General features: G+C 39.3%; 1 protein-coding gene across 1 annotated transcript; it reads right to left on the reverse strand.

Moving 5' to 3' along the window:
- Positions 1–29,278: 29,278 nt before the first annotated feature.
- On the reverse strand, positions 29,279–76,224 carry GHR (growth hormone receptor). Its single transcript, XM_078151755.1, has 8 exons — positions 76,206–76,224; positions 74,378–74,537; positions 53,290–53,450; positions 48,657–48,835; positions 43,870–44,050; positions 40,398–40,488; positions 34,036–34,105; positions 29,279–32,393 (listed from the first exon to the last, which is right to left on the reverse strand). Exons 1-8 carry the CDS (start codon positions 76,222–76,224, stop codon positions 31,422–31,424), a joined length of 1,833 nt encoding a protein of 610 aa, XP_078007881.1. The 3' UTR covers positions 29,279–31,421.
- Between the last annotated feature and the right edge of the window lie 67,955 nt (positions 76,225–144,179).

Here is a 144,179-nt window from a genome sequence, read left to right on the forward strand (position 1 = left end):
GTCCTCTACAGTCATCTACACTTTAGTTCTGCCACTGGACTTCGGTGACTCTGCCAAAGCCAGGCTGGCAACATGCATCTTTGCCTCAGTTAAATTCAGTTTTCACACAAGCCACGACATAACCCAAGATGTCATCGGTCCTCTTTGGAAAGGAAGAACAAACAGCAACAACAATGGTGATTGAAGTCACTTGCATTGGGTCACACGGTCAATATATGTCAAAGGGAAGCCTTAAATTTAAGTCCTCTTAATTCTAGAGCCAACTATCTATAATGCTTGCAAACCTTTTGCAAGATTTTTTGTTTTCATTTTTTTGGGGGTGGGGCGTTGCTAGTCAATGGGGTTAAGTGACTTGCCCAGGGTCACACAGCTAGTGAGTGTTATGTGTCTGAGGCTGGATTTTAACTCAGATCCTCCTGACTTCAGGGCTGGTGCTCTGTCCACTGAGCTACCTAGCTGCCCCTAAAGTGATCTTCCTAAAGTGCAGATCTGTTCATGTTACCCTCTCCCTATTCGATTAACTCCAGTGACCCCCTATTATCCCAAGATCAAATATAAAATCCTTTGGTGTTCAAAGCCTCTCATAACTTAGCCTCTCCCACCTTTCCAGTCTTCTTACACCTTATACCCTCCCACCCTGGCTTCCTCTTACCCCTCACTTACTCTGCCATGTGGTGACACTGGCGTTCTTGCTGTTTCTTGAACAAGATACTCCATCATTTGTCCCACATGCCTTGAATGTTCTCCTTCCTCATCTCTACCTTCTGGCTTTCTTGGATTCCTTCAAGTTATGAAAATCTCTCCTTCTAAAGGAAGTCCTTTCCCCATTTCCCTTAATCCTTGTGCCTTCCCTCTGCTGATTATTTACAGTTTATCAGATTATATAGGACCCTGCACAGGACCATCTAGCACAGCATGCTTGCATCAAAGAAGGAGCTATGCTCTATGAGCAAAACAGAATTGAAGTAGCTCAAATGAAATGCCAGATGTGCAAATTTAGAGACATCTCCATCCTAAACGGTCATATGCACTATTTATTTTTTAGTGCCCAACTTGTGGTAGAGCCTTCCAAGCTCAGATTGGTATGCTCGGCCACATCCAGGCACACTGAACGTTGACCTTGACCTCATGATATCATTTTAGTCTTAGAACACAAAAGACAAATAAGAGGGACACTTAATGCTTTATTTAACTTGTTTATACGTAGTTGTTTGCATGTTATGGGCCTCATTAGACTGTGAGTCTCTTGAGAGCAGGTACTGTCCTTTGCCTTTCTTTGTATTCTCTAGCACTTAGAACAATGTATGGTACATACACTGATGGTATACATGTGATACATAGTAGTTACTATATATGTGTCATATGTGTATATTTATTAAATACCTACTATGGACCATATGTAGTAGGTACTTAATAAACTAATAAATGTTTATTGACTGGTCTGGACCTGTAGGGACTCCCTGGTATGGAAACTCATTCACTGATACATATATCAGCCACTCATGTATAACATGCAACCTTAGTGAATTGTGTAGAGAATTTTGAGGTTAAATATCTTGGTCTGGGGCACACAGTAGGTGTCAGAAATAAGACTTGAACCCATTTCTTCTTGAAGGAACTCTATACAGTATGCTCTGCTGTCTCTCAGTTCCTCACAAAATATGTAATTGAAAAAGAAATGTTCAGATGAAGAACACTCCCGTGCAGCAATATGTTGTAGATGAGGGCATTTCCTCATGGGCAATTTTTTTTTTGGGGGTGAGGCAATCAGGGTTAAGTGACTTGCCCAAGGTCACGCAGCTAGTAAGTGTTATGCGTCTGAGGCCCGATTTGAACTCAGGTCCTCCTGACTCCAGGGCCGGTGCTCTATCCACTGCGCCACCTAGCCGCCCCCTGTTTTTGTTTTCTTATAGACAAATTTTTTTTGGGAGGCATTTCCTAGAGATACTGAAAATATGATGAAACATCTCCTAGCACATGGTTAGTTTAGTTTCATTATCACAATGCTATGGGCAGTTTAAAGCAGGTGAAAGGATACAGATATGCCTGGGAAGGCCACTTTTATCAGCCTACTTCTCTCACCCTCCACTTCTACCCCCGTAGGCTTTTGAGACCATTGAGTAACAAATAATGGCTGCCACATCACCAGTCAGGCCATTTATCTCTCAAGTTATATCAGCATAGACAGGCTTCAGAAATGAAGTTAAGGCAGAAGCCATGTGTCCTGCCTACATAATTGGATCCATCACACCAACAAAGGAGGGACACTTAATTTTATTGCTCTCCTGATTTGTTTGCTCAGAAAACACACTCTGTTCTCCCCTGTCTAGCCCTGGTTGGTTTTTTTGTGGTTGTTTTGCATTTTGAAAGATTAGCTATTTCTGCCCTACAGCTCTGTGAGAGAACATAAAATATTAATGTGTTGAAAATCAATTTTCTGGCTTTAGCAAATGCACCAAATTGATGAAAAATGAAGTTCATCATTTGTAATGAGTTATCAATGGGAAGGCTGTAGCAAAGTGAATTACATTCTCCAAAAGGCTCTGAGAAAAAATAGCCCATCTTTGGGAGCTCAATGAGACTTCTAGTCTGAGAACGGTGGCATAAAGACCCAAGTCAGCCATCCATCAGGCCCTTTCCTCTACATTTCATCTGGTAACCTGTCATATTGGATGAGATTAAAGAGCTCTCACTTCTTAAGAGATCCCTTTGGGTAATTTTATTAAACCTCTATGTGGTATAGTACTTGCCTGAGCCAAAAAGACTCATCTTTTGCTTATATCTCCTGGTCTGTGAAGCTTAAAATTAGACAATGCCTGTAGATTACTCAAGCCTTCAGAGAAGAATTCCATATAAGAGAGTCCTCTTTTCTTTTGGGAGGGAATTGGGGTTAAGTGACTTGCCCAGAGTCATCCAGTTAATAAGTATCTAAGACCACATTTGAACTGAGATCCTCCTGATTCCAAGGCTGTTACTCTATAATACTGCATCACTTAGCTGCCCCTAGAAAGCCCTCTTTTCAAATCAATTCAATTACACAAACATTTATGAAGTGCTTACCATGTGCCAGCAGCTTAGTATAATAAGAGGCAGTCTTCCTGAGTTATTCTGAGTCTTCCTGAGTTATTCCAGGGTTCAAATCCTGCCCCTATCATGTATTAGTTGCGCTTTCTTGAACTTAACCTCTCACTGACCTAGACCTCTCTCCAAAGATTTTAAATTTTTTTTAAAAAAGTTACACACTCTTTTTTCAAAAAAGCACACAATAAATTCCACACATTACTTTCAAAACTGTCTTGTTTGTCTGTGTTTACTTTTGAATTTCTTTCTGTTATTTTCTGCGCATTTTAAAGTGTTTCAATGATCCTCTTTTTTTGGCATCAGTATCGTTACCCTGTTCACTTCCACTACACTCCCAGCTAAAAAAAAAAAAAGAAGAACCCCCCCCCCCCATGTAACAAATAAGCACAGGGAAGCAAAACAAATCCACACAGTGGCCATGACCAAAAATGTATGTTTCTTTCTGTACCTTGGGACTATCACCTCGTTGTCAGGAGACGGACAATGTGCTTCATCATAGGACCTCTGGTCATTGCATTGATCAGAGTTCTTAAGTCTGTATGACTATAAATTGCAGAGCAGTTGATTATCTGTTTTGGTGGAGGGACTTTTCTAACAAGGAGATACCTACATAATGGAATCACAGTTCTGTGCTCCACCCCCGCCCCGACCCCAACAACAACAATAACAACAACTCAGATATTACAGATACAGAGACAAAAGGAAAGCAAAATAAAATTTTGAGGACCTTACATTCTATGGAGGGGAAATAATGTGAGCACACACAAAAAAAGCCCAAAACTCAAACTACATTCTTAACTCTGAGGCAGCTGGTGATATTAGTGGATAGAGTTAGGAAGTCCTGAGTTCAAATCCTGCCTCAGATACTTACTAACTGTGTGACTCTGAGCAAATCACTTAACCTTTGTTTATCTCAGTTTCCTCAACTATAAAATGGGGGTAATAATAACACCTCTCTTCACAGGGTTATTGTGAAAGTCATATGAGATAATACTTGCAGAAGCACAGTATACATAGTAATATTAAAAAATGCTTATTCTCTCGTCTTTTAGCAGTAAATCTATAATCTTGTGAACTCTGTGCAGTTTGTCATCCTGTGAGCTCCCCAAGTCCCAAGTTCCATCAATGTCTGTGAATATGCCAAATGTGGGTAATATATATATATATATATATATATATATATATATATATACACATATATATATATATGATGTACATATGTGTGTGTATAATGTATAAGTGTATATGTGCATATATATATATTATATATGTATAAGTAATTTGCCACATGTGTTTATGGTAAATTATTTATACACCAAAGAAAAGGAGCACATCAAGGTCTTGGATTTTTATATTTTATGAAAGAAAAGAGGTTTTATTTTGTTTGATATTATGCATGATGGGTTAATGAAAAGAGAAACAGACCCAAAGTTAGGAGACCTGGGCTACAGATTAGACTCTGATATTTCTTCTTCTTCTTCTTCTTCTTCTTTTTGGTGAGGCAATTGAAGTTAATATAGAGTTGCCCAGAGTCACACAGCTAGTATTATATCTGAGGCTGAATTTGAACTCAAGTCTTCATGACTCCAGGGCCCATGCTCTATCCACTGCGCCATCTAGCTGCCCCTCTGATATTTACTGTGAAAGTAAATCAGAATCAGATCTATGGACAGACAGATCACTCAAGTGCTTGGAACTTCAGATTCCTTCTCTGTAAAATGGGAGCAAGAATGTTTGCTCTTCCTGCCTTATGGCTTCTTGGGAGAGAAGTGCTTTGTAAACCCTAAGGTGCTATGTTAAGCCTATTATTAAAGATTCCTTTCTCATGGAAGTCAATGTTTCTTTTAAGACCAAAATTGCCAAACAGAGCTGGGAGGAAGATTAGGAGAGAAACACAGAGTATGGCCCCATATCTGGACTTTTGAAAAGCTTAGATTCATTCCGCATTTCTTCTTCTTTTTCTTGCCAAACCAACTGGTGCTCCCGAAGGCCTCCACAAAGATGTCCATGTGGTAAACTAAATCAACGAGCTTAATATTATTTTTCAAAGCGAGAAACTCAACTTTTGAAATGTGTTCTAATTAGAAAAAATCATTTAATAAGGTGCTAGAATCATCTAAAATTAAACAAGAACAAACAAATAAAAATGGCTTTGATTGACTGCCCACAGTCCCTGAGCTGCCAAATGGAGCTGGCCTGATTTTATTTTCTAGACTGGTGGTCTGGTCTTGGCAGTCCAGTCTTGGCAGGTGGCTCCTCCTGTTTCCACATGTGGCCTCTATTAATCATTCACATTTCTTGAACAGCATCTTCTCTAAGTCCCAAAAAGGCCTATTCAGTCCTGAATGTGACCCAATGAGGCCAAAGGAAAACCTCAGAGCAGAATGGGTCTCATGAAAGCTGGCGTGAAGGTGAGAAAAGAGAAAAGACTAAGACAGGAGGTCATACAGGAAAAATAAAAAGGGAGGTTCTGCTCTGAGGGAAGGAGAATACCTGAGGATACAAGACACAGAGGGAGAATAAGAGATACAGCTGAAATCTGGTTAAACATCTCTAAGGGTTAAGCTCAGGGGTGTGCTGGTAAATGTTTAACAACCAGGCTCTTAGGGAAAAAAGTAATATTCATACATAACTTCCTTTTTTTTTTTTTTTTGGTGAGGCAATCAGAGTTAAGTGATTTGCTTAGGGTCACACAGCTAGTAAATGTCAAATGTCTGAGATCATATTTGAACTCAGATCTTCCTGACTCTAAGGCCAGTGACTTATCCACTGTGCCACCTAGCTGCCCTATTGATCATATATACTTCTAAGTTGAATCTACATTAATACTTTCTTAAGTAGAGGCAACCACCTGAGAAAGGAATTTATAATTTTCTTATTAATCAATATGATATCTGTAATGAATATACTAATACTTTAGTTTTCTCAAGAGCTGCCTTTTCCAGTTTGTGAGTCAGACTTACCACGCAGCTTGAACTGATCAATCAAACACTCTGACAAGGCTCACAATCTCTGGCATCCTTCTGCCTGTGTACCTGAAGTGAAGCAAATCAAAGATTGTAGAACCTGTTCCCATCACAGAACTCTGCTTCTGTAATTTAGTGGAGGTGTTCACAACCCTCAAAGACCTGACTCCAGAATTATGGTATTGTGGCTGGTAAAGTGTCTCAGGTCGGATTTGAACTTAGGTCCTCCCGACTGCACTGCCGGTGCTCTATTTACCGCACTAACTAGCTGCACCTATCAAAATATTTTTAAAAGTTCATGGACTCCAGGGTATGAAACTCCTATTTAAGAGATGCTGATAGATCACAGTTTAGGAATTCATTTAGTTTAGGGGTCCTTAAGCTGGGGTCTATGAACTTGTGTTTTTAAAAACTATTTTTAACCATATTATTTTAATACCATTGCTTTCCTTTGTAATCTTATGTATTTTTAAAATGCATTTTAAAAACATTTGTCTGAAAAAGGATTCATAGGCTCTATCAGACTGCCATTGGAGTCCATGACAAAAAAAAAGATTAAGAACCCCTGCTCTAGTCTATTTCTGTCAGGGACACTAAAGAACATTTCATGAGAGGTCATTTTGCCCTAACTCCATGACTCAAAAGGTTATTGAAATGTCTCAAGTTTCTCTCAGAAGCCTGCCATTGATGAATTTATCTAAACTATCTATCAACCTATTAATTTTTCAAGCCTGAACTTCCTGGGGAAAGTTCACTAGCCAATGTGAAAAATTGTTAAGTGACTGTGACTCTTCAGTGTTGGGGGTGGAGAGATGGGTAGGTGTATCATGGAGGGAAAGTTCTCTCCCCAGTTCTCATGGCTGCAGGAGCAGCTGAGGAAGGAAATGAGTGATTGCAGTCCACCAGGAGTAGATAGTGTGGCCAAGAGGTTGGGAGGGGACTGTGAAGACAAAAATTGACCATTGTTTTGGAGTGAAGAAGAGATGAACAAAGAGCATGTTACCTGGAGCAGGGAAAGTAATGGGTTAGAAGACAGAAAATCCGGTGATTGGAGGCAAGAAGTGGGAGAGATCAAGAGGCATGGTGATAGTATTCCCATGATGTTTTTAATCTTGGACCTTAATTTAGTGCTATTTTTCTAAGTGCGTGAGATTTTTCCCCTCTTAAAATGAAAAGAAGAAATGATTAGGCAAGTTTCTCTTCCAATGAATGATTGATTCTGTGGCAAATCAGCATTGACTCTAAGGAGGAAAAGGAGAGAGAACCCATGAGCAAAACTTTGGTATCCAAATGAGGTTAATGGAAGAATATTTTTGACAGCCAATGCAGGCCTCAGGAAGGCTAGAGATAGTGATACTACAAGCCTTTGAGTCTGTGGCTGGCATGATTCAGGTGAGGGGTACTTAGCAACTTACAAAGATAACTTCTGAACTTTCCTTCTTTGTACAGTAAAGACTTCATCTCTGATGTGTTGGTCAGCTTTTTTTTTTTGGTTTCTTTCCTAGAGGCACTAAGAAGGTGATTAATCTGTGCCTTGGGATCTTTGAGTATTTGTAATTGGTTGTTGGGGGCAATGAAAGTCCAAAGAGAAAGGAGAGAGAGTCTGACTCACCCTTGGGATTGATTTTAGGCCAACTTCTTGGCCATACTAATGTTGAGGTTTAGAGGTTTAGGGGTGCTGGGACCCCGAAATAGTGACACGCAGGGCCTGCCTGAATGAATTAGACCCAAGCCTTCTTTCAAAGACAAGATTTATTAAAGATCTGCCATATTGGCCAGACTCTTAAGGAATCTGAACATTTGTGATGCTCATATTTCCAAGCAGGCTAGAGTGAATCTCAGCACCTTAATGGTGAGCAAGATGGATCTTACATACAGAAAGACTGTAGGAGAGATCTATGAGTGGCCAAGTAGTTTGAGGTGATTGGAGGAAGGGTCTAGGGAGGATCTTGATGGGAGTGTCCAGCAGGCTGGGGTGACTGGAGGTGCTAGATAGGATCAAGGATGGGAAGTGGGGGGGCCATCTTGTGGTACAGACAATGGAGGGCTGGACTAGGTTAAGGGTAACAGAGAATTGGGAGATTGGGCTATGTGACAATGAAAGGCCAGTTAATAGGGTTATAGTGAATGCTGGAGACTTCTTGATCAATTGGGAAAGTTTAAGGAGAGTCCAAGGTGGGGTTTTCTAGAACCTGTAGACAAATGGGACACAAATTCTTTTTGGGGTAAGAGGCAAAGGTCTCAGCTTGGGCACATACCCTGTCACTAGCAACTTCTAGTGGACTGCAATCACTCACTTCCTTCCTCAGCTGCTCCTGCAGCAGTGAGAACTAGGAAGAGAACTTTCCCTCCATGATATACTTGCCCATCTCTCCACCCCCAGCACTGAAGTGTCACAGGTACCTAATAACTTTTCACATTGGGTAGTGAGCTTTTCACATGAAGTGCAGGCTAGAAAAATTAATAAGTTGCTAGATAGTTTAGATAATTCATCATTGGCAGAGAAATTTTGTTGTTTAATTGTTTTTTTTTTGTCATGTCTGACTCTTTGTGACCTCATTTAGGATTTTCTTGGCAAAGATACTGGGGTGGTTTGCCATTTCCTTCTCCAGTTCATTTTACAGATGAGGAAACTGAGGCAAACAAAGTTAAGTGGCTTGCCCAGGATCACACAGCTAGTAGGCGGGTGAGACCAGATTTGAACTCAGAAAGATGAGTCTTCTTGATTCCAAGCCCAGTACTCTATCCACTGAGCCACCTAGCTTCGCCTACCCTTCCCAACCCCGCCCCTAAGAGAAACTTGGGACATCTCAATAACTTTTTGACTCGTTTGGGCAAAATGACCTCTCATGAAATGTCCGGTAGTGTCCCTGTGAGAGATAGACTAGAGCAGGAGTTTTTAACCTTTTTTGTGTTATGAACCTCTATGACAGTCTGATGGAACCTATGAATCCTTTCTCAGACTAATATTTTTGAATGCATTAACTAAAATTTATAGGATTACAAAGGAAAGCAATGATATTGGAGTAATAAGCTAAAGTAATTTAAAAAACATTTCTAAAATAGAGATGGGGTGAGGGACTCCTGGCCTTGACTGGACTCTGAGATATCTCCCTTGCACAGGTGATTATTAGCTTAAGGGCAAAACAAAGAACAGAAGTACCAAACTGTTCATGGCTGGAATTTCAGGCTCCAGATGGGTTAGCATTGTTTTCACTCAGGGCCTTTCCCTGGGCACTTCATTCTGTTTGGGTGTCTTGAATCTATGAGATGGCCCAATGTGCAATTTGCTAGGGGCCAGAATAAGCCCTGATGCAAGCGTCTTTTCCTTGGAGGGTGAGTGTGATATGATGGGTGATGTTGCTAGTCTGGGTCATGATGCCTGGACCACCCAGCCTCCCACTCGCAGAGTATACAGAAGGTCAGGGATGCCAGGACTCTAGAATCAGATTGGATCTAATACTGGCTATCTGACTCATATCCCCTGAACTTGTTCCCAGTTCCTGTTAATGGAGAGGCAAGCTAACAAAAATGGATATTCCTTCTATTTTTCTTAAAAGTAGCCTCGTCAGATTTTAAGGGGTGCCTCCCGGAAGGAGGCATGCTGGGTTTTGGTGAATAGCTCTGGGCTTGTTATCCTCCTATGCTTTGTGATCTTACAGCTTTTGCACAGACTTCTCAAAAAGAAGGGTCTTCTACTTTTGTTATACTGTCCTCATTTAAAAGGCTTCTCATTTCCTTGATTATTTTAGTTCCCTTTTTCTGTATCTTTTCCAGCTCTATTATATTTCTGTGATGCTAGAAATAGACTTTCTGATTATCTTTTCTCGCTGACCACCTTGCTCACAGGGCCAGAATTGCTCAGTTAGGACCTCAAGCTGGTAATTATTAAACTAATAGAAGTGTTTTTCATCTTTGAAGAAAAGGATTGGAATTTAAAAACCCCACTAAACATTCAAACTGAATTTGTTATTCATTAGAATGGAAAGTTGAGTTTCTACTGTAATTAAGTAGGGAATAGGAGGAATTTTAGGCAGAAAATGTTTTAAATGAAAGAAGATAAGATTTATAATAGAAATACATTAAAATAGATATCCTTTTAGGAGATAAGCTTTCATACATTTTTCAATTTAAAGAGGCTTTGGGAAGATTTTCCCCCATTCTGAAGTCTTTATATATACATGAAACAAGAGTGTGTGAAATTTCCATCAATGGATAAACAGCTTTGAAGTAATGATAACGAGATATGCCATTTGGTCTTCCTTTAATTTTCAAGTATGGCTTATTTTTATAGTACTTATCAAATATTAACTGAGTACCCACTGTGTGATAAATTGAAAGCTTGCAAATGTGAACATACTCAGATTTCAGAAAAGTACTTGCAAAGCCACTCACAATATCCTTATGGACAAGATGGAAAGATGTGACCTGGTTAGGTGCATTTAGAACCAGTTGAATTACCAGATCCAAAGTATGGTGGTTGATATGTTTCTTTCTCTTTAAAAACATTTTTTACTGATTAAGTTTTGGTTTTGCATCACTTTAACCTCTAAATACATATGCCTCGTCTTCTTCTCTTCTTCTTGTTCCTTCTTTTTCTTCCCACCCAGGTCATCCTTTGAAACAAAAAATCAAAAAGGAAGGGGGGAAAAGTTCAGTAAAATTAACCAACATATCCACCAAGTCTAGAAGTCTGAAAGTATGTGCAATGTTCTACACTTCTTGATGCTTAACTCTACAAAGAAAGGAGGTACCTTTTATTCTTCTCTTTCTTGGGGCCAGATTTGATGGTTATCATTATACAATGTTTAGTTTCAGGGTTTTTTTCTAGTGAGGCAATTGGGGTTAAATGACTTGCCCAGAGTCACACAGCCAGTGAATGGTATGTGTCTGAGGCCGGATTTGAACTCAGGTCCTCCTAACTCCAGGACCAGCACTGTATCCACTGCATCACCTAGCTGTCTCAGTTTCAGGGTTTTTTGTATGGTTTTTCTTTCTGTTTGCCTTGTTGTAGTCTTTTTGTACATTATTTTCCTGGTTATGCTTGCTTCACTTTGCATCATATCATGTAAGTCTTCTCATGCTTTTTTGTCATCTTTATACTCGTCATTTCTACAGTACAGTATTATTCTATTATATTTATGTACCACAATTTGTTTATCCATTTCCCAATCAGTGTACATTTACTTTATCTCTAGTTATTTGCTACAATTATGAATTGTTTCGAATTATTAATTTTTGTTATGAATATTATAATTTTTGAATTTGTTATTATGAATTATGAATATTTTGATGAGTATTGGACATTTTGTTTCTGTCTCTGCCTCCTTAACATATGTGCTTAGCAGTGATAATTTTTGCATCTTTTCTATCTTTTTTCCCTTAGCTCCCGGCACAGAGGCCAGATCATAGCAGATGTTGAATAAATACTCTTTGATTAATTGCTTATGGGCTTTTGATTGAATTGAAGAAATATTGAGGTGTTAAGTATTTATTCCTCTTGAGTTGTAGTAGTAGATAATAACTACAATTTTTACCATAGCAATTTTGCAGTATCTTCACCAAATATGTCTTCTAAACTGAAGATTGTCTTCTAAAATGTCATTGTGTTGTGAAAGTGAATTAGATTTCCCAGAAGCTCTTCCATTTTCCAAATCATACCATGTACTTTCCAGTTACTGTCCTTGTCATCCTCATACTATATACTTGGACTCTGTCCCTGGGGCTACCTTAGGTGCTGATAAGTAAATTTCTACCTTATTTTGATTGGAGCCAGGCACCCACTTCATTTCCAGGACATTCCCAAACCATGTTACTAATGCATCCCTGCTTCCCCTCCTCCATTTTCTGGTTTCCCTTTATCTTTTTGTCTTCCCTCATTAGAATGTAAACTCCTTCAGGGATTGTCTCTTTTTAAAATGTTTCCATGGTACCTAACACATAGTAAGCCCTTAATAAATTCTTTATCATTCATTCATTTATTCATTCTTCCTGTGGTGCTTGAGTACCATAGCTAGAAAGCTTGAGGCCCAAGCTAGAAAGATGAATTTGATGGGTTACGTCTTTTGTCCAAGGACAATGTAACTAAATCAAAGAAGTTTTTCATCAACTTTCACCAATAGACATTGAAGTGTTTTTATTTGTTTTGTTTTTGGCTTCAGTAATTCTAGTCTGGGTGGCTAAGTGGCTCAGTGGAGCGAGTGCTGGGCCTGGAGTCAGGAAGACTCATCTTAGTGAGTTCAAATCTGGCCTCAGACACTTACTAGTTGTGTGACCCTGGGCAAGTCACTTCACCCTGTTAGCCTCAGTTCCTCATGTGTGGAGAAAGAAATGATAAATCACTCCAGTATCTTTGCCAAGAAAACCTCAAACTGGGTCACAAAGAGTTGGACATGGCCTCAACAATTAGAGTCTATAAAATTTAGAAGGTTTTGTAGTGTATCAGTGGAAGGAGTATGTACAATGAGGGATTCTGGGAATATTAAAGTTATTTAAGTAAATTTTGCAGGAAAACATTTCAGTTGTGTTGAAGTCCTGTTTGTCCCTTACCTGTTTATTGATATCTGACAATACCCATGTGGTTTATGGGATAAGTAATTTTCACAGGAAGAGATACTTAAATACTGACTGCAGTCCTCTCCATTCTTCAAATTCCATCCTGTAGCTTTCTGCATGGATGTATACTCCTTGTGTGTCCAAGACTTCAGCATGACAGGAAATACTACTGAAATACAGTTATTCTTTGAGGTCTGTCTGTCCTGTGCTGCTGGAGTAACCTTTAAGGTTATATCGATTGGAACAAGCCTTTCTGCCTGGCATGGGATTCTTTGAGCTTGTGGACATCATGAATTGATCAGCCTTCCCACGAGACTGTGGATTAGGTAGGAAAACTCATTTTCCATCAAAAGAAATTCTTTTAAATGGTTCACGTAGATTGTTTTTGTCTTATATAAGGCTTTACATAAACTACTCCTATACTGGATTTCAGAATAAGGTGCGTTTGAAGGAGCCAGAATGAATACAGTGGTTTATAAAATAACCTCGTCTTTTCAGAAAGACCCTGTTACCACAGCTTCTCTTAATGCCTGCAGAACAATTCCATAGAGATCTTTTTAAAGGTCCCCGTTAGAAAAGGATTTTCTTGCTTGTCAATAGAGAAGCTATCTCCTGTGAATATTATACAAAAAGCTGTTCTTTTCGGCACTTTTTTGTCTTGAATTTTATGCTATTCCTACCAGAAAACCAATGCATAGAAACAAAGGCTATATTTCTTCCCATTCAAATATAAGCGTGTGAATAATGTTCTGCACTTTCACAGCCAAAGGTTCTTCTCTCGAGAGGGGGATTCTAGGTTGTCTCTGAGTTGAGGCCAGTCATAGAATTCAGAGGAACACTAGTGTACTGAGTAAGGGAGAGAATTTGCTTACATGTACAATGCAAATACTTTAAATTATTTTGCCTCAGCCTTCCTAGTGAAACTCAGATATTAAGTGGCTTAGTGGATAGAGCCTGTGGATCAGAGTCAGGAAGACCTGAGAGAAAAATGTAGCCTCAGACACTTAACTAGCTGTGTGACCTTGGGCAAGTCACTTAATTGCTATCTCCTTAGTTTCCTTAACTGCAAAATGGGGTTAATAACAGCACCTGCCTCCCAAAATTGTTAAGAGGATCAAATGAAATAATATTTGTAAAGCCTCTAGAACATACTAGGCATTTAATAAATGCTCATTCCCTTCTTTCCTTCCAATGGATTTGTGATCTCATTGATGTAGAAATTCCCTCCAAGAATGCAGATGATAGCCCATCCATGGCTGCCCACCATGAGTGACTCTTTATTGTCCATGTCCTCCCTGGTGAAACTAGCAAATATAAAGTGAATTCTAGCAAGGAGGAATAATGAAATGTACAAGGTTAGGACACCTCGCTGAATCAAGCAGCTGTTACAGTCTTTGGCAGGCAATATGATGTGGACTTTAGGTGAACTTTATATAGTGCTTTATACCAGATTTTTAAAAAAATTAGCGTTGGTCAGACAGGAAAGGTAGTAAGCAAAAAGTCTGGAAGGAGGGGGCATGCCAGCAAGTAGATCATTTGAAAGTTTGTTGATAGTGTCAGAAAGGAAAATGAGATATAATTGAGACTTAGATGGTTTAAGTGACTTGACTATGGTCACATAGATTATTGTTGTTCGTTCTTCATTCTCAAAGAGGACCAGTGACATCAATCAGGCTATGTCTTTATTTGTGTGTAAATTAGATTTAAGTGAGGCAAAGCCGTGCAAAGTCATTAGCTTTACTCTCTCCTCCAGTGTCATTGGAGTCCAGTGGTAAGACAAGAGTCAAGACCATTGGCTGTGGCCCATAATGCAATGGTAATCTTGGCCTTTTTAAATTAAGGTCTTTCCCAGGTCTCAGTTTGTCTGAGGCAATGCCCATTCAAGGTCACGTGGATAGTTAGTAACAAACAGGTGGCAATAGAATCTAAACTTCTGACCTAATGCTTTTCCTCCTATACCAAGAGCCTACAACACCTGGTATTTGCAGAATGTCTACTGTCCTGGGACTACGTACACACACACATTAGGGAGAAGGGAAAGGAAAAGAGAGTTAATGCATTACAGCTATTACTAATAACCTTAAAGATAATTGAGGTATATATGGTATTAGCAGGCTTCTTGTTGACATGCATTCTCAGATGGATTGTAATGGGGGCATGCAATTCATGGCACTTCTAGGTACTCTAGTCTGGAACAAATTTTATAGTTATATGTACATGCTAGTTGTGACAAAATTATATATATTTATGTGTATATATGCACATATACATACATATTAAAAATCCAAGTTCTTCTCATTGAGTAAGTAAAGCTTTCGTAAAGGCTAAATAATTGCTTCTTAATGGTTAAGAAGTTTAGAGGAAAAAGCAATGTGAGATGTGGCTGAAGACATGAGTTAAAATCTCTCTCCCAACCCTCCTTCCACCTCCTCCACCTGAGATATGAGGCCCTAGGCAAATCCCAACCTCTCTGAGTCTCAGATGTCTCTTCTATCAAATAGGAATAATAGTACCTGGAGAGAAGCAGGAAGTGGGAACAAAATGATTGCTTATCCACTCTTCCCATTCCGACATCTATGACTAATATGGCTAATGTGTCCACATAGCCTTTATTAAATAGGACAAGACTAGATTTGTTACTCAGTTCAAATCAGTTCACCAAGCATTTGTTAAGTTATTTGCCATGCATTGTGCTTGGTAGACTCCGGGGACACAGAGATAGAAACAAAATAGCTCCTTTAACATGTCTGAAGACCACCACCCCCAACTCCTCATACAAGGCAGGGAATGGGGTGGTAGGGAAAGATGGGTCTTGGGAGAGGGTTACTATGGCAACAGGGCACTGTGATTAGTGGCCCAGGTCAGGAGAGGGAGTGGAAACATTCATGTCACAAGATGAAGGCACAATTCCCAGAAGTCAGCAACTTAGAGGCAAAGCCTCAATCACCCCCAGCTATAGCTCTGGTTTGGGGCTTCATGACTTGGAAATAATAAAGACATCTAAAGCACTGGAGAAGGGACAAATAAATTTACCAGAGATGGAGTGCTAAGCAGAAGGGCTGAAGAAGGGTCTAGAGCAAAAGTATAAATTAGTGCAAAAAGATTGACAGAGTTCGAGTAGGTGGTTTAGGGTTAAGCTGAAGTTTCAGACATTGGGAGAATGTGATGCGTATGAGTTTAACGGAGTCCTAGACTCCGTTCACTGTGTTCACTATTTTGCAAGTGCTTGCATGTTTTTTTATCCTTGGGTGCAAGACACCGTTTCTTCTTCTAGATTTCTCTCAATGAAATTCATTTGGACAGCCCTTCCAAGACTAATTGCATTACCCTGGTGACCTGTAGCCATAGCTAAAATCTATAGCATTTACAGAGGAATGAGTACTTACTATCTGGTTTTGAAGCCCAGCTCAGCCACTGTATTAGCTATATGACCCTGGGCAAGTCACCTGTCTTAAAACTGTATCTTGCTCGTCTCCCCCTGATGCCAGCCTCTCCCACTCTCCCCACTTCTAGTTAGTAAGCAAATAAATTTATAAGTAGCTAGTATAAAGTAACAATAGCAGGAAATAAGATTGCAAAGGAAAACCTAGAAGCCACTTACAGTCTCAGAGATCAAAAAAACATAATGGTTACTTGCAAACTGTATCATAAATTAATTAAAAGTCACGTCCTGAGACTACGTGCTAAATTAGGGAAAGCCATCTAGACCTTGGCTGTCAGGACTTTTGGTCCTATGATGTGTAAACTTCAGATAAGCTCCAGACATTGCAGGAAGAACAGCAGAACACCAAATGGTGCTGATAACTTTGAGCTGATGTGGATATGTTAATGAGCTAACCCCTAGGTGGGATGGAGAAAAGTTAGTATGTCCCACCACAAAGCTATATAGAAATGAGATCCCACCCCTGAACACTCTTCCATCTCCTAAGGGTCCATGCCACTCAAGTGCTCCCAAGTCCAGTCCATGACTATGTAAGGGACTCTCCCTTCTGCATTCTTTCCTTCTGCCTGCCTTCCTTTACCACCCCATCCCCATTCCCATGCCGTCTACCTCTGTGCCTCCTACTCCATTTGTCTCTGTACTTCATATGCCTTTTTGCCCCTGTACCTTCTATGCCTTATTAAAATGTGATTGATTGAAGCAGTACTCCTTGGTCTTTCCTGGTAAATTTCTAAAGAACCATGCATGTTTGCCTTGCCCCCCCCCCCATTCAATCTGGAGGGACTACTTTGTGGTTCTATTCTCATAAGTAAATGAGCAGTTCTTCATCTCACTTCTTTATGCCTCAGTTTCTGTATCTGTAAAATGAAGGAGTTATGCTAAATGACCTCTAATGTTCCCTCAGTCCAAGTCTATGAACCCATGGAAGGAAAGAGAGTTGTGTGGGGAAAATATTTTTGAATTATAACTAGAATAACATCAAATATGCTCAAAAACATAAAATATGTTCCTGAGTGTGGTAAAGTAACCCTGCACAATTACTGAGGGGGTTTGAGAGTGTGTTGACATTGTGGCATGACTGTGAATTCTTGCTTGTACTTCTGGTAAAAAACATGTAGTCTTTTGGATCCACCCTCATCCTCCTCACCTCAGGAGAAACACAAATAAGACAAGTGACTGACTCATCAACCTGGGATGATGATATATCTGAGGGCAAAGAAAAGGTATTCAGTTTCCATTGGCCCTTGGGTCTCTCTGACAGTCCAGCTCTGCTAGGGCTATGGAGCTAGAGGCCAGCCCTCTTGGGAATATCTGTTCAGGGCTGTAGATCTAATTTAGCTCTGAAGAGCCATCACGAAGTAAGAATGTGGAGATCATGGCTCAGATCATGGCTCACTAATGTGAATGAACACAGGGTATGAAGGCTGAAGCCCAATGGTGAGGTAATGGTTTTGTCACAGGCAGAACTGGACAAATACATACATATGTATCCCATGTGTGAAAACACGTAAGTACTTGCAAGATGATGTTTGGCAAATTTTCTTGGACTCACACCTTTCAAAGGGGAGGGTGGAGTCTTTTGGTAATTATTTAAAATTATTTGGTACTGGTTAAAATACATAGGTATACAACATACAGAAGCAAACATACACAGCAGCAGAGTGTTCAATAGACCCCCAAACTCCATTTGCTATGGCAAGGACTCATCATTTGACAAAAACTGCTGAAGAGCTAGAAAGTAATTTGGCAGAAATTGGATTAGAGGAGCAAGGAAGATATTATTTTTCAGATCTATGTATAGGGGAAGAGTATGTGACTAAAATGGTAAAGAGGATAACAGGAAACAAAGTGGACAATGCTGATTATATAAAATTGAAGGTTTTACAGGACAAATATATATGGTTAAAATTAGAAGGGAAAAAGGAAAACAAAAAAAATCTTTGCAGAAAATTTCTGTGATAAAGCTCTCATGTCCAAGATACATAAGGAATTGATTCAAATTTCAGTCAGTCCATCAATAAACACTTATTAAGAGCCTATTATGTGCTGGGCACTGTGCTAAACTGAGGGTTATAAAGAAAGGCAAAAGACAGTTCCAACCCTCAAGGAGCTCACAAATCTAATGGGGGCAAGACAACACATAAAAGGAAGCTGAAAAGTGGGAGTGGGGGAGGTCCTGCACAGGAGTCATTATGAAGTCCAGAAAAGAGCAGTCAGGCAGAAATGAAGACCTGGATGACCTGGGCACCCTCCTTAAATAGAAGTTCTTAGAGGACCTTTTCACCCTCCATTCTCTAATCAGAGTGAGAGAGGGGCTTCAGGTGCAGAGGGTACTGATAAGGTGTGAATTCCAGGGAGTACTGATGAAATGAGATACAGGGCTGAAGTGATCTTTGAAGAATGAATAGGTTCCTGGGGTATGATGGAGAAGTTCAGAGGTGTGCAGTCAGATGGGAAACAAGGAGGACCATTCTCTAGCAGATAAACGGTCAAAGGAATATAAACAGGCAGCTTTCAAAGGATAAAATCCAAGCTATCAATAACCATATGAACAATGTTTCAAATTACTAAGAATTAGAAAAATGAGAATTAAAAACTCTCTGAAGTTCTACTTCATATGCATCAGATTGACAAAGACGATAAGAGGAAAATGTTGGAGAGGTTGTGGGAAATGTTAAGTTGTTTCAATCATGTCCAACTCTGTGACCCCATTTGGGGTTTTCTTGGCAAAAATACTCAAGTGGTTTGCCATTTCCTTCTCTGGCTCATTTTATAGATGAAGAACTGAAGTAAACAGAATTAAGTGACTTGTCCCTGATCACACAGCTACTGTCAGAGGCCAGATTTGAAGGCTCATCTTCCTGACTCCAGGTCTGGCACTCTATCTACTATGCCATCTAACTACCATTGTGGGAAAGCAGGAACACTAATGCATTATTGGTGGAGCTGTGAATTGGTCCACATATTCTGGAAAGCAATATGTACAAAAAGTTACTCAATTTTATATACCCTTTACCTAACTATGCCATTACTAGGACTATACCACCAGAGTTATTAGAGAAAGAAGATCCATACGTACAAAAGTATTTAAAGCATCTTTCTGTGGTGCTCAAAAACTGGAAACTAAGGAAGTACACACTGAATGGAGATTGGCTAAGCAAATTCTGGAACAGGAATGTAATGGAATATTATTGTGCCATAAGAAATAATGAAATGGATGATTCCTGAGGAAACTGGAAAGACCTTTATGCACTGATACAGAGGGAAGTGAGGAGAAACAAAACAATTTATAGTGACAGCAAAATTGTAAAGAAAAACAGCTTTGAATGGTTTTAGAACTCAGACCAATGCCATGATAAATCATAAGTCCAGAGGGTTAGAAAGGAATCCCAGCACCTGTCAGCAAGGTGATGAACTTAAAATTCATAGTCATGCATGTCTCATTGAGAGAATTTGTTTTGCTGAACTATGTGTATTTATTTTGAGGATTCAAAAAAAGGTTACTGTTGAGAGAGGGGTGAAGGGAAGCTGAGATATAAACACTTGTAAAAATAACTTAAAAAAAACCCCTAACACCTTTCTTCTGGAGATGTGAACTAACTCTAAGGCTGAGGGAGGTGTTGAGTAGCCTAAAACCCCAGGGTCCAATTTGGGTTCCCGCATGTCGCAATGTCAAGTAAAGAAGCAAGAGCCATTAGATTTGGAGTCAGAAGACCTCAGGTGGAAGCCCTTCCCTACCACTCACTATTTCTGTGATTTCAGGTAAGTCACTTTTTTTGAGACTTCATTTCCACATCTGCAAAATGAAGGGGTTGAATTCTCTGACCTCTAAGGCCTCTTATACCCCTAGAATCTAGAGTGCAGCCTTTTGACCAAGGCCAAGTTTTACAGAACAAATCCTTATATTAAGAGGATTTGTTCTGTGAAGTTTGGATTTAATCAAAGGGCTGCACTTGAGGGCCTAGAAGGCCACATGTGGCCTTAAGGCTGCAGGTTCTGTAACCCTTCCCTAGATATATAGCTCTTACCTGTGATTCCCATATTAGGGGTTGGAGAAATAGATTGCAGTGGGCAAAGAGAGGTAGCCCTTGATGGTAAAATGCAGGTCAATGGTTCTTGGACTTGATGAATATCAAAGCCAAGAGTGGAAAGAAGAAATATAGCCAGGAGAGAGAGTCAAGGAAAATAAGCTGTGTTTGTTCAGTCATCTCTTTGTGTTTTTAGTTTGTCTCTTTTTTAGGCATCTTTTATCTGACTCCTTGTGACTCCATTTGGAGTTTTCTTGGTAAAGGTACTGATGTGGTTGGCTCTTTCCTTCTCCAGCTCATTTTACAGATGAGGAAACTGAGTTAAAGTGATTTGCCCAGGGTCACACAGCTAGTAAGTGTCTGAGGTTAGATTTGAACTCAGGAAGATGAATCTTCATGCCTCTAAGCCCAGAGCTTTATCCACTGCACCACCTAGCTACCCTGTTATAGGAAAATATATACATGTCCTATATCCAGTGCTGTGGACTAAGAGTACCTATGACACATTTACAAATTGTGAAACTGTTACTACACCTAGTTCCCCATTAGTATGAATAAGAAATCCTCAGAAATGGGGTCATATATGTATAGAAGTGGGAGTCCATTGATCAATGATTGTTCCCACTACATTTGAAAGTAGCTACCTTATAAGGTGGGAATGATTCTTCATTGACCCAATCAGTCAGAATTAAGGGTGATCAGAGGTCTGTTCTGATTGGGTCTTGGTCACACCCTGAGGAGTTTTAAGGAAGTGGAAGCAAGTTAGAACCAGAGAGATAATTTGAAGTTCTGGTTCCAGAGAGGCAGGAGTGGAGACACAAGCAAAAGGAGAAAGAAAATGTCGGACTGAGCTATAGCAGAGAAAGGTGATAGTGAGAAAGGCTATGGTTCCTCTGGGCATCTCAGAGCAGTCAGTCAGTCAGTCAGTCAATAAATATTTCTTAAGTGCTTAGAATGTGGCAGGCACTGTGTTGAGGAAATAAAGAAAGGCAAGGAGTGCACAGTCTAATGAGGGAGATGACTTTCAAACTACTACATACAACCTAGGTATATGCAAGATAAAGTTGGAGATGATCAACAGAGGGAAAGCACAGGCATTAAGGGGTAGAAGATTTGAACTGATACCACCAGTCAGCCATGCCTATTTTTTCTTTCTTTTTAAAAAAAAAAATATTTTATTTTTCCACATTACGTGTAAAGACAATTTTAAATATTCATTTAAAAAATTTTTTTAGTTCCAAATTCTTTCCCTTCTTTTTCTGAGATGGTAAGCAATTTGTTATAGATTATGCATGTGCAATCATGGAAAACATTTCCATATTAGTCATGTTTATACATATCTTTTCAAGGACTGAGGGTATTTTCAAGAAAAGGTCTATTTTCCCCCAACTATTCCTCCCAATGCCTGTCTATTAAAAGAAGCTGTGATACAATTTCTTACTTCTTTACTGAAATGTTTCTAGTTCCCTGAATTTTGTCTCAACCACAAAGAAACAAAGATCTCTAGTAGAGATAAATATAAAATGTAAATTAAGGCAGAAAACCAAATCTCTGCCTAAAAATTAGGAATTTTCCCAAGTGGGGGCTTGAAGCAATTGTGATTGTATTCCTAACTTTTTGTTTAATATAAAATCCCTAAAGCAGGACAGGAGACAACCATGTAGACCCTGAGTATCATTATATTACCCGCAAGCTTAAAATGAGCTAATTATTATAACAGGATATTATATACATAAAGCACTGTATATATGTAAGAGGAATTATTCTATGAAGCACTTTGCTCTCTGTATCAGAACATTTTGGGTCCCATGTTTTTACTAGCACTGAAGTGTGGCTTGGAGTAGCTGCTCAGGTTGCTATATCTGAGCATGCAGCTAGAGGGCGCTTGAAGTTCAAGCGGCGGCTTACTTCCAACTGGGCATGCAAGAACAGACTTGGCCTGTCCCAGCCTCTTCTCAGCCTTTTCCTCCCAGTGCTCTCTGGGTTGCCCCTCCTCCAGTTACCTTGTATTTGCTTATCTGTACACATGTTGTACTGGAGAAGGAAATGGCAAGCCACTCTCAGTATCTTTGCCAAGAAAATCCCATGGACAGTACTGATGTGCTGCAGGGGTGGGGACCCTGTGGCCCTGAAGCTACATGTGGCCTTCTAGGTCCTTGGCTGTGGCCTTTTGACTGAGTCCAAGTTTTACAGAACAAATCCTTTTATTAAGGGGATTTGTTCTGTGAAGTTTGGTTTCGGTCAAAGGGACCCACTTGAGGACCTAGAGGGCCTTGAGGCTGCAGGTTCCTCACCGCTGGATAGAGTCACGAAGAATGAGACATGACTGAATGACTGAATAACAACAACATACACGTTGTATTTCCCAAGTAGAATTCAACCAATTTAATAGAAATACATTAGGTACTTACTGTATACACGGTTTTGTGTTAGGCTGGTGACATAAAAATAAAAAGGAAACATTCTGCTGGGAGAATGTCAGTACCCAGTTAGCAGAAGCTGCTACTTTTCTATCCCCAGTGCTTTGCACATAGTAGGGACTTAGTAATGTTTGAATTGAATTTAATTGAAACATATAATATGAATAAAAGTCCTTTGTGACCACAAAGTGCTATGTAATTGTAAGCTTATTTTTGTTATTTCTTGTTTTGTCACTGGAAGACATGAAGAGAGAAGATGGGTATATTGTGTCGATGATGTGAAAATTAGAGAAAGGCTTCTTTCTGTTGCTTATCTTATCTTGTATATACCTTGTTTGTATGTAGCAGCTTGAAAGTCATCTCCCCCTTCAGACTGTACACTCTTTGCCTTTCTTTGTTTCCTCAGCACAGTGCCTGCCACACTCTAAGCACTTAAGAAATGTTTATTGACTGACTGACTGACTGACTGACTGACTGCTCTGAGATGCCCAGAGGAATCATGGCCTTTCTCAATATCGCCTTTTGCTGCTATAGCTCAGTCTGACATTCTCTTTCTCCTTCTGCTGGTGGGCTCTACTCTTTACTCTCTGGAGCCAGAACTTCAAATTCTTTCTCTGCTTCTAACTTGCTCTCATTTTCATAAAAACTCCTCAGGGCGTGACCAAGACCTCTACCCAATCAGAACAGGCTTCTGGTCACCCTTAATTCTGACTGAGTCAATGAGGAATCATTCCCACCATGTGGTAAAGTTATAGCAAAAGGAGGCTGGGAATAAAAACAAATTTCCTAGGTTTCTCAGTTTTGACTCACCTTCACCTGGAACAAATTGTGCACTGAATTTTTAAAAAATGTAACAGAAAACAGCTAACTCTTCATGAAGCCTCTGTGTGTGTGTGTGTGTGTGTGTGCATGCACACATGTGTGTACACGTATGCATATGTATAAACACGTAACCCAAACAAGGTAGTTTCATTTCCAGGGATTTGTTAATGAGGTATGGTTGCAGTAACAGTAAAAGAGAGTATGACAGTAATGCCTTCAGTGTCATAGAGACCAAGTTCTGCAGAGTTCAAAGATGCAAGAGATGACCTTTAACTGAAGGAATCCAACAAGGCTCCATAGAGAAGGTAATGATGGAATCCTAACAAAACTACCCCCAGACCCAATATTCTAACTTTCTCATAGGTCCCACTGAACAGCAGGCCCACGCCGCTACCTAGCCACTGCCCCCCCCCAATATCCTAACTTCTTCATATATGCCTTACTGCTCACTAGAACAACAGGTGTGTCCATGAACTCGTATTTCTCACAGAAACAACAGGCATGTCCATATGATGGGATCCCAGCCACTGCCTCTAGCTAGCCACTGCCCCCAGACTCATTCCTCATATTTCCCACACAAACAGCAGGTATGTCCATGCATTAAACCACAACCTCATGTATCTAGTTGGACAGGACCACAATGGCCACCAATGAGAAAGCAGCACCACCAGGATGCCCAAGCAGGATGTGGACACCAAAACAACAGAAGAGACTTTCCTTAAGTAGTCACCTGTGCAGTAATAGTAAAAGCTGTCCTTTAGGTAAACTTACGACGTAGAGAGGCTTATTATAATATCATTATCATACATATAAGTCCTTCCCCATGGGTTTTTCTGGGTGCATTCTGGGAAATCGCATGTGCAGTTCCACTGAGGTTGGGACTCCTCCCCTATTACCTAATCCCTTAACAAACCCCTCCTGCCTTTTTTATATCCATAATTTCTGTTGTGTGATCAGCATCATTACACTATAAAACTGCCTGTCTTGTCTTACTAAGTTGCTGGCTCCTCTTGGAACCTAGCCTGCTTCATGAAAGGGGTCAATCTCAATAAATGCCTATACTTGGATTAGAGGTGGTCTGACTCTGAATTGTTTGAGATGGTACTACCACAACACTCCATGAAACTGCAACAGTAATACTTGAACTGGCCTCGATCTCCATTAACATTGAAGTGACTTTGTGTTTAAAAATAGGAAATTGTATGTGCTATTGTAGGTTTCAGTATTAGAAAGTATTAATAGAAGCTTTAAGGATGTAGAGGTTCAGGGGTGTAAATATGGTATAGAAGGAAAAGCACTGGATATGGAACAAAGATCTTGGCCAGTACATGTAGAAAGTTTATAAATAAACATAGAAATATTTCTATATTCCGTATATGGGCGTGTGTTCTTACGCCCTTTTTTGCTCTTTTTTTGTTTTAATGATGGTGTACCTAGTCCAAAAAGTTTGAAGAGCACTTGTGAAAAAAATTAAACTATATTGAGTTTCAGTGTGAGTTCTATGGAGATTATTATAAATATGTTTTGGAGTCATCTGACTATAGCAGACTCATCTTCCTGAGTTCAAATCTGGCCTCAGATGCTTACTAGCAGGGTGATTCTAGGCCAGTCACTTAATCCTGTTTGCCTCAGTTTCCTCATCTGTGAAATGAGCTGGACAAGGGAATGGAAAACCACTGCAGTATTTTTGCCAAGAAAACTCTAAATGAGGTCACGAAGAGTCATACTCCGCTGAGAAATGACTGAACAACAACTTTTCCCCTTGTGTCTCTTTCTCTGACATCTTGTGCTTGCTTCCCATTTGTAATCTCCCCATGTTTCTTCTTCATTTTCTTCCCTGCTACTTCAGGCTTCCCTTGCCTTCTCTGGATTCAGTGCCTTGGATGTTTAAACAGACCTCTCTGAACTATGGGCTTAGCACACTCAGGGACAAAGGAGAGAACTTTTTTGAGCTTTGCCTCAATTTCAGGTTTTCTCGATGACGGTTATTCTTTTCTAGGCTTCCATCCGAAACATTTTCCTCAAAAGATTATAATTCCACGAGAGTTCTTAGAATATATTAATGGATTATAATTTAGATATATTACATCAATTAAAAATGTTATCTTATTCTTAATGACACCTTTTATTTTGACATCATATTTATTAGTGAATATCCCTTCCCCCACCTGACCATTTCTTGTATTAACGTTTTAAAAAGAAATTTAAAAAAACCAGTTTAACAAAGCTAAGCAATGTTATCAATCATATCAGAAAATATATACGTTCCACATCTGTACTCCAGGACCCTCAGGAACTGTCATCTGATGTGCTGATGAACCCTAAGCATTCCTGGACCTGCCACTTATCCTTCCACTATATTCTTAGGCTTTTCAGCTCCTTCCATTTGGTATTCAGCTGTACTCTCTATTTTTCCTAATTATAGTGCAAGTTTCTTGAGAGCAGGGACTGTCTCACTTTTCCTATTCGTGTCTCTGGTACTTAGCACAGTGATTGGTATATAGTCAATATATACTCAGTACTTTTTCATTCATTCATTTATTGTTCCTCACTTCTTCAAGGAAGGCTAAACAAATTATGGTACACAAGTGCAAAAAATATTACTGCATCATAAGAAATGGAAATATTAAGAATTCAGAGAAACATGAGGAGACTTGTGGGAACAAATGTAATGAATGAAGAATAAAGCAAGACCAGAAAAAATGTACACAATGGTTATAACACTGTAAACAGGAAGAACAAATAAACAAAAAAAAAACCCAACTGAAGGCTGTTTAATTACAGTAAACTTGGCCCTGTGGTCTCAGGAAGAGAAGACCCTATAGGAGAATGGGTGAGGAGGAGGGGGTAAGAGTTGAAAATGGGGAAGAAAGGAGGGAGGCTTTGTTTTAGTTATGGGAGGGGGTTCTACCAATGAATGCTCCTATGGGTAAAGAGATGTTCTGTGAAGGGAGATTGGGGACCTTGTGCTGGATGTGGTCTGGGGGATTTGGTGAATGAAAAGACTACTAATGTTGCCTCAGGAAGGAGGGAGTTGGAAATTCTGGGAACAACTAACTGTCAGTAGGGGAATGGGAGGGTATGGACCCAGGAAAGAGATTTTGAGGCAATTGGGGAAAGAACTTAACCAGGGGGAGGTCATAGAAGAGTGATGGGCTGCATAATCAGAGAATTAGTTTGGGGGAAGGTTCTATCATAGGACAGTGTCCTCTCCGTCACCTGCATGAATTGGCATTGTTCTGGGAATGAGGCAAGATGGAAAAGAGGAATTTGTAGGGCAACCTCAACAAACACTGAATGGACGTCTCAGACGTTCTAATTCCATGAGAGATACAGAGAATAGAGGGTCACGTCAGATAATTATAGGAGTTATAAACCAGAGATTGAGGGTCTAGATTAGACAGAAATAGAGACTGGATAACTAAAAGAGTGAAAGAAACCCTCTATGGAAAGGGATGCAAAAAAATGAAATAAAAAAAAAACCTGGGGCAACTAGGTGGTGCAGTGGATAGAGCACTGGCCCTGAAGTCAGGAGGACCTGAGTTCAAATATGGCCTCAGACCAAACACTTGACAGTTACTAGCTGTGTGACCCTGGGCAAGTCATTTAACCCCAATTGCCTAAAAGCAAAAACAAAACAAAACAAAAACCACAAAAAAACCCTCTGATGAACAGTACTTGAAGGGGAAGAGAGGAAGGAACAATCTGCTTGATTTATATAGCGCTAAATCTGAAAATTAACTTAGGTAGTATCTTTTTTTTTTATGGGCCTGGCTCAACAATGAACAGTTTTCTAATTGTCATTGATTCTTTAGGAGCATTTTGTAATTGTATTTATATATCTTGAGTGTATCTTGGGAGTTTGGCTTGAAAATATTCAATGTGTTTCACAGCTTTTTTGAATTATATTTCACTTTTTATTAGTTCTTCTTGTATTTTGTTATTGCTAGATAGAAACGCAATATGTGGATTTATTTTGTATCCTGATACTTTACTGAAGCTATTGTCTCAAATAGCTTTTTTGCTGATTATCTGTGATTTCCTAACTAAACCAAATAATCTACAAATAGGAACAATTTCATCTCCTCTCTGACAATGTTTATATTATTAATTTCTTTTTCAAGCCTTATCACTAATACTAAAATTTTAATTGGATTTATTTTTGTGTGGTATGCCATATTCCATAGTCTGGGCAAGATCCTTCTCTTCCATGGATGTCACCTAATAAGTTACCTTGAAATCAAAATGAAAAATTTAAACCAACCAAGAAATAGAAATCTAAATGATAATCTTTACATGCAAAATTTTAAATACCCTTATTGCAATGTTACCAAATAAATGTCAATATTTATTCTGAGAGATAAAGGTAATTTTCATTCAGGAGACATTAACAGTTCCCAACACGCTATCTAGGAAGAATTCAGAGTTATGAAATATACTTTAGAAAAATGCTCCCAGTAGTCTGTGCAGGATTTATTTTTATTCCATTGTTTGTAACTGTATCGCATATTGCTGCAGAAATTTTACGTTTTTCTCAAACAAACTTTAAAACTTCCACGAAAGGAGTATTTTCAGGAACAGTTTTTTTTGGCATGGCAGCCACAGGTCCACCTTCACTATGATTTCAAAGTAATCTTGCGATATGTTGAGGCTGGGATGGGGCCTAGGAGATTCTCACAATGATGTACCGAGCCCTCTTCTGGCTCTTGTTTAGTACCCAGTTTTGTCCAGAGATAGAACAAAACCAAAAATAAAAAGAACTAGCTATAATACAACCACCATAGTAAAAACAAAAGAGAGCTTCTGAGCTAGCAGTGGCCCACATCTCAGCTAACAACATGACAAAAATGCCTGAGAGAGGGGAGGCCTACTTTTCTCTTATTTCCTATCATGTGCCTTGATGCCAGTGTGCAATCCTCATTAGGTTTCTGAAGATTTTGTTTCCTTGCTTTGTTTTTTCTGCTAGAAAACATGAACCAGCATCTCCCCCAAAGGCTGTGGATTCATATGGACCAGGATCAACATTTGAAGCTGCTTCCAAAAGGTCAGTTTCTCTCCTTAGTTCATTTCCCTTACCTGTAGTTGGAACATCATGGAGTATACTTAAAGTATAGATCATTTTTAGGGTTTTCTATTTAAAGGTGATGGGATTTTCAGTTCCTGTATGAGCAGGAGTATTAAATATTAAATTATGTTGAGTATTAAAGTATTTAAAATATTAAAATTATGTTGAGAAAGATAGTCTTTTTCTCACCTCAGAAAATGCATAAAACAAAAAGGACTCACAGAAGCCCACACATTATAAGTAACTGGACTTCCAACTAGCCCTGGGGTGTTTTGTATGATGTCGCATTGATTGAAGGAGATATGATTCCTGAATGGTGGAGAGAATTCTAAAACCACATGATGCTGAGTTCAGCATGCTGTATAAGGGGTGAAGTTGGCTCAAGTTTCTTGGGAAAGAAATACATGTATGTTTTCAAGATAGTTTTCAAGAGAGAGTAAAAAGACTTTGGAAGCTGCAGACATATAGGAAAAAATGGCTATTTAACAAGTCTCTGATTTCTAGCTTTTCTCCTTAGAGACTTTGGAAATTTTCTCCTTGGATGAGGTTGGGGTCTCTTGATTTGAGCTAAGATCTCATCTCACTTCTATCAAGCAGCTCATTCACTTTTAAGTATTTTCTTTAAGCATGTGAGGCCTTGTTCGAGTTCTCAAATCAAAATTGGTTGGGAGCTGCTGACTTAGTCTAGCCATGGCCTGGTTCTGGCTGGACTAAAATACTGTAGCATAAGCCAACATCTCCTCCCTTCCCTGGACTTATTTTAGCTTTTACGCTGACCCAAACTGGCCCCAATCCATGATGGTAAACTCTTCTTACAGAATCAGAAATCTGCAGGGCATAATCAATCATCATTTTTTTTTATGTTGGCATTTGATAACAAAAAACCACATCTTCAAGGATCCAGGAAAATAAATTTATTAAACTTTGAAGGAAAAATCCACAGACATAAAGAAGTTAAATATAAACCGAAAGACACAACTATTCATACTGCTGAATAATGGCTTGTATAACCAGTAAAGTACCAAAATAACATTCTGAGCTTGATTGAGGTATTTTTTTTTAACTATTTTTGGCTATAGAAACTTTGTCAGCCTATTTGAGTATAGTAAGAGACTTCTTCCAAAAACATATGTAGCTTTAATTGAATTAGTGTTACATTTATGAAATCTTACATGAAACTAAATAATGGAGCTGTTAGAAAACTGCAGTAGCAAGTTAGCAGAAGATCTAATAAACACTTACTACAAAGTCACATGCTGGACTTTCCAATTCCAGTTCCAGCAACTGGCTGCAGTTCTTTCAGGAAAAAAGGGATTGAAAGTCCCTGATGATGTTGTTCACGTCTTAAAGATGCCTGTGCTAAATGGGCAAATCCCACTGATGGAGAAGTAAAATTCAAAGTTCCATCTGTCTTACTTTGTGTATTGCTGCTGCTTCAAATGAAGTGCATTCTCTCACTCAGATAGTGTTTTCCTCTTTAATAATATACTTTTGGGAGAACTTTCCTCACATCTACTAGGGATCAGGGACTGATTATCTGATTTGTGGATTACATAGATCTTCCCTTTTTCCTTTTCTTTTCTATTGCCTGATTTTGCAGCTGTCTCACTCTTTACTAACATTTTCTTTGAGGGGATAATAGAGGAAAAACTAAGGGAGGTGGAGCTCAGATCAGACAGCTTTTCAACACACAAGAAGCCCTAAGAAAAAAGTTTGGTATGGGAGAGAGTTATTGATATTGGTTTGTGGGATCTTGTGTTATCCACAAATCTCATTTATTTATGCTGTTCTTGTCCCTGATAATCCTGGAAGATGGGGGCTGTTGATAGGCTATGGGGGAAAAATCTGAAAAAACCCCAAACCAAGTTTCCTGAACCACATTGCCCTCTGTTCCCTGTTCACTTCATTTCATCCGGTTTCAACATACAAAATGCTTCATGTACCTCATTCCCCACTTGTGAAACAATGGGATAAAAATCAGGCTCTATATGCAAAGATATATAGATGCCAAGGCTACAGTGCTCATTTTGGATTCTCCCATGGGCTCAAAATCGCTCAAGGTGCAACTGCAGTATTTAAATGTTCTGGCAAAGAAATGTCTGCTATAACTTTTACTCCTCTTGATACCTACGGACATGGGCATGGATCAGAATATGGTGGTGAATGGATTCTTTGCTCTTACTGTTTTGTACAACTTAAAGTTTGCCTGAAAACTTAAAAATGTATAAGTACACTGAAAAAAAAAACACCTTACGGTAAGATGAATATGATCTAATAAAATAAGTCACTATAATCATTTTAAAATTATCTAAGGATTCTTTTTTGGAGGTATAAAAATGACCCTATAAAAACTAACTTTTTTTGTTATTTTATTTTATTTCACTTTTGCTTCTTATTTTTGCTGCAATGACCAAAAACTGAAACCAGCTTTGGTAAAATTGCAACGAATACATTCTTTAGATGGATCAGCATAAATTACAGTACACATTGTGTACCGTAATATAAAACAGCCGTGCTTTAAGTCTAGAATATTAAAATATCTTTATCAATTTGTATGTCAAAATAAATGTTTTACTTACCCAAACTACTTCTGCCTTCCTGTTCATATTTTATTTAGTTTTTCCAATTACCGATTTAAAAAACAACATCAAACAACTCAGTGTATGGTATGATTTGCATTAAATTCTCCTGAACTGCAAAACCACCTGATTTTAGCTTTTTCAAAAAGCATGATTTACTATACATTAAAAACATAGTCATTCAATGTTTAGTATCACAAAATCAACACCCACAATAACAAGACAATCACTGCTACTCAATGGTCTTGGAGAGACAATGCTTTAAAATATTTACAATTCACAATAGGAAAGAGTCTGATTAATGCTTGTGTGTTTGTGTGTGTTTATCATGTTTCAACACTTCAGGAAAAAGCGCTTAAGAACCGCCAAAAAAAATGTTTAAACATTATTTTGGTTTAAGTGGACTAGCCCAAGCCATCTTTATGCCATTAAATATATATGCGCAAGGTAAACGAAAGAAAGGCTAGGGCATGATTTTGTTCAGTTGGTCTGTGCTTACATAGCCACACGAGGTGAGGAATTCTTTGTCAGGCACAGGCAGCGCGGTAGCATTGAGTACAAGGCCCTGGGGAGACTGTACTATGTGAATGGAGGTATAGTCAGGCACGGGCATTTCAGAATTTGAAGGTCCTCCCGCTATTCCGGAACTCACAGCAGTAGTGGTAAGGCTTTCTGTGGTGATGTAAACATCTTCCTGGCTAAAGCTCGGCTCCACCCGGGGCTCTGGCTCAACATGAGGGGCCATAGAAACACATTTTTTCGCATCTGCCTCGCAGAAGTAGGTATTGTCCATGATGGAATTTGCTTGGCACAGTGAGGCCACTTCTGGGTGCCCATCACACTGTGATATCCCTGCCTTATTTTTTTGCCCGGGTGAAAGAACAACACTTCCTGCAGGAGTGATGTCGCTCACCTGGGCGTAAAAGTCAATGTTTGCCAGTGAACTCTGGTTGCTCAGCTGAGTATGGACAGGTAGGCCAGCTGACTCAATTCCACTCGTAAGAAGTGGTCTTGGCTTCCTACCTTCTGAAAGGATGACACTGTTGGGTGGATGAGTTGCTGGAGTATCACAATTAGAAGGTGACCCATCATTCTTCTGATCAAGGCATAGGAGATCTGCTTTCCCTTTCATCCTCTGTGACTGAGCAAAGTCTGAAGTCCCATCACAGGAGTCACTGGCACTCAGATCAGTCTCCAGAATATCTGGCTCATAACAGCTTGTACGTCCAGAGTCATCATCTTTCGCCCCAAGGTAATTCAGGGATTTCTGGTGGTCACTGCTTAGAAGTCTGTCTGTGTCGGATTCTTCCGTCTTTTCATCAGGATCGTCAATGTCCAGCTCAATGAACTCTACCCAAGAATCATCATTGTAGAATTGAGACTTATAGCTTTCATGGCTGGCTAAGATCGTGTTTACCTCTTCTAATTTTCCTTTCTATGGAAATGAAGAAAAACAAAATACTGTGAAGAGAGGTTCAGTTTGATCATACAGTTTATCAAGTAACACTTAGCAAGGGAATAATAAAAACAAATACCAAATGAATAATGACAATAATAATAGCATCCTATGTGTCATAAAATACACAAATATATATTCAGTATCTAAAACTTCATCAGCATAAAATCTGTCTTCATTTTATAAGGCTTTATCAACGAGACTTAGAAGTGATTATTATATGCTTAATGAAGATTACAATCCATCTTTGACTTAGTAGATAAGTCGTAGGAAGCTCCCTGAAATGTAGGGAGTTTGAGTAACTTGAGGTAGTATTTGAATTCAGGTCTTCTATTCCCTATGGAATAGAATGGAGGAGCTTTGCTCTCTTTCTGAGCTTCAAAAGATTGAGAGGGGCACCAGAGGGGTCTGGGAGTTGGAGTCTATAACTGAGCCTGGTGAGGAAGGAAACCCTTAGTGATATACCTGAACCAAGTATACCAGTAAATAGCAATTGGTCCTTCTGCCATGTTGTATTCAGAAGTTAAAATGGTGGGAGCGAATGGTTGTAGTAACTGCTTTAACTTTGAGCCAGTTCACTCATACATTTATACTAATGTAATAGGGGTTTGAGAACTAAGTGGCATCTTGATGTTTGTAGTTCAGAGGGACAAGCAATAGCTCTTAGGCCTAAGAGGGAATAATACACACACTGATATATACATCAGTGCTTTCTAGTATTACTCTCTCAGAGAAAGTGGCTGCTCAGGCTTCAGAAGGAAAGCTTCACTGACATTTTATCCTGAAGGGATGGGATCCCTTCTGGGCTTTACTGTGTTTCAAAACTCTTATGTCTAACAGAAGCAACTAACTTTTCTCATGGTTGGGGCCCTACTTTTACCTGTAGGCAAAATCAGCCTTGGTTCTAACTGACGTGGCCCATTTGCATGTTTAGGGTTATCATGTGAGATTTCAGTAATGCTTCCTTGCTTTAATTTATTTGTTTTTCCAGCTCAGAACTGTGAATTGAGGTTTTCTTTCTGCCCCACTTAGGGAAGCCCTAGAGAGGATCCTTTATTAAAGTGCTATTAAGAAGCACAGAGAAGTGCATAACCGTCATTATTATGCTACGTTCTAATTTACTTTCTTACATATGATACTTGGAATGCCTTTCAAAGCTTGGAAGAATTACGCCTCTTCAATCAATAGAAAGATACAGTCTTTATCCTTTGGGCTCTGCCCCACTCCCCCAACAATGTCACGTCTGTCTCTCCCACCAGATTACCTTGTAGTTTATTTATATATATTGCGTATGTACTTGTATATGTCTGTGTTGTCTCCCCTCATAGAATGGGAGCTCTTGGAAGGTGGGCACTATTTCATATTTCCCTTTGTATTGTGCTTAATAAATGCTTATTGATTGATATCATGAACATCATAAGATTTATTTTCAAAACATTTCAGGTCACTTTTGATATTTAACTAAGTAATAAAATGAGGAATTTTACATTGGAAAGGAAAGGGAGGAAAGAAATCCCAAATTAATGTGAAGCAAGAGTCCTAGCAAGAACGCTCAGTGAAACTTTCCTTAATCTCTTCTCTGCCTCAGGACTAGCCATAGGTCAGAAGGGTTAGTGATTACCTTGAGAAGATCTGGATCTATGCCTTTAATTTTTGGAACTGGAACTGGGGGCAGTATCAGCAGCTTGATCCTTGAAAAAACAAACAAACATTTTTTTTAAATGGTCTGATTGATTTTAAAAGCGTATGTTTCATTCTTTCAAAGGGTAGAAAACATAATATTGTCTTTATTCCAGAAATGTCATCACAAAGAAGGGGAAGAAGGAAGAGAAGATGATAGAGGCAAAAGGAAGTTAAGAAAAATTATAGGAGAAGGTAGAAAGCAGTGCAGCAAAATTAACTTTTTTACTGTAGTCAGTTTCAAATCAGAGGCAGCTCTATTGTAACCTACTCCACTGATGCATACACAGTAGATTGGTGGCTAGCTGTCACTTCCTAGAATGAGATTCAAGGATAGTTTCTGGGTTAGTTATAAGAAAGCAACTGTGGGTGACCTTCTGTTCAACTAATTAATTAATTTTTTCTTTTGTTTAATTAAAAAAAAACCAATGCGATAAAAAAAAGGGATCTCATGTTTTCTTGGTTCCTAGACCAACCCTCTATCCATTAGGTCACACTGTCTACTGATATCAGTACTATTTGAGTATTTGGGTCTTTCAGTTTCAGATATTTAAAACATAACCACTGTGCACACTGTTCATCTCATTGCCCATTTCAGACTCCTTATACTTGTTTATCATATAAGTTACTGCAATAATTGAAGGTAAGAATTGATTTATGAGAACCATTTTTATTTGAGATCCTATATATGAGAATCATAGCTGGGGGTGGTACTTTAGAGGTCATTTGGTTGATCCCTTTAACTTCAGATTAGGAAAGTGAAGGTCAGAGAAGTTATATGACTTGCCCAAGATCACACAGGGAGTAGCCAAGATACCAACCAGAGTCCTATGACTCCAGATCTATGATCTTTTTCTCCCACAACCACATGATGACTCTCAGTATGATTTTCTTCCTTCCTTCCTTCCTTCCTTCCTTCCTTCCTTCCTTCCTTCCTTCCTTCCTTCCTTCCTTCCTTCCTTCCTTCCTTCCTTCCTTCCTTCCTCTCTCTCTCTCTCTCTCTCTCTCTCTCTCTCTCTCTCTGGCAATTGGGGTTAAGTGACTTGCCCAGGGTCACACAGCTAGTAAGTGTCAAGTGTTTGGTCTGAGGCTGGATTTGAACTCAGGTCTTCCTGACTTCAGGGCCGGTGCTCTATCCACTGTGCCACCTAGCTGCCCCTCTGATTCCTAATCTAGTTATCATTTTATGACACAATTTTGATTACTTGCATCTTCCTTTTCAATGCTTATCTTCTACTCCCACCTCCAAACTAGACCTGAAGAACTACAGCAGCCTTTGATATGTTCTTTGTTTTTTTGGGGGGGGTGAGGAGGGCAGGGGCAGGAGGGTCTAGCCCTGAGATCCTGAGATTAGGGAGCTCCTAGTGAGAATGTTTTTTCTATCAAAGCAAGTCAACAATGATTCTGCAGTTTATCATCTTAGAAAGTTGCCTGGGGGTCAGCTAGGTGATGGTGGATAGAGCACCCACCCTAGAGTCAGGAGGACCTGAGCTCAAATTTGACCTCAGACACTTACTAGCTGTGTGACCCTGGGCAAGTCATTTAACCCTGATTGTCAAAAGAAAGAAAGAAAGAAAAAGGAATGAAGGAAAGAATGAAGGAAGAAAAAAGGGGAAAAAGGAAAGTTGCCTGGATACTGAGAATTTAAGAGACTTGTCTAAAGTTACAGACCTAGTATGAGTAAGAGGCAGGACTTGAACCTAGGTCTTTTTGCTCCTAGATCAGTCCTCTATACATTAGGTTAGGGATTTTTAACCTGGTATCCATAAACTTTTAAAAACTTTTTTTATAGTGGTATTTCAATATAATTGGCTTCCTTTATAATCTGTATATTTTATCTTATGCATTTAAAAACATAATTTTGGGAAGGGGTCCATGGGTTTCACTAGGCCACCAAAGGGTTCCATGACATAAAAAAGATGAAGAATCTAAATTCTAGGACATGCTGCCCCCTGACAGAGTTGTTTTATGGGTTCACATAAAAGGTATGGAAAGTAACTCTCCCTATCTTGGCAGTAGGAATAACTGATCAAATACTGTGACTATTCCAGGGCTTGGCTGTAGTTTGAAGACATCAGTGTGAATAGCTTCAATGAAAAAGTCGTTTTCAGAATGTTCTCACCTGCCTTTTCTGGGTGGTCCTTGTTTGCTTTGAGTCAAGCCTCTAATGTGCTGACTCAGCAGGTTAACCACCAACTTTCGGATGGGAATAAGATGCAGAAGCATGTCTTGTAGTGTCCTGTTGATTCTGTATCCCTCAAAGACTATTTCTTTCATTTGATTTCTTTCCCCAAATATAGAAATATAGAGTAACAACATAACCAAATATCCTAGAACAGCTAGTGATGCTACATAATAGTAATGCTAGGAAAGCTAGTAATGTTATGTAATGCCAGAAAAGAGCCTTAGACTGAGAGACAAAATGCCTGGGTTCAACTCCAGGCTCTGTCTCTTCTCAGGTGTGTGACACTGGGCAAGTTTCTTCTTCTCTTGATCCCTCATCTGTGAAATGCACTATCTGCCTGCCAGAGTCATGGTGTGAGAAGTGCATACTATGAACCATAATGCTTTACAGAAATGTGATTCATGGTTATCATTGTTATTTTTATGAGGATGATGCTAATCAACTGCTACTGGTTAGGCATGTGCTACGAGAGGGTTTTCCATCAGTGATTCTTGCTGATCTATCTATTTTTCTCTTTTTTAATGGGTCTCTGAAACCTTTGAGACTAATGGCACATGTTTGCAAGATGGATGGCCTGGGACCAGGGGTATTGCACATGGCTATGGAATGGATTAGAGATCATTGTTTTGGAACCTGTGATACTGGCTCAGAAACATATACCAATGACGAAAACTGGCCACAACATAAAGAGTAATTGAAGAGCTTAGCTATCTAATCTACAGTTGTAGATAATAAAAGAAAATCACTTGGACACAGCATGGAAAAGTAATTTTTTGCTCACATTTTAACATGTTCCTGGTGATCTGGAAATTTGCAAAATTTTAAACAAAATAATGAAACTACTTCATCTTTGAAGTACATGTAGTAGTAGTAATAGTAGTAGTAGTAGTAGTAGAAGAAGAACAATGATGTGGGTATACTGTAAAGGTCTGACTATCCAACTTTGTTATCCGGTCCTCTTACCCCTCTTCCAAATGCTCTACTACTTTCTGCTAGCATGTTGGAAATGTTGAGTATGGACAATATCATCTCTTTACTTATACAAAAGACCAATTTATCCAATAAAGATAATTTTTAAATAAAAAATTTTAAACAAATAAGGAACATATTTAAATGTTTTCCACTCAGATTTTTTCCTATACATCTAGGGGATGGCATATAATAATGATGATAACAATTATTATTATCACTGGATTTTAGATGTAGATACAGAAGGGAAATTTTTTTTCTATGAATTTGCCATTTCAAATTTTTCTTGGGGCAAAGGGATTACTGTTTTGACTGAGGGGGCAATCACTTGGTTTGTGTGGTTTTCCCACAGGCAAGACATTGCACTGAATGAATTTTTAAGTTTTTGTAAAGCAGTCTTTATGATTCTACGTAACTCAACTCAACTAAAAATCTATTTAGATGATTATTATGGTCAGAGCACTTTGTTGAGCATTGGATAGGGAACAGATTGGTAGAAATACTGCATTATTTGAAGTTTTCTTTTAAGGGTCAAAATATGTAAAATCTAGATATTTTCTGGTACACAATATCTACTACTTCCTATTTCTATTGGAACATGGCAATTAGAGGACATGTTTTCTGTATGTGGGGACCCTGTTAATACTGAAGATGTGGGAGACAAAAAATGTGTTGGTTTTTTTTTACAAGACATGAAAGTTAAAAAAAACACTTTAATATGCTTGGTTAATTTTAGTACAGAGGAAGTTTGGGACCCAATAATTATAGTTTTAAAAAGTGATCAGAAAGGTAGTTTCTTGGTAAAAGATTCCATTTCCCCCTCACAACTCTAAGATAAAGTTTACTGAATTTCTTTAACATTATTTAGTTAAGAGGATCCTATTCTTTCTTTCTACTTAATGTTGGCTGGTTAATTCCTGACAAATTAAATAATGTACACCATAATTCACTTGGCTTTTACAATGTTTCCTGATGATCTGTGGCTAAGAGTAAATTACCTTAGCTATGGTACTTGAATGTAATGGGACATCACTGTGGTATACAAAAAACAATGAATATAAAGAATATAGAGAAGAATAAAAAGACTTAAATGATCTGGTGCAACTTGAAAAAAGCAGAGCCAGGAAAACAATATATACAATGGCTCTGACAACATGATTGGAAAGAATAACAAAACAATCAAAACTGAAATCTGTGTGACTATAATGATTACACTTGACCTGAAGAAGAAATATAAGAATATACCTCTCTCCTTTGCAGAGATAAAGGATCATGGGTGTGACAGCGCATGTTAAAATATTAGATTCAACTGAAATATTGGTTAGTTTTACTGAATTTATTTTTTCTTCTTTGTTAGAAAGGAAGACTTTCTGGGTAGGGGAGGAAGATGTAATATATTGAAAAATTCACGTGGTATGAAGACGAAAGACATCAATAAAACAACTTTTAAAACACTGAATCATCTTACTTTATAGTAAGCAATGTGCTCCATATAAGTTAGCTTTGTCTCAACTGTCTCATCAACTATACACACTGAAGTATTCAAATGGTACATAATTTGGCTTTTACCTAAAATTATTTAAAATTGTTTATATTACTTCAAAGTGCCCACGTGTAACTAAAAACCAAACAGGTTTGTATTTCCCCCCCCAAGCATCTTGAAAGTGTTACCAACCTCCTATATTATAGGTATCCTTAGATACAGGAAATGGAAATGTTCCTGAAAAGTTGTATGTTAAGTGAAACTTTGTATAGTCCAACTTATTTTTTTTCCAGTGAATTACATCACAAAATCAAAGATACATCCCCAAGGAAAGTATCATATCATGTACTAAGCTGAAAAATCTTGGCATGCTAGAGACTATATAGTCTGGCAGTACTTTCTTTGCCTTCTGGGAATTACAGACTCTAGCTGTGATTCACTTTAAGAAAGCTCAGAAGCTGTACTTTCTCTTTAAAAACAACATCAGTGACAACAACCACCACAAAACACAGAATAAACCAAACTCAAAACAGAACTCTTTGTAGCACGGTGGAAAAGGAATTCATGCTTATAGCTTTAGCCAGCTCTACCTAGGGCTGGTCAGGGTTTGAATATTGGACCTTATTCTTGTGCCAGCAGTGGCAGCAATATAGCAATACATGTAACCCCCCAAATGCAAAGCTCTTGGTGATGTCTAACAATCTTCGATTCTGCTTTATACCCTTTGTAATAAACGTTCACATTCTATACTGAGTTACTCATACCAAGAGATATTCAGGCCATGATCATAAAATCTTAATCCTAAAAGAGACCTTAGAGATCACTAGTTCAATGCCTTCATTTTACAGATGCCAAAAATGAGGCCTGTAAAAGTTAAGTGACTTCTTCAAGGTCACACAGCAGTGGCAAAGGAGGAAGACGAACTCAAGTTTCTCTGATCTATCCCAGTGCATTTTCTACCTCTCTAAGATTTTGTCCTGGATACATAAAGGAGAATGTAAAGAGAATGTATATGATTGTGACAATGAAAACAGTTTAAGTCCAGACCCCATTTTACCTGAAATATCAAGAATATGAAGGCTAAAAAGTTTATTTTTTAAAATTAGTTTGATGCCTGCCTTATATCTCTTCTTTACTCCATATGTATTGAAACACAAGGTCAGACCAGGCAAGAACTCATTGACAGCCTGGTGGCTTATCTGGACAGTCATACCTTTACAGGATATATACCCATGACTCTGCAGTATAGTTTCATTATTTTGTTTGAACAAGAATGAACATTTGAAAGAAGAGTAAAGGACCTGAAGCTAAGAAATGAGCAGATAAGATTTCCGAAATGACTTTATCAGGTAGGGACAAACCAGTGTGTGTAGACACATACATTCTAGGCATATAATATATAATTCTTAAAGAATCTGTAGCCACACTTTATGGAGTCTACACCAGCAAACTACCAATGGTATATGGAGCAGGCTAAACTTGTCATGAATATGAAACTAAGCATAAAGTCACTGGGTTTTGTTTTCCATTTTCACTCACAATTTCTGGGGAAACCTATTAAGAAATATAAAGGGGATAAGCAACGGAAATCTAATAGCTCCACTGGCCAAACCCCCCCTCCCCCCCAAAGCCCAACACCTTTTAAAGAAGTGTGTTTCAAACCTACCTTTGTTGTTTAGAAAGTATGAATACAAATAACACCACTGTCAGCCCAAATATTCCAAAGATAATAATCAAGAACCATGGAAACGGGAAATCTGAAATGCAAAATAAAAATTCACTCACACAAAGGACTGAGTCTTTGAAGGGAAATTTAGACTTCATGCTTTCTTTCTGGTGCTGAGTGTTTCCCAGTTGTCATTCACCTAGTAAAGTCAAGAGCCATTTTATCGGGAAACTAAGTGAGACCACGAACCATAAGAGTGCCTCTGCTCACTGAATAATAATAATACCTAACATTTCTATAGTGCTTTCTATGTACCAGGCACTGCTAAGCACTTTACAATTATTATCTCACTTGATCCTCAAAACAACCCCGTAAGGTAGCTGCTATTATGATCCATATTTTACAGATGAGGAAACAGGCAACAGGTTAAGGGCCTTGCCCAAGGTCACACAGCTAGTAACTATCTGAGGCAGGATTTGAATTTAGGTCTTCTTGACTCTAGGCCTAGCAGTCTCTCCACTGCACCACTTAGCAGCCCATGTCCTCAAAAGGACTTCAAGGTTTACTCATCTGGCACAAAAATAATTGTGTTCCTTTACAAAAATACGTTACTGAAGTGATTTCATAGATTGCTGGCATTTGTTTTTCAATACTTTGGCCCATGTGGATATGTATGGATATGTCATTAAGGCAGAGATTCTCAAAAAATTTTTTTTTTTTTGGTGAGGCAATCAGGGTCAAGTGGCTTGCCCAGGGTCACACAGCTAGTAAATGTCAAGTGTCTGAGGCCGGATTTGAACTTAGGTGCTCCTAACTCCAAGGCCGGAGACCTAGCTACCCCTGACTGCCAATAATTTTTAAGAGTGCAAAGAGGTCCATCGACCAAAAAGTTTGAGAACTATTGATGTATATTAGTGAAATCCATGCCTAGTCTCTATCTCTACACCGGATTAATACTTGAATTCTTCAAGAACTAGACATTTTGTTGGTTTGTGTGTTTTCTCCATTGTGATACTTTGTGACTTGGTAAATGGTCTTTGGAAGTTGTGGCAGAAAAACTCACCACCCTCTGGATCAGTATTTTCAAGCTTACACGTCTTCTGAAAACAGATATACAGTCTATAGCTCCCAGTTACTAGTGACTTTGTCCCTGAGATTATCTTCTATCTATTCTGTTTATATGTATGTGTGTGTGTATATATATGTCATATACACACATATATGTATGAATTATTTGTATGTACCTAGTTATTTATGTGTTGTCTCCTCCATTAGAATACAAGCTCCTTGAGGGCAGGGACTGTTTTTACCTTTGTGCCCCTAGAGCTTAGCCCAGTGCCTAGAACACAGTAGCTATTTAATAGATGTTTGACTGACTGTATTCAAAGCCCTTCCTACTTGGTAAAGTCTACCAGAGTTGGTACTCTTCTAGCATAGCCTTGAAAATATTGAGTCACCTCCTATAATGGGGCTTTGGAGGACTATAAATACTATATATGGGATAAAATCCTATTATGTATAGTATCAAATACTACTCAAAGTAAATGGACCATAGGCTGGGGTTTAGAATCAGTTTTGTTATACAGATTTTTCACCTTAATGGCATTTTGGAAATAGGATTCCACTTGCATATCACATATAAAAGTAGGCAGTTAACTTCTCTGTAGTTTGCAGTATGTCAATTGAAATGTTTGCTAAATGTCAACATTATCCTGAACACATTCCAAGTAGCTAAAAACCAATCTCATTTTTAAAGATCTTTAAAGATGGAAACTTCATGACCTCTCTTAAAAGCTAATTAACAATAATAGCTAGCATTTATACAGAGCTTTAAGGGTTACAATTGTTTTTATAAATATTAACTGACTTGTATAACTATTTAATGCCATTAAGAAATTCTTCCTTTAATATATAAATAGGGTAAATCCTTTATGCTTCTAGTTAACCTATACCTCTTTAGTCCACCATGGGAACAGGCAATAGTTTATGGCTTTTTTTTGGAGTGATGACTAGCCAATGCTTGACATTTAAAGAACCACAAAAAATGCCCCTGCTCTAGAATATTGTCTCACTTGTCAACAGCATATTACTTAACCTGGTTAGTCTTCACAGAGTCACTTTAATAGCTCAGTGCTTCTCTCTTTTCCCTTCCCTCCTCCCCATGCCTTCTCCATCCTATTATACACTGGAGAAAAATATTACATCTCTGTTGACTATAGGAGTTCCAGAGGCTCTGATCTACTTAGAATCCAATGAATATTCTATGGAGCATTTTTTAAAAGGCAAAACTCAATAATCACCTCTGGACACAATGATCACTATTTAGCCTCATGACTTCAATTGCCAAGTAGGCAGCATGAGTATGGTTTCCTTATTTTATTTCAATGGGTGAGGAAACTGATGCTCAAAAAAGCTAAATGACATGCTTAAGTTCCCATGTCTAGTAAATGGCAGATCTAGGATCCAAATCTAGACCCTCTGACTTCAAATCTAATTTCTTAAAAAAGGATACCACATTGCCTCAAATCACCCTGGAGTCCTCTTTTCTCTTCTGAAAACAAGTCCAGCCTTTTAGTCTTTATCTTTTCCTTATAAGCTTTTTTTTTTTTGGGGGGGTTAGGCAATTGGGGTTAAGTGACTTGCCCATGGTCACACAGCTAGTAAGTATCAAGTGTTTGGTCTGAGGCCAAATTTGAACTCAGGGCCTCCTGACTGCAGGGCCAGTGCTCTATCCACTGCGCCACATAGCTGTTCCCTCCTTATACGCTTTTAAGTGCTGCCCTTTGCTCATTTTTGTGATTCTCCTATGACTTCTCTCTCTAAATGCTTCACAATTTTTTTAGAACTGGAGCTCAGAATTGGCCATAGTATTTAAATAAGAGTCTGAACAAAGTTGAGAAAAATAGGGCAACGATGATTCCTTCATGCTATATTCCTGTTAATTCATTTGGCCGATACTTCTGACTCTGGAATCAAAAGGTATCTGAAATGGATAAATATTTCTCATTCTATCCCAATACTGGGCTAATCAGAAATTAGAGGAAAAGCCATATCGGTGACCTTAAGCTGAGAAATCTTGGAGAGACATTATCTGATCCTCATAATCAACTATCCATAAAGATCTAGAACTTAATCTCTTCTCCTGGTCTTTGGATAGTCATGAAGAAAATAATCTGGAAGTCAATTTCCCTTTCTTTTTTCACCTAAGGAGGTCTATCTTGAACAGAAAAGAAAGGGAGAAGATTTCCACCTTGCAATCTGGGTCCTAATGTGTAACAAAGAGTCTTTGGATACCCATGAATGCAATAATCTAGAAGCCTATTCCCCTTCCTTTTCACTTAAGGAGGTCTGCCTTGAAGAAAAAGGAGAGACAATTTCCATCCTTGCAATATGGGTCCTAATGTGTCTCCGCTCTTCGTAAACAGAGAAATGAGTAGTATGTACAGGCAAGTGCTATTTTGGTTTTCATTACCATTGATTTTCTCTTCACAATCATTTATAAAAGGGCTCATCTGGGGAAATGTTACATAAAGTATTTCACTGAACTCCCCAAATTTATCCGAGGTACGTTGTCTGGATCTGACTCGTATTTCATATTCTCTATCCAACCTCAAGGAATACACTGGAACAGATGTGGTGCGTACGAGTTCCATCTACAAAGACAAAAACATCAACAATTTTCTGGTTAAGAAAAAAGCTGGGAGGGCCCAACAAATGATGGGACACCCTAGAAGCTTCTTAGAAAAAAATGTTATGGATAATCATGCCATGGTATTTGAGTACATGGTACACAGTGGAGTACATGGTACTTGTACTCTAGAAAAGTTTTGAGCAGGCAACACATTTGTCTTAAGTTCCATATATGATTATACTGGAATTACCTTACTAAATTATTAATACTGTTTCTAATTAATGAGAATAACTTGTTACTTAAGAAGATCCCATGATGAGGCTTTTGCTAAAGCAAAGAATCCTCCTGGAAGGTATGGCTCTTGTGTAAGCTCCAGCTTCTATATGTCAGGTTTTCTGAAAGCACAGGTAGACCTCAATCTGAGTTTTTGATGTATCAGGTAAGATGATCACTGGATGTCTATTAGCATTAGTAGAGCACTGGAAAAGATTCTTTTCCAGACGCTGCCCTTTGAAGTATGTCTGAATGGGGCAATTAAAGAGGGAACAGATAAGACCATATAAAACAGAAACATATGCCCATGTGTAAAAGCCACACCAACATACAGAGTTTATGACTGCACAGGGTACATTGAGAATCAAGGAAATTACAAAGAACCCTGAACCACAGACCTAGAAAGGACTTTCAGATGAGGTCACTTAATTGTTTAACTTGTTAAAGAGCTCTCTTGGGTGGGGTAATTTACAAACATTTGAATTGAAAAAACAAAACATGTCAATAAAACTTAAAAAAGGAAAAAAGAAATCCTCTGGTCCTTCTCAATTCCATTCACTAAGAGCTCACTAAAGGCTTCTTGTTTCTCCGAAGGCTTAAAGCTACCTGGAAAGACAATTCCACACTATAAAAATATTTAGAAGAAAGTCTCTGGTTTCCCTTAGTAAGGTATATAGCCCTCAAAGTCAGCATTTTCCCATCATCTCTTTGAAGTAAGGGTGATATTATGCTGGTTGGACTAGGAAGATGGTCTTTTTAAAAGATATTGCTCCTCAAGAGGCAGAACAAACCAGGGATGATTTCTCCCGAAGTCAAATATCCAAAGCAGATATTCAATATGTGCTTTTCATATATTTGTGGGCAGAACACTATGTGCCTGTTTATAGAAAATGTGGGGCACTCAATTTTTCAACACCATGGATTTTTCACATAAATAAAATTTCCATAATTTGTTTTATTAAGTCAAAAGTTGGACTGAGAGACTTCTAAAACACATTTCCCTTTCACCTCAGAATGTTTCCACCTGAAAAGTATTTATTTTTCTCGTATTTACAGGGAGTGGCTTGACTTCTTTTAATTCAATCAAATTCAATTCAACAAACATTTTAAAGTGCCTACCTACTATGTGCAAGGCACTACTCTAGAGGCTGGGAATACAAAGACAGGAAAAAAAAAGGATCCCTATCCACAAAGACTTTTCTCATTCTATATACTTCAATATATGTAATAAATATATCCCTGAATAGTTTTCTGGTAAGCCAAAATTACATGTATCAAACCCACTATCTTTTGAGTTGCAATTTTTAAAAATATGTTTCTAGCCTTGGAACCTTGAGTATTGTTTTTGCTGTGATTACCCACGATTGATTCTTTTTTTTTTTAAACCACTATAACCCTTTTGAGATTTCACTAGTAAGAATACTGCCATCTTTCCTCATTTCCCCTCTACCCAACACTTTTTTTCCTCCTTGTTCCTTCCTCTTTTCCTTTTGTATTTTGTCTTTCTCTTTCCAGTTAGCTCCCCACTACTGGCTTCTATTTTCTTTGGATGTAATCTATTTCCTTTTATACATCCACTCCCATGCATTCTGCTGTTTCCTACTTTTTCCTGCCCTTCAGCTTAATTTTTTCCAGACATAAAACAATCCAAACCCACCTACTGGTTTAGATGCAGAGATAGGCAGGAGAGAAGTGTCAAACTGTATCAAATGATTCTATGAATATCTTCTGTCCAGTGCTGTAAAAGCCACATTCATTAGTGACCAAGCTCTCAGAAGAAGTGGGTTCTTTTGCTAATGCTGCCCTGTATAAGTAAACCCTGGGCAAGTCTGTTAACTGCTCTGAGCTTCAATTTCCTCATCTGTAAAAAAGAGAGTAAAATTACTTGCCCTACATATGTCACGGAGTTGATGTGACGTAAGTAAACTACAAAATGCTATCTATATGATTGTGATACATTTTTAACTGTATTTAAACATTTCAAATATTTATATTATTTTTAGCAGGCATTATAGCACAAAGAATAACTACAAGGTCACTAACATAATCTCCAAATAAGTTTTTAAAAATGCATTATTTTATTTTATTTTTAAAAGCCATTGGGGTTAAGTGATTTGCCCAGGGTCACACAGCTAGTGTCAAGAGTCTGAGGCATATTTGAACTCAGGTTCTCCTGACTCCAGGGTCAGTGCTGTATCCACTGTGCCATCTAGCTGCCCAAAATGCATTCTTTTAAAAGCAGTGTTCCCAGGCTCATCATTGTAACAATGACATTTATAAAGTTTTAAAATTTGTAAAGTGCTTTACAAACATATTGTTGTTGTGCAGTTATTTTTCAGTCATGTCTGACTCTTCATGACCCTATTTTTTATTTTCTTGGCAAAAATACTGGAGTGGTTTGCTATTTCCTTCTCCAGTTTATTTTATAGATGAGGAAACTGAGGCAAATATGGGTAAGTGACTTGACCAAGGTCATACATCTAGTATATTATCTGAGGAGGCCTGGCCCTCTATCCCCTGAACTACCTAGCTTACAAACATAACCTTATACTAATCCTGTGAGATGGTTACCTTCCCTCCTTCATACATGAGGAAACAGAGAAACCAGAAGTCTGAGAGAGACTAACTGATTTCCCCAGGATCCAAATCAGAGGTGATATGTGAACCCAGGGCTTCCTGACTCCAAGTCCAGTATTCTACTCATTGAGCCATACTTCCTGTAAAATGGTGGCTCCTAAGTCACTCTTAGCAAGAGTCTTGAAGCTTTTCCTGTCTCTGCTTACTTAATCCCCCTCTCTTCACTATTATACTCTTGTTCATGTTCTGATATAGCATTTAACACATCTTTCTGTCACAGCTAGAGTTGATAGCTTAATCAAAATCAGGGAAATCTAAAAAACAAAAGCCAGGAGGGCAGCATTGTAATACTTTGAAAGCTTCTCACAGTCCACATTTCTGCCAGTGACGGAGCTGGCACAGTTACCAGTGGTTCATTAGAGTGGACAGTACCCAGTGCCTCAAAATTCTGAGGGAGATACAATGCCAGAAAGCTGGATATACTCTGAAGATGGGCCAGAAACAACTTGGCTAGGTTTGGCCTGCGGTTAGGCTGCTTTGGAATTAGACAGACACTGAAATAAGCATGATTATCTTGTTTTTCTTCTTGTTCTGCACCATGTGGAGTTTATCTAAGTGCTGAGTTCCCACGGACTTGGCAATGAGAGCCTTTGTGGGGGTTCGGAATGAGACAGGCAACCAATTCTATATTTGCTCACACAAGGACCCTTTTGCCTGGTTATCCCTCCCATAGGAACATATCTTTCTGAAATGGGTCGAAGAGGATGTGCTTCCTCTGGGATACCCCTCCTAGAACTTGTATTAGTGGCTTCTCAACAGCTGTAATTCTGTGCATGGGAGACAACTGGTGCTCCATCCTTCCCCGTGTTTAGGCACATTCCCAAACAGAGCTGCTTGGTCAGAGTCTGCAACGGGATACTTCAGCAGCATATAGAAGTGGGGGTTGGGGGAAATCAGCTTTTTCTCTTTCCTCCTCGTCTTTAATGTAAACTCACAGACAGCTTCCCTCTGCTCCCTCACAGAACCACAACAGTGTCTCATTTATTAGTTCAGCTTTTGGCGACATAAACGAAAAAATAAAAAGTCTCATTTACTCAGAGTTTTAGAGCCAGGATTCCCAGCCTGGAGGACCCCTACAATCCTCTGCCCCACCCCTGGGGTATAAGAGGCTTGTTAAGGAGATAGGGGGAATAATTAGCAAATAAGTATAGTATGCCGTTTAACTTAATTAACCTATCCTATTTCTTATGCACAAATGCATGCAAACTCTGGACTCTCTCTTCTTTCTTATTGAATGGGGAGTATGGATAGGTTTACTAAAAGCCAAGTAGCATGGGGATCAAGAAGGTTTGGGAACTTCTGGTCCAGGGCCCAGTAGAATTGAAGCCAAGTAAAAGGCAGATATGGCACTAGCCTTAAAGCTAAGGATCCAGATAAAAGGAATAGTCTTAGCATCATGGATTTTGAGGCAGAAGGTACATGAAAGGTCATTTATTTCAACCCCCTCTTTTTCCAGAGGAGAAAACTCAGGCCCAGATAGGGCCAAAATTCCACAGGTAACAAGTAGCAAAGCTAAGCCTTGAACCTGGCTCTTCTGACTTCAACTCCAGAACTCTTGCCATGGCATCTTCTTGCCCCTCCAGAGGATAGTCTTCCCTCTCTTTCTCCCATCAGGAACCAGAATGTTACGAGAACAGAATGTTATTAGAAAGAGAAGTCTGAAGTGAAAGGCATTGAAGCCAAAGCATTTATACTGAGGTATCATATTCACATCTTACCTTTTTCCATTGGGTGTCATTTATTTCTTTGTACTGAAGCTCATACTCCAAGAGGATCCATCCTTTCTGAACATCTGCATTGGGAGGTGGCCCCCATCTCACCTGGATGTCGGCATGGATCCCTGTTAGGCTGGTGTTCAGCAAAGTCCAGTTGAGGCCAATGGGTGGATCTGGTTGTACTGTTCATTTCAACAGTGTGTTAATGAATATGTACAGAAATACCACTTGTATTAACTGTATTATTAATTAATTATTGTATTAATATAGTATTTACTTCTGATGAACTCTAAGCATTTTTTAAAACTCTAAGCATTTCTTATAGTTTCATTGTATACTTGCTGAATTCTTTCAATATTCTCATTCAAAAAATATTTTTATTTATTGATGGCCTGCTCTCTATTTTGATTTTATTGCTGTGTAGACCATTCACAGAAACTTTCATTTTGAGTTTAAAAACTGATCTGAAACTTTTTGGAAGATTGGAGAAAGCATCTTGTATCTATAATCCTGGCTTTTTCTTTTGCTTGATGACAGTCAGACTTTGAAGCTTGTTGAGGAATTCTGTTTTCATTTAAAATATTATAAAAATAAGAGAAAGCAAGACCTGCAATACCTTAACAGTTTGCCAGATCTAGAACCGAGACCAAATAAAACTCTTATCTTCAGATATAATGAGAGTATGGTGGTCATGGTGATTTTCTCTCAGAATAATGTGTAGGAAATTAAACTGATCTCTGAAAGACAGAAGATGCAATATCTTCCAACTTCAGTACTTAACCTACTATCTGTGTAACTGGAGAATTGGTACTTGTGCACCTGTACATCTTCAGCTCTGTTTTTCTGTAGTACCCTGCCTAGGCCATAACACAGGTGTCAGTAGCTTTCTTAGTGCTCCCCATCAGCCCTTTTCCATGCCATTTTCTATGTCCATGAATGTGTTGGCTAGAAATACAAGACTAAAGGCACCTCACTGTTACTAAAAGACAGATAAAGTTCGAATTGTCTTAATTTTATTTTAGACTGCCATAGTATTGCAAATGGAAGATTGTTCTATTTCAGAGGGAATTTAATCCCTATTTTTGGGACCAGCTTTAATAAAGACCAAAAATCTCCTGATTTAACTGGATTCAGAGATTCAAATAGACAGTGCCTATTTGTTGCTGCTAAACGGTTTCCTTGTGCTCAGTGCTAAAACATTCCTTATTCCACAGCAGTGTGGAACAGATATGAAGACTCAAGTTTACAATTGTGATTAAAAATTACCCTGCTTCTAGCATATAATCCCAGTCCTCATTCCTATTTATTAAGCATCACACTACCCAGAAACACACTAGGAAATGTGAAGCTGAATGAAACCAGTGCTTTTCATTTAGATCTTTACCAAATGTATCATATATAATAGTATCGCCTTTTTCTAGCTTTCGGTCAAATAAATTTTTACATAAATTTAAAAAAAAAAAGAGAAATAGCAGCTGTGATGTATAAGCCAGTCCACAGCAAATATGACTTTTCGTAGAGAGCCTGATCATTGGCATTAAAAAAAAAGATTCTCTGGACCTTAGTCCTCAGTATTAGGGGCTTTGAAAATAACAATTTGTTGATTGACAATAATATTTGCCCTTTAAAAAAATCTGTTATTACAGTTTCATCCGTGGAATTAACAGTAAGAAGGATGCATTACCACCTGCCATGTAGCTGCACCCTATGAACCACTGGATTGTTCCATATGACCTGCCGCTGAAACCTCTTCTCTAAGTAGTCTCCCTCTTTTAGAATATGAGCTCTGTGAAAGCAGGGACTGTCTTGCTTTTCTATGTGTATCACCAGCTTTTAGCATAGTGCTTTACAAACAGTAAGCACTTAATAAATGCTTTTTCATTTGTTCATTAGTTCATTTATAAACCCATAGAAAACAAAGCAACTTGTATTGGCAGGATGCATCAGAGAGAAGATAATGACATGTTGTCAGGGGCCTTTATTGCCTGACTAGGGGTCAAAGGAGAAAGTCCTTAACTGTGACTTTCTCTTTCATTTGTTTAAGAATAGGCCTCTCTGTTGTGCTGTAATGAAGGCTGCAGTCTGTTATTTTGCACTCTTCCATGACAGCAATGCACTAGTAACTGTACTTTTTGAGGACAGAAGGCCAGAATCCATTGGCTATATTTTGCATGTTAAACTCCTATTCTATGTCTCCTCAGCTGGTGTCACAGACTGCTTCCTCATCTGTAAAATAAGGGGTTTTGAGGAAATGGTTTCCAAGATCCTTTCCAGTTCTAAATCCTAGGATATCATGATACAAGGGTGTGAGATGTTCAGTACAAGGGAATTTCCCAGATAACTGAAGTGTGCCCTTGAAACCCCTCCCATTAAAAAAATTAACCAATTTCAACAAAAATCTTTCCAAACCATATTATCTACTTTCCTGCCTCTCCAGAGGCTATTGACCACAATATAACTTTCTTTCTTGATGATTTAGAGTTACTATTCCTAACATAAATTGATGCTAGGACATAGCCTCATTCTCCTTTCATCAATAAAATGGGGAGGATGAGGTAGATGTTCTCTATGGTTTCTTCTACATCTGACCACCTATGACTCTACTGTGCAGGAAATAGTGATACTTTTAAGTCCTGTTTGCCCCCGCAACAAATTATCCCTAGACGATTATATTTTTTTGAATTGTTTTGTATGACTTTTTTTTTTTTTTGTCAAGGCCTAACTGCTTGATATTAGCTTCTTCTTGTTTTCTTTGTAGTGGTCATCAATCTGCTGGGCTTAGGAATCTAATCACAATCGTTAAAATCTTGTTCAAACTGTTAGTGGAGTTGTAAACTGGTTTAACCATTTCGGAGAGCAATTTGGAACTATGCCCAAAGGGCTATAAAACTGCATGCCCTTTGACCCAGCAATAGCACTTCTAGGTCTGTATCCCAAAGACATCAAAGAAAAAGGAAAAGGAGACATATTCACAAAAAATATCTCTATAGCAGCTACTTTTATGATGGCAAAGAATTGGAAATTTATGGGATGCCCATCAATTGGGGAATGGCTGAACAAGTTGTGGTATATGACTGTGATGGAATACTACTATGCTATAAGATACAATGAGCAGGATGCTGGGAAGACTTACATGAACTCTTGCAAAGTGGTGAGCAAAACTGGAGAAGGGTACACAGTGACAGCAATAGTGTATGATGATCAGCTGTGAATTATTTAGCTATTCTAAGCAATACATTGATCAAAGACAATTTTGAAGGATTTATGATGAAAAATGCTATTGACCTTAAGTTAAAGAACTGATAGAGTTTGAATGCAGATTGAAGCGTACTTTTTTTTTTTTTTTGCTTTTTGGTGAGGCAGTTGGGCTTAAGTGACTTGCCCAGAGTCACACAGCTAGTAAGTGTCATATGTCTGAGGCTGGATTTGAACTGAGGTCCTCTTGACTCCAGGGCCGGTGCTCTATCCACTGCACCACCTAGCTGCCCCCAAAGCATACTTTTTAAACTTTATTTTTCTTCATTTTTCTTTTAGTCTGTTTTCTTTTGCAACATGGCTAATACAAAAATGTTTTGCATGATACACTTGTATAATCTATATCAAATTGCCTGCCTTCTCAGTGAGGGGGGAGGGGAAGGGGAAGGGAGAAAATTTGGAACTCAAAATAAAAGAAAAAGAATGTTGAAATTTTATTTACATGTATTTAAGAAAAATACCAAAAAAAGAAAAAAATGAAATAACGTAAACTAAGGGCAACCCTCCCCTTCCCCCCCGTTTGCCAACTGGAAGCTTTTCTGTAAAGTGCATGAACCTCAGTGCATACATTTTGAAATCTACTAGGGCTGTTAAGAAGCCCCCTTCCTCCTTTTTCTCCCTTTCCCCAGAATACTTGTGGTTACTAGATAAGTGAATGCCAGATAATAATAATAATATCTGGCATTTCCATAATGCTTCAATGTTTGCAAAACACTTTACATATGTTAACTCATTTGATTCTCACAACAACCCTGGGAGATAAATCAGATATTTTAAAAAAAACAACTTTTTTTTTTTTTGCTTATGCCATGCCAAATAATCATCTTGATTTAGTTTTTTCACTCAGTTGGCCAAAAGGACTGATTGTTTTAGTATTGTGTAAACATGACTTTAAACTCATTTTGGCTCTTCACCAAATGAGAACATAAAACTTTGGAATGGCTATGTGATGTTGTCCATACTAAACAAAATCTAGCCTTTTGTTCCATCTTCCATTAAAACAGTACAATAACCAATGCATTTCAGTTGATATAGATTACACTATAAGAGCAATGAAGGCTTGGGGACTTCAAGAGTCCATCTGCTCTATCTCCTTGCTACTATCTCTTTAAGGAAAGATTCTATGGCCTTCTCCATTCCTATTCCATGTAAGGACTCTAAGCCCCTCCTATTCCCTACCTTAACTCCCCTTCCTCTTGCCCTCTCATTAGGTGCTGGCTGCCAATTCTGCAAAATAGCTCTCCACGTGTTTATAAAGTATTATTGTTTTTTCTTAGTCACTTCCATGGGACATTTCTATTTAATCATTTAATCATAATCATTTGCAAGGCTCCAGGTCAGTGTCAAACCACGTCAAGCAAAACACAAACCTGAGATTTACCTATTTCATCCACAGTGAAACATCTTTTCTCCAACTCATGACTAATATTTCTTAGCTTGATACAATAGGGTGTCCAAATGGAGGTATAGGATGAATTGAAATAACAGCTGTTTTCTCCAGCAGAGACATAATCAGGGCATTCTTTCCACTCTTCGTCAATCCTGAAATGAAGAGAATAAAGGGTGAATTGTTTCAGCAGTCATGTTATGGCTGAAGTGGAAGTGGGATGTATCATAGGTCAGATTAAACAGTGCCCATTCTAACTGAAATGACATATGGTGAACTGCTCTAAGACTGCTGGTTCGAGTGATGTCTGGATCTATGGATCACAAAGTCAGAGTCAGAAGGGACTTTCAGAACTTACTTCACACTCTTTTACCTCAGAGTGATCTCTAAAACAAACCTGAGAAGAGGATAGTCTGTCTTCTTTAGAAGTTTCTAGAACTGGAGATTCCATGACCTCACTTGACAATAAACTAGAGGGCTTATTTTTTATCTGAAACTTCTTCCTTATGTGTCACCTAAATAGCTCAGGACAAGTCTTATCCAAATTTAATTCAGTTTCCTCATATTGACTTTGTATATTACATAGCTAGTAAATATCTGAGGTAGGATTTGAACCCAGGTCTTTCTAATTCCAAGTCCCAGTCCATCACTCTGTCCACTACTCTGCCAGACTGTCAGCTCTTTGATGGTAGGAACTGTTTCAACTTTGTCTTTTTATCCCTAGCTCCAAGTAGAGCAGCTGCCACATAGTAGGCACTTAATAAGATTTCCTAATTGATTAATTAGTTCTGTCCCTAGAAGAGATGGAGAATGCTTACTAACCATCTTCTGTAAAATGAACTTTTAAATCCACAGAGACCATCTCTCATATCTCTTTCTGAATGGAGTCATCTCAATTGTGGTAGAATCTCAGTAGTGTTGTCTCCTGTTGTTGACTCATTTCAGTCATGCCCAAACTCTTCATAACTCCATTTCTTGGCAAAGATACTGAAGTGGTTTGCCATTTCCTTCTCCTGCTCGTTTTATAGATGAGGGAACTGAAACAAAGTTAAATGCCTTGCCCAGGGTCACACAGCTAGTAAGTCTCTGAGGCCAAATTTGAACTCAGGAAGATGTCTTCACTCTATCCACTACTCCACCTAGCTGAGAGTTGTAAGCAGAGCTGGGCTCAAGAACTGGCAAGATAGACAGCAGCCTTGTATAATAGTATATATACACAAGAGTGTGTGCATGGGAGGGTGTTGGCTGGTATAAGAAGATAATCTTCATATATAACTTTCTAACAGAAGCACATTCCAAAAAATATTATTATCTTTTCCATATCATTTTTATTTCTGAATATGTACACTCCTCCTGCTACCCATATTAAAACCACTTACAGGAAATTTGCTTTTTTTTTTTTAACTTCCTCCCACTCCCCCCTCCAAACACAGTGTCATAGGCTTACAATAAACTTGTGTCCACAGGGAATATTTCTATCTACAGTACTATATGACTCTACCTTAGATGCACATAGTTTTGGTGCCAGACGATTGACTTCTCCATTCCACACAAGTTTGTATTGTGTGATGACTCACATCTGATAGTATATCTGTATCATGTATCTGATTTCCCTTTTTAAAACAAAACTGTTAGTGGATGACTGGTAACATCAGACGTTGACTGTTTTTGACATTTAGAGTAGCTGGCACTAAGAAGATATTCTAGCAGAATGTTCTAGGTTCAACAAGTCTGTGTTAGCGTTGGTATGGTGAGGTCAGCGTCCCCCTCATCTTTGGCTACTTTTGCTACTGAGTTATCCCACTGCCTAACCAGTCTGCTTTCCTAAGATGGTACAAGCAGAGCATTCAGAAAGAACCCTGATCACCCAGGGAGCACTGTGCAAAAACCCAGCTCAGAGTCAAAGGCTGATTTTTCCAGCTGCCGCACAGGACAAGGATTCACATGATATAAAGGGGAGACAGGGGGAGGAGAAGAAGAGCATCTTAGCACCTATTTACAGAGCTTCCAGGGAGCAGTATGGGGAGAGAAGGGGAGTGGAAAGAAAGTCAGTCAACAAGTATTTATTAAGCACTTACTACGTGGGCACCGTGCTAAATGCTGGGAACACAAGGAAAGGCTACAGCAGTCCTTGCCTCATGGTACTCACATTCCAATGGGTACTGCTATGCAGACTGAGACATACATTTTTGGATATGGCTAATGAACACTAATGTGGGAATTAATTTTGTTGGATTTGCAATTGATTTGTTATGAGGACTTTCCTTTTTTTTTTTTTTTAAATTGTTCAATTGTAGAGAGGCAATGGGAAGGAGAGAAAATAAATGCTTGTAAAAAGAAATAAATTATAAAAAATTCCTTAAAACAACAACAAAAGTGGGTAGCTAGGTGATGCAGTGGATAGACACTGGCCCTGGAGTCAGGAGGTCCTGAGTTCAGATCTGGCCTCAGACACATAACACTCACTATCTGTGTGACTCTGGGCAAGTCACTTAACCCCAATTGCCTCACCAAACAAAACAGAACAACAACAACAAAAATACAAGTTGTAGCTGTTACTTGTTGATGTAGTCCTTGTTTTTGGCCCTTGATCACTGTCCTTCAGGGGAGGGGGTGGGCCCAGAGGACCACGTGGCTAGTGTTCAAGGGCAGTGGCCAAAATGATGACATCCACTCCAGCCCTAGCCCCATCCCTAGCTGTCCATCCCTGCCCACCTCATAGAAAAGGGTGGCTTCTTTGATTACCCCCATATAGTAACATCAGATAATTAAAAATAGTCTGGAGACTCAAAGAATAATTATTTGATACAGGCATTTTACTAGCTTTTGGATGATAACAGCTTTAGAGCTAATAGTTACATTGTTTATCCTACAAAACATGAGAGGCAGCAGAACAGAGGTCATCAAGGATCCATGCAAACAAAAAAGTGGGCAGGGAAAAGAGGGATAACAGATAGATAGAGCCAGTGCTGCCCTGGTAGAGCTTCACACTGCCTCCAGAGGGCTGGAAGATGGGTGGGAGGCTATGGGCAGAAATCGAAGAAGATAAGAGGGCATAAGTAGGCTGTGATCTGTCAATAAGGGTATGGTGCCATAGAAATAGTGGTTCACAATCCTTTTTGCCCTGGAAAGGGGACAAAATGCACAGACTCTGCAATTAAAAAGATGGCTCTGACCCCAGGATTATTGAAAACATTTTAATTCCCCCATAATGTAAATAACCATGTACAGTTAATTCCAGGACAAAAAAAGAAAAGGAAAACAAGAAAATCAGCTGAATTGAATCCATGTGCTATGGCAGTTTCCCTGTCAGTATAACTTGTCCACAAATAGCTAGCTAATTATTTCAAATAGTCAAAAAAATGGATATATATATATATATATATATATATATTTTAAATTAAAAAAAACCCTCCCTCACTAGGTCTTTATGGGTTCAGAGAGGTCACTGGGTGCATTTTAGAAAAGAATGTACATAAGTTTTTATAGTATACTACAACATTCTCCATACTATTATAAAAATGAACAACTCTCATAGGACAGAAACATGTCTCAGGTGGGAGGATGCATGGGTGGGGAATCCAAACTATATTTACCACAGGGAAGAAGGTCAGTGCTTTAGGGAGTGACAGTGCTTCTCTGGTCTGGGGCCATGGGACTCCAGTGCTCTGTCGGCCTTGGTGGAAGGATAGTCATACTTTAGAGGCTTGGCTCAGTAAGTCCTAGGCTCAAGACAAGCCCTAAACAATAGCCGAACAGGTGTTCACCTATGTCAAATGTGTGAGGAGGTGCTAAAAGACTTCTCTTTGGCCTCTCTGACAAAAATTGTCTCTCACTAATTCTTCCACCGTTAGGACAATCCTTACTTATTCATGGTATCTCCCAACAGACACTGAGTGTCACAAGTGCTATGAAGGATAAAAAGATGATAGAGACCCAGTTTCTACTCTCGGGGCATTTCAGGGAGGGTGCACAACTCATCTGGGCCCTCATTATTGTTTGCTGGTCCTTTTCCTCTCCTTTTGTGGAACTCCTTTCATTTTCCACAGTGACTATCCCAAAGACTTTTTTTTTTGGTTTTTAACTCATTTTAATAAAGACTTGTTGTTTGTTTGTTTGTTTGCCTTTTTTTTTTTTGCTAGGCAATGGGGTTAAGTGACTTGCCCAGGGTCACCCAGCTAGTAAGTGTCAAGTGACTGAGATGGATTTGAACTCAGGTCCTCCTGACTCCAGGGCCAGTGCTGTATTCACTGTGCCACCTACTGCCTCCCAAAGCCTTTTTCAAGAGCCTGACTTGTGTACTCATAACTCTCCTCCCTTTTCCATACATAACAAGTGGTAATCTAATATTTTATTGAGAAGATTATAGTCATCTTACAGAAACCCCTTCAATTGCCCCCTATGTGCCTCAAAAACCTTCTGAGTACCATCATCCATGTCCTCCTTCTTTCATCTGGTCATAGATGAGAAGGAGAAATCCCTGCTCTTTGGCAAGGATACCTTTGATCCCATGTCTTCCCATCTCTTGTAGGGCCTCGCTCTAGCAATGGTCCCCTTCCTCTCATGTATATTTAGCCTTTTCTTTCTTCTGGCTCCTACTCACACCTACTCATATGCTTGCAAACGTGCTAGGAGCTCTCCAGCCCTGAAAAGGGCCTTGCCTTAAGCTGTCTAATGCATCTAGTTACCTCCCTCTATCTTCTCCTCCCTTTACTGATAAATTTTGCTAAAATTTTGTCTCTACTGGGGCTCCATCCCCTCCTCTGTACATTCTCTCTTCAGGCTTTTAAAACCTGGTTTCTGCTCACTCCTACCTACTCTACTGAAAGTCATCTCAACATTTTCCAATGATCTCCTAACCAGTGTTTAATAGCTTTCCCCTTCCCTCTCCACTCCCTTTCCACTCCCTTTCCCCAATCCTCATGTATAGCACCAGATGTTGTTACAACTCTTACTAAATATCTTGGCATCAATCTCCACCTGTTCTACAGGGCAGCCTGGAGAAAGATGCCTTGGAAATCCCTAATAAATTGCTACCATCAAAAAGACAGCTTAACAGCATACACCCTACCAGCTTGAACTGGCTTACCAGAACTGATTGTTAAGCTTTCAGTGTGAGTATTTACACCTTGGAAATTGGCCAAAGCTCCAAATAAGGGCTTGATTTATTTTTTTTTTTGTGGATTGTATAGACTTAATAAAGTGGAGAAAAATTTAATATTGAAGATTAAATTGAAAAGTGTATCTTGGGCACATTTTTTTTTTCAGACAGCTGGTTGTTCAACACTTACCAGTATACTCCTGCATCCTATTCATGATGGGTCAGCAAAATTCACATTGAAAGGAAATTTTTTTAAATCCACACTAACAAAAGCACACATTTTATTTTAAATCACCTGGCTCTTCTTTAGGACTGCTGACACAAATTAGGTGAGAAGCTAAAAGAGGATACAAAAGACAGCTTCTTTGGGCTACACAGACCAGTAAGAATCTCCGGGCAAATGTATGAGTTCAATTCTCAAAGCCTCCTCCACTCTCCTTTTTTTCTGCAGATGTAAAAACTCTAACTGATACAGAGAAGAGGGGAGGTGATGCCAAGTAGCACGGGACAGAAAAAGCAAGCAATGGAGGGAGAAGGGCATAAACGAAGCCTGGAAGGCAACAAACTTCCTCCACCCTTCCCAAGTCATTATACAGAGCTGAAATAATAAAAATAGCAAAATATTGACACTGCTTTCAGTTATAGCTGGTGAATTTTAGTTTTACTTCTTTTTCCAAATCAACAGGACAACAGAGAAACTAAAGAAAATAAGTCTTTTAATGGGAAGGAAGTGGCTTTTTGCGTGCAGCAATTGGAATGATACATTTTACTAAGAATAATGCTTCTTACTTAGCTAAATGGTTATATGCCTGCTTTTTTCAAAAAGAAAATATTCCCATGCACAAAGTTTTTGATCCAAACATTCTGGAGAGCAATTGGAACTATGCCCAAAGGGCTATAAAACTGTGCATACCCTTTGACACAGCAATACCATTACTACGTCTATATATCAAACAGATAAAAAAAAAAAAGGAAGAGGGTCCATAACAAAAATATTTGTAGCAACTCTTTGTGGTGGCAAAGAAATGGAAATTGAGGGGATGCCTATCAATTAGGGAATGGCTGAATAAGTTGTGGTATATGATTGTGGTATAGAGAAATGATGAACCAAATGCTTTCAGAAAAACCTGGGAAGACTTATATGAATTGATGCAAAGTGAAGTGACCAGAACCAGGAGAACATTGTACATAGCAACAGCAATATGTATGATGATCAACTGTGAATCTCAGCAATACACTGACCCAAGAAAATTCTGAATTATGATGAAAAACGCTATCCACCTCTAGAAAAAGAACTGAAGGAGTCTGAATGCAGATTGCCGCATATTTTTTTTCTTACTTTCTTTTTCTTTTTTTTCAATATGGCTAACATGAAAACATATTTTGCATGATTTCACATGTAAAACTGATACCACATTTCTTGCCTTCCCCATGGGTGAGGGAGGGGTGGGAGGGAGAAAATTCAGAACTCAAAATTTAAAAAATGAATGCAAAAAATAAATAAAGAATAAATTGGGGGAAAAAAGATGTTTCACCTAGTTTAGGGATGCCAAAGAATGCCTCTTTTTGCCACTAAAGCTTAGGCATCCAATGTGTCAAATGCTGGCTTGAGCCTAGGGAATATCAGGAAAATTTTAGCAAAAATGTTTTTCCCTAATTAGCTAGCACAAATGAACTAGTAAGCTAGTAGGTCCTAACCACTTGGCTGCCACTATTTTAGTGTTGCCAATAGGCTTGGATCAATTAGTAACTATAACATTAAAGCTAAACATAATTAGTGTTTCCCCCTCCTGGGCCAACAGTCCCTCCATTATTTATTTATTCATTCATTCATTCATTCATTCTTTTATTTATTTATTTTTATAGCTGCTTGGACAAACTACTGCTCTGAGCAGAATTTTTTTTTTAAATTTTAGACTTAAATACTAAAACAAATACTCAATAAGAGAAAGAAACACACTATGTACTTAAATATAAAATAACAGAAAAAACGTCATGTGCACAGTAGAACATAAGAGAGGATTCAAAATGTACAGCAATACATTTCCATTTCAAGAAAGCTTCTGTAATAAATATTGGGTTGTGTTGAGAGCTGTCCATCTTTTTGCTACTTCCTCGTAAGTTTTCTTTTGTTCTCTGCTTTGCACTTTTTACTTTGTTCTATTTTCCCCTCCCTCCAAGAAGGCTACAATTAAGCATGGATTTATCTATATATATATATATATATATATATACATATACCTATATAAATACGCATACATATATAAACATATACTTTCCCTAACAAATTCTACTTCTGATCTTTATTTTATGTTTGTGTGTATCTCTTATTTCCTATCCTTCTTGACTCCTCTACTTCACTTCTACCTGATACCTTGCCCTCCTATTATTTAACCCACCCCACCCCCACCAGGATTCCTCCCTTATCCTCCCATTCCCATTAATTTAAACACCCTTCTGTACCCCTTAAAGCTACTCCCTCCCCCTTCCCTCTAGAGATCCCTATCTTATCCTCTTCCCCCTCCCTATCCCCTTAGCATTTTACTTCTTTCTCAATTTAGAAAACTTTTATTATATGTATTGTTCTCTCTTGAACCCATTCCTGATGAAAGCAGGTTTCCAGAACTAACAGCCCACCTTTCACATCTAATTCCTCTGTGTTGGTTCTTCCTCTCTCACCTCATTTGTATAAGATAATTACTCATTTTAGGTGTTTCTAAACAGTTTTGCTTTTTAAAGTCATATCATACTCAGGTATACCTCAATCTTTCTTATGAACTACCCAATTACTAATAACAATCTTAGACATGTGGTTTACATTTTATATACATAAAAGGTAAGCAGTCCGTCGCTATTAAGTCCCTTGTAATTAGTCTTTGGTATGTACTTTATATTTCTCTTGGCTCTTGTATGTCAAATCTTCTATTAAGTTTGGGTCTTTTTTGGGGGGCGGAGCCAAGATGGCAGAGTGAAAGCAGTGACTTGCTTGAGCTCTCCTCCAAACCCCTCCAAATACTCATAAAAAATGGCTCTAAACAAATTCTGAAGCAAAAGAACCCACAAAAAGACAGAGTGAAACAAATTTCCAGCCCAAGACAACCTGGATGATTGATCAGAAAGGTGTATCGCGCCGGGGCTGGGAGCGCAGCACAGCATGGCGTGGGCTCGCAGGCCACAGGGAACCTGGAGCAGGCCTCAGAGGACTGAATCGCGGGCAGCTGTGGAGGTTTCCAGACTCCTCAATCCACAAATGCCAAAGACAACTTAGAAGGTCAGTGGGAAAAGTCTGTTTCTGTGGGTGCTGAGACAGGAAGGTGGGGTTTTAGCTCTATTCCCCAAGAGCACGGCTCTGGCCCACAGACTGAGGGGGAATCCAGTGGCTGATCAGAGAGGTATTGCAGGAATCTCTTGCTTTGCCCGTGTTTGGATCTGGGTCACAGTTCTAGGCGGCAGTGCTGAGGTGAGGAGGAACGCTGGCGTGGTGGAGCTTGGAGTGGCTGTGGTGAGAAACCCCTCCTCACAGTTACGGGACAGAAAGGAATACTTGTGGTCACAGGCCAGGAAAGGTGTAAACACCTCACCCCTTATCATACCACCTTGGAAGAACTAAAAATTTACAGGTCCCTACAAATATCTCTGAAAACAGCTGTACAAACCCCCCCTAAGCTTGGGACAGTACATTCTCCACATTGGAAGCAGACTCTTACCTTAACAAAGAGTTTAAAACTCAAGTAACTGGCCGGGATCATGAGCAAGCAGTGCAAAAAAAGTCAGACCATAGAATCTTACTTTGGTGAAAAAGAAGATCAAAATACACAACCAGAAGAAGACAACAAAGTCAAAGCTCCTACATCCAAAGCCTCCAAGAAAAATATGAATCAGTCCCAGACCTTGGAAGAGCTCAAAAGGGATTTTGAGAAGCAAGTAAGGGAAGTAGAGGAAAAACTGGGAAGAGAAATGAGAGTGATGCAAGAAAATCATGAAAAACAAGTCAACAGCTTGCTAAAGGAGACCCAAAAAAATACTGAAGAAAATAACACCTTAAAAAATAGCCTAACCCAAATGGCAAAAGAGGTCCAAAAAGCCAATGAGGAGAAGAATGCCCTAAAAAGAAAAATTGGCCAAATGGAAAAGGAAGTCCAAAAGATTACTAAGAAAATACTTCCTTAAAAATTAGAATAGAGCAATTGGAAGCTAGTGACTTTATGAGAAATCAAGACACAGTAAATCCAAAAGAATGAAAAATTAGAAAACAATGTGAAATATCTCATTGGAAAAACAACTGACCTGGAAAATAGATCCAGGAGAGAGAATTTAAAAATTATTGGACTATCTGAAAGCCATGATCAAAAAAAGAGCCTAGACATCATCTTTCAAGAAATTATCAAGGAAAACTGCCCTGATATTTTAGAACCAGAGGGCAAAATAGAAATTGAAAGAATCCACAGATCTCCTCCTGAAAGAGATCCCCAAAGGAAAACTCCTAGGAATATTGTAGCCAAATTCCAGAGTTCCCAGGTCAAGGAGAAAATATTACAAGCTGCCAGAAGGAAACAGTTCAAGTACTGTGGAAACACAATCAGGATAACACAAGATTTAGCAGCTTCTACATTAAAGGACCTCAGGGCATGGAATATAATATTCCAGAGGGCAAAGGAGATAGGATTACAACCAAGAATCACCTACCCAGCAAAACTGAGTATAATCCTTCAGGGGAAAATGGTCATTCAGTGAAATAGAGGACTTTCAAGCATTCTTGATGAAAAGACCAGAGCTGAATAGAAAATTTGACTTTCAAATACAGGACTCAAGTGGAACATGAAGAGGTAAACAGGAAAGAGAAATCATAAGAGACTTATTAAATTGAACTGTTTACATTCCTGCATGGAAAGATGATATTTATAACTCATGAGACCTTTGTCAGTATTAGGGTAGTTGGAGGAAAAAAATTATATGTATGTATATGTAGATAGATAGACAGAGGGCACAGGGTGAGTTGAAGATTAAGGGGTCATATCTGGAGAATAAAATTAAGGGACGAGACAGGATTATACACAGATAAGAAGAAAGGGAGAGGTAGAATGGGGTAAATTATCTCACAAAAAAACAGAAAAGTCTCTTCAGTGGAGGGGAAACGGGGAAGGTGAGAGGGAATGAGGGAATCTTATTCTCATAGGATTTGGCTTAAGGAGGGAATAACATACACATTCAATTGGGTATGGAAATCTGTCTTACCCTACAGGAAAATAGGGGGAGAAGGGGACAAGAGAGCAGGGGGATGATAGAGAGGAGGGCAGATTGGGAAAGGGGTAATCAGAAGCAAATACTTCTGAGGAGGGACAGGGTCAAAAGAAAGAATAGAATAAATGGAGGGGGATAGGATTAAGGGAAGAGTTAGTTTTTCACAACATGTCTACTATGGAAGTTTTGCATAACTGCACATGTATAACCTATATTGAGTTGCTTGCCTTTTCAATGAGGGTGGGTGGGGAGGGAGGAAGAGAGAAAATTTGAAACCTAAAGTTTTAAAAACATATGTTTAAAAAAATGTTTTCACATGCTACTGGGAAATAAGAAATACAGGAAATGGGGTACAGAAGTCTATCCTGTTCTATAGGAAAATAGAAGGGGAAGGGGATAAGAGAAGGGGAGAGAGATAGAAGAGAGGACAGACTAGGGGATAGGGATATTCAGAATGCATGCCATCTTGAGGTGGGGGGAGGGGGGAGATGGGGTGAAAATTTGGAATTCAAAAACTTGTGGGAGTGAATGTTGAAAACTAAAAATAAATTTATATTAAAAAAGAAGTTTGGGTCTTTTTTTTAAATAAAGTCCTAAAAGTCTGACAATTCATTAAATATCCATTTTTTTCATCCAAGATTGTGATTAGCTTTGCTGGGTATGATATTTTTGGCTGAAACCCCAGTTCTTCTGCTCTTTATATATAGTGTTTCAAGACCTGCAGTCTTTTAGTGTTACCACTGCTAGGTTTTGTGTGATTCTAATTATGGTACTGCCATATTTAAATAGTTTTTTTCTTGTTGCTTGTAATATTTTATCCTTGAGCTGGGAATTTTGGAATTTGACTATAATATTCCTGTGGGTTTTCCTAGTAGGATCTCCTTCAGCTAGTGATTGGTAGATTTTTTTTCTATTTCTACTCTCCCCTCTTGTTCTAATGCTTTAGGACAATTTTCTTTAATTATTTCTTGTATTATTGTATCAAGGTTCTTTTTTTTTTGATCACAGCTTTCAGGTAGTCCCATTATTCTTATGTTTTCTCTTCTTGATCTGTTTTCCAGGTCAGTTGTTTTTCTTTTTTCTTTTATTTTCTTTTTTAAAATTTAAAATTTATTTATTTTTAGTTTTCAACATTTACTTCCACAAGATTTTGAGTTCCAAAATTTCACCCCATCTTGCCCCTCCCCCACTCCAAGATGGCATGCATTCTGAATATCTCTTTCCCCTGTCTGCCCTCCCTTCTATCTCTCCCCTGCTTCTCTTATCCCCTTCCCCTTCCACTTTCATGTAGGGCAGGATAGATCTCTGTATCCCATTTTTTTGTATTACTTATTTCCCAGTTTCATGTGAAAACACTTTTTTTTAAACATATGTTTTTAAAACTTTGGGTTCCAGATTTTCTCCCTTCCTCCCTCCCCATCCATGCACCCTCATTGAAAAGGCAAGCAACTGAATATAGGTTATACATGTGCAATTATGCAAAACACTTCCATAGTAGTCATGCTGTGAAAAACTAACTCTATTTCCCTTAATCCTATCCTGCCCTTCCATTTATTCTATTTTTTCTTTTGACCCTGTCCCTCCCCAAAAGTGTTTGCTTCTGATTATCCCCTTTCCCAATCTGCTCTCCTCTATGTTATTCCCCTGCTCTCTTGTCCCCTTCTCCCCCTATTTTCCTGTAGGATAAGACATATTTCCATACCCAATTGAGTGTGTATGTTATTCCCTCCTTAAGCCAAATCCTATGAGAATAAGATTCACTCATTCCCTCTCACCTTCCCCCATTTCCCCTCCACTGTAAGAGACTTTCTTTTCTGTTTTTTTTTGTGAGATAAATTAGCCTGTTCTACCTCTCCCTCTCTCCTTCTCCCAGTATAATCCTCTTTCACCCCTCAATTTTATTTTCCAGATATAACCCCTTCATCTTCAACTCACCCTGTGCTATCTATCTATCTATCTATCTATCTATCTATCTATCTATCTATCCATACATGTGTAATTGTTCCCTCCAACTACCCTAATACTGACAAAGGTCTCATGAGTTATTTATAAATATCATCTTTCCATGCAGGAATGTAAACAGTTCAGCTTTAATAAGTCTCTTATGATTTCTCTTTCCTGTTTACCTCTTCATGTTCCACTTGAGTCTTGTATTTGAAAGTCAAATTTTCTATTCAGCTCTGGTCTTTTCATCAAGAATGCTTGAAAGTCCTCTATTTCACTGAATGACCATTTTCCCCCCTGAAGGATTATACTCAGTTTTGCTGGGTAGGTGATTCTTGGTTGTAATCCTATCTCCTTTGCCCTCTGGAATATTATATTCCATGCCTTGTGGTCCCTTAATGTGGAAGCTGCTAAATCTTGTGTTATCCTGATTGTGTTTCCACAGTACTTGAATTGTTTCTTTCTGGCTGCTTGTAATATTTTCTCCTTGACCTGGGAACTCTGGAATTTGGCTACAATATTCTAAGGAGTTTTCCTTTGGGGATCTCTTTCAGGAGGAGATCTGTGGATTCTTTCAATTTGTATTTTGCCCTCTGGTTCTAAAATATCAGGGCAGTTTTCCTTCGTAATTTCTTGAAAGATGATGTCTAGGCTCTTTTTTTTGATCATGGCTTTCAGATAGTCTAAAAATTTTTAAATTCTCTCTCCTGGATGTATTTTCCAGGTCAGTTGTTTTTCCAATGAGATATTTCACATTGTTTTCTAATTTTTCATTCTTTTGGATTTGTTTTACAGTGTCTTGATTTCTCATAAAGTCGCTATCTTCCAATTGCTCTATTCTAATTTTTAAGGAAGTATTTTCTTCAGTAAGCTTATGGACTTCCTTTTCCATTTGGCGAATTTTTCTTTTTAGGGCATTCTTCTCCTCATTGGCTTTTTAGACCTCTTTTGCCATTTGGGTTAGGCTATTTTTTAAGGTGTTATTTTCTTCAGTATTTTTTTTTGGGTCTCCTTTAGCAAGCTGTTGACTTGTTTTTCATGATTTTCTTGCATCACTCTCATTTCTCTTCCCAGTTTTTCCTCTGCTTCTCTTACTTGCTTCTCAAAATCCTTCTTGAGCCCTTCCAAGGCCTGGGACTGATTCATAATTTTCTTGGAGGCTTTGGATGTAGGAGCTTTGACTTTGTTGTCTTCTTCTGGTTGTATGTTTTGATCTTTGTCACCAAAGTAAGATAATATAGTCTGACTCTTTTTTTGAGGTTTGCTCATGATCCCGGCCAGTTACTTGAGTTTTAAACTCTTTATTAAGGTAGAGGTCTGCTTCCAATGTGGGGAACATACTGTCCTAAGCTTAGGGGGTTTGTACAGCTGTTTTCAGAGATACTTGTAGGGACCTGTAAATTTTCAGTTCTTCCAAGGTGATATGAAAAGGGGCGAGGTGTTTACTCCTTTCCTTACCTGTGCTCTGGTCTATGAGTGACCAGAAGCCCTGTTTTCTGTCTTGGAACTGTGAGGAGAATTATCTCTTCACCACCACTACAAGCTCCACAATGCCAGCGCTCCTCCTCACCCTAGGACAGCCACCTAGCACTGTGACCCAGATCCAAGCACGGGCAAAGCCAAGAGATTCCTGCCTCAGCACTGGCAAAGAGATCCCTGCAATTCCCCTCTGATCAGCCACTCAATTCCTCCTCAGTCTATGGGCTGGAAGCTCCTGCTGCCCTGGGACCATGCTGGGGAACTAGGGCTGAGACCTAGCTTCTCTCTCACTGCAGAAACAGACTTTTCCCACTAACCTTCTATGTTATCTTTGGTGTTCCTGGGTTTAAAGGTCTGGAAACCACCACAGCTGCCCGAGATTCAGTCCTCTGAAGCCTGCTCCGGGTTTGCTGCAGCCTGCATGCCCACGCCAAACTGCACTCCTCTCATAGCCCAATTCGATATACCTTTTGGATCAACCATCCAGGTTATCTTGGGCTGGAAATTCCTTTCACTCTTTTTGTGGGTTCTGCTGCTTTAGAATTTATTTTGAGCCATTTTTTATAGATATTTGGAGGGGTTTGTGGGAGAGCTCAAGCAAATCATTGCTTTCACTCCACCATCTTGACTCTGCCCCACTCTTGTTTTTCTTATGAGATGTTTCACATTCTCTCTTTTTTTTTATTCTTTATATATTGTTTTTATTATTTCTTGATCTCTTCTAACTTTGCTGGCTTCCCCCTGCCCAATCCTGATTTTCAAGGAGTCACTTTCTTTCTTAAGATTCTGGATTTCCTTCTAATTGGTTGACTTTCTTTCCATAATCTTCTTGTTTTCCTTGGATTGTTCTTATTTTATTTTTTCTCCATCTTTCATTTGATTTTAAAATACTTTTAAAAATTCTTCTATGAATTCCTTTTTGGGAAGATGACCATTTGACATTACTCTTTGGGACAGAAGAGGGTTTCTTTACTTCAGTATCCTCCTCTGAAGATGAACCCCGGTCTTCTCTGTTCCAATGGTAACTCTCTATGGTTGAATTCTTTTTCTTCTGCCTATGCATTTTTTGTTTAGTTTTTGTAATCATCTCTAGCCCTGGGGTATGGGGGATGGTGCCTCTGGCCTCAGATCTTTCTCAGTTCTCTCCTCTGGGCTGGAACTGAAATCAAGAACTCTGCCCTCCTGTAAGTGCCCACAGCTAGTGCTGTCCCCACCCCACTGCTTCTGTATTCACCAGGCTTGTACTGGTTCCTTCCTGCTAGCACAGCTGGGTCTGGCATTCCTTATGAGGAGAGGTGCCCTCAATCTTCCCACCTCAGACGCCCAAATCCCCTCGCTGCCCCAGAGATAAAAGTTCCCACAACTGTGGACAAGCAGCCCCCTAACCCAGCTAACCCCAGGGCTTGCCACTTGTTTAAGCAGATCTAGGACCTAGCCTGGAGGTGTTTAGCCTTCACAGGGGCCGAACCTCATCCTGGGATTTTTCTTCAAATCTTCTCCTGTTGTCCCAGAAGGACCACTGTTCTGCCCCTACTGTTACTTATTTTTACCTGCTCTATGTTTGCCCTGATGTGCTATTTTATCTCTTTTGTGGGGAAATCTTGGGAGCTTGAAATTTTCTGACCTACTCTGCCATTTCCCCAGAATCCTCCTGAGCAGAAAATTTTTACATAACTTGACACAGTGCAAAACTTCAAAATACATATATATAATATGAAAGCTGGGACATGATTAAGGATAGATTTGAATTTAGGTCTTCCTGATTCCAGGCGCAGTACTCTATCCACTGTGCCACCTAATTGAGGCAATGTCCATGTTTTCACCCAAGAAAAACAAATATGTGGCACAGTGAAAACAGTGCAGCACTCTGGGCCTTAGGTTCCTTATCTGTTAAGTGTTAGGGATGAAGGAGATGATCTCTGAGGCCCCTTCCAACTCCATAGCTATCATCTTCTTAGTGAGTGATAGGAAACCTGGTTAGATTGAATACTGGAGTAAATCCCAGCCAATCTGATATGCCATTAAAATGTTCTGTATAATGTTTTAGCAAGTAGCTTTATACTGGGTGACACTCAATAGCCATTATTTTGGGAAACCACTTGAAAAGCCCATTCATTTGTAAATTAGGTTATGTGTTATGCACCTCATTACTTGTTCAGTCATGGTAAATGTTATCTCCTCAAAATAAAAAAAAATAAAGACAAATGAAGAAAAAATAATTAATATTAATTTACATGTAATTAAATATTCTATTTCCTTCTATTTTCACCAGGCACTATCATTTAGCCCACTTTGACTTGTGAAATGTCTCATTACAACAGATATGGTTCCACAATGTTTTCCTCTTTCTGTACCATAAGAAGTATGATGTCTAATCCAACAGCCACTTTCTACATGAAGACTTTGCTAATTCCTCTATTGGTGCCCCCCCTCCCCAAAATACTTTTAATTTACTTTGTATATATGTTTTTATATATTTATATATGTACATGTTGTCTCTCCTGCTAGACTGTAAACTTTTTGAGGGCAGGAACTATTTCTTTCTTTTTTTCTTTGTTTCTCTCTTCCTTCTTTTTTTCCTTTCATTCTTTCTTTCTTTTTTTTGTATCTCTAATACTTAGCACAATGCCTACAACAAAATAGATGCTTAAAAAAGGATTGTTGAAGATAATCTTGGCACAAGTCTCATTACTTGTCATGCAGGACTATTGAAAGGGCCTCCTAATAGGCCTTCCTGCCTCTTCTTTCTTCCCCTTCCAAACATTCTTCACACTAATTCTAGACTTGTCATAGATCTGATCATGTTACCTCTTCACTCAAAACCCTTCAATGGTTCTCTGTTGTTTACTGAGTAAAATTCAGACTCCTACCACCCTTCCTTTCCACCCTTTTCTCATACTCTTTTCTTCTATACATAGTGTTTTAGATGAACTGAATTATTTTCCACTTTCCCCTTAGTCTCCAGTATACATACTTGCCCAGTATACTTCTTATACTGTACTTTGCTAATACTGCTCTTACTCAAAATAAAAAATGTATGCCTGTCAGTTGGGTTACCACTAGGAAAAACTGTGAAGTAGAGAAAACTTATATTCAGTTTACAACTACCTTCCCTTTCAACCATAACTTTCTTGTGTTTCATGGTATCTCTTTAATCTTCTCCATTTCCCCTTCCCCCAGCCTCCAAATTAGGCTCCATAGATAATTGCCTCCATACCTAAATGTCTTTGTATAAGTAATTTCATATAATTATTCATAAAATAAATTATTACTTGCACATTATGAACTCACAATAAACTCTTGGCTATAGTCACTAGAGAAAGGGGCTAATGACATACATAGTCATTAACTGCTGATAATCCCCAGACTGCTTATATTGTCCTGAAGAAAATGTTTTGAATAAGGGTGTCTCATGTTCTAGGAATTCACAGTAGTTCTCCATATTTTCTCCCTGTTTCTCATTCAAAGCTGGGAATGGAGATCATCACCTTTGGAACTGATACAAAACCAATCTAAGTAGAAGAACTCTTTCTAAGCTTGGTTTCCATCTTCTCTTCCCAGGCAGGGAAAGAGGGGAGGTTTTAAGTTGCTGTTGAGCCTGACTCTAGGGAGAGAACCTCAAACTTCAAATAAAGTAAGAATAAATAGAAATGGAGGAATTTGTTACGGGTAAACTAGCTGAGCATTTACTAACTAGACAGGGGAAAGTTAGAGGTGTTTAAGGAGTAAACATTAGACAATGTTTTAAAAATGATTACAACTGGCCAAGCTAGGTTCCCTGGAGTCAGGAAGATGTGAATTCAAATCCAGCCCCAGAAACTTACTAGCTGTGTGAACCTGGGCAAGTCACTTAATTCTGTTTGCCACAGTTTCCTCATCTGTAAAATGTGCTACAGAAGGAAATGGCAAACCACTCCAGTATGTCTGCCAAGAAAACCCCAAATAGGGTCATGAAGAATCAGAGGAAAACGAATGAAACAATGGAAGGGCAGTAACAATAACAAAAGCTTTCAAGTATTTACATAAAGAGTGAATTTGTTGGGGGCAGTGGCACTGTCCTCCAGAGGCACGGTGAGGTGTAATAATTTGAGGAAAAAATTCACTGTGTGACTACACTGACATACCTCTGCTTCCATTTTCTTACTATTTCCTACAATCGGTGTTGAAAATGTGAAAGGTGCTGCTGAGATTATTTTCTTCCTTCAGGGTCCCATTCATACCCTGTGGTTTCCATGGTTTCTCATTAGTCCTGCCCAATGAGAGGAAGGGCACCTTGCTTGTACCTCTTCTCTGTATCTCTCCTACTCTCCGTTGCATCTCAGTTATTTGTGTGGTCAACCTTCCCCTCATTAGATAGTGAATTCCTTGAGAACAGGGTTTATGTGATATCTATCTTTGAATCCCTGGCACCTATCCCAGTTCTTTGCATAGTATAGGGGCTTGAAAATGTTGGCTAGATATGTTGACTCAAAGGGATATGCAAGTAACCATCATTATATAGCCATAGAATATTCCCAAAGCCAACAATATCCATTTCCATCTCTGTACATGATCATATGCCGCACAGCATGCTGTAGAGAGACAGCAAGGTGGAGAGGATTTCTCCTCCCTTTCCTGGCTAAACTCCTTGAGAAGACTGTCTACAGTTGTTGTTATTGAGCCATTCAGTCATGTCTGACCCCATGGATTCGTCTTCCACGGGTTCTTTTTGGCAAAGATATTGGAATGGTTTGCCATTTCCTTCTCCAGGGCGCCCCATTTTACAGATGAAGAACTGAGGCAAATAGGAGTTAAGTGACTTGCCCAAAGTCACACAGCTAGTTTGAGGTAGGATCTGAACTCAGATCTTCCCAACTCCAGGCCCAACACTCTATCCACTGTACCGCCTACCTGTCCCCACTTCTTTCCCTCTCATTCTTATTTTCGTTCTCTACAGTCTCTTATCTTTAGGCTCCGGACTTCATCTGAAACTCCTCTCTCCAAAGTTATCAAATGATTTCATAAATTGCCAAATCAAATGGCCTGTTTTCAATGTTCATCCTTCTTGACCTCTCTGTAGTCTTTGACCCTGACAATCACCCTCTTCTCCTTGATAGGTTTCCATGATACTACTCTTTCCTGGTTCTCCTCCTAATTATCTGATTGCTCCTTCTCTGTTGGATATTCAAACAGGTCACACCCGCTAACTGTGGGTGTCCCACAGAGCGCTGTCATGGGCCCTCTTCTTCCTCTATGGGATTTAACTTGGTGATCTCATCAGCTTCCATGAATCCAGAGATCATCTCTGTGCTGGTGGTTCTCAGATCTACTTATCCAGCCCTAACCTTTCTCCTAACCTCTAGATTCTGATCTCCAAATGCCTTTTGGAAAGCACAAACTACATGTCCTAGAGACATCTTAAATCTGACATGAGCAAAATGGAATTCATTATTACTCACCTCAAGTCCTCCCCCCCTACCTAAACTTCCCTCTTACTGCCAAGCACACCACACTTCCAGCCATTCAGGTTCATGACCTCAAACCCTGATTCCTCACATCTCCTTCCTCCTTCCCATCCAATCTGTTGCCAAGGCCTGTTGCTTTTATCTTTGCAAAATCTTTTACATATTCCCCCTTCTGTCCTCTGACACTGTAGTCTCCCTTGTGTTGGCCCTCATTACTTCATGCCTGGACAATTCCAATAGCCTGCTGGTCGGGCTCCTTGCCACAAGTCTCTCCCCACTCTAGTACGTTGTCCATTCAGCAGTCAATGTAATCTTTCCAAAGTGCAAGTCTGACCATATCATCGCCCTTCTCCCCACCCCCCATTGGATACACTCCAGTAGCACTCAAAGCCTTTCACAACCTGGCTCCCTCTTGCCTTTTCAGTCTTCTTACACTTGATTCCCCCGATATACTCTATGATCCAGTGACGTCGGCCTCCCTGTGGTTCCTTGAATAAGAAGCTCCATCTCAAGACTCTGGATACTTTTACTGGTTGCTCCTCATCTTTGCCTCCTAGCTTCCCTCAAGTCCCAGCTAAAATCCTACATTCTATAGAGTGTTAAAATTTCATCTTGTTCTGGTCCCCCTGGCAACCCCTCCCCCCCCACCCCTGTCATGCTTCTAGGCAGTATAGTAAGTTTATAAATAGCCAGCATAAAGTAGCAATAGCATTCCTGTTAACATGGCAAAGGGGTGCCTAGAAGTCACATATAAACTATCCCAAAGATCAGAGAAGCATAATTTGCAATTGTATCCTATATTAACCCAAAATGTGCTGAAATCAGGGGCAGCCATCTAGGTTTGCTGTCAGGGCCTTTTGGTCTTCTGATAATCTAAATCTCAGATAAGCTCCAGGCATCTGCAAATAAGACCAGCAGAACACCTAAAGTAATGATAACTTTGGGATGATGCGGATATGTTAATTTTAATGTTTTACCAGCAACTTTGTAATGATTTGGACGTTTAATGAGCTAACCCCAAGGTAGCATGGATAACAGCTTTCCTCCCAAACCCTATAAAAATGAGACCTCAGACTCCCCCCTCCTCACTTCCAGGACTCTTCCATTCCTATTTCATCCATGGTACTGAGTGCTTCTAATTCTAATCCCTGGTTATGTGAGTGATCATCTGTGCTTCTCCCCCTCCCCATCCTCATGCTGCCTGCCTCCCTTCACCATTCTATCCATGTCCTCACACCATCTGCTTCTGTACCCCCCTTACCCCTTGACCTTATCCTTTCTGTGTCTGTTCACCCCTTGACCCTTGGTGATTTCTTAAAGTATAATTGCAGCTTTACTTCCCACTGCCACCATGGTCTTTCCCGGTGAGTACCCAAAGAACCTGGAATGCCTGCCCCATTGCATAATTTTGTAAATGAATTAGCAATTCATGGAGGAATCCTTTCCAGATCCCCCTTAATGCTAGTCCCTCTCCTTTCTTGATTAACTACAATTTATAGATCTTGTTTGTATATAGATATTTTTATGTCATCTCTCCCATGAAATTGTGAGCTCCTTGAGAACAGGGACTCTCTTTTGCCTTCTTTTTTGTATCCTCAATGCTTAAGCACAGTGCCTGGCATATAGTAGGTGTTTCATAAATACTTAGTGACTGACCGAATAGAGTGCTGGACTTGGAATCAACAAGACTTGGGTACAAATCCACCCTCAGGCAGCTATTAGCTCTGTCACCCTCACTAAGCCCCTTAAACTTTTCTGTGCCTCAGTTTCCTCATCTGTAAAATGAAGGGATTGCACTTGAGAACATCTTCCAGTACAAAGTCTATAATTTCAGTCATGTGGGAAAGAGCATGGACAGGGATGGAACGCGTACCTTTTCTTATACAACAGCTTTATTGGACTCTTTGGACCATGATAAACTTCATCAGTCCAGTAGCACGAAAATGTCTCTAGTTCAGGTGAACGGCACTTGGTATACTGAGGCTTCCCAGAAGGCTCTGCAAAATAGAACAGAAAAGAAAAGTATGAACCCACTGCCAGCAAAATAATAAATAGATGAAGATAAACTTATTTTTGAATAGTCTAAAGCAACTTTAAAAAGTCAACCAAAGCAGAATGGGGAGAATACATGTATTATTTTGGTCTATTATGTCTAAGAGGCAATGGGAAGCCTTGGCAGATTTTTTTTTTTTAAATTCTGGATCATGTTTTTACATCAAGCAGCCTTATTGCAATTTTTACTTGAATTTCAGGAATACATAATTCAGTTAATTCAAGGAACATGACTTTTGTTTTCATTTTCTTTGTCTATAGTTTGCAGCAAAGGAACAGTTTCAAAACTGCATTCTGATCTGAGCTACCCAAGGAGGAGAAATAAGCAGCATGGGGGAAAGAACACTGGAGAGGAGGAAGGAGAGCCAACAAATCACTTTATAATCCTTAATTCTATTCCACAGATGCTCACTGAGCATCTACTGTGTACAGAGCATTGTGCTATGATAAATATAATAGATTTCATGATAAGTATAAAACTGAGTGGCTGTGGGAAATCTGAGGGTGAAGGTCTTAGCATCAAGGTGGATCAGGGAAGGCTTCATGGAGGAGGTGGCATTTGAAATGGACTTTAAAAGAAGATGAGAAATTCAAAAGGTTAAGAGGAGGAAGAAGAACATTCCAGCCATACAGAGAACAGCATGAGCAAAAGCACGGAGGGAGGAAACTTCAGGGAATGTTCAGGAGAGAAAGTAATACATTTTGGCTGGCGGACAGAATACATGGAAGTGAGTAGTATGAGATTAAAGTTGGAAAATTAGGGAGGTATCAGATTTAAATATAAAGGAACCCCAACTTGGTAGGTAAAAGGGTATCTCTGAAGGTATTTGAACAAAAAAGTAAAATGAAATTCTATACACCAGAATATCTTCCATCTCTCTTAATCTTTTGCATTTCTACCTATAATTCAGAGCAGGGTTCAGCAAATTAGGACTTGTGGGCCAAATCTTGCCTGCTGCCTCTTTTTGTACCGTCTGAGAGCTAAGTATGGTTTTTACATTTACTGTTCCTAGCTTTTGGGCTGTATAAAAACAAGCACTGGGGCAGATTTGGGCCTCACTCCGTAGTTTGCTGACTTGCTGACCCTTGATTTAGAGCCTGATTCAAACCCAGGCAGACTAAAGATGATTCTGGCAGTGGTATAGGGGGACAAATTAGAGGTGGGAGAGAGTAGAAGTAGGAAGAGGCCCTCATCATAGTCCAAGGAGGTGGAAATACTTGAGTTCCTTTATGAATAGTAACAGTTGTAATACAAATGAGGAACCTGATATGAGATAGAATAAACAGTATGTAACTGATTAGATAGAGGAAGTGAGGGAGAAGGAATAAGCAAAGCTAATATGAAAATTCTGACTACTAAGGTTTTTGGTAAAAGATAATGTTTGGTTTTGGACATACTGAGTTTAAGGTGCCTCTGGAATAATGAGATAGAAGATGTCATAGCCAATTAGAGATGCTGGTCTAGAATCCAGAAGAGAGGTCATAGTTAGACATGCAGATTTGGAAGTACTCTGCATAGAGCAGGCATTATTAACATGGGGTCCATGAATTTGCTTTTTAATATTTTGAGAACAATATTTCAATATAATTATTTCATAACCTCATTTTATGCATTTAAAAACACTCTTCTGAGGGGCCATAGGGTTCACCAGACTGCCATGGGTCCATGATGCGTTAGAACTTCTGAGTTAGAGGAAATAGTCAAAGCCATAGGAATCAAGGAGATTGACAAAGAAGAGTGTGCAGAGAAGTAAGACAGCTGTGACCGCAGGGGATCATCAGACTTCAAGGAGTGGGGAAGAGAATAAGGAGCTAGGAGCAAAGAAAAAAGGAGGGATCAGAGAGGTAGGATGAGAACCCCTTTATTGTCCCTGTCTCTGAAGCCAAAGGACAAGAGAAATTATCCATAAGGAGGGTGTCATCAACAGTGTCCAGGACTACAGAAAGGTCAAGGATGATGCAGCCCAAGATTTGATTAGAGGATTATCAGTGTTCTTTCGGAGGACAGTTTTGTATACTGGTGGGGGAAGAAACCAGATCACAAGGGAATTGAGAAGACAGTGAATGTGAGGTTGCAGAGGCATCATATGGAGAAAACTTTTTCAAGAAGTTTAGTACTAGAGATGAAAAAAAGAAAAGAGAAAGTAGCTAGATAGGATAGAAAGTCAAGGGATTTTCCCCTAGGATTTAGGATACCTGAGCATATTTGTAGATATATAGAAAAAAATGTCATTAGAAAGTGACTGATGGATTTGCATGAAAGAGGGAATACATGATGAGTCAAGTTTGGAAGGCCAGAGGGGATGGGATGAAAGCTAAAGGTAAAAGAATTATCTCTACCTCTCTGGGCTTTAGACATGTTCTGTAAACTAATAAGGTTGGATTACATTATTTCTAAGATCCCTTTCAGCTCTAAAGTTCTAGGACTTTCTGTAGTAAGGATTGAGATCTGGAAGGGACCTTAGAGGCATCTACCCATCTAAGGCTAAATTCTTGTCCAATCTCCTCATTTTAGAGGTGAGGCAAATGAGACCGAGATGGGGAAAGAGCCTAACGTCACATGAGGTCCTGGATTCCAGATGTAGTGCTCTATCCCTCACCATTCTGGAAGAATGCAACATGTACTATACCTCTGTTAAAGTCATCGTTTGAATTCAGATGCTACCACTGAATGATCAGAACTAAGTTTCACTTCATTATATAAATTATCTTTAAATAAAGGATAGAAAATACAAGTAATCTCAAGTTCCTTTATTTCTCTTGTATTATACATATCGCAAAAAGGCAGAAGTGTGCTAGTAAATGTTTAACAACTGGCTCTGGGGAGGGGGGTGTTCACAGGACACACTTTCATATTGTCTGTATTACTGACATTTTCCCCATCACGTTCTTAAGTCCAGAATATCAAGAATCAAGACAGTCAGTCAAGCCCTGATTTTTAGTGTTCGCTAATTTCCAAAGTGTAAATGCTCACGCTGAAAATTCTCTCCTCAGCCAAAGGGCAAAATGTATGTCATTCCTCAAAATATAAACAAGTAAGAAAAATGGCCATTGTTAACTTTAAAACTTTGGAATATTATAAAAACCAATCTAACCCCCATTTTGTTTGCTTAAACTTAGCAGTAGTGTGGTGTCTCTGTTTCTTCTTAACTCCAGATGTATGGAAAGCTGCATATTCCCTCTCCATCTTGAGCCAGGGACATTGGAAATTAATGGTTATGGTGTTAATGTGATGAAGTGTGTGCCAACATCTGGTGCCCTGACATACACATGTCATGAGGGAAACTTCCTTCTGCAGTGTATTGGGACATGACAATGCCTAGTGTCAGAGGGGAGTAACAAGGGGGAGACAAGTGAGGCATTGTTTGGGGTGCAGAAAACTGAGGGGCACGGAAACATCACACATCAACTATCCCAAGAACGCATGTCATTAGCATGGAAAGGAGCCTTTGGCACAATTGTATATTCTTGCCTCAGGTGCAAAATTAACTAGATAACCATTTACAACCTTGGCCTAGGTGTCATCCTCGATTCTACATGTTCCCTCAGTGTGTGCTCCCCCTAGAATGTTTAACTAGATACCAAGTCTTCTTTTGTTCTGCCATGTAAATGGAAGTTTTAATTATGTTCAGCATTTGTTGAGTTCAGAATTAGAAGAAAATTAAATAAAATTTTTTTTAAAAGTATCTCAAAAGACTGATGGAAGATTAGCAACCCAGGAAGTCCTCAAAGATTTGAGTTTTATCTGAGGCATAAGCAAAAAAGATTCCTAACTTGAAGCTCAAAGGCCCATGCCTAGGAGGCAAAGAGGTGGCCCAGCAGCTACAGGCTAGAATCAGGAAGAACTGAGTTCACATTTTATCTCAATACATTTACTAGCTGTGTGATCCTGGACAAGTCACTTAAAAGCTACCTGCCTTAGTTTCTTCAGCTGTTAAAAGGGGATAATAAAAGCCCTTACCTCTCAGGGTTGTGAGGGTGAAATGAGATAATGTATGTAAAATGCTTAGGACCATACCTGGCACGTTTTTTTGTTGTTCAGCCATTTCAGTCATGTCTAACTCTTTGTGACTCCATTTGGGGTCTTCTTGGCAAAAGATATTGAGGTAGTTTGCTGTTGCCTTCTCTGGCCTATTTTTCACAGTTGAGGAAACTGAGGCAAACAGGGTTAAGTGACTTGCCCAGGGTCACATAGCTAGTAAGTGTTTGGGGCTAGATTTGAGTCTTCCTGACTCCAGGCTTGGCACTCTTACTGTGCCACCCAGATTCCCTACCTGGCACATAGTAGGTGGTTAATAAATACTTGCTACCTTATACTTTCAGTGTGACTAGTATTCCTTTTTAGCATATTTATTCAATTCTATTTTGTCTTGGCTTTTTAAATGAGTGATCTGTACCTTCCCACTGTGTGACTGTGGCTTGCAAATATTAAGTCACTTTTTGCTTCTCTGTCTTTCAGAAAGAGTGAGTCAAAGTTCATTCTTTGACAGGCCCTTTTAATCCAGGGCAAACAATCCTTGGTGAGTGAGACTTAACAGGTGGAAAAGTAGGATATTGGAATGAAACCGAAAATGTTGCTTTCTGGCTAAAGAAACTGGCCACTTAGGATTTTTGAAAAAAGAACTGGTAAAAATAAACTGAAGTCTTTGAGGACATCTGTATCATATTCATTAAAGCTATATGTTAATGAAGAATAAACTGGGCAGAAAAATATATAGAGCAGCAGCTAAAAATGCCCCGAATCAGGCTCTTTGGTTGAGGAAAGGGACCAAATTCCTAATATTAAGTTGACCCAGCAAGCATTCTGTTTTAACTCTTAAAATTGAGGGAACCACAGGATAGGAACCATAGGATTTAGAGTTGGATGGGACCTTAGAGATCATTTAATTAATCTCCCTCATTTTACAGCTGGGGCAACTGAGGCTGTTCAAAGTTATACAAAGAGCAGAGCTGCTCTGTGAATGTAGGGCCTCTGATGACTGTGTTTCTCCACTACAAGCTGACAGTCAGGGTATGTGCCTCCATCTGGTCTCAATTGCTGGGAATGTGCATAAGTAATTGACTAACAGATCCCGAATTTACCCAGAAACTTGGAGGAAATTATCTCTACTATTATGCTACTGTTTCCATAGCTGCAAATAGAAGACTAGAGGCACCTTGGCATAGTGGAGAGAGGGCTAACCTTGGAGGCTGGAAGACCTGGGTTTAAGGCTTGTCTCTGACACAGAACTAGGCAAGGACCATAGGCAAGTTAATTAGCATCTCAGTAACAACAACAGAAAACAGTGTAACCTCTCAATGTGGTATAAGGAAGGCAACTGAACTTTACCAGCATCCTCTGGAAAGGAAAAGTACCCTGCAGGTTTGATGCTGTCCCCAAGCTGAGGTACCACTTCATAGATGAAATTGCCTTATGACAAGGTTATTTTAGAACTTCAGTTACTCACGTCTGTACTTGCCATGCCTGTACCTGTCTATACCAGATTCTGCCCTGTATTCTCATACTGTCTGTGTTCTAGCAATCTTCATCTCCCTCTATCTGACCATAGATCGTTCCCCTCCCACTGACCTTAGACTGTTCCCTTGAGACCCTGGGCTCTGATAGGAGAGTCTTCTGAGTGGAATCAGGTCACCATATCCCTTGCTGATCATTTCCAAACCATGCCCCTCAGCCTGACCTCCTTCCACCACCCTGTACCCCAAATAAAATGAATTTAACCATAAGTCAGTGAATGTTAAGGTACTGAAAAAGAATGAAGGTACACATTCATCTCCAAAAGCTTTTTTTAATTTCAAAAGACTTACAAAATTAAAAAATAATCAAATCAAGACCTCGTTTGCTTAGAATTTGTTGTTTCTTTGACCATATGTGCTCAATCAGTCAGTCAAGTAGCATCGGTTAAGTGCCAGGCATTTTGCTAAGCACTAGGGATACAAAGAAATGGAAAATATGGTCCTGATCTCAAGGAGCTCACAGTCTAAGGAGAGACAACATGCAAACAACTATGTGCAAACAGCATGTGTGTGTGTGTGTGTGTGTGTGTGTGTGTGTGTGTGTGTGTGTGTGTATCTGATAAACTGGAAATAATCAATGGAGAGAAAGCACTAGAATTAAGGGGGATCTTGAAAGGCTTCATGTAGAAAGTGGGATTTTAGCTGGGACTTGAAGGAAGCCAGGGAAGCCTGAAGGCAGAGATGAGGAGGGAGCACATTACAGCCAGAGAAAATGCCCAGTGTTGGGAGATAGACTGCCTTATTTCAAGGAACCACAAGGAAGCCAGTGTTATTGGATCACAGTGTGTGTGTGTGTGTGTGTGTGTGTGTAAGATTGTTGTTTGTTTTTCCTTTGATCTCGAAGAGGACCAATGACATAAGGTAGGTGATATCTCGACTTGCAAGTGAATTGGACTGAAGTGAAGCAGAGCTGTGCAAAATCATCAGCCTCATTCTCTTCTCCCATCATTGGAGTCCAGTGGAAAGACATAGGTTAGGATGATTGGCAATGGCCCCAGATGAAGTAGGAGACCTTGGCTTTTTTCTAAAGTAGGTCTTTCCCAGGTCTCAGTTTGTCTGAGGCAACACCCATTCAATTGTTAAGGGCTAGGTAAGAATTGAGGCAAAAGATGGCCTAGTTTGCCTTCACAAAAGAATCATTCTGGGAGGGGAAGACCCTTAGAGTTTCTGGCCAGGACAGAAACAATTGCCATTTACACTCACTCTGAGCCATCAGAAGCCAAACAATGAATGAGAGTGGCATGGGCTAGGTCACAGGGGTTGGGAACCTGCAGCCTTGAGGCTACATGTGGCCTTCTAGGTCCTTGAGTGCAGCCTTTTGACTGAATCCAAATTTTACAGAACAAATCCTTTTAAGGGGATTTGTTCTATGAAGTTTGGGATTCAGTCAAAGGGCCAAAAAGGATTTGTTCTGTAAAATTTGGACTGAGTCAAAAGGCCACACTTGAGGACCTAGAGGGGCCACATGTAGCCTTAAGGCTGCAGGTTCCCCACCCCTGGGCTTTTAGGACCTATTATTGGTCAATCAGTGAGAGCCAGAGTGATTTGGGAGTAAGAGTAAAAGAGTAAGGAGTAAGAAGACTGGAAAGGAAGAAGAGGTCAGATTATGGAGGACTTTATGTGACAGAGCATTTTATGTTTGATCCTGGAAGCAATAGGGAGAAACTGGAGAAGACTGAATGAGGGTTGAGGGGCATGACATAGTCTAACCTATGCTTCAGGAAGGTCAGTTTGATAGGTTCAATTTACTCAAATTTGAGATACAAGGAATCAGTGCTCATCTAAGTAGTGTGAACATTTGGTGACTTGGTTTTTGTGGGATTTTGTTGATTTGTTGAATCCTATTAATTTATAATAAAACTCTAATTTTACTTATATACTAAAAATATGAATGCTATCATCCACAGAACAAATGAATCTTATGTATCAGATTTTAAACGAAATGATCAATTCTCATACAAACCCAATTTCTTAATGCTGGCCCTGAAAAATAGATTGTCAAAATAATAGGCACCAGGAGAGTGGGCAAATAGCCAGGGACTTTGTAATTATCCAGACGTCAAAAGAAGAGCAGAATGTCAACTCTCTTTCTTATCCTGCTCTCTGGGGCACTACCCAGGGGTTCCTCAAATTTGATAAATAAAATTGATAAGTAAAATCAGTAGCCTGGCATCGTGGGAATACTCCTAGCCTACTTAAAAGTCCTGCTTTGTCTCGGGATACAGGTCCTACTGTGATTGTGGCTGAACATCACCAATAGAAAATAACAGAGGCTGATTTTTTGATTAGCCATGATTGTTGGGTGTGACTTTTCCTCAGGTCCTAACTGGTGATCACTACAAAGGCAATGATAACAATAACAGCAGCAAAGAAAATGATATTACAGATCTTCTCTTTCAAAAGCCCTATGAGATAAGCAGGGAAGAATGAAATTTGACAGAGAAAAAAACTGAAGCCCAGAGAGCTACCCAGACTTGCTCCAGGTCACGAAGCTGGAGTATTCATGGCAAAGTTGATATTCAAACTCAGGTGTCTTGTCTCCAAATCCAGTGTATTTTCCACTGCATATGTCACTGGAGCTTTGAAATGGGGTTGTTTCAGAAATGAGGGAATAAGAAAGATGCTTTCATTCCTTCTGTTCAGTGGGTCACACCTCTAAAACTCAAAGATCACCCTAAAGTACACTGAATATTCATGTAGAGAGGTTGGAAAAGCAGTGTGAGGAAACTGAAGGCTTAGAGAATCTGTCATGCAGATGATATGCTAGCCAGTGACATGTCAAGTACCAGACACCTGAGTCAGCACTCTTCCTAGACCACCATGGCTAAGAGACACATCAGATCTATGCGATGTGCCTGTGGTCAGGGCTGGGGAGCTCTTGGGAGTAATATGTGATATTTTAAATCTACCTGCAAAAACTGTAAAATATAATCCTGTCTGACTCAGTGGTAGGCTTTGTAATGGTATCAAGACCACAAAGTATCATAAAATCATAGGTTCATAGATCTAAATTTGAGGGTAGTCTTAGGTGCCATTGAGTGCAATCTCCTTGTTTTCCAGTTGAGGAAAATGAGGCCAAAGATGATTAAGTGATTTGTCCAAGGTCATACAGATAGTAAACATCAGAGGCAGGATGTGCATAAGGTAGGTGATTTGAAAAGGATATTATGCTGATGGCTCTTGTAGAATTACTGCTGGAAGAGATTCAAAACCTCAACTTCATTTGTTCTGGATATTAGTTTTTAAAATAAAATAGGATTATGGCATATCTTCAAATGATAGCATGGGTCAATGGAAAAAGCAAGTGGCTTTGAGTCAGAAAACCTGGGTTTGAATGTAGGATCTGCTACTTAAAGTTTGTAATGACATTGGGCCCATTACTTGTCTCTGAGCCTCTGCTTTCTCATTAGTAAAATGAGAGAGAAGTAGCCTAGATGATCTTTAAGTCCTTTATAGCTTTAATTCCTATGATCCTTTTTATTAAAATTAACTGGACAAACTAGGAAGATATTAATTATTGTAGCTTTCAATGATTCCTACTGCTTCAATGAAGTTTGTATAGGATAGTAGCTCTTAGCCCCAAGAGGGCAGAGACTGCTTACTTATTGTATTTCCCAGAGTACTCAGTGAAATGGAGGAATGAAATGACTGTTGAATGAATGAATGATCTCACTTTGATGTAAATAAGTGCTTCTTCCATACAAAGGGGAGAAAAACAAATGTGGAAGAAAGAAAAAAGATCAAATTTTACTAAGAGGATCAACTAACATCTTTCCTGCCCCAAAATTCAATACAAAGAACCCAACTCAAAAGTAGTACAATGGATTCTCAAATGAAAACAAAGGAAAATAAAAACATTTGTGGAATAATAATAACTCTTATTTCTAGATCACTTTAAGTTTTACAAAGTACTTTCCTCACATCAACCTGGTGAGCTAAAAACTGCAAATACTCATGCTCTCACTTTACAGATAAGGAAACTGAGATGCACAGAGGTTAAGTAAATTGCCCACTTATATAACTTGCTAGTGTTAACACTGCAATTCAAACCTAGTTCCGTACTCCAAATCAGAGCTCTTTTCACTGTACAATACTTGTTTCCACTTAAATGAAATAAGTGTAAAAAAAAAAAGACAAAAAATGAAGTATGCCTGAAAAAATAAAGAGGGAAATGGTGTCCTAAAAGAAAGTCACAAGGCCTTAATGACCAGATGACTTTTGGTTCATTCTTGCATTCAAAAAACAGTCCCACAAACAAAACTACATATGCAGTCAATCAATGGTCAGTATAAGAAGGGGGAAAAGCAGCCAAAGCATGCTCAGTCAACCTCATCTGGATAAAGGAAGATGATTTCAGAATGTAATTTGTAGTGAGGAAATACTTATTAACTGAGATAGTTTTCGTATGTTTTGAGGATTGCACAAGTTCATTAGTCAAGGCCAAGTGTGGTGAAATTGTGATGTTCCCTCCGGAGATAATAAACAGAGATATGTGAAGGGAGAAACAACATTTTAGAAATGTTGTATGTGACTAAGAACCTCAGTATCGACCAGGAGGTGCTGACCAGGTTCTTCTTCTACCTCAAATCATCCAGGTTTGCAACCTGTGGCTTTTGCAATAACCTTGTGACCACCAGATCTGGGAGGTACTGTAGGTTCCAATAATACCACTTCCACATACGGGAACCCTAACACCTCACTGGCTAGGTAAGCTTCACTTATCCACCACAAGAGACCGCTGAGTGGCTGTGTACTGTAAGGCAGCCTAAAAAAGGTACGTAAACCAAATCTATATATAGGAAGGGGGGTCCCTCCCCTCAAATAATTTTCCCTTTCAGTTTAGCCACTCTTTCTATTTGACCTCCAGTCATGTAGACTCGATGGTGAGTGAAATTCTGTTTGGTCGCTCCAAAAACTCAGGCTGAGAGATTTTCCAAAAGATGGTAGGGCTAATGTGACTGGACTACTTCTTGGAGACTTCTTCTGAAATCTCTGGGGCATTGACCAGAGTGGTTTGGGAGACTGTTTGCAAACAACCATAATCATAATTAAACCCCCCCACTACATTTTGGTTAGAAATATAAAGAGCAGGGCAAATTTGGGTCCTAAAAGTTTTGTTTTGTTTTTTTTGGTGAGGCAATCGGGGTTAAGTGACTTGCCCAGGGTCACACAGCTAGTGAGTATCATGTACCTGAGGCCAGATTTGAACTCAGGTCTTCCTGACTTCAGGGTGGGTGCTCTATCTACTGCACCACCTAGCTGCCCCTGGGTCCTAAAAGTTTTGAAGAGATATGACAGAATTCGACTTGTAGAATAACATCGCTTAGTCCCAAAGTGGCTACCTTGAGGGAACCCAACTTGAGTCTACATGAAGATGGAATTACACCACATTGAACAAATGTTGATGGTTTCAACAGCTTTGCTTTTTCAAATCTCCTTTCCCACTGGGACAGTAATAGGGAAGGGTCAGGGTGAAGCGAGTAGGATAATAAAAATGATCACTTGTCAGTTCTTCAGAAGATGATAATAATAACCCTTTATCTGGTTGTCTGAGGGTTAAGTATTAGGTCATATAAATTTTCTGGGTTAACTTTGAAATTTGTTATTTTTAAAAATAAATTTAATGGAAATCTTCCTAAAATGTACTACACAAGCCCCTGATTTACTAAAAAAAGTAACACTGACTGTTACTAAACCTTTTCTTGATAACTGAAGGCCATTATTAAAGAAAGCCATTGTATTTGTACATTGTACAAAAAAACCCAAAACAGTGCCTTCAAGGGATGCTGGGGTGTATAGGACTGTTTATATTTTCATTAAAGCTATCTAAGAAATTTCATAGTTGCTGATTCTGATACCTCTGGTATTTTCACTTCACAATGTCACAGTTTCTAGAAACTCTCTCTTTCCTTCTGCTTCTAATCTTCTACCTATAACAACTCAAGAAAAACTGGACCGCCAAGACACACTGGGTTACCAACTTTGTTAAAATAGTATAAAATTAAGCTAACACTTCTTTACACTATTCTAAATCATTAAGTCCTGACGAGTCGAGAGAGGGGGCTGCAGCTCCTTTTGGGGAACAAAATGCATGGGCTTATATAATGCACAGCATGCTTTATAGTTATTATCTTCACTGTTCAGAGTTCATTTTCTCTTCTAAGTTTGGGCCTGCCCTGTTCTGGAGGACTGAGTTGACAGACAGTCTGACCTCTAGATCAGAAGGGAATATTATAGTATTTATAAGGGAAAGTATAGCTGATCTCAAACCAGCTAAAAACAAAAGTTCTTTCGTAACAGTTTCTTCCAGAAATATAATTGGAGGAAAATTTTGCACAGCTTTGGGGGAAGCAGTTACTAATGGGAGAACAGAGTTGCCTTCCACCTGGTATTTGCTTGATCAGCGTGGGACCTCATAGCGTGTCTGCAAGAAGTCCAAAAATACCTCTAGAAAGTCTGTAATGTTCGTTGTCTCTTCTTTCCCTGGTGTGCTTGGGTGGTATGGATGGTGGCTGAGGTACCAGCAGCTTCCCAGCAGCAGGTCCATTCTCAGAAAAGAGAGCTGGGCAGCCCAGAGTTTTGTTTCAGCAAAGTCCCAGATTCTATTTCCAACCTCCCCTTCCTTCCCCTCCCCCCCTAGCCTATTCACTGGAGTTACACCCCAAAGTTCAGCTTCAAGTCTAGCATCTGCATCATTCATCAAAGTACTCTCTTGTTCTCCCAAGTATTCCTTTTCTGTTTAAAGAGCTCTAGCAAGTCAATAACCTCTCCAACTAAGAACGTCTTCAATCTCTCTTCGATAAAGTTAGTCATTCAAGACAGATCCTTGAAAAGTGCTGGTCTGTCAAGGATATTGTAAATGTCTTGGTAAATTGCTCCTGTCAAAAGAAGCTGAGACATTATAGAAAAAAACCCACATTATTTCAGCATATGGAACCTTTATAAAGCTGGTGGGTTTGTTTCTTACGCTATAGGATTGCCAGCGGTTAAGAAACAACAAATGTCAATTTACTAAAATGGGATGCAGGCTGGGAGCAAGGAAAAGTTTCGGTTTAATGACAGAATTTGGCAAATACAGGATGTTAAGGATTAGATGTTGCCAAACGTAAGGAATTCACTTTGATACTCGATCTTTCTGCAGCTCACAATGGAAATGGTGTCGGCACAGCTGCAAGTCTCCCTTTAAAGCTGAAGACTCAAAATTGTTCAATGGGGGCAGGGGGAGTGGTTTTAATTAAAATCCTAACCTACTTAGGAATGGTTTCCCAGTATATTTTTATGATAGCAGGGTGAGGCCACTGAGTTCCAAAGTCATACATGTTGGACATACGGTTGCTTTAGGATTAATGCCAACTCAATGCAAACTTTTGCATTCTCTTAGAAATCTGTTTATAGCATCCACCACACATTTTTTAATGCCTTGGACTGACGGAGGGAGGACTATTCTTCATTTATTGGCACCAATGAAAATGAGCTGTGTCATATATGGAAGTCTCTGGATAACTGAAGCTGGCATCATGGCTTTTGTCACTTCGTTCATTCATTTTGGATGGAAAGCATTCTGAAATGTATTCCATATGTATGTGCTTGCTGCCCTAAAGAGAGTGGGTTTTTTTTTTTTTCATAGTGGTGGTGGGGAGATATGTCCTGGTCCTGCGATTTTGTCGATGCAGGGAACTCTCGATGAGGAACTTTGTTTTACTGATGCACATCTGCAATTTTTCTGCATCTGAGTCTTGGAGATTTCCCTGAGTGCACTGAGAAAAGTTAAGTGACTTGCCCAGGATCACACAGTCAGCACATTTTAGAAGCAAGATCTGAACTCAGATCTTCCTGACCCTATCTGCTCTTGCCAGCCCTCTATCCATTTTGGCATGCTGCCTCTCTAAAGAGTAGCTGGGCATATGAAGGGTCATCTGAGTAGTTCTTCTTGAATTTTGCTATGCTGGAAGATACCAGGTCCCTTAGAGATCTCTCTCTCCCCTCACATATTCTGAAATGTATTCTCAAAATCTCTCTCTCTCTCTCTCTCTCTCTCTCTCTCTCTCTCTCTCTCTCTCTCTCTCTCTCCTTCTCTCTCCCTGTACATATATGCATATATATATGTATATATATATATGTATGTATATATATATGACAGAAGGAGGAGGGAGAGAGGGAGAAAGATCTTTCTCCTTCCTCTTCCCCTCTCTTGCCAACATATATCTCTCCCTACTCCTCCATTTCCTTTTCACTTGTGGCTTAGAGGATGATAAATGTAATTCAATCTATTCTTGACAATTTATAGTCATTGTTATAGGTCAACAAGGATTTATTAAACAACTGATATGTGCCAGAGGATACAAAGAAAGCTTACAAAAACAGTTTCTGCTTTGAAGTAGCTCACAGTCTAATGAGGAGAGACAGCATATAAGCAATTATGTAAAAACAAGTTATACAGTATAAATTGTAAATAATCTAGGAGGATAAGATTTAATTGGAAGTTAAACTAGAAGCATAAGATTCAGAAAAGTTCCTCACAGATTCCTTTAACTGAGGCTCCAAGGAAGGCAGGAGAAGAAGGTGAGGGAGGAGCAAGTTGTCATCACAGTGGATAGTCAGTAGAAATTCATGGAGCTGGGAGATGGAGTATCATGTTAGAGGAACAGCAAGGAGTCTGGTGTCACTGTATCATAGAGTATATGGAGGGCAGTAAAGTATAAGATGACTGGAAAGGTAAGAAGAAGCCCTATTATGAAGGGCTTTAAGACACAAATAGGATTTTATACTTGATTGTGGAGGCAATAGGGAGCCACTGGAGTTTCTTGAACTGGGGGTAGGGGTGTGTGACATGGTAAGTAAGAACTGGGTTTTAGGAAGATCAGTTTGAGAGCTCAGTAAAGATAGCCTGGAGTGGGGAGAGATTTGAGGCAGGGAGACTAACCAGCAGGCTCAATGCAGGTTATAAACATTTGTTATTACAATTTAAAGTTAAAATTTTTCTCTTTGCCCTTAATGCCAATCTATCAACAGAGGATGGAGAAGCTAGATTACCAAGCTTCATAAGAACAGTTTGCTAGGGGGCAGCTAGGTGGTACAGTGGATAGAATATTGGCCCCAGAGTCAGGAGGATCTGTGTTCAAATCCAGCCTCAGACACTTGACACTTACTAGTGTGTGACTCTGGGTAAGTCACTTAACCCCAACTGCCTCACCAAAAAGAATAGTTTGCTAAAAGACAATAAATAAGGCTCAGAGTAAGTAGAGTACAATGGCAGCTGGATGGCACGGTGGATAGAGTGCTGGGCCTCCTGGCCAACCATGTAGAGAGGCTTGGTAAACTTACTTCTGGACATGAGTGACAAGGGAAAGTACTTGAGGAGGGGAAAGAAGGGAAGGGGGCGGGGAGAGACAGTTTTCTGGCTCTCTTCAGAGCCCAGAGGAGTCAGTGATTCAGAACATGCTCAGGAAAAATTGGCCAGACTCCCCATAAGAGGTAGAATTTTACAGCTGGAAAGGATGTCAGAGATCATTTAGCCTAACCCATACATGAAACATGAAACACCTGCATGACATCACCCACAAGGCAAGTCCCATCTTCTTCAAGAGACCTTTTCCTCATCCCCTTCCCCTGTACTGCTAGTGACCTCTCCCCAAAATTATCCTCGTTCTAGTCTGTATGCATCTTGTACTTACCTTGTTATTTACGTAACAGCTCCCCAATTAGAAAGTGAACTTGAGGGCAAGGACCATATTTTTGTCTTTCTTTGTATCCCCAGAGCTTGGCACAGTGTACACGTGTACTAAACCCTTAATAAACGGTTGTTAATGTATTGATTGAATGCAGTCTCATCAGTCCCTCTCATCAAATTCACTTTTTCTTTCTGCTCTGGAGATAAGCCTGTTTACATACAATCTCCAAACCAAGTATTTTAAGAGGAGTCATTCACAGTTACAGGCAAGAATTTTGCATTTAAGGAGACCCTAGAAATATTTATGGGGCTAAGAATTTCAAGCAGGTTTCTATCAAGGACATGGGCCTACATCCCAAATGGGACAGTACCTTGAAATGCCCCTAAAGTGGTCATAGCGTTCTCGCTCCTTGACCTGCTATTGGAACCAACTCACCGAGACCTCCCTGTCACTTACCAATGAGCCCTTCAGGGTTTAGAAAACTGTTTGAATGGAAAGGCCAACTACTTTCATGGAATTCATTAAGGAAGAGAACATACTAGGATTACAGGTAATACCATTGGTCTCAAAAGGGAAACTTCTCCAAATACAAAGCATAGAAAGGAAATCTCATAATCTTAAAATTGAAGGCCTTGGAAAACACATTAAATGCTCATAATTTTTCTTTAGTTACCTTCTTTCTCCTCTCTCTAGCTCACTTGGTGTATAATTCCATGTTAATTTTATGATCTTGTGTATCCTAGGGGAAAAAAATAGTCCAATACCCCACCAGGGCAATGTTGGCTACCCTAATATTTGAAGTTAATGATTACCAATTTCTAATATAATTGGATCATAGGTTTAGAGCTGGAAAGAGTCTGAGAGGTTATTTTTTTATGGTGAGGTTCTTTTTTGTTTGTTCATTTTCTAGCCTATTTATTGACTTTGGGCTTTATGTTATGTTGGGGAGACAACTGGCCTGAGCTCCTCGATGTCCTTCTGTTGCTTTCACAGTTGTAAGTTTTCAAGGCTTTCTAAGTCATGTGATCCCAGGGTAGGTCTGGTTTGCACTCTGCAAATTCCTGACCCCGTTTGGGTCTATTGGTTTGTGTGGTTGAATGTCCATACACTACTGCTGGACTCAGTCACAGTCAGCCTGCTGAGAGCTTCTGCAGGTTGACAGACTAAACAGCTAACTCCCATTGATCCTTTTACCATCCCTGGGTGCTAGGCTGTTCCCTGCAGCCTGCTGCTGCTTTCTCCTGTTGTGGTAACACTGCTGCTATGCTATACTCCTGGCCAGCCCCAATTCCAGTGTGTAAAGACCCCTCTGTCTTCCTAAGCTGCCCTGGGCTGGAAAACTGACTCATTGAGACATTTTCTTGATTTTCCTGATCAAAATTCATTTTTGCATATTTTCTTGGGGAGGTGGGGTATTGGGAGTGCTAGGCAAAGAAGTTGCCTTTTCCTCTAGAATTTTAACTCTGCCCTAAGAGGTCATCTAATATATCCTCCTTTTTTTATAGACAAGAAACCAGGGCCCAAAGAGGTGATTTTCCCAAGGCTGAACAGCCAGTAACTGGCAGAGCTGGGATGTGAACCTATAATCTCTATTATAAGTTCATTTGTCCATTGAACCACTCTGTCTCTAGAAACTAGCTGAAGCCTAAAATGATATTGTTTATTAATACAAGGATTTGTATTAAAATATTCTTAGCTCCCACTCTCAAAACTATAACTACCAGTGTAAAATCATGGCAGCACACCATTATCTTATAAAGTTCTTTCTCCTATTATAAAGGGGTTCTACTGTCCTGATAACCTCTTATTGGTTCATTTTTTCCATTTATTGAGGAGTAAGCTTCAGGAATGTCTCAGTTCTAGCCTCCATTAATTTCCTCACCTTCAGGCCTTTGTGAAGGGCCTGAAGTTCCTATTGGGTTGTTGAGTTGAAAAAAATAATAAAGACCTGAGGTTTTTGTTGGAGATATAGAAAACAATTAAGTTGTTGTCCACTTAATTATTTAGCTCAAGAAACAAGTAATCTTTTCAATTTGCTGAAGAGCTAAAGTCACTTCTTTTCATTTCATTTTTAAAATAATAGATGTATTATCTTTTGGAAGCTAGAAAACATCTCAGTTCCTGAGAAAACCAACAACATAATACTACTGACAATGCTGAGGAGTCAAAAGTCCAAAGGAAAACCACACCTTATTTCCAGAGCTGTTTCTACATAAAATGTGCAAATACCAAGTGAAGACAGTAAAGGTCTGTTAAACTCCCCAGATAACACACCTATTTACTAATATTACTACTAAAATATCGTTGCAATTATAGTCTAGCCATGGTGGTATTGACCCTTCTTAATGTGTGTCAGGCAAAGGCATTTTTGCTTGCACCCAACATTATTATTTAATAACATTCTGGTATAGAATTTGGCATGCTAGGATCATGCAATTTAGAGCTTTAGAGCTGGAAGCAGTCTTAAAGGTCATCTTATCCAATCCCCTCCAGAAAGACAAGAAAACTGAGACCCAGAGAGGTTAAATGGATTCTCAATGGCACATTGGGACTCTGTATTCTCAATGGCAAAAATGCCTACTTAGGTGACCTTGAGCAAGTCAAGTAATATCCTTGAGCCTAAGTAACCTCACCTGTAAAATGAGGGAGCTGACTAAGCAGATCTTTGGAGCTCCCTAATACCTCTAGCCCTGTGTTCTTATGAAGCAAATCTAGTCACTCATTAAAAAAAAAAATGAATGTTGCCTGGGGCAGGGAAAGCCTCTTGAGAGAGGTTGGCCTTGAAGGATGGAAAAGATTAGAATAGGCAGAAAGGAGGAAGTTGATTACTTTTATTAATGTCATTTCTATGTTCATATTATTTCTAGGTTCATTTACACATATATAGGCAAAGGTAGAGGGTTTAAGTCTACACTAAAGAATGTCTGTTTAACCTTTGCCTGGTAGATATAGGAAAAATTGGCTGACAGTTTGGGGTTTTTTTTTGGCAACTAAGACAAATAAATTAGAAAAATCTTTAAATTTGTCTTTACTGAGGCAGAACTTCTGATAATTTCTTCTTTTTAATAAAATAATATTTTATTTTTCCCAGTTACATGCAAAGACAATTTTTTAACATTCATTTTAAAAATATTTTGAGTTCTAAATTTTCTTTTCTCTCCCTTCCCTTCCTCTCCCTGAGACAGTTAGCAATTTGATATGGGTTATACATGTTCAATCATGTAAAACATATTAATATATTAGTCGTGTTGTGAAAGAAGACACAGATCCAAAGGAAAAAAAAACATAAAAAAATAGAGAAAGTGAAAAATTACAAGCTTCTATCTGCATTCAGACTCCATCAGTTCTTTCTGTGGAGGTGGATAGCATTTTTCATCATGAGTCCTTTGGAATTGTCTTGTTCTGATCATTTTTTAACCATGCTTAGAAACACAAAATGTCAGAATTGGAAAGAAACATCAATATCATTTAATGTGAATCCTTCCTTTGACGGATGAAGAAACTGAAGTTCAGCCTTGTCCAAAGTCATGTACCAGAAAGAGTATGTATAAAATTTACAGTCATAGAGACTTTTTTCTTTCCTGGGACATAAGCCTTATGAGGATGGGGGCCTCTCTTTTCTAAACTATTTTCCTATCACCTAACTCTGACTCAGATATACCCAGAATTCTGTACAACAAGCATTTAATAAATGTGGAATTTAAGTGAATTCTTAACATGAGAGAAAATTTTGGGAACCCAGAATTGAGCAGAAGGCATGTTAGACATGCAATTAGAAAATCTGAGGGTTGAAAAAGACATTTGAAGCCATCTAATCTATTCCCTTCATTTTTTGGGATAACAAAATTGAGGGTCAGAGAGGTAAATTACTAGACAGGTCAGTAGGGACAGTGTGATTTATTTACTTTTGTGTACCCAGTCCCTTGCATATAGGAGGTGATTAATAAATGCTTGCTAAAATGAATTGAACTGTCCAAGAACACATGGCTGATTAGTGACTGAGTGGGACTAGGACCGCAGTCTCAATCCCTAGTGTTCAATGTTATTTGTAGAATCCCAAATGGCTTCTCTTTTCATAGTCTTCTCCTGATACCATCTATAAAAAGAGGAGGCAGCACAAAATGACCTTGGGATAGAGTCCCTTCTAGCTCCAACTATATAATCTGACAATATTAGCAACCAGAAAATTCAAAGATGTTTGTATACCACATTTTTAGGTTGCCAAAGTTCAATGACATTTCACCTTTATTTTTCCCCTTTGCTTTCTAACATTCCCACTCCATTATCAGGTATCAAACCTACAAGGAATATCATGCATCTGAGGGTCCCTGGATTTTAATTCCAATCTGCTGCAACCATGCTAACAGCAATGTCTCAGGGTCGCTATTGGAAGAGTCAGGCTTCTCTGCTGCTGAGCTCTAAGGGCCCAAAAGGAAAAAAAAAGCAGCAGCAACAGCATCTCGTCCATGATATGATTCTATGCTTCTCTCCTCTGGGAAACACTAGGTGGCAGCAGATGTTGACAGTAACAATAAATCAGTTAGAAAAACTTAGGCTAAGTCTAGGTGAACCTGAAAAAATGTGGAAGCTTTTCCTAGTATTCTTCAAGTCCCTTTAATTGTCTCCCGACTGTTCTGTAGTAATAGATTCAGGTGAGACAGCACAGGGGCATCACAGACCTTGTGACTCCAAAGCAGCAGTGGAAAGACCACATATTTTTCACAACTCTGTTTTTCCTGGCTGGCAAAGGTACAGCCATTATTAGAACAGTGCCAAGTCAGTAAGGATAATTGGATAATAGGAATTGGAGGATCAGGAGGGAAGGGGCAGAGGGTTGTTGCACAAGATACAACAAAGAGGAGTAGAAGAATAGAACCTTCGACTGAAGGGGGAAGGAGAAAAGAAAGGAGGGGTCAGGGAAGGTGGTGAACTGGTAGGACAAGAAAGGTATAGAAAATCATGGAATGTTTGAGTTGGAAGGGACCTTAAAGTTCATCTAATCCACTCCCTTCCTCATCTGAAAAACAAGGAAACCAGAGAGATAAAGTGATTTGTACCAGGTCAAACAACTAATTAGTGGCAGATCTGAGACTCAAACTTAGGCCTCAATTTTACCGAACCAGTGCCCTTTGTACCACCTTATGCTGCTCTCTCTTAGGTCTAAAGAAGCCATTTCAATCTTGTTCAGTATCTCCCAGGGACCCGGGGACAGATGATGGATGCAGAATTATGCTCTGTTGCCTTTAAAAAATAGATTGTTATTGATATCTTATGTTTTTGTATTACTTAGATATCCTCCTGTCTCCCCTTCTTTTCCCTTCCTAGAAAGTCATCCCTTTATAACAAAGATTTTTTTTACAAAGAAAAAAAGAAAAAATCCAGCAAAACTAATTAATTCATCAAAACATCTGACATTATAACATTGTTTCACCTCTGTGGGGCCCATCTCTGTAAAGGAGTGGGAGAGGCATCTTCTCATATTATACTCTGTTGTCTTTTAAATACTCCTTAGCTCCTATCATGATCACAGCTTTCTAGCTCTACTCTTTTAAAATTTATATGTTGCTTTTTGACAATAGCTATTTGAAGATATAATCCCCCTTCTCAATGTGTCTTCCCTTATAACAAGGAAAGAAACAGTTAAGTAAAACTAATACATTGACTGTGTTTCAAAGTGTCTGCAACCTTCCACACCCACAGTCCCCACCTTTCCAAAAAAAGAACAGCTTCCACTCCTCAGGACTTAGGGACTGAGAGGTTCTTGGAAGGGCAGAGAATGAAAGTGTCTTAGAATACTGCAGAAACTGGAAGAATCTGTTTACAACCTGATAGTGAGGCAAAAAAAATTTATATGTGAAGGAAGGAAGATTGGATGCAAATATTAAAAAGAAGGAAATGAAAGGATCCAGACTGACAGGAAGAAAAGCAAGAAGATAGGCTACAATAGCAGCAAAGGATTCTCTAGGCATGGAGAGGTAGCGTGATGTTACGCAAAAAGCATTGACAAGGAGTCAGAAAGATCTGGCTTTGAATCCTATTCCCATTTCTTTTTTAAATTTTTTAAATTTTAAATTTTTTTTATTTGTAGGCAATTGGGATTAAGTGACTTGCCCAGGGTCACACAACTAATAAGTATTATATGTCTGAGGCCAGATTTGAGCTCAGGCCTGGTGCTCTATCCACTGCACCACCTAGCTGCCCCTCTATTCCCATTTCTTATGAGCTGTGTATCCACGGGCAAGTCATTTAACATTTCTGAGTTTCAGTATCTTCATCTGTCAAACAAGGATAGTACTAGCTGCCTTGTTTACTTCACAGGATCATTATGAGGATCAAATAAGATAATGTGTTTTGTAAATGGCAAAGTATTATATACACATAAGTAATTATCATTAGAACTTTTACTCTATGTTTAAATATTCTGAATACATGTCCATAAAAAATAGAAAAACTGTTGTCTTTTTTTTTCAGTCATGCCTGACTCTTTGTGACTTCATTTGGGGTTTTCTTGGCAAAGATACTGGAGTGATTTGCCATTTCCTTCTCCAACTCATTTTATAGATGAGGAAACTGAGGCAAACAAGGTTAAGTGACTTGCCCAGGGTCATATAACTAGTAAGTGTTTGAAGCCAGATTTGAACTCAGGAAAGTGAATCTTCCTGACTCCAGGCCCAGTGCTCTATCCACTGTGCCACCTAGCTGCTTTGAAAAACTCACTCGTTCACTTTTCAGAACCACATATGCCAATAAGGAGGTGGTAAAGGAGGCCAGGGAGGGCAGAAGGATGCTCAAGGATGGGAGATTAATGGTTTGTTTCAACCCCAAAGTCCCCAGATTGATGTTTTCTCATGTTCAGTTTCTCTGTGATCTTAAAACTGAGTCAAGAGACCCGATCTGGCTTTTCCCAGCCTGAAAAATGCTATGGAGGGCAAGCCTTATATGGGCTCAATTTCAAGGCAGGCCCAACTGAATAGGATTCCAAGGTGAATGAAAGGCAGAATTGGAAGCTCCAAATTGTCCAAGGTGATCGATGGCTTATTTCTGATAAATGTTAATTACCTTCATAATGGGGACTTTGTAATAAAATAAATTTAGTTGGCCTGGAAAGAAGCATTTCTTGAGAGATTAAACATAGAAACTAGATTGAGGTAGGGGCTGCCTAAACATCATCCTTAGAGGAAATAACTCACTCTGTCTTCTTTTTCTTCTTCTTCTTTTTCTCTCTCTTCAATTATATTAACTATATTATACATGATATACATATATGTATTTATATGTCTACATGTACATAGAAATTTATCTATCTTTCACTTTCAGGGATCCCCAGACCTATTTTTCTTCCTTCCTACTTCTATCTTAAAATAAAGAGTTGGACTATCAGCCAGGGGAACCTGTGGCCAAACTGTGAAGTTTGGATTCAGTCAAAGGGCTGCACTTGAGTACCTAGAGGGCCATATGTGGCCTTGAGGCTGCAGATTCCCCACCCCTGGACTAGATCATTCCTGAGACCTTTTCTAATACTAAATCCCATGAACCCATGAAGCTTTAAACCACGCAACTAGAAGAGTTTTTATTTCGAGCGATCATATTGTCCAGTGTCATTACTCCTTACAATTAATTGCATGCTCAGACTGTTAGACACTTAGGGCTATCATTATATATAGATACACACATGTGTATATTCATATTTTTAATCCATATATCTCTATCTATATTCATAGGATTTAGAGTAGAAACAGCTAAATGTTTGGTATTCTATAGCACTGGGGAAGTAAGGCAGCAGAGCAAATAAAGAGCTAGCTCTGAAACCAAGATGACTTAGCTGCAAGTCCTAAAACCGGGCAAATTACTCCACCTCTCCACGTTCTTGACATTCTAAGTTTCAGAGAAACTGTTGACCTTCATTGGCAGAAGGAATTGCCTTATTTGGGAATTTCCTACCTTAATGAAATTACAGGTCCAGGGCCTTTCACCTCTTCTATAGCAGAGTAAGAACAATTCTCTTAGCAAAGGAGGCAAGAATGTGACTGAGCATGGAATTTAGTTTCCTTGAACTTACAAGTCAATAGATATTCAACATTCCACTTGAAGTTGCAGATCATTAGACACTAGACATTCAGCTCAAGGCTAGAACACAAAGTCTCTGTTCCCAAGTAAAACTGTTATAGGATCTTCAGCAGCAAGTGGTCAAGTCAGCTGTTGAGTATTCCCTGTTTCTTGGACACAGTGGGCTCAAGCATCCCATTGGAGAAGCAGCTTAGCATTGATTTAGGAGGGCACAACATGGAATGTTCAACCACAGCTGTCACTTCCTACATAAAGTGGGGTTTCCTGGGTGGTCTCCTACCATGGTACTGACTGGGCTTCATTTGTGGAATTGAATAGATATCACTGTAATCTGATACAATTACAGATGTTATGGTGCCTGCTCATTCTAAAGTCTTCATGATCAAATATGAATGAATTACCCACAGGTGGGGAGTATCAGGGAATTTTGATAAATGGATACAGACTGTGTACAATTGAAGTTATTCTTCACCATGATCTCAAAATGTTCCCCCCTACCCTTTCACTTTTCCTACTGGAAAGTTAGCTTAGCTACAGGTGATGCCATGAAAATAAACTGTTAGTTTCTTCAAATGCCAGATTTCTTTTTCTTATGTCAAGTGTGATGGCTTTCCTGTTAGAATAGAAAAATCAGCTGTGCTCATGGCTGTTCCAAAATTGCCCCTCTTTAACACTGTAAGATTCCAAGAAGGTACCAAGTTACATGAACAGATGGAGTTACCTATATCAATGAATTCACAGGTCCAATCCTTATCCCTATTACCTCTTTTCAGATACTCCCGTTTTGAATTTTTAAAGGATTCCAGAAAATGAAAAGTTATTATTTTTTTTTGATGACTCCTTGGGATCCCAATTCCTTGTGTCATGATGTAAAAAAATTGTTAGCACATTGCCTGCAGTAAACATTTTTGTACTTACATTGTCTATATTTTGTATTTATTTATCTGTGTTTATATTTTGTTTTTTACTTCTATGTTAATAAGCCCTCAGCTTCCCAAACCCCAGTGCCCCAGTAGGATGTAAGAACCTTGATGGCAGGAATTGGTTCATTTTTGTCCCGGTATTCCCAATCCCTAACAGTGCCTGGCACATAGTGCACAATGAATGCTTGTAGAATTGAACCAAACTCTCACTGCATATATTGGTTCCTTTTTATTTAATCCCTAGAGCAGGGAGGTTATGAAGGCACAGGTTTTGAATCCTGGGTCCTGATGACTTGTAATTTAAAGGAAGCATACAAAAATGTTAAGATAATTAAAGAAGGAAACTGCCCCAAACCCCTTTCATTTATTCAACCTCAACCTCAAACTACAATTTAATCTTTTCTTATAAACATTTCAAGAAGGGCTCTTTGCAATAGTTTCAATATAGTAGCCTTTTCTTTAGTACATGACCTTAGTGTTTCTTTGAACTATCTTAAGTTCAACAATGTTTCTATTGCAATATCAGCTTGGCATACCAACACTTCTAACAAATAGTGGCTCTACAACAAAACCTTGAAATTGAAACTGTAGTAGAGGGATAGGCCACTTAAATCAACCAAGGCAATTTTCTCCTTCCAGCGATGAACCCCACTACCTTTCCATTCTGCTGATAAGGAACCCTCCCAAATTTTAAGTGGAAGAAACTCAAGTAACTGGCAGTCAATAAGAGCTTAAGAAAAGAAACGGAAAGGAAGATAAAGGGAATACTGGAATGAGTCAGTGCTTCTCCCTAAATAATACTGCCTCTCAGGATGCCCTTCCATGAGGACCTTTGTGGACTTCATGTAAAAGTAAGAGAGACTTGTCCAATAAGCCTCTGCTGGCTGGGAGGGCCTGGTCATCATGTGGCTTGGGTTTATACTCCAATCCTGAGTCTTCACAGGGTGTCCTGGGCCTAAGGATGCTAAGACATGGGGAGGGGGCCTAAGTATCCTTTGGGATTCTAAGCTAGGCTAGGGGTAGGGGTAAGGGAGATTCAAAAATCATCCTGGATGAGAGCCATACCATTAGGTGGAGCTCTGCCCTCACAAATAAAAACAATCCAAATAAAAGTTACCCAGAACAAAAAGAAACCAAACAGGAGCATTCTTCGGGCCCACTTTGAATGCTTTAAACCTTTCCAAATTAATAGGCACCTCTCAGAGTTACTAAAGTCTTCCTAACTCTATGGCCATTATTTTTCTTCTAGAGCTACATAATCAGGTGGATAGTTAGACAGCCCTGAAAGAAAAGATTATTCAGAGCACTCTTCTCATCTGCCAAACTTCCCCACATGGTCCTTACAACTGAGGCAGGGATTTCACAAACCTAGATCACTTTGTTCTGGTGCTATGCCCATGAAAACACTAGAACCACCATGGACTTTGGAGGTGTGAGTTGGGGTGTTCATTCATTGTCATTTGTCAAAGAGGCAGCCTAGTCAGTAAGTCAACAAAAATTAATTAAGTGCCTGTTATGTTCCATGTACTGTGATAAGTACTGGAGAGATACCTATATCTTTATCATCTATGTGTACATTTATTCTATATCTCTCATCTGTCTAACTGTCTATCTATCTATCTATCTATCTATCCATCTATCTATCTGCAAAAACAGCCTCTGTTCTCAATGACATTACAGGGTAATGAGAGAGACAAAATGTAAATAAAAATGAACAAATAAACTATATACAAGATAACCTGGAGTCAAAAGGAAACCATTGGGATTAAGGGGGATTGGAAAAAGCATCTTGTAGAAGGGGAGATTTTAGCTGAGACTTGAAGGAAGCCTGGGAAGCATGGAGGCAGAGAGGAGGAGGGACAGTATTCCATGGATGGAGGATAGCCAGTGAAAATGACTGGAGTAAGGAAGTTTTGAGGAACAGCAAAGAGGCCACTGGGTCATTGGACCACAGAGGAAGTAGAGGGGAGTAAAGTGTAAGAAGACTAGAAAGGTAGGAGGGGGATAGGTTATTATTTGAAGCTGAAGGCAACAGGGAGCCACTAGAGTTTATTGAATAGGGGATGCTGGTGACATGATAAGACTTGGGCCAGGGGTGGGGAGCCTGAGGCCTTGAGGCCACAAGTGGCCTGCTAGGTCCTCAAGTATGACCCTTTGACTGAATCCAAACTTCATAGAACAAATCCCCTTAAATTCTTTTATTTGTTCTGTAAAGTTTAGATTCAGTCAAAGGGTCATACTTAAGGACCCAGAAGGCCACTTGTGGCCTCAAGGCCTCAGGCTCCCCACCCCTGACTTAGGCTTTAGGAAGATAGGTGGTAGAATGGATAGAGTGCCTGGGTCTGAAGTTCAGAAGATTTATCTTCCTGAGTTCAAATCTGGCCTCAGACATTTAGTAACTGTGTAACCCTGGGGCAAGTCACTTAACCTGTTTGCCTCAGTTTCCTTATCTGTAAAATGAGCTAGAGAAGGAAAGGGCAAACCACTGCAGTATCTTCAAGAAGAAAACCTCAGATGGGTCACAAAGAGTTGGGCATGCCTGAACAACTGCTTAGAAAGATAAAATTGATAGCTAATTGAAAGATAGATTGGAGGGGAGAGAGACTTGTGGCATGGAGATCAACCAGCAGGCTATTGCAATAATCCATAAGGTGATGAGAGCCTGCACCAAGGTAATGGCAATGTCAGAAGAGAAATGGACATGTATAACAGCTTTTATGGAGGCAGAATAGACAAGATTTAGCAACTGATTAGATATAAGGAGTCTGAGGATGACACCTAGTGTATGAGCCTGGATAACTAGGAGAGTAACAAAAGAATTAGGAAAAAGGGAGGGTTTGAGGAAAGATTTGGACACTTTGAGTTTAAGATAACTAGAAGTATGAATCATCTCCACAGATGATTATTAAATCCACTGAAGCTGATGGGCTCAACAAATGAAACAGTATAGAGGAAGAAGAGAAGAGGGCCTGATGCAGCCCAGCATTCTAGCCTAATTTATAGAACACTAGTGCAGAAATGAGAAGACCTAGCTTCTTTTGGTCCTGGTTCTGCTACTTGCTAGCCACGTTATCGTAGGTAAGTCACAATCTTCCTAGATCTCAATCTCCTTACCTACAAGATAGCCAAGCCATTACCTGTCCTCCTGCATAGAGTTGTTTTGAGAATCAGCAAAGCAATACATATTTAGATTCTTTGGAAATTCAACACGTTTTTTTTAGAGTTTCTTTGATGTGGGACTGTGATTCACCGGTGTGGGGGAAATCCTGGTGTGGGAACTTCTCTGACTTCTAGTTTTTGAGAGTTGCCTGGTACACACAGCTCATAAGTGTTAGGGATAGGGCTTGAACACACGGTCTTCTAGATTCCCAGGCCATCCCTCTAATGTCATGCTGCCTTTCACTTAATGTCCAGTTAAAAGCTACATAATTCAAGTATTGTTATGGTAGCATCTGCATAGGCAGAACTTAACATGGAATTTTCTGGTTCCTTCCTGAAACTTGAGCATACCAGAAGCATAAGCAGAGAGTGACAAAAGACTTCCCAGAATTAAAAAAAGAGTAAAGTGTCACAGTGAATGGGGTATAGGCTCATCTGCTTAATGTTCCCTTAATGTAGACAGTAGTCTACATCCCATATCTATGCCTCCGTATAGGCTGTCCTCTGTGTGGGGAATAATCTCCCCCTGACCTCTCCCTCTTAGTATACCCCCCCCTTCCTTCAAGGCTTGGGATTCCGTTGTCTAGAATGTTATTTGCTACATAAGTCATTGCTTTCCCCTCCCAATTCTTAGTGATCTGCTTCTGAAATTATTTTCCAATCCTATCCAATCCAATCTAATAAAGATTTGCCAAGTGCCCCTAATGTACAAGTTGCTGTGCTCAGCCCTGAGGATAAAAAGACAAAATGACAAACAGTCCTTATTCTCCAAGAGCTAAAGGGGGAATTCAACCTGGAAACAGCTAAGCACAAATCTGATAATTTGAGGAGGAGAAGGCCCAAACTATTGAGGATAACCTTCCCATGGGAGATGGCTCATAAGCTGCCTCTTGAAGAAAGTGAGCGATTCTCAGAATCAGAGGTGAGGAGAGAGATTGTTCTAGACATGGAGGATGGATACTCTTTGCAAAGGCATAGAGGTAAAAGATGGAGTGCTGAGTTTGGGAAACATCAAATAGTCCAGTTTGTCCGGACCGTGGAGTGTGTGATGGAGAGTAATGAGCAATATACCTGAAAAGGTAGTTAAAAACCAGATTGTAAAAAACTTTAAATGCTAAGCCTAAAAGTTTGTATTTTATCCTACAGACAATAGACAGCTACTGAAGATTCATGAGTAGAAGAGTGACTTGATCATATTTGTCTTTTAGGAATATTATTTTTGGCAAGTGTGGGAGATTGATTGGAGAGATGAGATACTGGAACTCTAAGAGTTTAAATAGAAAATAGTTATATAGAATACTGTACTCTATGTGAGAGGTGATGAGGATCTATCTGAATCAGGGTGATAGCTGTTTGAAAGGAGAGAAAGGTAAAAATGGGAAAGGTGCTGTGGAGGCAGAATCATCAAAACTTGGCAACTGACTTGATGCAAGGCACAAGGGACGAGAGAGAGTGAAGGATGACTCCTTTGAATATATTTTGGGAGCAACTACAACCTATCATATATGAGTAATTACACTGGAGATGGAGTATAAAATATATCATTCTGGACATGCTTGAGAAGAAAAAAACAATGGGCTAGGTAGGACAGTCCATAATCTCCACTGGCATGTATGCAATGTTAAGACCACATGAGGAAGGACTCCATCATGGTGGGTAGGATCCCTGTGTTGGATTTAACAGGTGTTGGCAAGAGTCACATAGGATGGGCAGGAATAGATGGATTGGGATTTTCACTACATTAATGAGAACACAGATCTGCTGGAGCATGGAATTTGTATTTATTCAGCTGTGTGTGTTTCTCCCTCCCTTCAGTCCCTTCTCACCCTCGTGTAAGCCCATTGACACCAAAGACTTTCATTTTTTTCTTTGTATTAGCACATAGCAAAATGGATGGTAAGTGCTTAATTAACATTTATTGAATGATACCGTATTCTAGCTAGTCACACCTCATTATACCAGGCAAATTAGGTCTTTGTTGCACAGACTATTTTCCCTTTTAAAATGTTTGCAGATAATTACCCCATCCCCTTATTTTTAGCAGTCACAGACAGACTTTCCATACTGAATTATTTTAATTGTTTCTGACAGTATCAATTCTTCTCCTCAGCTAATAATTTTTACTGTTCTTTAACATGCAATAGAATTAAGTGCCTTTTCTTTGGAGTCATTCAAACAAAAATAGACTTTTTTTGCTCTGCTCCCTTTAACAAATTAAATGCTTTTCTGGCTCCCAAATTATTTTGCAAGTATACCAAATGCATTGCTTTTGTTACTTTCAGATTCTTCTATCCCACTGAATATCTATCTTCAACTTTCATTATATCCTTCCCAGATTTATTAGTTATGGAACTACATTAAAAAAAACCAACCTTTCCATTCCTCCCATAGAATTCCAAAATTAGTTTCTTCTCTAGTAGTGTGTGTGTTTTTGCATTGTTTTACCTGAAGGCTCTAAAATCTTATGCTTTTCTACCTAATGTTGAAATGCCAATAATTTATTAAACTAATTATCTCAAATATGGGGAAATGCATTTTTTTGGTATGTACACAAGTTCCTGATTATAGACTGCACTAAAGTCTTATTCCGATGTCTTCCAAAGGCATGGAGGTAACTCTGGCTACTCTAAGGCTAGGATGGTGTAAACTTTGGTCATAAATAGCCAGCAAAATAAGTCCTAGAAATTAATCTAAAGGTATTTCCACAACCTAAGTTATGTTTACACAAACAAATCAGTTTAGAGAAAAACATGAACTTTAATCAGATAGCCAACTATTTGGAAAACAAGTAACCAGTTGGTACCAGGCTGCATGGGTAAGGACTATCCTCTGCCTAAATGCAAAGCAGTTCATTTCTAGAAATTTGGACATGGAATAATGACTCTCTACCCCTACCCCCAGCCACAGCAACTCATGAAAACCACCTACTTGAAAGTTTCAGACTTTTTGTGGTATCTACACTGATGAAATTCATTTAATCTTTGACCTAGTAAATGCAGGATGGCTTGGAGGTAGAGAGAGGAACTGAATTTGAGAAGAAGAAAGTAGGCAAGATGAGCCTTAGCTTTTAGCCTATATCTGTATTCCCTTTGACCCTTGACCCCTGACCTTTCTTATTTGGAGCTACCTCTAGGATAATTCTTTTTTTGGTGGGAAGGAGGATCCAAGCCTCAATGTGATATAGTAGCAAGTCCATAGGATTTGAAGTTAGAAGAACTAGAAATGGAATACCTCCTGGTAATCACTCTGAAAACTACTAGAGAGCCAAATACCATGGCTATGGGATAGGGCTTCTTCATGTTCTGAGATTTAGGAAGCCCCCCAATTCTTACTGCTTGGGTAAAACCCAAATAGGTCATAATTCCATGTCCTCTGGTTTCAAGTGTTATATGACATAGGATGAGTCCCCAGCCCTTAAGTGCATGCCACCTTTGGGAAAATATGTAATTTTTAGTGGAAACTGAAAGCTAGTGCTATAACTAGATTATATTTTTCAGCAAATAAATTAACATTTTTTGTTTTTAGTTTCCTCACTTATGAAATGGATAAGTTGGACTATATGATCTTTCCAGTTCCAAAAATTCTCTGATTCTAAATACTTCAGGTGCTAGGGGGTGGAGGCAGAGGTGGGGATTTTGAGGGAAGAAGGAAGAAAGCAGACTAGCAAACTGCTTCTCTGAACTGGTTTCTCTTTGTAAGCTCATGTTATCCCCATTCTGTGCTGTTCACTATTCACTATTTTGCTTTTAACAACATATGAAAATCAAAGAAAGGTGACCACAGTGAGATGACTTCTCCACTTTCGCTGCATGGATTATGTAATGCTGATAATAACCCAACACAAAGCACTGGGTTGCAGTTGGCTAAGAGTCTTTCTACATATTATCCCACAATGACAAGGACCATAGCTCCGATCTCAACTTTTGCAGTGTAGCTCAGTGTTTTCTACTCAGACAGTTCTTAACAATAATGTTATAATAACACCATTTTCTCAGCAGTATCACCCACATGCTATAATTACAGTAAAAGACCAAGGCTATGTTTATAGAGTACTAAAGTGGATCGGATTGTTTCATTTTAAGTGATTCATTCCTCTCCTCTGTTGCTGACATAAAAGTATGGAAACTGGAGAGTCATTTTTTAAATGTGTGCTCTAAACAGCAAGTTCAGACCCCTAGGAGCAGCAAATACATAATGAGAAATTACATGAGATGTGATTCCAGGCTGGTGAGAACAATGGCTCAAGAAAATCTAGGACAGTCAGGGTTGGTGGGTATTGATCTGTTACAGCAAGGTCCCTTAGTTGCTTTGTCCTTCAAGGGCTTCCAAAAAGGTCTCCATTTAATTTGGGGTAAATTTTGGGTAAGAGGCAGCTAGGTGGCTTAGTGGCAGGAGTGCGGAGCCTGGAGTCAGGGAAGACCTGAGTTCAAATCTGGCCTCAGATACTTACTAGCCATGTGATCCCAGGAAAGTTACTTAACCTCAGTTTGCCTTAATCCACTGAGAAGGAAATGGCAAACCCACTCTAGTATCTTTACCACGAATGATATAATACTGGTCAGTACTGGCATGCTATGGTCCATAAAGTCATGAAGAGTAGGATACAATTGATCAATGTTTGCAATTTTGTCCTATAGGAGCCATGAAGCTGCATCATGACAGAGGGGATTTTTGGTTCTGTAGGACAGTGGACATCCTTTCTTTCCTTAATTCCTCCTTAAGCTTTTGCTTATGGAGGTGGATATGCCAAGAAACAGTCTTTGGAGGTATCTCCATATAAGATCATAGGATTTAGAATCAGAAAGGAACTTAGAATTAATTTAGTTCAACACCACCTTATACAGATAAGCAAACTGAGGTGAAGTGATGACAAAAATCACATAGGTTGATATACAGCCAAGGCAGGATTCAAACCCGAGTCCATAACTCCCAGTCTGGCACATTTCTCCCTGTGCTACATTGTAGTTTCGAGTACCCCACAGCTCAATTCAGTTAAACAAATGTTTACTAAACTAGTTAATAACTAGTTATCAACTGATCCTTTACTTAATAAATAGCTGGATATCTGACTGAAGTCAGCTACTTTTCTCTAAACTTCTTTGTAGGTACAGACATATATCCTGTATGGTGAGGAATATACAGGTTAGTTTCCAGGGCTCATTTTTGCTGGCTGGTTATGGTAGATTATACACCTGGCAGTGTTCTCACATCTTTAGGAGCAGACAGTCTCTTCATTTCCAACGTGATTAGGCACATGTTCTGACTTGCCCCTGGTTTGGCTCTGCTTGATAAAACCTTGACAATTTTTTTAACTTGCCCTACCTTCTGAACAGTATGTGCAAGAGGGTAGGTGCAGTGCCTTGTGGGAAACTATACAGCTATGACTGGTGTAAGGAGAGCTGTGCCCAGGCACATGCCTCGTGCAGTGAGTGATATTTTGGGAAATGTTTCTACAAGACATGTTTTTGCCAAAGAGACAGTCTTCACTTTTCTCAGGCCAGGTCATGAACTTATGATGGACTGGTCTTAAAAAGCAGATTATTGCCTGTCCAATTGTGGAAATGAGCACTGACCCATGTGTCTTAGGGTCAGAAACACACCAGGGAAGGCTGATCTGAAACCAGGAGGTGGAGCTAGTAAGAATCAGAAAGAGGTACTATTGGAGGAAATTATTAAATTATTATTAAAAGTAACCTCTAGTTTTCCTTTTTTTTTCCTTTGGCTTTTATTTGTATTTAAGGGAGATTTTTAAAAAATAGTGTGTTTTCATTAAACTGTTTTATCAGTACTTTTCATTTTTAATCCACAATCATTTCTGAATATAACTTACCTTCTCCTCACCTCCCTTCCAACCATGATCCCTTCCATTTAGGAAAGAAAAACAATGACTCTCTCATTAAGCAAAACCAACCAATAGAATGGTTCTATCACATATTCATATATGATATTCATATCATATCTGGGGTCCTCTGTCTCTCTAATTTGCAAGAACCATTAAAGGTTCATATGATTGGCAACCGTGTCTGTCCCCTTAGCTACTGATAGGGGACAGTGGATGCATTAGTAGAGAGTAAGATAGTTAGCATTAGCAATGGGGCATTTATGTGCTTGGAAGACTTTGAGGCATCCTGTACTTTTTGAAAAATACAGCAGCTGAGGATGCAATTCAGGAAAAAGGAAAAGATCTTTAGAATTATATACTTCTGATCTTTCATTTAATTAGAGGCCTTAATTAGAAGATCAAGTATCTTTTTCCTATTTCAAGAGTGGAAAGAGACTAATACAAGGCTTAAAATGAAAATGCTTCAGTAGGCTGCAGGCCCCATCTTCTATGAATACATTGTCTTGGAATTCCCTTCATGACAGATTTGTGTCTGCCATATTGTTCATTCAGTTCTAGGATGACTGTTTTACCAGTATCTGATAGGGAATTTGTGCATATGGACACGTCACCATGATTCATCATGATGATGACGTTAGTAGGCTGAATTCTCTGAGCTCCAGTACGGCACAGATGCACAGAACTGAGTTTTGGCTAAGCCATTTATTTTTCATCTCCACTGAAAACATTTATATCTTGGAACCAACTGTCTAGGACCACACACTCTCTTGCCTCTCACTCACTCAGTGTCTAGTTAGCCTTGAAACATTTTGTTTTGTTTGGTTTTATTGCAGCAACTTCCTCAACTAGTAGATTTACAAAAAGGTCCTCTTCTATTTCAAAAGGACAGAATTAACAATCTTACTTTGGTTACCACTAAAGCTATTGTGTTCATTCAGAAAATTTAGAAGACTTTCATTTTGCATTCCTTAACTCCCCTTTCCCCCTGAACTAGTACCACAGGAATAGCAATGACTACATTTTTTTTTCATTTGAAGATATTCTTGCAGTCTCCAGCTTTTGAATACCTACTTTTATTTTTTGATATTTGTCAGTTTCCCTCTGCCTTAATGAATAAAGAGACAGGCTTAGATTAAATGAGACTTTGAGTTTCCTATCATACCCAAGAAACTAGTAAAATGGACATCCTCCAGGAAAACCATTACGGGCATTGCAAGAATGTGCTTATTACTCAGGTAGGTATCACTACATAGTAGGCATATTCTAAATATTTGGAAGCAGTGGTAGAATCCCACTCTAACTGTAAGACTTGAGAACCCCAGGTCTTAAAGAATTTTCAGTGTAGAATATGTGTATCATCCCCCTTGGACTCAGTCCCTCAACTCACACTACAAGATTGGATCCCCTAGAAGGGCGACTACTAACTCCTATTCTAGGGATATTTCTGCGTATGATTACTGACATCGTAGCTGATGTGCACCTCCCATCAATAATCAGCCAGTTGACTCAACTAGCTTTTACAAAAATTTACTCAAACGGGGCAGCTAAGTGGGGCAGTGGATAGGGCACCAGGCCTGGAATCAGGAAGATCTGAGTTTAAATCTGGCCTCAGACACTTACTAGCTGTGTGACATTAGGCAAGTCAATTAACCCCTATTTACCTCAGTTCTTCATCTGTAAAATGGGGACACACTGGAGAAAGAAATGGCAAACCATTCTATTCTCTTGTCAAGAAAACCCTATGGACAAAGTCCATGGGGTCACGTAGATTCAGACATGACTGAACAAGAACAAAAACAACAATTTACTCAAATGGCATAGTAAGGGCAATAGTTATAATGCATTTTCCTTAGAAATCTGAGGTAAATTCTTTCACAAAGACACTCAGAGTCAGAAGAGTGGACAGAAATCTCAAGTCCATGGTAGTGAGGCAAATGTGTTGGGAACACTTATGGCCAAAACAACTTCCAACTCTGGAAGAGCATGGCCCCAGTAGTCTTTCTTTCTTCAGAGAATCTTTAGTCATATTTACTCTGGGGCAGGGCATTGGTGTTAGTGAGGATGAATCACTTGGCTGCTAGGCTGGGCTGGCTCCTGACAAGGCATGGCTTCTTTCCTGGACAGGTGGCTCAGCTGTCCTTGCTCCTTGAAGGGTATGGCCTCTTGGCTGGATAGTTCAATCCATGTGGGCCTGGTCTGGATTGGGCAGGTAACTCTACTCTGGGCATGTCTACTGGCAGACCGTTTTGGGCAGGTCACTGTTCTAGGCAGATACTGCTATACCAGGCCAGGCAGGTTGCTTGGCCACTGCCCTGTGGCTTACCAAGCTGAATCAAGCAGATCAGTTCGCTGTTGGGCACTTCATAGGGCATGGCATTTCTGCTGGATAGATCAATATGCTGACCCTCCTGGGCTTACTCTTTGATAAGCAGCTGCAGTCCCCACCACTTCCAAGCTCTGGCTTGGCCGAGTGCTACTATGCTCTTTTCAGTTGGAGTATTGTGGTGCTTTGTTCAGCTGGAGCATTACTATGCTCTTTCAACAGGGAAATGACTCTTAGCCTAGGATTAACAGAAGTCTCTCTTTGCCTGCCTCATATTCTTGACTCTGAGGTTTGTCACTTTTAAGGAAGGAGGTGGGACAGCTCTATTGTTTCCAGTCTGACAGTTCTTCCTGGTATAGAGCATAGGTTCCTTCAGTGAGGTACCCCACCCTTATTTATGGTGAACAGTTGGTGACATTTCCCACAACAACATAGAAACAAATTAGGTAAGTAGCCCAGGAATATCAACAAATGTCACCATGTTGTAGGAGTTGAATCATAAAGATACTTGATGGCATAAATTAATAACTTACACAATGGTATTCCATCACAATCATATATCACAACTTCAGCCATTCCCCAATGACTGGAATCCTCTCAATTTCCAATTCTTTGCCTTGTATGTCTTATATAAACATGAGTTAGACCTCCTTAAGTGATTAGGTTCCATTTGATTTGGGACTCAAAAAGCCCAAGAACCTCTGGCTTGTCAAATTGTCTTGGTAATCTTGCGGGAATTGTACATAGCCTTTCTTTTTCTCACATCTGTGAGATAAACCTCTCAGATGAGTGAGGGGAAGAGAAATGACATGGATGAAGATCCTCACACAAGCATGTTCTCGCTTTTGAGGTCCTAGTCATAGAAGCAGAGTTGGAAAGCTGCACAGGCCCGTGGATTATTTAGGACAGATAGAGGTGTCCTTTTATTTATGGAATAGGTGTGTTGCTACAAAGTTGGCTATGAAGCAGATTTCTGTAAAACACATAACAGAACTGGAAACATGTGCCCAATGCAAAACATCCCTTGCATAAGATGTTAACTGTATCATGCTGTGTATTAAGGGTTCCTGGTGGCGCCTTGCATTCCTTAACTAGCATCTCTCTTCTACTTTGTACAAGTCAATACTTTCTTGACTTTTGGAATCTCCACTCTCTTGTCAGACCCTTCCCCTGCCTCAGAATTCCCATAACTAGTTTATTTGCAGTTTCTAGAACTGTATAAATGCCCAGAAGAAAAATGGCCTAAATAATCTGGGCTGAAACAGGACATTGCCATCCAGCACACAATGTATTCTAACCAAGGAAACTCCATAAGGTCAAGACTTTAAAAGAACATAGGGGCTATACCTATGATTTCAGCCATGTGGAGAAATTTCAGTGCACAAAAGTCCTCCACTGATACAGCTCCACAGTTTTAGAAACTTATCTGAAGCTACTCTAGTTCAAGGCTTTGGATTACCTTCAATGAATTAGCACCTTAACACACACACAGACACACACACACACACACACAGACACACACACAAATTCATTAAGTAGGCCTTTCTGTTCATTGAGTTTATCTGAAATAAGTGATACTTGTATAGACTGGACCATCCAAAGTAAAAGAAGGATGAAGAAAAGAGAATGTGGTTCTAAATTCTTCAGCTATTTTTAAAGGCAATTTAAAGGATTATCATTACTGAATGCTGACCAAAGATACTTTCTATTAGTTAGAAATAATGAAAATGGTAACTGTTCCTTTGAAAATAGAGTGAAAAGTAGGCTAAAGGGTTTATAAGTATATGTAATCCTGAAAATTTGAGGCGAAATCAAATGTTTGTACAGTGAATCCATGGGACTTTTACAATCACTTCGGAAATGTTGAAAAAAAATTCCATTTCTGACTGTCTTCTTATTGGCAGTAGCAATCTATCCATTAACAGGTTTCTTTATCTTCCATATTCTCCTCCCTGCCACATGAGAATATAGATTATGGGAATTAGAAGTGGAAAATCTATTAGTACAAGCCCTTAATTCTACAGATGAAACCACAGAATTAAGAAACTGAGATGCAGAAACTGAGGCCCAGAGTAGGCAAATGACTTGTTCACAGTTGCCCAAGAGATGAGTAGGAGAGCAGGGATCCAGACCTTAGCATCCTCACTTTAAATCCAGTATCCTTAGCTCCAAATGACTATTCTTAGTAAAAATATGCAAATGCAGAATGTTTTGTTTGGAATGTGTGGCAAAGATTATAAATAGAGGGCATGCTCATTAATTGAGGAATGGCTAAACAAGCTGTGGTATGTGATTGTAATGGAAAATTGCTGTGCTGTAAAAAATGATGAGCAAATGATTTCAGAAAAACCTGGAGAGATTTACATGAACTGATACAAAGTGAAGTTAGCAGAACCAGGAGAATGTACACAGTAACAGCAATATGATGAGTGACTTTGCTGTTCTCAGCAATACAATGATTCAAGATAATCCCAAAGGACTCAGGATGAAACATGCTATCTGCCTCCAGAGAAAGAACTGATATTATCTGGTACAGATTGAAGTATACTATTTTTCTCTTTCCTTCTTCCTTCCTTCCTTCCTTCCTTCCTCCTTCCTTCCTTCCTTCCTCCTTCCTTCCTTCTTACCTTCCTTCCTTCCTTCCTTCCTTCCTTCCTTCCTTCCTTCCTTCCTTCCTTCCTTCCTTCCTTCCCTCCTTTCTTTTTCTTGTCTTCCTGTTCAAAATAACTAATACAAAAATGTTTTACATGATTGCACATTTATAACCTATATCAGATTGCTTAGGGGGGATGAGGAAGGGAGGGATAGAATTTGGAACTCAAAATTAAAAAAAAACAACAAATGTCAAAGATTGTTGTAACATTTAATTAGAGGGGAAATAAAATATTTAAAAAAATAATACTAGTGTCATTTAAGAGAAGAGAAGAACTATTCCTCAGGGTATGTAAGCATACACTTTGTGACGAGTCAGGTCACAAATGCTACAATGAAGGTGAAGAACCTGAGGTGGGCAATAATATAGCAGGACACAAATTTCAAAGTTAAGAAAGAGGCCATAATTTTCAAACCTTGCCTAGTATACAAGTAAGGCTTGATATGCACAATGGAAATTTGTGATATACTGTATTCAGACACTGACCCTTTTTTTTTCTTTCAAGAGGCACTGGCTTCAGAAGCTGAGGCATTGAGAGATACAATTAAGTGGTCCCTAATACAGCTGTGAAAACTCAGCTGGTTTCTTAACCAGAGGCCTTTCCTGAGTGCTTCACACAAAACCCCAAGTTGCTAAAGGCTGACCACAACCTACCAGGGTCAGCAGGGTGAAAGAATGTTTATCTTGGTAAGAATCCTTGAAAAATGTGTGTTATTCTTAGGGAAGGAAACTACTCTGGGAATCGGTATATATAGCATACACAAGCACATTCAAATTTAGGGATACACTTAATCCTTTACAGAGGTCATTTTTAACTTAAGGCAGGACTGTCATTAGAGAAACAAGTCCTATGCAATTGACCAGATCTTTCATCATCTCTCCCCTCTTTTCTTTCTTAATCCCCAGTACCTTCCCCTCCTCTTCCCTCTCCTGTTCTCTCCTCACATATAAGTCTAGAGTAAGACGATAACCATCAATATACATAGAAGTTGGGTAGTGTCATCTCACTTAACTATGTCACAGTTCCAAGAATTTATAAATCTTAGACAATATGTCCAATAACAATTCTGGGGTCAGGTAAGATGTAAAAGAAGTATACGTTATGGTTCCTGCCCTTAAGAAGCTGATGATCCAACAATTTGAGGACAAGAGAATAAAGTAAAGGGTTAAATTGTATGGTACAGATTGTGAAACAAGGGCATTAGATGAGATGGTCTCAGGTGGAGTCTAGCTCTAAATCTATACTTCTATACTCCTATGTTTTCCAGCTCCAATTAAAAGTAATCTACATAATTTGTCCTTAAGATAGGCATGGATTCATTGGTTTCATGAACTATATATAGCTAACAGCAAGTAGGAAGCATACACAAGTCCTGTTATTGTTTGTCCTTCATTCCTGAAGAGAACCAATGACATAATGAGGGTGATGTCCTGACTTGTGTGTGAATTGGATTTAAGTGAGGCAGAGCTACACAAAATTTGTCAACGTTAGTGTCCCCTCCAGAGTCATCAGAGTCCAGTGGCAAGACAAAAGTCAAGATAACTGGTTATGGCCCAGGATGCAGTGGATGACCTTGGCCTTTCCATGAACCCTGTGGAATGCCTTTGGGAAGATTGCAAGTATATACTGGACAAGAGAAGAATGTCTCTTCGTGTTAACTTTTCAGTCCCTCCGCTTCCTCAAGTGCATTAAATGTCTACTTACATATCACTTGAGTCTAAAGAAAGTTATTTGGATTCAATCACTGAGGACTTTTGCAGGGATTCTTAACCCAGCATCAGTAAATTTGTTCTAGAAATATATATATATATACACACATATACTTCAATTATATATATGTGTACATACTTCAAATATATATATATATATATATATATATATATAAACTGCATTTCAATATAATTGGTTTTCTTTGTAATCCTATGCATTTTATTTTATGCATTTCAAAACATTATTCTGAGAAGGGATCCATAGGCTTTACCAGACTGCCAAAGAGATCCATGACAAAAAAATTAAATTTAATTTAAAAAAAAAAAGGTTAAGAACACTTGTATCTAGGGCTTACAGAAACAATTCTCACTTCAGAAGCAAATTATTTTTAGAGACCTGGTATATTTATCTCTTAAAGAGAAATGGATTTGTCAGAGAACCCGGGTTAAGTCTTAACTCAGCCATTTTACCAGTTTTATGACAGTGGATAAGTCATAAAACCTTTCTGGGCCTACATTTCCTCATCTGTAAAGTGAAAAGTGTAGATTAGATGATTTTTTTGGCTCTAAACATATCATCCCATCTCTGACATTAGCTAGCTCTATGCCCTTGGGAAAGTCAATCTCTCTGATATCTTCATCTGTAAATTGAGGGGGTAGGCCATATGGTCTCTACAGTCCCTTCAGGCTTCAAATATGTGATCCTCTTCTCTTCACACAGAACTACTCATTTTCTTAAGCATATGTAAATTCCAATGGACTTTTAAAAACATTTTATTGATGTGTTTTTACATCCCAAAATTTTATATATGTTCCCAAAGTGGGTGATACCATCCCCTGGGGGGCACTGGAATGATCCAGGGGAGTGGTAGTAGCCTTCAGTACAACTAGGGGGTGTTGAATAAAAATAAAGGGGTGGTGGAAGCATAAGGAAAGAAGATAAGAAAATTTTGAAAAACCGTTTGTACACGTTTCATCTGCTGTGTAACAGAGTTAAAGCCATAGTGACTACATTATTTTCTAAATAAACACACAAAATGCAAGTTATAACTGATCAGTGGTCAAATCAGCCGAAAACAAGTGTTGGTAGATGAGCGTGTTGCACACTGTCAGGAAGTCCAGCATGAATTGGCAGGAATATGTGCGTGTGATGGCTTGTTTACAATATGATACGATACTGTTACATGATGCAATACTGCATCATCAGAATTTCAATGCAGGAAAAATCCAGATATTAATAAATAAATTATTAAATTTAAAATATATCATTTAAAAAAACTATATTTTTTTGAAATGATGCAAATTAAAAAAAAAACTGTTACCGGGTTAAAGAATGTAGATTTCCAGGGGGTCACTGCATAATTTTTTTTTTTTATGAAAAGGGGACAGTAGGCCAAATAAGTTTAGGAACCTCTGCTTTAGAGATTAGCCTCATTCTATGACATCTCTCTTGTAACAAACTAAAAACATTAAGCAAGCCTAAGAATGCAGTGACTTCATCCTACTTACCACATCTGTAACACCTCAAACCTGTTTTTAAATAATTCATAAACAAAAGTCTATTTTCTCTCCCACCTCCCTCTTCGCTGAAAAAAGAGAGAAAAAAGAAATTCCGTATAAGAAATATGTGTAATCAAGGAAAACAAATCCCCTCATTGGATATACACAAAAATACATTGCCTTCTGAATCCTAAAATTGTCACTCCTCTGTCAGGAGGTGGGTAACATGCCTCCTTGTTGGAATTATGGGTGGTCAATTTGTGTTAATCAGAGTTCTCAGAGCTTTCAAAGCTTCTCTTTTACAGTAATGTACTTTAGCTAGTTCTATACAGTGTTCACTCTTTAACAGTTCTGCAAATTTTTCATTTTAATAATATTGATGATGATAATTAATTGATATTTTTGGCACTGCTCACTTTACTTTGCATCAGTTCATGCAAATCATTCCACGTCTCTTTGAAATAATCTATTTCCTCATTTTAATAGCAAAATAATATTCCATTACATTCATATTTATGTTGTTATTCAGTTGTGTATTTTCATGACCCCATTTGACAAAGATACTGGGGTGGTTTGCCGTTTCCTTCTCCAGCTCATTTTACAGATGAGAAACTGAGGGAAACAGGGTTAAATGACGTGCCCAAGGTCACACAGTTGCTAAGTGTCTAAGGCTAGATTTGAACTCAAGAAGATGAGTCCTCTTGATTCCAAGCCCAGCGTTCTATCCACTGTACCACCTAGCTGCCTCTTACATTCATATGCCACAACTTATTTAATCATTTCTCAACTGATATGCATCCCTTTAATGTTCATTTTTTTTGCCACCACAAAAAAGCTGCTATAAATATTTTCGTCCTATTTATTTGATCAGTTTTGAGTATAGTCCTAGCAGTGGTATACCTGGATCAAAGAATATATACTATTTAATAACTTTTTGTGTATAATTCCAAATTGCTTTTCAGAATGGTTGTACCCATTCACAGGCCCACCAGCAGTGCCTATTTCCCCACATCTCTTCCAACATTTATTTTTTTCTCTTTTTTATCTTTGCCAATGTGATAGATGTGAGGTATCTATTTTCAAAAACTAATACCAAATATACCAATGTTTCCTTGAATGAATCATGAATAGCAAGAGAAGTTGGCTTCAGTTTCCTCATCCATATGATGACAGGGCTAGATTAGATTTTTCTCATTCAATTCTAGGATTCTTTGGTTCAATGGAAGATACAGCAACCAATTAAGGAAAGAAGGTTCTGGAGAATGCCTTTTTTGGGATGATTTCTTAAAATCACTTAAAAAAAACCCCAGAGAAATCTTTTGCATTTCCATAAGATCATAGATTTAGACTTGGCAAGATGTTATGTCATCCAAATTTTTCATTGTATAGCTAAGAAAACCAAGAGAAGTGAGTGATGTACTTTAGCTAGTTCTGTATTCCATCCTCACACCATTATCAGAATATGCCTTAGAAAAAAGGGACATTTAATTCTATCTCAGTTTACCCTAATCACATTGAGAAGTGGGATGATTAATGTTAAAACTGGAGAATACTAGGAAAAGGGAAAGTTTATTTCCAGGTCTAATGCACTTGGTTCTGTTTCTTTAAAGATAACTGACAGTGCAATCATTCACTCAATCAAATATCTGTTCTCTGTGGCTAAGTGCCCCAAATTTTGCCCTGGGTCATTAAGTAGCTCTGTTTTCACACATCTTGAAAAATTATTAGAGAGGGATCTCTCTGGGTTAATTAATTAGATTTAATTAGGCTATACATGCACATTATAAATTCATTATAGATACTATAAATGGTATAATGAAGAATAGTTAAAAATGTTTTTTCAACAGCAGCTAGGGACATACACATTACAGAAAGCCAAGATAAAAATCACCTAATAATTTAAAAGATGAAAATAATACTGCCCATTTCAAATAGAAAATTCAATTCAAATCCACAAACATTTATTAAGTGCCTACTACATACAAGGTGCTGTTTTAGCTGCTGAAGATACAAAGTTAAAAACAAAACACTCCCTGTCCTCAAGCAGCTTATACTTTACTGGGGCTCAGAATGATGTCTAGTTCTTATTTGATAGGATCTACACTTTTTGAAGGTGATGGCTGTTTCATTTTTGTCATTATACTCCCAGCAACTAGTACATGTAGTGGATGCTTAATAAAAATGCCTATTAGTTGACATGAATTGATTTTGTTTTACTTTTAGATATCTTTAGTAATAGGCAAGACTCTACTCTCCCCAGTGCTACTTACTCTGATAATATGTACCTTGGTGTGCATATTAACCCTTTCTGCCCATGTGGAGCCATGTAATGCATTTTAACTGTAGGGTACTCCGGTACACTCTAATTAAAAGAAAGTATCTGAGATACCGAGGGAGTATATGGTGTCAATGTATCTTAGTTGTAGCTTTAAAATGACATAATTTCATTTTTGCCTCAGAACATGGGAACTGTTCTTCCACGAAATCTATTTCCAGAAGTCAATTACCTCAATACCCTGCTTTTCTCACCTAAAAATAAGTTAGCAGGCCTATCTAATAGGATTACCTTTTATAGAGTCCTTGAAAGTTTAACTGTGATGTTAGTCATTAGCGTTTATCATCAGAGGCAATGGTCATGAAATTCCTAGTCTGACTCATGTGCAGCTGATCAACATTCAACATTTTGTTCCAATGGAAAATTGGCTTTTCTTTTTCTTTTGAAGGGACAGATATTGTTATAAACCTGATGCATAATCTTCTGCTTTCAGAGAGAGAAGGGATGAAAGGAAGGAATGAGAAGCTGGAGAAGGGACCAATACCACCACCACCAACAACAAAGGAATGAAAAAGACCTAGTTTCAGAAAGCTGCATGACTGTCTAAGAATGTCTGTATTTACATTCAATGGAGTCTTGGATATGTGTCCCAATTATTCATTAAATCCCCTGCCAACAGTAATAGCATACAATAAATATGTCAAATTCGCTATGTAAAATAATTACTAGAGAAAGCTAGGGGCCATTGGACTAATTCATTGCTCTCTTCTCTAATGGGATTGACCTCATCAACCTCCCCATGTACTAAACAAAGACGCTACAAAACATGTGGAGTGTTGTATGAGAGACTTAGCCATGATGTGACTTTAGGAGGTGACTCTGAAACTGTTCAGTTACTAAAAACCTCTGCATTTCCCTCCTAAGTGGGCATCCCTATCTGTAAGTCTTTAGGTAGTACTATGTGTTGCTGAGGTAGATATTCACCTGGTAAAACCTGCGGGGTTCTGAATGTCTTCCAGTTAAAGAAACAACAATTTCTGTTTCTTTCCTACCTCAAATTACTATCAAAGATCAATCCTTTAGAGGGCAAATGAATTACTGGGAAGAGTATTTGGTAATAACATAGTACTAACATCAGTACTAACATCAATGTTTATGCAATTTTCCTCTTACTTGGGACACAGATTAGGTAAGTATTGGAAATGAATGGGGCAAGGGTTAGAACCAGATTGCTACTACCATGGAAGGGGAGGCCCATGCTAGGAGGGTTGCTGTAACAAGCAGTCCTGGTCAACCAAAGGAATAAAGAGAGCTCTTGTTGCCTGAGGGGAAAGAGAGCTGAGAAAGATTGCGGTACTATAGGATTTTAAGTTGCCATGGATTGTAGAAATCACCTAGTCCTGTGGCTCCTAACCATTTTTGTGTCACACACCACTTTGGCAGCTGATGAAACATAGGGACCCTTCCTCGGAATCATGTTTTTAATTAATTGAAGGAAATGCCAAATTTCTGTTAGAGGCTAGTGAAAATAAAGGTGTAATTTTTTTCCCCATCCAAGTTCACAGACCCCTTGAAATCTACCCACAGATTGGAATTCCCGTTCTAGTCCAATTTCTTTACTTTGTAAATGAGAAAGAGACCTGGTTGATTTGATTTATTTCAATGGTCACTGGAGGGCTGAATTTGGAGTCAGCGGACTTGGTTTAAATCCTGAGTTTGATACTACCTGTGTGACCTTACAGGTCAGCCAGATGGCACAGTGGATAGAATGCTGGGCCTAGAGTCAGGAAAGCTCATCTTCCTCAGTTCAAATCTGGCCCCAGACACTTACTAGCTCTGTGACCCTGGGCAAGTCACCTAACCTTATCTGCCTCAGCTGCCTCATCTGTAAAATGAGCTGGAAAAGGAAATGGCAAAACACTCCAGTATTTTTGCCAAGAAAACTCCAAAAGGGGTCATGAAAAGTTAGACATGAATGAAAAAATGACTAAGCAACTAGTGTGACTTTAGGCAAGTCACTTAATATCCCTAGGTCTCAGTTTCCTTATCTGTCAAAATGGAGAGATTGGATTAGATGGTCTTTAAAGTATCTTCCAGCTCTAAATCTATGATCTTATAACACTGTGGGATGGCATTTGCCAAACTGCAGTCTCTTTTACCTAAAGGAACTCAGACAAAAAGTCATTATCTAACCACGGATTATTATTATTATTTTTTAGTGGTCAATCATCAACTAGGATCTTCAGCTTTGTTCATTCCCCACTGTTGTACTTAATTCACAGACAAGGAAATTCCAGCTACCCAACCTGGCAGCCACACTTTGGATTAGAACAGAAGAACATCTCTGTCTCAAGATGTGAGGTCATAGTATCCAAATCAAATGTCATTTAAGGGAGTTATAATGCTCTTTTGCAGAACCTATTCCAATAGAGTGTATTACAGTATTTGAATGACTAGCCATAAATTCTTGACTGATTCATCTTCATTTCTCTAGCCAGGTCACATTAACTCTTGTGGATCAGATTTCTTTTAGGAATTGCTGAGTGAAGCCCTTTGGGATACCTTCTGGCAAGATCCTCTCCATAACCTGACTTGGGCCTTTATAATCTACTGTGTTATTTAGAAAGTAGATGAACCCATAAAATGCTTGAGAAACTCAAATTCTAAAGCTTTTACACTCAGGAGTCACTACTAATAAAGGAATTCCATTCATTAGTAGCAGTAACTGCCTTTGAGGCTTGCTCTTTGGCCCCCTTTTTTCCTTTTCTTGTTCCCACTCACCTCCCCAGCCTCCTAACTCATCTTTGGGGAAAAAATCATGTTAAAAACTTGTTGTGGAATTTACTTTTTTTTTTGGTTTGTTAATTTTTTGTTATTTTTATTTACAGTTCCAAATTCTATCTCCCACTCCTGCCCCTCCTTCACCAACAGTTTTTTATATGTAATTTACTTGGCAACTTAGACCTAAAATTTAAATTGCTTCTTTCTGATATCTATGAATGTATGAAGATGAATCAGAATGAACAAAAATCAAAATATGCTATTTTCCTAAAGTTTATAATGAGCCAATAAAGCAGAGAACATCCTTAGAACTCAATCAACCAATAGTATTGATGGCACAGCCCAGTCAAAGGGCACTAGCCTTAGAGTAGGAAGACTGTTTCAAATACTGGCTCCAACAATCACTTTGGGCAAATCACTTAATACTCATGTGTAATAATTTCCTATTCTATAAAAAGGAGATCACAAAATATACAGGTCAACAGTTTATTATGTGCATACTATGTGGAGGCACTTGGCTAGGTGCTAAGATTACAAAGACAAAAATGAACTAGTTCCTGTCCTGAAAGAAGATCAGATGAGATAATATTTGTAAAACACTTAGCCCAGTGCCTGGAATATTGTAGGTGCTTAATAAATGCATGTTCCCTTGCTCTTCCTTTTCCCCTGAAGGAGCTATTCTCAATGCCTCACAAGATTTTAATAAGAAAATGCTCTCTGAACTGTAAAGTACTACGTTGGCTATTACAGTATGTAGGCTTTCCAGCTATACTTGGCCTATTTTGATGGATTTGTTGTTCAGTGGGCTTAGTTGTGTTTGACTCTTCTGGGACTCCATTTGAGATTTTCTTGGCAAAGATACTAGAATGGTTTGCTATTTCCTTCTCCAGTTCATTTTATAGATGAGGAAACTGAAGCAAATAGGGTTAAGTGACTGTCCAGGGTCACACAGCTGTAAGTGTCTGAGGCCAGATTTGAACTCAGGAAGATGAGTCTTGCTGACTCCAGGCCCAGTACTGTATCTACTATGCCACTTAGCTGCCCCCTGCTATGTTACATATGAGATAACCAAGGACTAGAGAGGTTAACTAAGTGGCCCAGGGTCACACAGCTAGCATGTGTCTGAGGCAGGATTCAAACTCAGGTCAGGAAAATAGATGCCAAGAGAGAAGAAAGAACCCTAGAGACAAAATGAAAAAAAAAAAACAACTTACCAGACTGCAAATATTTTTTCTGAACCCACATCCTATTCAGTAACCCATATCCCAATGGCAGCACAGATGATTACAAGAATCAAGAGGAAAAAGTAGAGCAACCAGTCATTAATTTACATGTGCTCATAGCTTCCCCCCCCTTTTTTTTTGTCTGGCCAACTATAAGCTAGGATGTTCTAACTATATTAACTGGAGTGACTGTAACACATACACATAGACACACACACGTGTGTGTACATATACACATGCACACACACGTAAAAGATTAGGTGTCCTTAGAAAAATTTTAAAATGAACTGATTACAGATTTTTCTTTTCTTTCTTTCTTTGGATTGAACACAAAAACTATCTACCCTCTATCAGGCTCACACAAACCTGAGAAAGTGAAAAACCTGCGATTTTATTCATCTTTGGTTTTATTCTCCCACATATTATGAATAGTGATCGTGCCCCAACCTGAGTGACTTTATAGACCAGTCTATGAAAAAGAGGAGGTAATGTATAAAATCTTATAGCAAAGATGAATAAGGAAAGTTACAGAAGAAATATAAATGGATCATTCATATTACTGGAAATAAACATAGTATTCTGGTAATGAGGAAGAAACTGGGAGAGGTAGAGAGGAAGGGTAATGGGGAACTGGAGAAATGATGTATATTTTTATGTAAGGTCAGAAAATAGAGTCACATACTTTAAAGACAGTTAAACATACATGTATGAATATTTACTAATATTCTACTGTGTTTAAGAAGGCATGCGATATTTAATACAAGTGCGTTTACTGTGACAAACGTGACAAATATTCCTCTATACTACTGCAAAGGCAAATTTGGCTACAGTCAAACACATACAATCTTTATTTGGATTTGAAATTTCTACGATCCTTTTAAACTGTATCATCTGGGAACAGGGTGGATTTTCCACAAAGTATGGCATAAAATTGATCATCAATCTCAAGCAAACAACGGATTTTTGCCAGTAGGTTTGTAGCATTGCTTTCAAGTTTTGAAAATTGGCACCCCAACCATTAAGGATACTTGAGCCAAACGTCTGACAGACTCATTTGAGTTGGGATGAGGGTCAAGGTGAACCCTGCCCCAGGTCACACTGAAAAGTTGGTGAAGGAGCGAGGGTGGCAGGAAAGCAGGCAGAAGCTATTAAAAAACCAAAGGCTTTGATGAGAAAGGTTGAGTCAGAGAAAGTCAATTCTCTGGCACTCCAAGTTTGCTTCCTGATCCAGCATGAGCTTTGTTTTTCCACTCATTTCACCGTCTTTTTGCCATTTCCCAGACACTGCCTATGCATGCTGACAAAGCAGCTCCCACCTTTCAGTTTAAGCTCCCCTCTGCGTTGTCTTCCCCACTGGAATATAAGCTCCAGGAGAGCAAATACTGTGTCACCTTTGTATTTGTATCCCTAGCACTTAGCACAGTCTTTTAGTCATTCATTCATCTTGGATACTGGTGTTCTGTAGACATCCTAGTACCAACTACTAGCTTGGGCTTTTCAGTTTATTTTTGCTCTCCTTACAAATGTGGATACATCTCCTCTGTCCCAGGTAGGTATTTGCCTAATAATCCCTATATGTTGTCTTGGTTTCAAGAGAGATAGGACAGTAGTAGATTCCATTATGCTCAGTTTCATTTGGTGAATTTCAAGTCCCCGTCCATATTTCTGCATGTGCCTATGTTAGAATTTATATCTTTTTATTCTTAGTCCAGAATTCTTTCTACAACATCATGCTGTGCCTTGGGGCATATCCAGTTCTCAACAAATACTAGCTGAAAGAATAAATTATTGTTATTATTATTATTTTAATTTCCTTCTCTGCCAAAATGACTCATCTAAAAATCACACACACATAAATTAAAACTTGAACATCTGATTATGTTTCCATGAATTTTTAGTTTTCACATAGAGCTTTCAGTCCTTTGGATTTTGGGTTACCTTGTCTTGTCTTCTTGTATACTTTGCTTTCTGCTCATCAATCAAAGGCCAGGATGAGATGACTTCTTGAGTCCCTTCCAAATCGGAGACTCCAAAGTGGTCATTACTATCTTTATCATATATCATTAACTTTAATTTCATGAGCTCAAATGGAGTGGACGATAGCTTTAAATATTAGGATAATTTGTCCCTAAACATAGGTTATTTTCATTTGACTTATCCAACAAATGGTCTTGGAATTAAGAAAAACCATGGTTTTCAGGCATCAGATTTGCAGTGAGGCTATTGGGATTTCCTCCAGAAGAATGATTAAAATAGAATTGTGGGCCCCAGTACAGAAGGAGGGACATGCAAACACTGTAAATTTGCTTTCTCTGTAAATGTCTAATATTTTTCCCTTCATGGTGTCAGTTTCTGGTAGTATTCCACAAAGGCAAAGAGTATGTTACTCAGCTAGCTACCCTCATGCCAAATCCAACAGACATCTATCCATCTATAAAGATGGCACATATCAAGGAGCCACAGATTATTTTGTGGTAGCACTTTACCTTCTGAGAGACAGCATGATGTTATTAATGGGTAGACGACTGGGTGGAGAGCCAGAAATGTCCTTATTCAGGTCTAGCTTTTGGCACATACTAGCTGCATGTTCATGGGCAAATCACTTCATCTCTTGGTGCCTCTGGGAATTCTGATGTGGACAGAGTATGGAACTTGGAATCAAAGCACCGAAGTTCAAATCTCACCAGGTTAAGCCAATAATGTGTGATGAAGATAGTAACGATCACCTTGCAGTCTCAGATTCAGATGGGACTCAAGAGGTAGGTCATCATTTCTTGCCCCTTGCCTGATGGACAGAATGCAAAGTACACAAGAAGAGAAGAAGAGAAACCTAAAGAAATGATAGCTCTATGTTAAAAAAAAATAATGAAAACTTAATCAGATGTTTAAGGGGTGTGTGTGTGTGTGTGTGTGTGTGTGTGTGTGTGTGTGTGTGATTTTTAGATGGTGATTCATTTTGGCAGAGAGGGAAATTAAACTCATAATAAATATAATTTATTCTTTCAGTTAAAATGCATTGAAAACTGGATATTTCCCAAAGTGTACTCACTTGGGCAAGTTATATAAGCACTCTGGGCCCAAGTTTCTTCATCTATAAAACAGAGGGCTTTTTTTCCCCTTTTCTTTTTGGTGAGGCAATCAGGGTTAAGTGACTTGCCCAAGGTCAGACTCCTAGTAAGTGTCAAGTGTCTGAGGTCACATTTGAACTCAGGTCTCCCTGACTCCAAAGTTGGAGCTTTATCCACTGTGCCATCTAGTTGCTCCAAAATAGAGGACTTTTAAGGTCCCTTTTCAGCTCTTGATTTATTTATGATCCTATGACCTTAAGTTATATAGGGAGTCTCCAAAATTTTAGTGCACTTTTAAGCTTTACTAATGTAAAACTGTGTTAAGACTTGTGGGACATCTTGTAGCTCACTGCCTATCTCCACAGATGGAGTTTCTGCGATGTAAAATGGGAATGACAATATCCCAAGGATGTCATGAGGACCATACAAGGTACAGTGTTTATTAGTCCCATGCCCAGCACATAGGAGGTGTTTAATAGATGCTTCTTCTCTTCCCTTCTCAATGTGAATTCCCTACACTGATGAAATGAAAGGAGATAGGCATCCAAAATGCCAAAAAAGAATAATTTATTTCACAGATTGGTGGATGCTGGTTATGAATGAAAGTATGATTCAACACATACTGTGCTTAAAAAACAAAACAAAACTGAATCTGTGACTTGTCTGTAGAGTGAATTCCTAGTGAGGGAACTTCCTCTGCCAATGTAGAGCTCCATCTGCTCTGCAATTTACAGACACAGAGAATTGCCCGGGGGCATTAAGAGGTTGGGGCAGCTAGGTGGCACAGTGGAGGGAGCACTAGGTCTGGAGTCAGGAAGACTCATCTCCCTGAGTTCAACTCTGGCCTCAGACATTTACTAGCTGTGTGACCCTGGGCAAGTCATTTGACCCTGTTTGCCTCAATTTCGTCATCTGTAACATGAGCTAGAGAAGGAAATGGTAAACTACTCCAGTATTCTTGCCAAGAAAATGTCAAATGGGTCACAAAAAATTGGATACAACTGAACAACAATAAATTTTTATGCCAATTAAAGAATTGGAGAATTTAAGTTTTATTGGTTGATCATTTTAATCTGTTCCTATGATTTGCTAGATGAATATTCACATCCTCCCTCTGCTCCTTGTTTGACCTTGAATAAGACACTTAACCTGCCTGAGGCTCAGTTTCCTCATCTGTAAAATGACCAGATGGTCTCAGGTGACCCTTCCAGCTCCAGATCTGTGAACCTATAACATTAGATAACACTGCTAAATTTTGAAAGCTATACCCCTAAGCAAAGGTAAGTAATACAAGTGGAAGCATGATTATTTATCAAATATTTTAAACGAGGATGATGATGATAATGATGATTTTTTTAAACTTATGATTTAGGTCTCAGGCTTAATTAAATCTGAATGAGATAACAATAATTTCTCTAGACCAAATTCTGATTCCTGTGGAAAACCTCAACCATGCTTACCTAATCTTCATGACCTTCCCAAGCTTAGTCTAGTATCCTACTATATTTCAGGGCCTGAGGACCTACATTTCTTCACCTTGATTTTTTCTGTTCTTCCCCTCTGGCCTCATATTTTGACAATGATCAGAATAATTACTAAGGCAAGCCTTTCTTTGTTCATCCTTCCAACCAGCATCCAAGCCCGATGTCCTAGCTTGTAAGGCCAAGCACTCCCTTGCTGCTCTGGTCTTTATGGCAGGAGTTCTATCTGGGGGCAGCCATTGGGAAAATCAATTTATTTTTGGGTTGACTTCTTCACTCTTGCTTTATCTATACCGTACTTGTGCATAAGTTGTTTGGAGTTTCTGCTATGAGCATTTAGTAGGGACTCTTAGTATGCAGCCAGTAAATACTCATTGTAGTTTAGTTGTGTTTGACTTTTTGTGACCCCATTTGAGGTTTTCTTGGCAAAGATACTGGAGTGGTTTGCCATTTCCTTCTCTAGCTCATTTTCTGCTTTGCCATTTCCTTCTCCAGCTCATGTTACGGATGAGGAAACTGAGGCAAACATGGTGGAGTGACTTTCCCAGGTTCACACAGCTAGTAAGTATGTGAGGTCAGATTTGAACTCAGGAGGATAAGTCTTCCTGACTCCAGGTCCAGCACCCTGTCTACTAAGCCACCTACCTGCCCTAGAGACACCTTTTCAAGGACTGATTAAAATGCCACTGCTCTTTTGAAGAGAAAGATTCAGGAGGTCAGACTGTACCAAGTGCAACCTTAGGAAAACCCTTAGTCAGGCCCTGTGGCCCCATTGTGATTATTCTGCAGATTATGCGAGCCCTGAGTGGTTCCTGAAGCCCCGGCAGTACCTTGGCACTGGCATAGTAGCAGGTCAGAATGCAACAAGAGTTCTAAGCTGGAATTTCCTTTCTTTTGTTGCTTCAGATTAATTGAATTTTCATTCACAGTTCTCGCTGAAATGAAATGTAGTGTATCTTATACAGACTATGAATCTTGGCAACTCTAAACAAGACTGATGGGGTAATCTGAACAGGAAATCTTTGGGCCTCACAAGCCTCCCCAGATCGCTATGATGGAATGTGGTCCCTCTTGAGTTTATCATGGAATCAGTGAGACCAACCACAAGGAAAGAAAAGAAACAAAACCCCCTGATATCCCTGGGTACAAACACCATTTTAAGCTAATGAGGCATTGCATTTAAGATTAAGGAACTGGGATTGGGAAGCAGACACATAAAACACAACACTGGGGCAAGTGTCTTGATGCAGGGCTATGGACAGGGCTGAAGAATGCTACCCTGAGCTTAGCTGGAAAGAAGTGCTAGCCCCAGTCACAGGAGTCACTCTGCCCAGAGAAATCCACAAAGACTTCCTTCTCTCTAGAGTCAACCCTCTCTCTGCCTCGGGCTCTGTGGAGCTAATGTCAAGCTTTCCTAATGACTTCAAGTTTCACATACTCCTTTCCTGTCTGGCACCATTCTCTTGGTAGGCTTTCAAAAGTGTCCTTCTGACACAAACTTATACATGGAGGGAAGGATGGCATCTGCTTATAATTAAGGACAGATACTGGAGCTCGGGCTTCACATTTAGCATTTCAGCAGATCATGAAAGGCTCTAAGTTAAAGATGCAATTGCATTCATAAAATGTGAGAGTGTGTGTGTGTGTGTGTGTGTGTATAAAGAGGCCTACGAGGAGCGCTTGAACTCATCTCCTAGTTCTGCCCCATTAGAGGGATAATCTTAGACAAATCAGTTTTCTCTAAAATGGGAGCAATAATAATATTTGCTCTTTCTATTTCAGAAAGTGTTTGTGAAGTTTAAGTGAAATGTGTTGTTAAGTTTTTTCAAATTGCAAAGTGCTATATAAACATCAGGTGTTATTTTTATAACTGGGTTCTGATTGGCGACTAGTCAACAGTCCTCCCACAGGTATTTTTTACCAGTGACTTTTGTTGTATGCCTGTCCATCAAGAAGGCTGGCTTCCTTAGCGGCAAATAGCTGGGGGTGGAGTTGTCAATGCTGGGCCACTTGTAGGAAGCAGGTTGTGCATGTGGAGGGGTGGGTTGAGGTGGTGCACAGTGGCTGGGCCTTAGTGATGTCTGTAGGGGTAGGTCTCAGAGCTGAGCTATGGTTCTGTACTGGGTGCACATGACTATCGAAGTCAGGAGAATGGATGAGAAATTGTACTGAGGCAGGTATGGTCCTGAGGGTCAGCCAGGCTTCAGAACCCAGAGGAGTCAAGAACTGTGGTAGCACTAATATTCTAACCCCTCCCCACATGCAAGTTAAGCTAGTTTTTCCTAAAAGGGTATTGAGACCTTCCTTGAGACTTGGTCGGTTACTTGGGTGGACTACTGCCATCACTTCCTCATGTTCACTTAGCTAAATCAGCTTGAGGTGTCCCTAATGTTTATCCGTGTTTAATAACTTTCTGCTATGGTTAAGTAAACCTCTTTGTATTAACTTTTGAATGACCTAAGAGTGTCTTATTTTGTTTCAATATTGGGCATAAATCTCCAGGGTACTGCCCTGAATCTGTTCTATCCCAGAACAAGAATCAAAAAGTCTCTAGGAATGAGCCAAGTAGAGACTCAACATCTGACCGTTTTTGCTTTTCCAGGTATATTTGCCTTTATCATCTCACTACCTTCGAAGGAATTGATTCCTGGGAAGGACTGTCCTGGAAGCCTTCAGACAAGACTGGCAGAAAAGGAGGGGGACGGCTAGAGGGCAGATAAAGTGATCCTTACTAGAGGGCATTTTTGATGAAGAGGAAGTATTTCTTGCAAATGAATGGTGATGGCTTTTAGAAGAGTTAAAGCAACAACAGCAATATCAAAGCACTACATATTATAATGGGTATTTTTAGATCTGATTTGCCATGCCTTTTTTTTTAGGTCGACAAGGTTGGTTTTACCATTCTAGCTGAGTTTGCAGGGGTTAGAAGACACATATGGTTGGCTGCAGTGACATATTTGAGTTTGAAGTCACGTCACTACTTTGGAAAAGGTCACAGTTCACCTGGCTCTATGTAATGCTCTTTGAGAAAAGTAGTAGTGCTTGCCACATAGTAGGCACTTAATAAATGCTTGTTGACCGGCAGGAAGGAAAGCAGTGATAAGAGAAATAGCAATATCCACATTTTTATTTTTTTATATCAAACATCAGCATATTTCCATTTCCTTTCAGGAAATTAATTAGAGTTTAGGGTGGGAGAGTAGCAGAATTAATGGGTATGAAAGGAAAAGCAAGTAGAAGTGATTACATTATTCCTCCTCCTTTCTAGCTTTGGGAGAATAAATAATAAATTTGTCCCTCTGAAAGGGAAAGAATAGGTTCAAAAGTTAAATTTAAAAAAATCTATTAATACCAGGACCCAGAGATAATTATCTCTATTCCCATTGTGAAGGATCAAGCTGGACCCATACATACCTTGGTGGATGGGGACTGACAAATTCTCTAAGGACCAAATCACTTGGCCAATTTATGTGACTCCTTGAATTTCTGAGAATTTAGACATCTATGTTTCTACAACACTAGCTAGAGGAGAAATGAGGCCTAGGAGTCAGGAGATCTGAGTTCTAGTCCTGGTTCTATCAACTTCATGACTTAAGGCAAGTCAAATCACTTCCTTAGGCCTCTTTTCCCTCCTCTGTAATATAAGAGGATGGGACTAAGTGAATTCTAAGGCTCCTTCTGGCTCTAGAGCTTTGATCCTATAAGTTATGGATGAATGCCTATCAGCAATGGTGAGGAGGATTTCCACATTGGGAGTTCCTCTATGATGATGAATTACAGGCCCAGGTTTGCCTTCTCCATCAACCCAACCAAAAAAATTTATAATTCATTTATAAACTCCTCTTACTTTCTTCCTTCCTTCTCCCCTCTTTTCTTTGTTCTTGCCTCCTTCCTTTCTTTCCTTCGTCATTCCTTTCCTTTCTTCCCTCTCTTTCGCATCCTTTATCATTTTCTTTCTTCATCCTTACCTCCTTTTGTTCCCCCACAACAATGATTATGTTTACTAAATGACATCAAACACAAAACGGACAGAATGCCATACTACATATAGAGCACACCCCAGCGTGACTAAACACTTGTGAACACATCCAGTCTTCCTTGTGTGACCATACACAATCTGGAACTTCAGATATGGTTCGAATCCCAGCTAACTAGCAGTTCTTCATTATTCTCTATGCTTCTTACCTTCCTCTTCATTGGATGAAGTAGAACTACATCTTTCAGTCAGATCAATTCTGCTGCTGAATGTAGATTCACCTTCACTGAGAGGCGATGGAATCACAATGAACAGACGTGATTGATCTGATGCTGGATCAGTGACAGAATTCCAGCTCTGAGGTGGATTTTGAAAAGCACATAGCCAGCCTCCCTAGCGAAAATGAGAGGCCGCAGAATGTTGGACCCTCTATAGACAAAGTAAAGTAACAAAGTGTTTTCCCACATCATGGGTTTTAGATATTTTCATCAAGTGAGGGAAGGGAGAACTTACCCTTTTCCACCTCCAGACAATTTCTTAGTACTATGCAGTAATTACACATTTCTTACTGTCTTAGTGAAAAGTGAGCAGTATATGCATGTGTGTGTATCCACAAACACCCCCCCCCCATATACTCTATATCTAACCTGGGGCCTCTTCAAATACCTCTGAGAAGACTAAGACATTAAGAAATTTAAGGTGGAACTATAGCACAAATGAGGCAAAAGGCAGGGTGTCAGTAATCTAGCACAACCTGTTTTAATTTTTAAAAGATCTTTTTGCTCAGAAGAGAAAAATTCTATTTCAAAACTATCAAAATGTACAGTTTCCTAGAACCCTTTTACATATGTGTACTTCTGGAATGCTTTTATGTATGATGCAACGGATAGAGTGCTGGTCCTGAAGTCAGGAGGACCTGAGTTCAAATTTGACCTTGGATGCTTACTAGCTCTGTGACCCTGCACACGTCACTTAATCCTTTTTCCTCAATTTCCTCATCTGTAAAATGAGCTGGAAAACGAAATGGAAAACCACACCAGCATCTTTGCCAAGAACACCCAAAAAGGGGTCACAAAGATTCGGACACCACTGAAAACGACTTAACAACAACTTCTGAAATGCCTTTACATATGTGGACTTCTGAAATGCTGTCCTGTGAGAACAGAAGGGCCTGTAGATATGTAAAATAGCTTATGCCTGGGTCCTATCGGAGTCATTGTGCTGATCGATTGGGTTTGAAAACAAACATCACAGACAACAAAAAACAAGTATGAGAAGGCTGGTTCCCGGCTATAAACAGGGGATGCTAATATTAACATTCATGCTGGCAGAAACAAAGTGTGAGGCTATAGTATTTCTTCGCCTTCACCAAGCATCCCTGGCAGAGTAGGCATTATACAAAACATTTTAATACCTGCTGAGTTTGTTTTGAGGGAGAACAAAGATTGAAAGCACTTGGCCCTGGGACTGGTCTGGCAATGGGATTCAAAATGTAGTCAGCAGGAAAACAGTTTCTGTTGAGCCTACATATGTTTCACATTATAAATATATACATCCGTCTTATACATTCTCTGTGCAAGCACCTTTTCAGCAGAGACATTTTTAGTTTCTTCCTTTATGCCCCATGGGATTTTAGTAGCCACATTTCCAAAGGGTACACAACAGTTATTCTTGGTAATTGGCTTTCCAGGGAGAAAGCATTATTGTTTCCCTCCTGTTCTTTCTTGATGGGAGAGATGTAAGGAGCCTCAGAGCCATACTCATACTGTAGCATCCTTCATCTAGTTTGGGGCTAGTTTTCATTAGTAGCCATTGTGTCTTGCAGCCTGACCACCTCAAAATTGGTTCCTCAACATCTTCTAGACATGCAAAGATAGATACAGACTAGCAGAGTTTTCCTTTGCTCCTCCTACAGGGATCTTAGGGCCATGGAATAAGAGCTGGAAGGGATTTGGATTTTACTGTTCAGATAATCCAATCCCTCATTTTTTAGATGAGAAAAGTGAACCAAAGAAATCAGAGAGTTTACATGACTCTGGGTTGGGATTCAAACTCCAGTCTAATGATGCTGAATTCAATGATCCAAGGTGAGAGTTTTTTCTACCGAACCACGGAACCTCTACTTCATTCTCCCAGGAGTACAAAGATGCAACATGCCTATCTTGTGATAGTGTCTGAGGCATTGGACCACAGGAAAATACATAAACTCAGACACAGAGTCAATCGAAAGTATCTCAGGTACTCATGGTAGAGTTCCTTGGAGCCCTAAATCCTGCATAACCATTCTAGTGGTGGGATCACAAAGTGTAAATGTAAGCTTTGGTTAACAAGGAAAGTCCATGTATATATACACATGTATATGTGTTTCTATACATATACGTATGTGTGTATGCATATATACAGGAGAGATCACAGACACATAACAAAAACCACATTTATGTTGGAAGTAGGGACAGCAAAGAGGATGCCAAGTTCTTTGAGGGGAGCAGATAAAGAATAGGACAGCATGCATGCATTGAAAGCCACATCTATTCCCAGACATGTAGGGAGTAGAAGCAGCTGTCAAAGATGCTGGGCCTGAGAGAGTATGGTCACAACAGGCACGCTATAGAAGAAAAGTAACAGTTGTGCCCAGGCAGCTGGGGCATGCCCTCTCTCTTTTAAAGCAGGTAGCTTAACCTATAACAGCAAATCCAAAAACCCAAAACAAATGCCATTTGTGCATTCCTTGATAAAGGATTGCTGCTTCCTCAGTCTCCAGGCAGGACCTGTTGCATCCAGAAGTCACTCACCGATGACATTTGAGCCATCATTCCTTAGACTGTATGCCTCTCATTATGCTTATCTGTCACTCTCTGTAGTGATTGCTGCGACTAGACACTGGATTCAATAAAAGGAAAGATTGTCAGGGGAGGGAATGGGCTGGGGAGGGTGGGAACAACAGATAACATCAGCAGCAACAATGACCCAGCAATCTGAAGGACAGGAGGATCTCAGGATTCACAGGGTCCTGGCATCATTGATTTAGAGCCGAGAGGCCTTTGAGTCCAATCTGCTCATTTAAAGATGAGGAAACTGAGGGGAAAAGAGGGTAAGGGATTAGCTCAGGATCACATAATCAGCAGTATAAAGCTTCACAAAGACCCCCAAAGGAGAAATACCCTGATGCCTGGATCTTGTACCTTCAGTAGGAACTAAGGCTGTCCCTTGCCTACGAAATGAGACCTTAAGGAAGCGAACAGCGTCTGGGTGAATTTCACTGGGTGCACTGTTTTTGGTGCTTCATCATTCCAAGTTATCGTAGCAGGGAAGCGACATGCTTTTGTCTACGGAAGCTTGCTCAAGGCCAGTCATCCTGGTGAGAATTTTGCTTATTGTTGTGTAAGAATCCCACTCGAGCTCATCCTTTGAGTGTGTGTGTGACTTCATGGGGTTCCACCTCACCAAGTCTGGGTCTTTTTCTGGGATGATGTGGCACAGTGGAAAGAGAGAGGACTGGTTCTGGAGTCAAGGGACCTGGGTTCAGATTCTGTCTCTGATGTTTACTTTCTTTCTTTTTTTAATTTTTTTAAGGCAACTGGGGTTAAGTGACTTGTCCAAGGTCACACACCTAGTAAGTGTCAAGTGTTTGGTCTGAGGCTGGATTTGAACTCAGGTCCTTCTGACTTCAGGGCTGGTGCTCTATCCACTGCACCACCTAGCTACCCGTCTGATGTTTACTTTCTTTGTGACTTTTCTCCTCCTCGGTTTCTTCATCTATAAAATAGAAGAATTGAGGTCCTTTACAGCTCTCGGTCTACGACTATATGATCCTCTTTCCTGGAAGAGTTGGGCTAAAGGATGGTATGGATCCAGTTGTACCTAGAGTAAGGCTGCTTCTAAGTTATCTTTCTCTTGTACCCTTGTTTCTTTGAAGAATCTCAATGTGATTGTTGGAGTCATTTATAGTCAATAGGTGAGCCTGACATGGGCTAAGCAAATATGCATTTTGCTGGTGCTCTTTAGACCTAGAGCAGTAGTGCCAAACTCAAATAGAAATGGGGACACTAAACCATACCTAAGGATTTCTGTGGATGGCATATTGACTTTGTTGTTGTTCGGTCGTGTGTGATTCTTTGTGACCCCATTTAGTGTTTTCTTGGCAAAGATACTGGAGTGGTTTGCCATTTCCTTCTCTAGCTCCTGTTACAGATGAGGAAACTGAGGCCAACAGTGTTAAGTGACTTGCCCCAGGGTCACCCAGCCAATAAGTATCTGAGGTCACATTTGAACTCAGGCCTTCCTGACTCCAAGTTCAGCCCTCTATCCACTGAGCCCCTTAGCTGCTCCACATATTAACATGTTCTAATGTTCTATTGTATTTTTATTTATTTTGTTAACTGTTTTTCAATTACATTTTAATCTGATTCAGGCCATGCTCAGAGGTTGATAGCACCCTAGCCCATGGCCCTGTTTGACACTTCTACCTGACAGCATATCAATGCTATGCAATTGTTAGTTGCAACAACCCCAACAACACCGTTCATCCAATCTCTCTTCTTTCAAATCCTATCTAGCACTGCTGGATTGTGATTTGTCCTTCGTTCTCAAAGAGGACCATAACATCAGGAAGATGACGTGACTTGCAACTGAATTGGATTTGAGTGAGGGAGGGCTGTGCAAAGTCACCAGCCTCACTTTCTCGTCCTGAGCCATCTGGGTCCAGTGGCCAGACAGCGATCAGGACGACTGGAGATGGCTCTAGATGCAGTGGGAGACCTTGGCGTTTTTAAGCTAAGGTCTGTTCAAGTTCTCACTTTGAGTGAGGCACTACCCATTCAGTGAATAGGCCTGTTTGAGAAGTGAGTCAAAGGATGGCCCCTTATTAATAATAATAAAAAACATCAGACTGGGAGGGGAAGATCAGCACTGCCAGATTAATCTTCCTAAAATATCTTTCATCATGCCATGTCCCTACACAAGAACCAACCTCTGGTGCTCTTCCACTGTCTACTGCATCAATTCCAAACCCCTCAGGCTTCAAAACACCTCCATAAGCTGACTGTACCTACCTATTTCTCTCTTTTTAAAAGATCTGTTATCTTCCATCCTTTACACAAGCCTTCTTTCCTGCCTCCTTTTTCTTTTTTTTTTTTTGCTTATGCCATTCCCTTCCCTTGGAATTCTCATCAAGCCAAATATTACTTATGCTTCAAACCATCCCAAGTTTATCCTCCCTTATGGAGCTTTTCCAGCTCACATGATCTATTTTTTGAACTCACAACAATTCTTGTCTGTAGCTGGATTCCTATCCTACAACTGATCCTTTCTATCTGTGTGACCTTGGGCAAGTCCTTTAAGTCTTTGAGCCTCAGATTTCTCATCTGCAGGATGAGGGGGTTGGACCAGACAGCCTCTGTGATCCCTTCTAAGTCTAGATTGATAATCCTTCACCTCACAATCAATCACATATTACTTTGTGACATTTATTGAGCTGCTGTCTTATATTTCCATAGACTTTCTGTGTTGTTTAATATTCCATGTATTTAGGTCTAGCTTCCTAATGAGACTGGATGCTTCTGGAGTGCTGAGGCTGTGTCATAGCCTTTAAATCATCCAGAATGATTAGCTTAGTACTTCAGACATAGAAGGTACTCAATAAATAGGATTGCTTATATATTCTGACAGCCTTTCCTTCTTATCCAAAAAGTGGATTATTAAGTAAACTGATGTCTTTAATGAATGCCATGCATAGAACATAAACTTACCATGAAAGCATGTAATAGAGGAATGAAGAACAAACAACTGAGACATGGCTTCATTAGAATTCTTTATTCAAAGTTGCAACTGATTTTCATTCAATCTAACTGCAAAGGAATTATTGAAAATCTGCATTTTATCTAGTGTGAGGATGGCTCCAAAGAACATTTCATGTTGTAAAAAGGTAAAAAATCAATGACAATTCCCCAAAACAGGTAGTGCTATACAGGGGAAGCTCATTTGATATTTACATGATAGATACTATAGATACAGTATAGATAGACAGATAGATAGATAGATAGATAGACAGACAGATGGATGGATAGATAGTCACTAATGAAGTTGGAATCTGGTTAAAAGACATTCAATCATTATCAAAAGCATGTATTCTCCGAATGGCATTTTCTCAAGTACCTTGCTTTATTCAGAGATAGCCTCTCTGGGAAGGTGATCACATACACAGAATCTGAATTCTAGCTTAAGTTGTCTCTCTTAGCTAGGAGAAGGAATGAACATTCAGATTTAGAACTGAAATCCTTTCGAGAAGAGGCAATCAAATCACACAATATCAATTCAAGTGGAAAATTACAGAATAGAATGAGTCCTGTTTCTGATGTCATTCTAGATGGAGAGGCTTAGTCACACAGATGTATATATAAGTGTGTAATATATATATATATATATATACATATATGCATTTACATGAATATATATGTATCTACCTATGCACATACATGTTATTTGAGGGCTCTTAAAAAAGAGGCAGCTGGATTAATGACCTTTGAAGTCCTATGTTATCCCAATATTCTAGGAACCTATTAGTAGAAGCTATAAGACATAGCATAGCTTTGCTTTCTGGTTTGAGTTATGCTTAATTTAATCACTATATGAAGTAAGTAAAAAAAAAAAGAAACAAAAGCCTTATTGATGATCTATATACAGCCGTTAACTTCTTTGATAGACGCCTTGCACAGTGTGTCATTGTGCCAGCTTAAAGGGGAATCCTGCCCATAGGCTTTCTGGCAGAATAGGGATACTGTATGGTGTTAAGTGGCCCTGATCACATATGGGAAAAGACGCAGCTAGCCAAGTTTCAAACAGAACTACTATTGTTGGGGTAGGGGAGCATGGGAAAGGAGGAGGAGGGGGCATAATCCCACAGAACTTCTATTCGGCTCTTTTAGGTGAGTCAGGAGATACTGTAAGGTGGGCTTAACAACGAGGTGCTTTGAAACACATCTCCAGCTAGATGGAGGAGTAGAGGATCTGGGGTTTTCTTTATATGGATCCATTTCTACTACCATAGCCCATCTTAGGCACTTTCTTTAGCTTTTTAGCACTAGCTGGGATGCCAGAAGAGCAGCTGAAACAGTGTAGATGACATCTGAACTGCAACTGAGTTGCATCTGCTACTGGCCTGTTGCCTTTCTTTTGGGAATCCGAGTTGGCTAAATTCAGATCATACCCAACTGATTTGGAAAAGTTTTGTAGCATAGGAATAGAATCAGCATATGGGCTGAGAGGTCTAAGAAGGTCCACCAAAATATGGACCATAGTTAAAATTTTAGTCGCAGAGTGATACTTGTCCTGCTAAGAAGTTCACCTACAAAGTATAACAATTCTTACAGAAGTTTACCCTCATTAACAACTTAGGTGCTTAAGAATTAGTCAATGAGCATTTATTAAGTGCCTACTATGTGCCAGACGTTATGCCAATTGCTGGAGATGCAAAGAAAGGCAAAAGACAGGCCTGCTCTCAAGGAGCTCACAGTTTAAATGGGCAGCAACAACTATGTGCAAACAAGACATGGGTAAATGGAGACAGGGGCAGCTACGTGGCACAGTAGATAGATCCCCAGGCCTGAAGTCAGTAGCACTTGAGTTCAAATCTGGCCTCAGATACTTACTAACTGTGTGACCGTGGTCAAGTCACTTAACCCTGTTTGCCTTAGTTTTCTCATCTGCAAAATGAGTTGGAGAAGGAAATGGCAAACCATTCCAGTATCCTTGCCAAGAAAACTCCAAATGGGGTCATGAAGAGTCAGACACAGTCGAAACAACTGAACAACAACCAAATAGGTAATCTCAGTGGGAAAGCACTAAGATTAAGGAAGACTGAGAAATGCTTCTTGTAGAAAGCAGGACTTTAGCTGAGACTTGAAGGAAGCTAGAAGGTGGAGCTGAGTTTTACCTCTAGCATGTTCCTGGAGTTATCAGTCAGCTGGGGCCCTCACAGCATTCCCATGTGATTTTGCTCATTCTATGTTTGAGCTGCCTTACCTTCAGCAGGCACAGAATTTTAATTTTTTATTGGTGAGGCAATCAGGGTTAAGTGACTTGCTCAGGGTCACACAGCTAGTAAGTGTTATGTGTCTGAGGTCACATTTGAACTCAGGTCCTCCTGACTCCAGGGCTAGTGCTCTATCCACTGCACCATCTAGCAGCCCCCAGGCCCAGAATTTTTAAAGCCACAATCTGTGTTAGAGAACTAGGGGGTATAGGGGAAAGAGTGCTAGACCTGGAGTCAGGAAGACCTGAGTTCAAATGCTTCTTCAAATACTAGCTATGTGACCCTGGGTGAGTTAATGAACCTCTCTCAGCCTGTTTCCTCATCTATAAAATGAAGATTAAAATAAGCACCTGTCTGTCAGAGTTTCTGTGAGGGTTAAATGAAATAATATATATAAAGCACTTTGCAAATCTTAAAATACTATCAAAATGCTACTTATTATTATTGTTATTACAAAAATGTGTTTGCTTATTTTTCCCCAATAAAAACCCATGATAATCACTTCAGAATCAAAATCTTGTGAACAGCTGCTAACTGTCCAGCTGAGAATAAGACTGTGCTCAGTTAAACTAAGGCCCAATCCCTGATTTCAAAAAGTTTGTAATTTGAAAATGGAAGACATGGTCTTTTCTTCAGCATTATTTCCCACTAGTCCCATGTGCCATAAACTGGGAACGTGTTCCCTGAACACGTTCTACTCTTTTTGCTCATGCTGTTCCTTTCACATGGAATGCTCTTACCCAAAGAATCTTCCCTATTCTTCCAAGACAGTTCTCAAATATCTCTTCCTCTTTGAATGAGTCTTTGAGGATTTCCCCACCTGGAAGTGACCTCTCCCTCCTCTGTTCTCCCATAGCACTTTGTTTATACCTCTCTTACAGCGCTTATCTTATTCTTCCTTGTATCACAGACATTTGTGTATAAGTTTCATCACTTCTTCTAGATTATAAGTTTCTTGATGGCAGGGATTACCCTTGTCTTCACCACAGCACTATGTCTTGCACATAGTAGGGTCTCCATACATGTTTGTTGAATTAATAGAATGATAAGAATGGGACAATGTCTGGAGAAACATGCTATGGGAAAAAAAAAGGTTTGTATACTGTTTAAAAATATCAGAAAGTTTTCTCCACATAAAAATAATGACTTAATATTTGTGTAACCCAGAGCTCAAGTTTAGGCATTAGTATGAAACTTTCTCTTTGGTGGAGAGAATGATTACTCCATGCTCCAAGACTGGGTGAGGGGAAGAGCTGGCAAGAGTTTGGGAGGAGGCCTGATTCTTCCCTTTCTCCCTCTCCAGAAACCTCTCCCCAAAGAGAGACTGGAACCACATATGTTTATTATTAAAAATAATTGACATACCATGGTTAGAGAACAGCTAGCCTTCCAGAAGAGCTCTAAGATGAACGTGTATAAAGAATATTTGGAATATTTTTTTCTATATTTAGAATTGATCCAAAACTTAGTGATAATTTCAGTTCTTTTACCTCTTTGGGAGTTTTCCTAATAATAGACTGGCATTTGAAGGATATATATCATAGATCTTAAATGAGTTAAGAATTATACTCACATCATTTTTTAAAATTAAAAACCACTAAATATAAGTTTTTCAAATATTTGTTACTAGAATGTGGTTTTATATTGTGACTCTTTCTTCTTAATTCTTGGGCATAACCACAGTCTCCAGTTCCTAAACACAGCTACCCTATTCCTACTTAGAGGGTGCATAACAGTAACTGGATAATGTATCACTATTGCATGAAAATCAATTCCCTACGAAACCCATTTTTTAAAATTAAACTTTATTTTTTCAATTAATAAACATTTATTTTCTCTCCCTCCCACTTCCTCCTTCCATCAGAAGAGAAAAAGAAAGACTCTCTGTAATAAATATGCATAGTCAAGCAAAATAAATCCCCATATTGGCCATGTCCAAAGATGTACATCTCAATCTGCACCAAGTCCATTACCTCCCTGAGAGGAGATGGAAGCATATTTTTTTGAAATTGCAATGCACTCTGATAATCTGTAGAAGTTTCATCATCAGTAGAAAAGCCATCAGGCAGCAAATATTTACCAAACACACACTATATACTTAGCAAGTCAGGATATAGAAGATGTAAAAGACACAGATAGACATATGCATACATAAATAAGAAGGGAGATGCAAGGGGGCTCTGCTTTTCTAGAGGGAGGAAGCAGAAATATTTCCCATGGACTAGCCTCCAGAAGGAAACACAGAGATTCATAACTCAGGAGGAAAGGGGGGCCGGGTCATGTGACACTGCAAGGGCAGAATGCCTCTGCATTATACTGGATCCAGACATGAGCTTCCTAGAATTTTATTCCTCAGAGTCCTAGCGCCTTCAGATAACTCTCCAGCGGACTGTAGAATGGCCAGGTTTTATAACCAGAATGGGAAGGTGTTTAGTGCCGGGCTTTAGACTTACAACTATTCCACGGCTTCCAAGGGGGAAAGCCAGCTCTTTTGTGGTGTAGCAGCAGGCCTGGGATGCTGTGTGGAGCGTCGGCATATCCTTCCCAAGCTCAGCAACAAGTCCTGAGCATGAGTCTCTTCTGCAGTAGCAGATAGCATTGCAATAGCTCTGATGGAGCATAACAGCCGGTAAGGATAGCGTACTGATTTTAATGCAAATGAATTTAGGGAAGAGAATAATCAGATGACTTGGAATAGATTGGATTTAAGAAGGAGGACTGAAGGATGATAGGTTTAGGGGCAAGCAGAAGGAAGAAGGAAACTTTTCCCAGGGGAGGATGGCCACATGAATAAAAACACTAGACCAGGGGTGGGGAACCTGTGGCTTTGAGGCCATTTGTGGCCCTAGAGGTCCTCAAGTGTGGCCCTTTGAATCCAACTGGAGGACATTTGGAAATGATATCACACACGATGGGAAGCTATCCTATTTTAGGTTCTTGAATAGGATCATGATGTGACCTGATAAAATGAGAGTCTTAGGAAGGTTTGCCTGAAGCTGAAGGAAGTTTGAATTGGACAGGGAAGAGTCTGCCCTTAGAGACACTAGCTAGATGGCTGCCGCAGTTACCTAGGCACGTTCCTAGAAAACGCTGGTATTTTATTTATCCTGTGTATTGTATCTTGGCAAAGTATACTGATGAAACTAGTAGTTACTGCATCCTCTACATTTTGGCACATACCACTTACATGGGGGTTTTCTTCCCATTTTCTCCCCCCCCAAATCACCCCCCTTTTAGAGTGATCGAGTGTTTACTAAACAACATAGACACCAACTGAAGAGCTGGTTATGAGGTTTCCCTTAAGTCCTAGCCCTGGAGATACCTATCAGACTCTGTGGTCCTCACTAGTCTCAACTGCTTCCCTTCTTTCTTCCTTCTGTTCCCAAACTGCTATATGGAGATAACAGACAGACAGACAGAGCATTTATTACGCACTTACTATGTGCCAGACACTGTGCTAAGCACCGCAGATACAAATAAAAACAAATAAGACAGTCCTTGCCCTCAAGGAGCTTACACTCTAATAAGGGAAGACAACATACGAAGGGACGAAGGAATGAGTGAAGAGAATGTAGAAAGTGGCTGTGGCATGCAGGTCTGGCTACCAGCAAGATCAGGCAATAATTTCATCTATCAGAGCCAGGAGGAGGCAAATGTGGATTCCAAACTTTTGGACGTGGGAAGATGATCAGAGAGGGGTCATAGTGAAGGGACTGTAGGAAATAGCAAACCATCTGTAATGGCCTCATCACTCAAGAGATTTCTTAAGATGGGAGTCTGAATTATAGCTTGTCAATGGATACTCCATCTTCATGTATTTAACGAGTATTCATTAAGCACATAGTATATACAATAATGTATTAGGTGGTGAGTGATGTGTAAAATTTAAATAAGAAATGGCCCCTTCTCTCAAACATTCCCCCCACTACCATTTAGTAGGGGAATAGAAAAAAAAATCCAAACCAAAAACACTGACAACTGAAAAACATAATAGGAATAGAGTTTGGGCCTGTGATTTCAATGGCACAGGGAACTCTCAGGCAGTGAAATTCCCTCTGCCTAAGTAAACTGACAATTTCTCTGAAATTTAGTTTTAGTGCGTTGCCTAAAACACTTAGAGGTAAAGTGATTTGTCTGGGGTGACAGACAGTATATGTCAGTATGTCAGAGGCAGGTCTTCCTGACTCTGAGGCCATCTCTCTACCAACTATACCATGCAGCTTTTCATATAATAAGCAAGATTAGATAATACATGCATTGGCTAGATGCAAAACAATAGAGCTCACCACATGAAGAGGATGATACCATGAAAGACTTCCTGGAGGAGTCAGCATTTGAATTGGGCTTTAAAAGATAGGAATTCAACAAATGAAGAAAGGCAGGGAGGACATTTCACATGCAAGGGATAGCAAGGAAGAGAAGCAAGAAAGGACAAGTTATATTTTGAGGGCAGAGTGAAACAGTTTGGCTGGACCATAGAGTACAGGGAAGGAGTAATATCAGATTAGGCTGGAAAAAGTAGCTTGGTACCGAACTGTGGATATCCTGGATTGCTGGGCAAAATAGCTTGAGATATACTTTCTTGGATAATAGTTCCTAACTTGTGTGTCCTGTGTGTGCACATGTGCATGTATGTGTGCATGTGTGTGTGTTTGTGTGAAAAAGTTATTGCAAGGAGTCTGTGAAACTACATATGCTATAAGCATCATTATGAATCTTTATTTAATGCCAACAAAATATGCAACATAACTCAGTATAATAAGAAAGCATATCTCCTGCAAATGAATATATAATATGGCAGCAATACATGCATTACTCTTTTCAAATATCCCTCTCTGAGTAACAGAGAGAGAGGGAGATTTGAAAAAGTAATGCATATATTATTTATTCAATCTGCAGGAAATATGCTTGCTTATTATACTGAATGAAGTTACATATTCTCATTCTCTCTCTGTCTTTGAGTTGCTGATACACACAGAGAGTAATGAGACTGTTATGAATAACTAAATTCATTTAAAAGCATTGCTGAATTCATTGCAGCTTTTGGCAGTAAGTAAGTATTTTCTTAACCAACAGAGAATAATACTAAAATTACTATCATAAGGATTTGTGAGAAAAAAAAAAGACTCTTCATTCTTGAAAAGGTTGGAAAGCCCTGCCATGCGCACAGGAAGCCACTGAAGGTCTCTGAGCAGACAATATGCTATGCCTAGGAAGAAGATGGTTCTGGAAAATGTATGAAGGATGGATGGGAATAGGCAAAGAGTGGAAGCATGTGTAAGAGTCAAAGCAAGTGGTAATTTTGCCTTTGCTAGGCTAGCAACATTGGAAACAGAGAGGCAGGGACAGACACTAAAAATGTTGCAGAGACGTCATGTGTAGGAATTGGCAATTGACTGGGTATGTTAGGGGTAGCTAGGTGGAGCAG

The sequence above is a fragment of the Phascolarctos cinereus genome, unplaced genomic scaffold, assembly GCF_003287225.1.
Source record: "Phascolarctos cinereus isolate Bilbo 61053 unplaced genomic scaffold, phaCin_HiC Scaffold_4;HRSCAF=312, whole genome shotgun sequence".
Taxonomy (NCBI): Eukaryota; Metazoa; Chordata; class Mammalia; order Diprotodontia; family Phascolarctidae; genus Phascolarctos; species Phascolarctos cinereus.

Bases quoted from the DNA above. Each gene is read 5' to 3' on its own strand.
- GHR (XM_078151755.1), bottom strand. The intron at 53,451-74,377 runs GTACGCGTTCCA...TCTTCATTTCAG, and splicing joins AAGCTGTTGTATAAGAAAAG to GATTGACGAAGAGTGGAAAG. The intron at 48,836-53,289 runs GTAAATCTCAGG...TGAAATGAACAG, and splicing joins TTTCACTGTGGATGAAATAG to TACAACCAGATCCACCCATT.